Genomic DNA, 144,179 nt, shown 5'->3' with positions numbered 1-144,179 from the left:
GATTTATTCTAATTGAAGTATCTCTCCACATGCAGTATTGATGAAAAGAAAAAATAAACTTTTTGATATTTATAACACATTTCCACTCTGCCTTTAGTAAATTCCTTTTCACATACGGAAGGATTCTATTCTCCCATTGTGCCCTCTTATTTCAGATTTGACATTGTCAGTTTCCTTTGCCTCAATTTTTGCCATTCATAGCTCTAACTAAACTTCCTCATTCTCCTCCAGATATTTGGAGGGATGATAATGATGCTTTTTCAAAAAAACACTCGCTTAAGAAACTAAAACCACTCTTGCTTTCAAAAGCCCTTTGTTTATAATTTAATAAGGGAACAGGACGCTGTCACATTTTAAGCAATTCCTATTGAAAGAGGTACCTATTGTTATCTTCTCATTGATTTTACTTTTAGCAGTAAAATCATTCCAAGCAAGCAAACTCTATTATAGTGAAGGTACTTAGATAATAGTTGGCATGAAGGACATGCAATAATGTGAATATTTTTAAAGTTTTAATCACAGAGCTCAGTTGATAAGGTCTTTGTTTATTGGATACTGAGGTCAAGGTTATGTTTCCTTATTTGTTCAGATGGGAAACTTGTATATGCTCTGTGATGGGAAATTCATTCTCCATCAGACATCCGTAAATAAAAGGTTGAATATCTAAGCATACTTAACAACAAAATCTCTAGAGAATGAATCAGACACATGACATGAACATACAATGCTAGGCCAAGAGCTCATAAATATTTTTTACGAGAAAATATATTTTCCATATTCTTAGGATAGCTATGTAGTTCTGGTTAGTTCTGGTTGGGATAATTAAGTATAAGGGATGCTTTTACTATCCAGTGGCCAATATCAATTCTTTGCAAAGAAAGGAAAGATAGCTATTTCTGTGGGATGATTCCTATGATGGTAAATTGTTCTACCCAAGTATTTCGCTCAAGGATATGAGTCCGAATGACTTTGTAATCAGAGTCTGAGAAAGCACTGGGCTAACAACAAAAACAAAAAAAGATGTCATTTAAAAGGAAATATTTTAACTGGTAAATTCCTTTAAATATTGCACTTGATTAACTTACATCAGTTTACGATACCAGTTTTTGTCACCTGGCCAAGTACCTGGACTAGATAGGATGAGTTTGAAATTTATAAGTTCTCATTAAGATAAGGGAATAGTAATGATCTGAAACCTAGAGCTTTTAACTAGAAATCTTGTCCACTTCTTCTAGTTACCTGACCTGACATATGTTCTTTCAGAGTACTTATCTAAGAAGTAAAAGTCTGTAATTTATACCAAATGAATAGGCATTAATTGTAGGATTTTACTTTTGTGAATTAAGTGATTATAGAATACAAAAAGACTTCAATGTAGAAACTGCAAGGTGATACAGCCATTTCTAGTCCAATTGCTGACCTATAGATAATATTACCGCATTTGAATAATTCTGAGAAAAGAGCACGGAATCATGAAATTGGCAATATTTGGATCTAAAATCTGATTCTGGGGGCGCCTGGGTGGCTCAGTCGGTTTAACTTCCGACTTCAGCTCAGCTCATGATCTCACAGTTCATGGGTTCAAGCCCCACATCGAGCTCAGTGCTGACAGCTCAGAGCCTGGAGCCTGCTTTGGATTCTGTTTCCCTCTCACTCTGCCCCTTCCTGGCTCACACTCCCTCTGTCTCTTTCTCAAAAATAAATAAACATTAAAACAAACAAACAAACAAACAAAAAACCTAAAATCTGACTCTGCCTACGTCCCACCGCCTACCTCCAAAAATGAGAATAATAATAATAGTTGTTTTTGTAGGTATTTTGAGAGGATTAAAATGAGATATACATAAAACAAATACAAATATATGTAAAACACAAAAATATACTTGGAGAAAAAGTACATGATTAATAACCTTACTATCCTTTTCCTTCCTTTCAACATGTTAAAAAAAATAGAGCACGGAGGTGTTGGGAAATAATTCTTCTCTAAGTGTCTTGTATTTCTGCACACCTTCTAAGGAAAAAAAAATTAAAAGTTTTTGTTCCAGACTACTTTTTCATGGATGTTGTACAACAAACATACTGGAAGATAATGACAGTATTTTCCTTTTGAGTAACAAGTATTTTACTTGTTTTCCATCAAGTAAAATAAATATAAGGTTTCCCCCTTTGGGTAAAGATTGGACAAATTTGCTAATAGCCTCTTTATAAAACATATTTCCTAAACTTGGGATTTCTCAACTTGAGTCAAATCTGCAGTAAACACAGCATTATCTGGATTACTGTGGAACATGGAGGGAACAGGAAAAAGATGCAAACATGATGTTCATGCATTATGGGCTGTTAAGAGTCCTTTTTCTCTGAACCAGACAGAGTCTTGTGTCTTCTGCTGGCATTCATAAGGCTGTGGTGGCTATTTTTTTTTTTTTTTTTTTTTTTTTGAGAGAGAGAGCAGGCAAGCACGGGAGGAGTAGAGAGAGATAGAGACAGAGAGAATCCCATGCAGGTTCTGCACTGTCAGCATGGACCCCAAGGTGCAGCTTGAACTCACAAACCATGAGTTCATGACTGGAGCTAAAATCTAGAGTCACATGCTTAACTGACTGAGCCACCCAGGTGTCCCTGTGGTGGCTAATTTATTAGCTTGTAAACAGGGTAAAATCCTTTCATAGTCCCTGACAGGGGAAGAAAGACTCAATGACTAAATAGATTCAGGGATGGTGACATCCAAGGTCATAGATTTGGAATAACTGAAATTGTAAAAAGAAACAAGGTAGGCAAAACACACCTGTGCAAAGTCTTACAAGAGGATATCAATGAATGATCTAAAGAGGACCTAAGGTGATTATAATAAGATTATATTATACTGCCCTACCAGGCACACCTAACTCAAATGCGATTCTGATTTTGCAAGTAGGAATGGAGCCATGGCGAGGGTGGGGGGACAAAAACAAAAAAAAAACCCAAAACCAGTAAATTTGTCATTAAAGAGTTGGTTCTAGAAAGTTAGTTCCCTTGGCAGCCGACAATAGACTACTGTCAGGGAAAGCATGTTCAGGGTAGATTGTGCAGAACTGGCACCACACATGTAGGGAGAGGCATGAATGGCAAGAGAATGAAGGAAGACGTCTTTTAAAAGAAGATTCAACAGTAGAATTTCAGCATTGAGAAGTGTATTGGACTGGATGAACTACAAGGTAACACCGATTTGGAATGTAATGGTTTTTGAAGTATTGTCAGTTGCTGAAAACACATTTAATGCATTTTCCCTAAGGAAAAGCCATTCCATTTGCAACCTGATAGTCTGCAATGATGTGGGAGAAACATCCACACCCACACCCACACCCACACAATCTCCAAATGTAGTACAATAAACTTTTCAGTTGCAGTATCTTTTATTCCACAGGTGGTGAAGTGGGGCTGAAAGCGGGGAGGCTTGCTACCAGAATCACCAAAGGAGAAGTGGGTTATGCCATTCATTTCCTGAGAGCAGCATTGGAGGAAATGAGGGCTGGGTGATGAGCAAAGTACTGTCCGGATCAAGGACAGATGGAAGTTGAGAACCTCTGAGAAATATGGACTCCACAAGGGGATACTCTTTGTAAAACTAATTTATGTCCTCAAGGAGTTGTGGAATGGGAGTGTTTGCCTAGATGAAGGTGGTAGTGATCACATGGGAAGGGGGTAGAGTTTTCTAAACCAGAAGATAAATTAATTGCTTTTGGTTGAAAGTATTCATAAGTATGTTGGTATGTTCAAGGAAAATTGTGTACAAATATTTAAGTGAATTAATCGTACAAAATACAGAGTGAGCACTGAAACTCATAACTAAAAGGGATTGACAAATGTTAAATTCTGTATTCAGTTACAACCTCTATTGTTCATTTAGAATCAACTTAAATGCTTCAGTGTACAAAGACATGCTAATATTTTGTGAGTTATACTTAATTACCCTAAAAATGAGAGCAAAAGAAACCAGATAAATAAAATCAGTAGTTAACTCTATTTAATAATTACTTTAAATCAGGTCTTTGAAAAAAATGCTTAAGAAACACCAAGTAGAAATAATAAACCATAGCTTCTTTTTAATCCTGCAGTCTTCTAGACTGCATTAGTTAATGGAATGGATACATTTTAAGGATAACAAACAAATATGGGAAACCCATTCACATAATTAAACTGAAAAAGTGACAATAGTGACTATTTTGCTTTTCAATCAATGTATCTATATCTATCATATATATATATATATATATATATATATATATATATATATATTTCTAAAAAGTACCGTTCCATTCAATATTTTTGCCACCACCTTGTCAAATCATCTGAAAAGATTATTTTTCCCATACTTTAGAAATAAGGAAACTAAGAAATACACAGTTTATTTGAATTGATCAAGATCACAAAATTAATAATGTCAAAACTTGTACTGAAAATTTGCTATACTGATTCCTTTGCATTTTATTTTCATTAAAATATAAGTAAATACATGTGCTCATTTAGCATCAGTCTCAGTTTGGAGGTATGAGAATTAAGCATACTAAATTGTTAGAGCCAATATTCAAAAACTGAATCTCTTCAACAGCTCTCAAGATTCAACAAAACATATCAAACTGATATTTCCATTCCCAATCATATTCTCCATGGGAATTTATAAAAATAATTGCTTGAATGATTGATTTTGGTTAATGTTGGCAACACCAGCCAATATTGAATAATAGGGTGGCTAATTGTTCTTTTGCTATAGAATAAACTAAGATAGTCTTGGGGAAAATTTTGCTATTTCTTTCTACTTTTTTCTTTTATTTTTCACTTGACCTTTCCTGATTCTCATTACTACCTATTTTCAATCTCTACTTCTGCTAAACATTGCTCAAATGCCAATCGATAAAGTTAATTTGTTGAAGATGAAAACTTTATCATTCTCACTGAAATTTAAAATTTCCTATGGATTTCCTAAAAACCAAAAGGTGGTAAAATGGTAAGCTCATTATTTGAAACATTTTGTTTCTTTTTTCTACGTTTTTTTACTTTAAAGCATATAGAGACATCACATTTATTCACCATGTTATTTCAACCTGGGAAACCATTTTAAGAACTGGAAATAGGTATATAAATGACACGTTAAATTTTCATCAGCAAGTCCATGAGGTGTTTTCATATTTGACACACCATGGTGTGTGATGAAACATAATGATAAGAAACTACTAAGATGAAGGGAACTGTATGTGGCCTGCTCACAATATGAAACAAACAAAAAAAAAAAAACTTGCTTTACAATATATGAATCATAGCTAAAAAAGAACTGATATGTTTGGGGGTTGTTTTAAATAGAATGATTCACATGGACTTTTATACCTTTGATATTCTTTATTTTTAAGTATGTTTTCTTACATATTCTAGATTAAAGTCCCATTTTCAACATTTCTTCATGAAACAAAAAATAGGTAGCTTCCTGATAAGAAGTTGAATTCCATTTAAATAATGATTTTGATCAATTGTTACTGAAAATGACAACAACAACAAATCTCTATTGTATCATAAACTCTATTACCTGGTTTTTAATATATTGTATCACTTAGTTTCCAAAGTCTATGGCCTCAGTACTATTGTTATCCTTATTTTCCAAATGAAGAAACTGAGGCTTTAAAGAAATTACATGATTTTCTGTTGATAAACATGAGTAAGTTACTGAGCTGGGGTTCAGCATGCCTCTGTCTGCCTCCAGAAACCAACACTCCTACCCCAAATAATTAACTGTATGAGTTTCTTAAAATTTATTGCAAACAGTGGGAAGTCAATTCGCCACAAGATACAACATGTGTTTTGAAGGGTCAGCAGAGAAATATTTTGTATCCTTATCGAGGTTGAGGCACTTCAGGTGTGGGTTGAAGGATACTGGTGATGTAGATTTGGAATGGTGGGTGAAAAAAGAAATGGGTAAACATCCTAGAATAGTGAGCATGGGGCATGGCTTCAATCAGGGGAATTCTGCAATGATCTAAGTCAGCACAAGCTGAATCTTGTTTCATATTTGTAGACTGATACAGTCAATGGAGTTTACACAGCATGAATTATAAATTGTCAGTTTCATAATCCTGAATACCAAGTAGGAGTTTCTTTCAGCACTGAATGCAGATTTTACAATGTTCTTCCATCAGTATTTTGCCTGAGCACCAACAGTGTCTATCCTCCATGGAGTCAAGAGAAGCAGGCTCTTGAGTATTGGGTCCTCAGTAGACATCGTCACTTGACTCTGTATTCAGAGCAGTGGTACAGATTCTTTGTATCATGGTATTAGGTCAAACCAAGAGCTCTGTTGACCACTCCTAATTTTGAGCTCAGCTTTTGAACATCAGACTATAATTGATTCTGGAAAATATTAGAATATATAGACAAAAATCATATTGTGTTAAAAAGGAATCTCTGAGGCTCTTTGAAAAGCGATTGCCCATAGCAGCCTTATTCTAGCCAAGCCTAGAGCCTAAAAGCAGTTTTCTACCATTTTATCTTTTATATTTAAATACTGAAGCTTTCCTTCATGCACTGCTCTCATTGTTTTTCTAATTCTAATCAGTTTTCTCTTTTTATTTGTATTATGTATGTGAGTTAGTTTTCTAAAATTTAACATCAGGCATTGAACAAATAATAAATAACTAAATTTTTCATTTTGTTTTTTTTCTGCTGTTGCTTTTATTAATTTAGTTATTTTATCTTCACCAAATAATGTTTTTGAAACAGGAAGTTAGATTGAGCAGATTACATAAGGTTGTTGTATGTATTAAGTAGGCCTCCTTATAAATAACATTTGCGTGTAAGCTGGAAATTTCCACTAGAAACTTTGAGTGCCAGAATAATAAAAATATTTATAATATTAATAATAACAACAATGATAATTTATCAGGTATTTATTAAATTCCAAGGCTAATGGTACATTAATTTTATAATTTTGTTTAATTCTATCAAAAATCCATTGAACTATGTATTGCCATTACTTTCATTTTTATAGTACTGACCAATTGGCTTTAACATTCCCTTCAGATTGATTAAGATTTAGGTAGATTTCTAACTGACCCTAGGCCTCTGATCTCCCTTTTCTTAGAGCATTTACTTTAGAAAGTTTATAATTACACACTCTCTGTCTGCCCCTTTGAGTTATAAATCTTTTTTAAAAAATCTCTCCACAGTTTAAAACCTAAGAATGTCTCTTTCAAGGACCTGGGAGCCATCCATTTGAAATGTGACCACCCAGGAAGATGATGTCCTGATCTCCCAGTCTCTGAGGTACAGTAGGAAACTATGGGTACTGATTAGCAAACATAGGTGGCTTAATCACAGAGAAAAACATTTAGATTTAGGAATAGCTCAATCCCACTGTTTTTGCTATGAAAGAATTAGAATGATACTGATAAAAAGCGACTAACTTGTACAAAGCAACACAAGTAAAAAGTGAAGGAGTCCAGGTTCATACGTGGTCTTTCTGTGTAATGAAAATTCTGCCATTTCAGCTTTTTTTAAAAATAGAAGTCAATTATGTATTTTTAGAAGTCTGTGACTTTTCCATTAGTAATAACAGCAACGATAACAGTAACAACAATGATGATTCATTAATAGCAAGTGTAATGCTATTAAAAATAAAACTCTCAGGGTGCCTGGGTGGCTCAGTCTGTTGAGCCTCCGACTTCACCTCAGGTCACAATCTGATGGTTCATGGGTTAGAGCCCTGCATCAGGCTCTGTGCTGACAGTTCAGAGCCAAGAGCCTGCTTCAGATTCTGTCTCCCTCTCTGCCCCTCCCCTGCTCACACTGTCTCTCTTTCTGTCTCAAAAATAAATAAACATTTAAAAAATGAAAATAAAAAAATAAAACTCTAGGGGCACCTGGGTGGTTCAGTCGTTTAAGTGTCTAACTTCGGCTCTGGTCATAATCTCACTGCTCGTGGGTTCAAGCCTGGGTCAGGCTCTGTGCTGACAGCTCGGAGCCTGAAGCCTGCTTCAGATTCTGTCTCTGTCTCTCTGCACCTCCCCTGCTCACTCTCTGTTTCTGTCTGTCTCTGTCTCAAAAAAAATTTTTTTTTAATTAAAAAAAACTGTCAATATTTTCAGAATATTCTTCTGGGTGACCAACCACTTGATTTGAGAGATCTATGGTTCTAGTGCTTTCCTTTTCTTTTCTTTTTTTTTTTTTAGGTTTATTATCAAGTTGAGGGAGTAAGCAGGAAAGAAAAGAGACAGAATTGACATGTAATTAACATATAATTGATGCATTCACATCAAAGAAGATGAAAGGATAACTGGGTGTGCAGTATGAGCTGCAGTTTTCTAGTAGCCTGCAGAAGAAACCTGTAGAAGAAGCAGCACACCACACAGTGCAAACTTAGGGCTTGTCAAAGTAAAAAGAAAAAAAAAAAATCAATGTAATCGAAGTGATATTAACACGCTGGAATAAGAAAATTAATGTTGCTATTGTGAAATTATCGGTTCCATAATAGTTTGAGTATAATTTAAATGAGAATATTTATAAATAAGAGGTAAAATAATAAAGTACTTAAATCTGAATTTGTGTGTATTTAATCAAGGTGTGATTGAAATGAAGTTTAGGTCAAATGGGCCATTTTCAGTTTTAAGGGAAAATAGTGCATTTTACTCAAGCCTGAAAAATATTATATTAAGGAACACAGAAAGAGGCGACTCCCATCCTGGAAGAAGGTCAAACATAGAAAGATTAGCATGGTGGCAATCTCAGCTTTATGGACCTGTAAAGAAAATACTGCAATAATAAAGACTGCAAGGTTTATAAAATATTACTAAAGATTAATTTGATGTGAAGAAAGAAAAATGAAAGAAGAAGGGAATGAAGGAATGAACAAACAGATGAATCAAGGAAGGAAACAGCAGTGTGATATTTCACTAGTCCTGCCATATTGAATTATTCGTTTACCAAATTTCTATGTTTTCATTTGCATACTGTAACTGTTTTATGAAGAACTAACTCAAACTGATGTTAATGAATGAGATATGAAAATAACATGAGATTTTTTTCTATCCACTGGAATGAATATGGGAAGGAAAGGAAGGAAACATAATAGGAACAATTCTAATACAGCTGCACAAAAAAAACCAAACAAACAAAAAACACCCAAAAACCAAAAACCAAAAATACCCAACCACAACCTAATTTCTATTCTTTACACAATGGTATACCAGACTTAAATCCAGTCCCCTTAAACACAGTTTATGCTGGATGATTACTTGGCCTGAGTATTTACACATGAGTAATTGTCACATTATATAAATTTATTTTCTTATTCATTTGATTGTCTTCCAAATATAGATTATTAGATCAAATGTAAACATTTCTAGCAGTTTATGTATAGGCTATCAAGTACCATAGGCATATACATACACGTACATATACAAATATATACACACATATAGCTATATATATCACTATATATAATCTAAATGTATCCTCCCATTGAATTCATAGGGTGAATATCTGGTTTTATACCTGAATAATTGCACCTAAAGTCATTATTTAGAACATAAAATCATTATTCACAAACATTAGCAAAGACGAGGAGCAATCTATCTCTAATGACTACTCCCAAGACAAGCTCTGAGCTCAAAGGAGGTAAAGCTCAGCAAAATCACAGACTATTTTCAACTGAACACCTTACCTTACTCTCACCACAAATTGCACTGGGTGGAGAATAACAGTATATAAAATATCATTCGTTCATATCAATGGTAGGATATGTAATGGTCTCACAATTCCTATTTTTAATATTGATCCTATTTGTTTCTTAAATAATTTAAATATTTTTAGTGTATTATGTTAAAAATTAAAATAAGCCATAAAAACACGGAGCACTACCATTTTGTTTTCATGAGCAGATCACTGTCAGCAGTTGCTTGTGCTTCCTTTACAGTTACAGCCATTTACATATAAATATGTACATTTACACATTTTGACTATGTTGGTTCTTATTTTGTACATTGGAAGTATCATGACTGCAATCACTGGTCTATGGCTTGTTCTTTGTGTAGAGCATTATACCTGTGAGATCTTCCTCAGCATGTTCTTTTTTAAAGGCTTCAAATTTTAAAATATAGTTCTGAAACAGCCTTCTTTATTTTATTCTACTGTGGATATATTTCTAGTAATGCAGCCTTTAAAATACGACAACATTGCTGGTTTTTAAACCAACTTTGAGCATTTCTTTCTAAACTAAAACTATAATTTTCTTTTTAAGTACAGTTGATCCTTGAAAACCATGGAGTTTTTTCAATACTCATGAAGTCAAAACTCCATGTATAGCATTTGATTCCCCAGAAGGTTAACTACTAATAAATAGCTTACTGTTAACTGGAAGCTTTACAGACATCATAAACCGTTGATTAACACATATTTTATCTGTTATGTATTATAAACTGTATTCTTACAAAAAAGTAATCTAGAGAAACAAAAATGTTATTAAGAAAACCATAAGGGGAAATACACTTACAGTACTGTACTATAAAATAATTCATGTACAAGGGGATCTGAGCAGTTCAAACCCATGCTGTTCAAGGGTCCACTGTATGAAAGTAGCTGTGGCACAGTTTTAATCATATAGTCTTTTTGTTATTATTATAAGTTTAATTGTTAAATATATTAATACTTACAACATTGATAGTGCAGTAATTTACTAACTACTGTGAAAACACATCCCACAAAATTGTCACCTTTGCCATAAACTTCACTTGTACCTTATTATTTCTCAAAAATAATACAGAACTTTATTTACCAATATTTTACTAAGACTTTTTCAATGATGTTCACTTTTTTTAGTTTTATAGATTGTTTCAACATAATTATTTCCTTTCAAAAGAGTATTTAAAAGTTTTTCATCTTTTATAATGCTTTGACACAGGTAAAATAGAATTTTCTTCCTTGAATAATTAAGGAATAGAGCCATAATAATATTCTGATCTCAGTCTGGCACACTTTGTGACAACTTTCTCATTTGAGGCCCTTACTATTGGTCCTCTAGGTATTTGCTCTTTAAGCTGTTCTTATGAGTCAACTGTATAATAGGGAATTATAAGTCTGGCTTTACCCTTCTTTGCATTAACATCTAATACCCACAGATTTTTGTCATGTTTTTCACAGTTCTAAGAAAAACAATGTGTTGACCAAGAATTTCATGCTTACTTTTTTTTAAATTCATGTCTAAAGGTTAAAGACTGAGAGCTTCAACTGAAATGGGTGAGGATTCTTAATTGTAATATACACGAGGCCTTTTGGGGCAAAATAAAACAAAGCAAACTTAATGTTTGAACTCTGATGGTGATGATTGAGAAATGGATAAAGAAATCCAGTGAAAAGGACTTGTCGTAAGCATTTAATCCATTTCGAAATAGAGCTAAGATTCTGAAAAATGGTGGAATGTAAACATAGAAGTTAAATGTCATAGATTTTGACAGTGAACGGAGCATTTGAAGAAGAAAAGTGAGGGGTACTGAGGAGGGCACCTGGTGGGGTGAGCACTGGGTGTTGTATGGAAACCAATTTGACAATAAATTTCATATTAAAAAAATAAAAAGAAGAAGAAGAAATGTGAATTTGTTAAGTTTCTTATTTTTCTAGTGATTCTTATACCTATTTTATATTGGCTAACTGATTTTAAATATATTATTCGAAGTTACAAATGGAAAAAACTAAAATATATATATATTAGATATATAGATGTAAATATCTATTTACATCTATCTATCTATCTATCTATCTATAAATGAACTAATTGAGTGTTAGAAAAATGAAGGAGAAGTGGTAAAATAATAATTGTTTTCCTTTCTCATAGAGGACACATCCCAGCTTCTCCTTACTCCCAGATTCAGGTAAGGAAATCAAAGCTAAAGAGGTTCTGTAGCCTTGTTAATATCCACACAAATAGCTAGTGCAATTTTACTATTAAGACTCAAGTGTTCCCTGGGGCGCCTGAGTGGCTCTGTGGTTAAGCTTCTGACTTCAGCTCTGGTCATGATCTCATGGTTAGTGACTTCCAGCCGCCCTGCCCCTCCCCCAAGTCAGGGAAGCCTGACAGCTCAGAGACTGGAGCTTGCTTTGGATTCTGTCTCCCTCTCTCTCTGCCCCTCCCCCACTCACCCTTTGCCTCTCTCTCAAAGATGAATAAATTAAAAAATAATTAAAAAATAAAAATAAATAAAACTCAAGTGTTCCCCTAATTTCCTGTTCATGCTCTAAAACTCTATAATACTCTGGTTTTAGGGGGTTCCACATTAAATAATTTATCCAATAAATCAATGTTTTCCATTTTCTATAGCACATTTATGAGATTTCAAACACTTATTCATAATTATAACCAAGGTAAATTATGTCAAGCTTACTTGAATCATATGGCATTTAATATACTTGAAAAATTAAAATAATTAAAATTAAAATAATCAATGACATTGCAGCAATAATAATATAGCAGCATAGAAAACACCTGACTACATTTCTTCTTACTGAAATATTCAAAGTAAATGGGTTGAACAATACATCATCACTACTTGAGGTGAAAGGTTCTGAATTTATGTGGTGTATTTTCCATGTTTTCAAAAAACTTTCATACTCATAATCTCAGAAGAAGCTAGCATCTTACTCAGAGTCAGATAGCAATTATAGACAGAAAAAAACCTAGACCCTTCAGCTTCCTTATTCTGGTTTTAGATGCTTTACAATTATTTTTTTTTAATGCGGAAGCTGATGATTATCCCCGTGTTAATAGGTCTGATTTACACTGTGCTGAAAAAGAGTTGTTAGTTGTTTTTGACAAAGGGGCCCTTCTCAGGAGTCTAAATTATCTTCCACTATGGAAGAGAAAGAAACAAAAAGCAATGATAATAATCCATTCATCTTTTGCAACAATCAGTCATACATTCTGCCATCACATAGAGTCAACCTTACCCTGATGTTAGGATCATTCTAACTTGATATGTATACTACTACCCTTAGTATCATTCTTCCCTGACTCTTGCTAATCTGATCGCAATCTGCCAATATTCATGGTGACTCTTTGCTGCTAGTATTCTACTTTAAACTGCAAAGCAAAAATTAAAATACTTTAAAAAATGTTTAAAGGAGGAATTAAACTCATTCCCCCCAAATATTAGCTAATATGCCAAAAGAATCCTAATGCAAAAAAATGCTTCAGAGTAAATCAGAAAACCACATAGAACTGGTATAAGACTTTTTAAATATATATATATATATACATATATATACATGTTATTAAACTGTACTTAATATAAATAAGTGAAAAAGGTCTAAGAATATTGTTTGTTTCTTCTCATTCAGGTAATAGTTCTTCACACGTTAGACTCAAGTCACTCAATTCAGAAATGAACTAGTACACTATAATCTCAGCTTCTTCATATTTATTCTTGCCCATTTCTTAGACTCTCCATGGCATTTCCAAAGAATGTCTCCCTAGCTCAGAAAACTAGAATTTTAAAACAGCATGTCATTCTGGTCTATCTTTTCAACAAAGTGGTGGGATTGATTCCCCCTTTCCCTCTGTCCCCTTTTTTACCACTCCTTTTCCCTTAAACACAGGTTAAAACAGTTAAGTAAGGTAAGAGCCACTAGCTCCCCAATTTCCAATGAAAACAACACTACAAACTAAAATAACAACATAAATATCTGAAAGGGATTCAGACAAGTGTGAGAGAACGGTTTCCTCAGACACTGAATGTGTGGCTGGTATCTGAATGGCCAGCCCTTGCATGGATGAGCAGTTCACAGGAGGAGGACATCCAGAGAGAAGAAAATAAAAGTTGTTTTTTATCATCAGGAGAGGGGGCATTCTGAAAGGTTGATAATTACTAGTGGCCAGAGCACTAGGCATAGAATTTGTGCAATCGAGTGCAAAATAAAAATGCCAGGACCCTTTTCTAAATGGAAGAAAAAAGCACTTTCTTTCTTGACCTTTCCTGATGTTTTGTATTTGGCATTTAATTCTTGCACACCCTCAGGCATGGGAAAATTCGTGGGCCAAGGGTAGACCCTCGTGGGCACCCCGAGTCCTACCTTGCAGATGAGTGGGTACTCAGAACCTGTACCTGACCCTACCTGTACTATGCCCAAGACCCCACTGGTGAAGGGAGATGCACTCAAAGCAAGGAAGCGGGCAGCTGAGAACATATTATGCCATTGGACTTCATTAAGTTAAAAGAAAATTATGAATAATTTCAAACTGACAGCCACAAAGCATCAAACTCCAAGCATGGCCCTTCCTCTGTGACACTGGTCTTATTTCATGAAGCTGATCCTGCTGAGGACATTTATTAGTAAATATGTAATTCCCAGTTTATACTTGTTTGCTATTTCTGTTCTCACAAAATGGCCCATTTATCCATACTTTGATCATGGCTTATCCTACACTTAATTTGTCACAATTAAATTCTGGAAATAATCTGGAAATAATCTACTTATAGACTCTATAGTTGAGTATATATAGATCCAATATATGTGTATAATGCCATTTGAATATTCTTATACAAACATATGCATGAATATACATATATGTTATATATTTTAATGTGTATATTTATATCAGTTGCCTATACCCCTATAAAATATAGATGCACACACACAAAAATCCACATAATATGTAACTTTATAACTTGTGTTCTGTATGTTTATTTCTACTATGATACTTCCTTCAAATATTTTGTTATATTTTAAAATATTATCTCTTTCTAGATGCCTTCTTTAAGGAAATAATGTTTTGCAGTGAAAATACTGCCTCGGAAACTTTTCTATATAAATCAATCACTTTTCTTCTATGTTTCCCTTACTATCTTATTTAAATGTCAATTCTCTCCCTGCTTCAATTATGTCTCCCCCCCCTCCTTCCTCCCTACCCCTTCCTCCTTTATGGTGAAGTTAAGATTTTTCCTTGCACTATACACCTCTCCCAACACCCAAAAGATGCTGAGTGAATCTTGAATAATTAAAGATTTCTTGAGCACTCTGAATGGGTTTTGGAGGCATGATAAAATAATTTCCCTCTATATCCAAATAGTAATAAAACAGTTTTAGCACTGAGGTGGAGCTCAAGAACAACTTGTAAAAGTGAATAAATCATTTCAGTATTCACTGTGCTTAACCAGGCATCCTATGTCCTCTCTTTCTTTTCATTTCTGGAGTTAGTTCATTAAATAGAGCTATAAAATCTATTGATCTAATTCTTGTGAGTTACTTATATTAGTCAATCAATTCAGAACGGACAGCCATTTATTAATTGATTCATTCATTTTTATTTTATTCTTTATTTAACTCCACTGTGTGTCACTGGAACATCTTATGGAAAGACATACTTTTTCTCATATTACTTTATTCTTCTCCTTTTATGAAGACACATGGAGACATCTGCTCCAAACCTTCTTTTAGCCAAAATATCTATTTCATTTCTGCCTTGATTTCCTTATCTCCTCCCAGCAACTTGCTTCTTGTTGCAAAGCTGCCAGACATAAATTTTCAGCTTCCTATTTGTTTATTTTAAATATGAATTGAAAATATCATTCTTATTACATTAATCGCCTACTAATTTAAGTTAATTTAACCCATGTGTAAAATGGCAATAACACTTAAATGTGTAACCTGGCAGTTAAAACAAGTCTTGGAGAGACTGGTTATATATAGTTCTTCTCAACTGGCATAGGCTACCACACTTTATTTATTTATTTTTTTCATGGGACTTGGACTGAGCCACAACTTATTTTAAGAGTATTATCTTTCTGCTTATGAAATTTCTTAAATCTATAAGCCAAATGTATAAATAAGATCTCTCGTTATAGTAATAATTTCTCTCCCCTGCCATGCCCCATATTTCTTTCAATTCCTTACCAGAGAATTTTAAAATATTTGATATACTTGTCTCCCCTATTCGTAACAGGATAACATGTACTTACCCTATATTCATCAAACCTTGTTCTGAACTGTCACCAGATTTAGTAAAAATTATAAGCAAAATGAGTTTTAGGGCTCCTCGGTGGCTCAGTTGGTTAAGCATCTGACTCTTGGTTTCGGCTCAGATCACTATCTCCCAGTTCATAGATTCTAGCCCTGTATCTGGCTCTGTGCTGACAGTGCAGAGCCTGCTTGGGATTCTGTCTCCCTCTCTCTGCCCCTCTCCTGATCACACTCTCTCTCTCAAAATAAATAAATAAACTTAAAAAAAAATTAAACAAAATGAGGTTCAGATTTGCCCCTTCATTGTATTCCCACTATACTTAGAGTAGGTCGGACCCTCTTTATTCATCAGTTAGAATATTTTCCTAGACTTCTAAACTGTGATTGACTTTCTCCTTTACTTTTCATAGGGCAATAGTCACTCAGGGCTGGGCAGTCAAGTACCCTTATAAGTCACTGTCCTGGAGGAATTTAAAGACTGCTCTTACTACTGCTTTCAGAATCTCCAGAGTTTTTTACACAGATATTCTATTATACCTGTCCCCTGCCCCCACAATATTTTCCATGATTTTTGTTTTTTTTGTTTGTTTTTATTCCTTATCGATTGATCCTGACTGTTTGCCAGGGGATGCTTTCCAGCATTCAAGTAAGGAGGTAATGCTACCCATTAAGGAATATGCTAATGATTGCATTTTACTAACCTTAGCAAACACCAGGTACCACCAGATGTTTCATATCAAACACGTCTCTTCTTTGAAGTAATTCCGTTCAGTGTTAGTTTTCTCATTTTCCTAATGATCCACTGACATATAATGAAGATGGGACTTGTACTCTGTACTTTGGACTCAGAAGTCTATGCTTCTAAAGCTAATGGTTCCATTTGGATATGCCAGAAAAAAAACCAAAACAAAACAAAACAAAAAAAACATTTATCTTTGTCTCTTTTAAAGGCAGTTGCATTGCTTTTATGTTAGGTATATTTACTCTCAAATTTGTTCATCAGTGGCTTATTTGTTGGTTTTGGATGATGGTTGTGTAGTCCTTATGATGTGGGAAACAAAGGCAGAAGGAAATGGCAGATAATCTGCAGCCCATTGACAAATACTTGAGGCAGACACTGAAAAATCTTTCTCCCTACTATCTTAATGCTGATGCTTTGCTAGAGGGAAGCAACCTTAGCTTGACAATAGCTAGGCCTCCACAATCCTGGGAGTCTTCTTTAGCATGTGGAAATCTCATTGGAAACTTCCCCTGGACTTTACCTTTCCCAACTCCATAGTATATAACCAGTCTCTCCTCATGGTCCCTGGGCAGCTCTTCCTGTGCACAGGTCCTGCCCCCGTGCTGTAAAAAAATGACTTTTTTGCACCGAAGACATCTTGAATAATTATTTCTTGGCCACTGGCTCCAGACCCCTCAAACCAACTATCACCTCAAAAACCTCATCACTTATATATACGCTTTTCCTTCCAAACTTTTGGAAGATTTCCTGAATAATATCTCCCATGGGGCTTGTATTCTGCTTTTAACCCTCACTTTCAACCAGAGCATAATCTCCACTTAGACACCTTTAATTCTTCACCTAAAAATAAGTGGCATTTCTATGAACACGAATATGTTGTCCACAACCCTAAAGATTTTAAGGTTTTTTTGTTTGTTTGTTTGTTTTGTTTTTTACTAGAAACGAATTCTCCAACATTGTCACATTCTACCATGATGACTTTGCCTTTACTAGAGAGCAGATGATAAGCATACTGCATAATGAATTAGCTATTCCAGCATACAATGGTGGGTGAGGGTGGGGAAAAGGATAATCCATCCCATCAGAGGAGTTTTAAACAACAAAATAACAACACCAACAATAACAAGCCAGGTTTTAGTCAGTTTTATTATTGTTTTCAAATTCTTTACAAACAATGTACCCATTCCTTGCCTCTTACCCAAGGTGGAGTGTCACCTACATCTTCCTCAGTTAAATCACAGATTGACTATAATATTTGTCAGTAAATATTGTGAAGGAAGGACAGCCCAACATAGGGCATCTGACGCTGGACAAATTAAATTGACAATAGTTTTTTCATCATATTCAGAGCCTGGGGGAGAAGGACACTGGATGCTACCCAGGGATGCATCAGGTTGCACTTAGAAACAGTGGACAACCAACTGGCGCCTGGGTGGCTTAGTTGGTTAAGTGTCCGACTTCGGTTCAGGTCATGATCTCACAGTTTGTGAGTCTGAGCCCCGTGTCGGGCTCTGTGCCAATGGCTCGGGGCCTGGAGCCTGCTTCAGATTCTGTGTCTCCCTCTCTCTCTGCTTCTCCCCCTCTCGCACTCTGTCTCTCTCTCAAAAATAATAAATAAATATTTCAAAATTAAAAAAAAAAAAGAAAAGAAACATTGAACAACCAGGGGCTGTAGGAGATGCCCCTGTTTCCCATGAGAGGATGTAATTGGCGTGTCTGGATAGTTCCACAGGCTGACAGGGAACTGGAACCTGCTACTTAGGAATAATCAAGGACTGTGCCTGGTCCCTTTGATAAAGAGCTTACTTGGCTGCAGATCTTATCTGTGAGAGCAGAGTGGAGATAGGAACTTGGGGCTAGAACATTCGAAGCCGTATGTCAAGGCAGCACATAACATTGAACTTTAGTTTTAGGACTTATATCACAATGAGGTATCAAATGTTTTCTGAAGCTTAAATTCTGTGGAACTTGAGTTCCATTTAAACAACAGGTTGTGCAACAAGTGAAAATTATATCTTCTATTAATATTAATGATATTGTAAGTTTATTAATTTATAGGAAGTAACCAATTCTTGTCAAAAAAATGAATATCACCATCATGGTTTAATTTGTTACCTAAAAAATAAGTGTCATCTACTTATAAATTTTAAGATTTAAAAATATTAACAGGAAGGAAATGCCCAACTGACCAGTGTGACTAATGTTGAAGTAAAGAGTGTGGTAATCACTACTGCGTTAAACAAGATTCCATTTCTTCTATGTGTTTACAGACAACTAGACAAGGACAATAAAATAAAACACTACACAAAATATGATGGCTATATAAGAGCTTTAAAAAAATTACTATGGGATGCTAAATAGAAGTGACTAATTCTGCCTCATATGAGAACCCAAATTCTTCAAACTGTTTACGTTTATCTCCCCCCAATATTGGGTAATATCAGAACATTATATTTACTTTCTTTGCACTTGTGATTAAAGGCCAATGAAGACTAAGGTTCTTCTTTTGCATGTATCATTTCTATCATATTGCCTTATTTCTACTGTGATGTCAACGTTTCTTAAATGCAAGGAGTGCATGTTTCACTTTTGGACTTTCAGTTCCTAACACAGTGTCTGCCATTCCCTCCATAAATTTTAAAAGCTATTTTTTTTAATGATGAGTATTTATTAAAGAAAAAAAGTGAATGAATGAATTCATGGTCAACCCCAGATGTTGTGCTGTTCCATTATTTCTTAAAGATGTATTTTAGAAAATGTTATCTTCATTTCAATATTCAGCAAACCATATTTTATCATAACACAATATAAAGTATATAACACTATAATAACACAATAACACAAGGATAAAAGACAGTTTAAGTCTAAAGATCGTGCTATAAATCTCACTACTTTTCCAATTCAGTCCATAGACTCTCAAGGAGGAATGCCAGAGTGGGTTGGCTCAGTTATAATCTGAATACATTAGTTTCAATTGGGACATAAATTTATATAGAGACGTAATGTCTTCTCTTTGTGAAAAACTACGTATCAGAGGGTATTTGGGGAGCTCTCATGAAATGAGTACCAAGGCAATTAAATATGTCTAAAAGCATTTTCCTCTTGTCTTCCCATTCTTTTTTCTTGAAAACTTGATTTTTACACTCTGGTCTCATTATCTTAATGAATTTCAACTACTGTCATTAAATAGTATGCATGAATAAATACAAGTTACGGTTTGATTTCCTGTACATTTGCGTTTGTTTTCGGCTTTTACTGAATTTATGTAATTTTCCAATTTTATTTTGTTTTCAATCTATATAATGCAAAAGTAATTCATGCACATCCAGACAAAAATCAAAATATTGTAAAATGTATAAAGTAAACATAACTCCTGAACTGATTCTCTTTTGCCATCCCCAGTGGCAAATACTGGTAATAGTTTCTCATTTTCCTCCTATAAAATCCCTACGTGTACTTTAACATATATCTTCTCTCCACTTATTTCACAATAATGAATCATTTTTAAATAGTGAAGAGTATCTTATTTTAATATTGTTAGGATTTATTAGTAAATTTCTCTTTTTATTTCATTGTCAAAACAAGCCTGCTTTTTAACAAAGTGGGTTACTTTCTAAAAAAAAAAAGTTACAGAGTTGTTTTGTGATATTATAGAGTGTGTGAAAGCACTGTTAAATACAAACATCTTTAGAAAAAATAATCCAGGATTACCACCCTCATTGTTTTGGGGTTAAGATAATATTCTTTTGTTTGAGACATTTTACCTTGTACGTAATATTTACTGCAGTTTTCAGCTTGTGACCTGGTGTATGTGTAAAAGAATTCACGTTGTTCAGCTAACATGACGTCAAGAAATTAAGTAAGCAATACAATCCAACATTAAAGAATATTACTCACAGGAAAATGTTTGCAAATTAGGGCTGAATGTATATACATGCATATATATATGTCATATATATATGTTATATATATATGACATATATATGTATATATGTGTGTATGTGTATGTGTGTGTGTGTGTGTGTGTGTGTGTATACACACAGCCTGATGCTGTATGTTATGCATTTAATGGTGTCTTTCCAGATAGATATGTCCAAGTCCTATTGTCAGTGTCTCAGATTGTGATCTTATTTGGAAATAAGGTCATTACAGATAAAATTATCTGAGTTAAGAGGAGGTCATACAGGAATGGAATGGGCTCCTAATCCAACATGACTGGTGTTCTTGAAAGAAGATAATCATGTGAAAACACAGAGACAGTGGGGAATACAAGGTGACCATGGAGGCAGAAACTGGGGTTATGAAGCTGCAAGACAAGGAACACCAAAGACTGCTAGTGACACCAGAGCTAAGAGAAAGACATGGGCCAGATTCTCCCCTTGCAGCCTTTGAGAGACCAAGGCCCTGTAGACACTTTGATTGCAGACTTGTAGCTTCCAGAGAAGCCACCCAGATTATGGTACTCTGTTATAGCAGAAACTAATAGAGATTTTGTTACTGGGAAATAGGGTGCTTTTGCAACAAATACATCAAATAGTATAAATGGTTTGAAATTGAGTAATCAAAAGAGATAGTGAGAATTTTGAAGTGCATGGTAGAAAGAGCCTAGATTGAATTGAAGGGACTGTTGATAGAAATAGGGACATTAAATGTGATATTAGTGAAGGAAGAGATGAAAATTGGGAGCATGTATTAGAAAAGGGAGGGATTCTGGTCATGATGTGGCAAAGAACTTGGCTGAATGGTGTTCTGTTAGATGGCTGGTAGAACTTGTAAGCAATGGGTAAGAGACTACAGGACAGGATCACCCAGAGTTGGCAAAATTCAGAAAATGATAGCAGGTGAAGAATATACCCAGAGGTGCAGAATCCATTCTCCTTGTTAACATTAATTCTATCTGGGGTGATCTCTCAGGAAACACAGCCACCTTCTTCCTCTCCAGATGAATTTGCCCAACAAAGAAAATTAGGGGAAACTAAATTAAACATCCCGGTGACAGCATAAAGTAAAACAATCTGTTTCTGTGGAGGCAGGAAAAAAAAAAAGAAAGGGCTAGACATTTTTATCTTCTTTTTCCATCACATGAACCCAGTGAGAACACCAATAGCTATGGGACAGAAGTGGTATTGGAAAGAAATATTTGAATGATGAATAATAATAAAAAATAGAAGACCTGCCATAACACATACATAAATAAAAGTAAAAGATGGCTAAAGGAGGAAATAAAAAATACACCACTTCTTCACAGGAAAGAAAACTCACAGTAATATTATTGCCATGGAACAATATTAAAATTGTGGTCAAATATTTCTGCATGAATTATAAACAAAAATTCAGGTTAAAAATAATGCAGTGTATGAAATATTGAAGTTATCCAAAGAGTAAAACAAAATAATGGAAGAGGACAAACTATTAAAAATATTGGTACTTTAGGGCTCAGCTAAATTTTGCTTCCTAGGGAATGGCATTCATGGTTCCCTTGCTCCTGGGTTTTTAAAGGTGCTTTCTCATCATTCTATGTGCATTTTCTTATTCCAATATGTAACTGTTTCATTTCCTATATGTCTCTTTCATTAAGCTGCAAATTATTCAGGGGAGAGGACTGTTTTTATTACTATTTTTTTAAATTTTATGTTATCACTACTGTTGTTACTCCCATTTTTGCATTCTTAGTTCCCAGGCACATGTAAGAATTTGGTAAAACATCTGCTAAATAAATAATAGGTTGGACATATGAATTAATTAAGCTAAAATCTCAGAACAGTAATAAACTAGCTTAATATCCTAGAGTGATTGTGAACATCTGAAATAATGTATGTAAAAGGAACTAATAAAAGTGCCATAGAGTGGAAAATTAATATTCCTCTCCACTTCTGAGGTTCAGTTATCTCTACAAACGTAAGTATTTCCCTGCTATGCTGATAGCTTAGAAAAAACATTCTGGCCATGTTTGTGTAAAACTCCCCAAATCATATCTAAACAGCAATAACCAGCATACTATAGTGTTGTTTACTGAAGTTGATGGAACTTAGAAAACTTCTAGGCCAAATCAGCAGCTTGGCAAACCATTAGCTCTGGCTTGTTTGGAAGATATGTGTTCTAAGTTCACAAAAATGCAAATCAGCTACACAACACTATTCAATTTTGTGTTTAAAAAATATATATGTACATACACACACACACACACACACACACACACACATATATATATATATATACACACACACATACATACATATGTGTGTGTGTGTGTGTCTGTGTGTATCTCAGGAATCAGGTTGTAGACCAGTAATATGTGCAGTTATGAAAGATTTTTTAGATTTCATTTTAAAATGTGGTTTTATGCTGCTCATTGAGTTTGAGTAACTAAAAATTAGAAAAACATCAAGCAACTAGTTTAAATTAACAAATTATTAAAAATTAAACATGAAAAATGTAGAAGTGGTCTTTTAAAATGAGGTAGCTGAAGTATTGGAGGAGATATTAAAATAAAATATTAAAGGCAATTTGAGGGCTGCCTGGGTGGTTCAGTAGATTAGGCAACTGACTCCTGATTTTGACTCAGGTCATGATCCCAGGGTGGGGAGATCAAGTCCTGCGTCAAGCTCTGCGCTGACAGCCTGCTTGGGATTCTCTTTCTCTCTCAAAATAAACATTTTTTTAAAAATATTTATTTATTTTTGAGACAGAGAGAGAGCATGAACGGGGGAGGGTCAGAGAGAGAGGGAGATACAGAATCCGAACAGGCTCGAGGCTCCGAGCCGTCAGCACAGAGCCCGACGCGGGGCTCGAACTCGTGGACCGCGAGATCATGACCTGAGCCTAAGTCGGACGCCCAACCGACTGAGCCACCCAGGCGCCCCTATAAACATTTTTTTTTAATAAAGGTAATTTGGAATTCCTAATAATTAGAGCTTATCATACAATGTCATTACTACCACTTAACTTTCTTTTTTAAAATAAAATTTTAATGTTTATTTATTCTTGAGAGAGAATGAGAGAGCACAAGTGGGGTAGGGGCAGAGAGCGAGAATCCCAAGCAGGTTCCATGCTGTCAGCACAGAGTCCCATATAGGGCTCAAACCCACAAACTGTGAGATCGTGAACTCAGCTGAAACCAATAATCCGTCACACCCAGAGACCCCATAACTTTCTAATTTCCACCCCAGAACTGAGTTATGGTGGAAGAGATGTATTACAGCTCCTTAAAATATGTCTGCATCTGTCATATTCCTGAAATATCTAAGTCATACAATTTAACCATGCTTTTCTGTGGCTTTCTGCAAGCAATCATTTGTATATTTAAAAATAACAGCCAGCATGGTTGGGATTTTCATGTTCTCACCATTTTTATCACCCTGTCATACAATGGGAGATTTTCCAGGACATTGGACAAAATGACTCATCAGTGCACAAACATGTGGCAAGATGCAAAGTATTTTTCACCTTATTAAACAAGAAAGATAAATCAACTTTTCAATGGCATATGCCATCACTGAAAGGTGGGTGAATGCACACCACCAACTTCATGTTATATATGTTCACCATGAGTCAGCTGTCCCTGAATAAGAAAGTTGATTTAACCATTTGAAGTGAATTACCTAGTTTCTAAAAGGTCAACAATCAGTTCCAAATCACCTAGAAATCCATTAATAATTGACTTAGAATGCTATTTTTAATGAATGTTATAATATGGCCAAATTGTTCAAAACTGAGATAGAGACAGAGAGAGAACATGGACCGAGAGGGGAATGGGGGTTGTCAAAATTCTGGCAGTACTTTCCCAGGACTTATACCCCAATCAGAAAGTAGTGTCCAACTTCAACATTTTCATTTCTTGATAAAATCAATTACACTTAATTTTGTTTTGAACATCTTTTTTATCTTAATTATGTGAGCTCCTCTGAGACACCCTGCAGTGTGAAAAAATCACTATAAATTTTAGTTTGTATTCAGATTACAATATCTCTTCATCTATCATTTGTTAATTTTATGTCCATGGATTAGATCCTAAACTTAATGCCATATCAAACCCAGAACTTGAAAACTCTTAGGTCTTACTAAATATTCTGAACTCCTTCCTTTTTATTCCTTTCTTAAAAATACATATATAGAGGTAAGCAGGTAGCTAGCTAGCTAGCTAGCTAGATATAGAGGGGTGCCTGGGTGGCTCAGTCAATAAAGCATCAGGCTTTTGATTTTGGCTCAGGTCATGATCTCATCGTTCATAAGATTGAGCCCCACATCATGCTCTGCGGTGACAGCATGAGGCCTGCTTGGGATTCTCTGTCTCCCCCTCTCTCTGCTCCTCTTCTGTTCTCTCTCAAAAATAAATAAATAAACATTAAAAATAATTACTTAAAAAAGATATAGATAGATATTAATCAGTTTTCCCCAAAATTCTATTCTTATCATCTCAGTTCACATTTGGTCATTTCACTATATCTCCATATAAATCTACCTTTGATATAATTAACCATTCTCACTATTTTATCTTTTCTGAATTCATGTGGTTCACTAGCCCCTGCTAATTGCTAAATGAGCAAACAGCATATACTGAAAAGCACAGGTGTTTTGTCTGTCCTCAAAGAATTCATTGTGGAGTAGAGGAAGCAATCACAGTCCAGGTATAGTGCTTTTCATCTTTCTTCATTTTGAAATGTCATTCTTGTTTTTCTTAGCCATAATCTCTCTGTCTACCTTTGATTTCCTACATCCACATTTAGTAAATTTTCTCACTCCCGAACCTTTACTCCACAGATAGTCTGTACCACTGAATAGCCAATCATATGCTGCTGTTTGCTGATTGTTTTACAATAACATAACTGAGCTATTTCACCTTCTTATATTCATTGCCCTAGTAAGTCATGTGACACCAAGTTCACATTTAGTTTCCTTCTCCAACTTGATTGTAATTTGTCCTTAAGAGCAGAGGCCATGCCTTATTATATCTCATTAATTCTAACTGATGACAGTACATGAAACATATGATAGCTTTTCAAAAATGACCTTCCATGGAATACAAAACATTTAACCTAGTAGGAAAATAAAGGAGTAGGCAGACCATAGATGGGTACTCCAGGTCTCAGCTATTCAAATAATGGTTCATGGACTAGCAGTGTCTGCATCACCTGAGAGCTTTTAGAAAAGCAGAATCCCAGGCCCCACTTCAGACTTACTCCTCCTAATCTGCAGTTGAACAAAATCCTCAGGTGGCCTTTCTTTATACCAAAGTTTGAGAAATACTTTAAGGAGACATGCTGCAATCAGTGGACTCATTTAATTCATTGCCAACAAGTTATACAGGTGTTGCAGATAAGTAATGATTTCCTTAAGATGGGATACAGTTGGTTAGAGAGGGGGAGGATGAGGAAGAGGAGAAAAGGAGGAAGAGGAGGAGGAGGAAGAGGAGGAAGAGGAGGAAGAGGAGGAAGAGGAGGAAGAGGAGGTGGCGGTGGTGGAGGAGGAGGAATAGGAGAAAAAGGAGGTTCAGCTGCCCTAAGAGTTCTTCTTTTTATTAGGCTTAGTTGGGCTCATCTCCAGTTAGCTGAGTTAGGCTAGGAAAACCAGAATCAGGAAGCTTCTCAGTCTACTTAGTCTTGGAATGACTATTGATTGTATCCTTGATCCCTTAATTATCGACATGAAACATGGGGAATGTCATATGTTCTGCTGTTTGATTTACCTGACATAAGGTATAAATCCTATCATTTTGAAATAAGGAATGTACATTATAATCAGCCATGGAGCTTTTAAAAAATAATCACGACTTAGCCTCCACCCTAAGTATTTTACCTCTAAAGATCTGGCATGAGACTAAAGTTTATATATTTTTAAGTGTAAAGAGGTTTGTGTTGAGAACCAATGGCCTATTGAATCAACTACATTAATTAGATTTACTGGTTATTTCAGTAAAGTTACCAAATCAGCAATGTTACTTGCTGTTTAATGGTCTGTAGTTCTCACTTTCCCTTAAAAACAGAATGTTTTGTTTTGTTTTGTTTGCTTTAAACTTAACTTTCTAAACTTCAAGGAATGTTGATCTAAAAGATAATATCCGATCTCAAATCCTAGACTGCTGGTGTGGAAAAGATTTCTTAATAATACGGAGTGAAGAAGGAGGCAGAGAAAAAGGAGAAAAAGGAAGGGAGGGAGGGAGGGAACAGGAGGGAAGAAAAATGCAAGAGGAAGAACAGAAGTGATATAAATATCAAAAGGAGAAAAAGAGAAACCAGATGAAGAAAGAATTGGGCCAGAAGAAGAAAAGTGAAAGAGAAGAAAAAAGAAATATCCAGAAAAGAACAAAGAGAAAGATAAACAAGAGGAATGAGGAAGAAAGGAGGAAAAGGAAGGAAAGAAGAAAACTACAACTTCTGTTTAATGGTTTGTTGATTACTCTCTTATGCCGCAGTTAACACCCAAGAGGAAAATTTTCTATGCCAACCACCTAAGATCTGTACCTATTAGTCTGCCAGGTAGAAATGATGAATTCTTTCCCTCTTACTTTTTTTGCATTATTATTATTTTCAGAGTTCAGTAATGTTGGAAATGTGACATTTGCGAATTGACAGTCCAAAGTATAAAGTAAAAATATTTAGCTGGTGAAATCATATATGTCCCAGCTGAAATGTTCTGAAGGAAAGCATTTCACAAGAATAAGGTTTTTAGGTGTAATCTGCCTGGAGATTTTGCCGGAAGTTAGTTCTCAGCACTCTGGAGTTGTTCTGTTCTAGCTCTCAGCTTTATGGCATTTTGTGACTTTGTAACTTCTTACAGCCTGATCATGGCCAAAAATAATAGAAATAGAGCAATATAATATTTATGGCAATGAATTTAGACTCATCAAATTACCAATAATCTTCAATATTTAAAAATTGATGTTAGCACAATTATATATACACACAATAGCGCGCGCGTGCACACACACACACACACACACACACACATACACACACCCCTCTCAAAATATATAGTAAATGAACTGTCCTATATCTACTGCCAACTTTGGCAAATGAAAAACAATACGTACATACCATTCTAGAGCCATGATAAGATTTTCAGCCATTAAAGAATGACTATCAACCTTCCTGATTTCAATTTGTTGATTTACAGCAACTGTCGGAAACTTTTAAAAAGTTATTTTATTCATTTATATATTTTTGATAATAACTAAATGATGTGGCGTATGAAATCAGCCTATGAGTAAGCTGAGAAGGTGGTTTCTGACATCTCAGGATAAAACCTATCCTGAAGATTCTCCCTTAATAGGCAATATCAACAGTCAGTATGAACAGTGACAACAACATTCTGGCAATTTGTAAAGCCCATAGATTCTTCAACTCAGTCATTGAGTTTCTATCTTTTTACACTGTAATAACTTCTTCTTTCTTACATAGTAACTATTAACTCGAGAAAAAATATTATATAAAGTTGAACTATAAGTCATAAATGTCCTCCCATTATTTCATTTTATTTTTAAATAAATGCATGGAATTAATGGAAAATTATATAATATATAATTTATGTATGTATTTGTATACACATATAAATGGCTTTACAACTCTCTGGAAATATATTTATATATTAAATAGCCTTTCATATTAATAAATACAGATTACTAAATTATTTTGAATTGAAAAGTGTTAATTGTATACCTACTATATGTTAAGCATTGCACTAGGCACTAGGGTGTGATAAATATAAAAATCTCTGCACTTAGATTCACAGTTGAGAAAGAGATCAGCACTGAAGGGGGCATTTCCTCTCAAGTGTATTCAATGCTATGAAAATGAAAGCACAGAGGCTGTGGTATCTAAAAGTGAGATGCTGAATCCATGTTGGAAGCTATGGGAAACACCCCTTGGGTGAAGATAATTCCTACCTTGGATCTGAAATGTGTCTAAGAGAAGATAAGCGGGAAGAACAATTCAGGATATCGCCTACAGAAGAAAGAGTATGTGAAGAAGTCTGGCACTTATAAGGATATATGATAAAAAAAAGTTAATAGTAAATTGCTCTACATATTTTTGAAACTTCAAATCTTCAAAGCCCATATTCCTGGAAGGTCAATGTTTTGGGTAGGCTTCTGTCAGACACAGACTCCAAGACGTGGGTTGATGTGCAAGGAATTTAAGGAAGAGCTCATCGAACCAGATGAATGTTTGGTCCAGGAAGCAGGAAAAGAAAGAGAAGTATGCTAAGAAGGGTTCATTTCCTGACAAAGACCTTGGAAAGGTGGCTTCAGCCTTATTGGAACATAAGTTACAGCCCAGAGTATGTCCCCAGTGGAGGGAAGGAAGCTCTGTTTCCTTCCTCAAGCACCAGTCAGCAATCGGCTGTGGTACACCCTGGGAACTGTAAAACCTCCGGCACTCTGAGCTCTTTTCACCAGGTGGGCAGAGTGGTTCCAGTAGCCTGAAGTCTTCCAGAGAAAGTCTCAGATACAAGCTGCTAAGGCAAAGGCCCAGGGAAGGTATAAAGAGGCACACAAAAACAAATAAAAAGATCTAAGAGAATCACAAAGTATACTGACATATTTCTTACAGGTGGACATGAACTAAACTTTTCTAAAATGGGATTACATCGTGGCTAACAGGAAAGCCAGACCATACTGCACATTAAAAAAAAAAATCTTTATTGAGGTACAATTCATATACCATAAAATTCACTTGTTTCAAATGTATAAATCAATGATTTATAGCAAATTTACTGAGTTATGAAACCTTCACCATAATACTGGATTAGAACATTACCCATTTTTCAGGAAAATCCTCATTCCATTTTGGAGGTAATCCCCATTCCCACTGTCAGCCCTAGGCAACCATTAATATACTTTCTTTATAGATGGTGCCTTTGCCACACATTCTCATAAATAAAATTATAAAATATGTGGTCTTTGGGGCATGTATTTTTTCTATATGATACTTAATATAATGTGTTCAACTAATTTCATGGAGCACCCACTTTATGCCAGGTGCTACAAACTAGGCTACTGGTGACCAAAAGGAGGCATGAATCTTATGGTTTAGTAAGGAAAATGGACAATAACAAAATAATCATACAAAACTGTAAAATTTCAAAAAAGTTTCGTGATGCTCTGGAAACATGAATGGAGGTGAGGTCAGGCTTCCCTGTGGACTAACACTTGCCTGAGACCAAATAGGAGTTAATTAGGCAACGAGCAAAGCAGTCCAGATAGAAGGAGTAGGACACAGCTACCAATGAGACAGAACACATTATTACAAGCAATTGAGAGAATGTTATTTGGTTGGAGTTTTGAGAGGAAAGGAAGGATGGTGAGAGATAAGGCTGGAGAGAAAGGTACAGGCCAGGTTAGATTGAGATTTATTAAACCATATTAAAGATTTTAGTCTATTTTAAGACCAATAGAAAGACATTGAAGTGTTTTTAGTTGGTTGTGGGGGAAGGTAAGTGATAGTAAGATTTTGTTTTAGAAAGACCCACTCTAAGTGAAGGGAGCATTTTTTTTTTAATGTTCTCAAAATACATTCTCTAAGCAGAGGAAGGAGCACATCTTATTTTACCTGCTTCAGCCTTCTACTTCATGACAAATGAAGGCTATTTTAAATGTTAGTGCATGTACCAATTTCATGATAAAACAATCCATTTGTGGATGTTTCTGGACAATTTATAGTTCATTCTAGCATTTTCATTCTGATTCCTTAGTGGGATAGGGACACATCATGTGCATCTGGGCATTGTTCAACAACCATCTATTCTGATGAAATGGTGAGTTTTGATCTCATTTCTCAGTTATTCCATTATGTTGTATGAACTATGTGGAGAAATACCTCATAGACCTTTCCATATATTTATAATTTTCTGTTTTTAGCACTAAAATTGGGAACTCAAAAAGACTTTATTCCTCTAAGTAACACAAAATCTATTTACATGGGAAGAATAAAATAGCTAAGGCAATTATCCAGATCATTTGAGCAAAAAGCTCACTTTGTTGGGCCTGAATGATTGTGGTATATTGTTTACAGGGATCCAATTTACTAGATAATGGCTTACCAACACCTTACAATATTCCTGAGTAGATAGATAACTGAATGATTTACCTAAGACATGCAGTAAGATGGGGTGAAAAATGTTACATTAAAAATGGAAAGCTCATGTTCAATAAATAAGAGATAATACGTCTGGTGAATATCAAAGGGATCATTATGCTGTCGGGTTTCCAATAATCTTTATAATTAATTTGAGAAAAAATAGCACAAAAATTCCACATTACTGGAACTTAAACAGAGATGTTAGAACTTTAGGGCTTAAGAAATTGTGTACATGCTTAGACACACACACACACACACACACACACAACAGGTTTAAAAAAAATTTTTTTTAACGTTTATTTTTGAGACAGAGAGAGACAGAGCATGAATGGGGGAGGGTCAGAGAGACGGAGACACAGAATCTGAAACAGGCTCCAGGCTCTGAGCTGTCAGCACAGAGCCCGACGTGGGCTCAAACTCACAGACCGCGAGATCATGACCTGAGCCGAAGTCGGCCGCTTAACCAACTGAGCCACCCAGGCGCCCCACAACAGATTTTAAAAGCACTACATGAATGGCCGTTTGGAAGATGTGGAATTAATTCTTTCTATAAACATGCTAGACATATTTAATTCATTGGGACTCTTCTAACATTGTGATCAGAATCAACAATAATTTTGTGCATTTTACTTAAATATTATTTACCCTGGATAATGAAATACTAAAATATATATACGAAATACTAAAATATGAAAATACTAAATAATGAAATACTAAAAATATATATATATATACATATATATATATATATACATATATGTGTATATATATGTATATATATGTTCATTTACATAGATTATAACTCTTTTTGTTCTTGGACCCCTATGATATAGTTACTTTATTGCTGCCTTTTTACAGAAGAGAAAACTGAGAATGAGGGTAAGGCATTTGCCTAAAGCCACATAATCATTAAAGATCTAGAAATTAAATCCCAGTTCTGTCTGATTCCATAGTTCCCGTAACTTGTTTCTTCTGTCTATAAAGTATTTATAATTTACAGTTCTGTAGTAATTTTACTTTAAGTGTATTTTTCTGCTTTAATGATCATATTAACTTATGCATTGGACAATGCTTCCATTTTATAACATAAAAACTGGTGTGAAGAAGATTCAGTAGTTTAGAGGAATCTTTTTATTTAATTTTTTTTTAATTTTTTTTTTAACGTTTATTTATTTTTGAGACAGAGAGAGACAGAGCATGAACGGGGGAGGGGCAGAGAGAGAGGGAGACACAGAATCGGAAGCAGGCTCCAGGCTCTGAGCCATCAGCCCAGAGCCTGACGCGGGGCTCGAACTCCCGGATCGTGAGATCGTGACCTGAGCTGAAGTCGGACGCTTAACCGACTGAGCCACCCAGGCGCCCCTAATTTTTAAAAGTAATACAAACTTGGGGAAATTATTGTAGTATAGACAGATTTAGGCATTAGATAAAACATTTCACTTGCAATGACTGGAAACCTACAAGTAAAGGAGACTGACACATTTTACCATGTTCCTAGCTACAAGTTAATTTGGAGATAACTGAGGGGTCTGGACATTTGGCCTATTTGTATTAGTCATTCTTCATAAGGGAGGATTGATACTGCTTTACCAACTACTGAGATTATACCCTAAACCTGGGTCTGCATAATGACCAAATACTTGGCCAACTCATTTGAATGACAACTGGCTCTGTAAAATAGGAAATAAAATCAGACAGATTAAGTGAATGGCTGAAATCAATAGCCTGGAAAGTTGTTTAGGGGGCTCTTTATTACATTGTACCAGAGGTTCAATTAATTTTCCATAATATTTTGTAGCTGATTAAATGTTAATTCTTCAAGAGAGTGAAGGTTAACAAAGGGCCTATATAATCAGTGTATTATGTAAATATGCATTGAATTCTAGAAAGTAATTCCCAATGTGGGTAAAAGGCACTTGGTGGGGGTGTGGCAGGAGAGGAAGTAAGGGAGGCTTATCTGCAGGAATATCAAAGTTTCTCTAGATACTTTTAAAGTAATATCACCTCTCCCCTCTTCCACACTGCTCTATCCTTGCCCATGATAGACACACATGCACACACATATCAAGTTACTGTTAGTATTATTAGTGCAGCGTATTCCATGCCATCCAGGTTTTGAGAGTGCGAGGAGGGATGAGAATAAATGATGCAGAGACAATGGCAGGGTGCTAGTGGGGTGGGCAGAGATTACCAGATCATTTGGATTTCTGCCTCTATGTGAACTTGAACAAGTTCATTGCACATCTTGCCTTCATTTTTCTCAACTAAAGAATGATGAGTTGGAACCCCAATGAATTGTAAGGGTCATTCCACTTCCACTGTCTTCCATTATTATATCCTTTATAATTGATCTGAAACTTGGAGGTCTGCAATTTTAGTACAATTCAACAGGCTCAGGTTAGACATAGACGTGTTCAAACTAGCCTTTTGTTTTATATTTGAGCATTTTTGGAAGAAATGTCATTTGTTCTGCTACTTTCTTAATTCTACCTTATCCTATTCTCTATCCTAAACCCTTTAATTAGAAAACACTTTAAATAGCATACTTTATACTTTATTCTTCATTATCATATCAGTCATATTTCAGGTGCCATTGCCAGATGCTTTTATTTTTAAATGCATGCTTTTGAAGGTTTTAATCTCTTTACTTTGCCACCTAAAATTATTGCTTATTAATTAACCCCCCTATAGAAATTAACCGTATTTCTTGTTTATTTATAGTAAGTGATTTTTTTCTTTTTTTCCCTAAGCAACATTAATTCTTTTTTTTAATATATGAAATTTATTGTCAAATTGGTTTCCATACAACACCCAGTGCTCATCCCAAAAGATGCCCTCTTCAATACCCATCACCTACCCTCCCCACCCAGCCAGCCCCCATCAATCCTCAGTTTGTTTTCAGTTTTTAAGAGTCTCTTATGCTTTGGCTCTCTCCCACTCTAACCTCTTTTTTTTTCCTTCCCCTCCCCCATGGGTTTCTGCTAAGTTTCTCAGGATTTACATAAGAGTGAAAAACATATGGTATCTGTCTTTCTCTGTATGGCTTATTTCACTGAGCACCACACTCTCCAGTTCCATCCACGTTGCTACAAAGGGCCATATTTCATTCTTTCTCATTGCCACGTAGTACTCCATTGTGTATATAAACCACAATTTCTTTTTTTTTTTAATTTTTTTTAACGTTTATTTATTTTTGAGACAGAGAGAGACAGAGCATGAATGGGGGAGGGTCAGAGAGAGGGAGACATAGAATCTGAAACAGGCTCCAGGCTCTGAGCTGTCAGCACAGAGCCCAACGCGGGGCTCGAACTCACGGACCGCGAGATCATGACCTGAGCCGAAGTCGGACGCTTAACCGACTGAGCCACCCAGGCGCCCCAAAACCACAATTTCTTTATCCATTCATAAGTTGATGGACATTTAGGCTCTTTCCACAATTTAGCTATTGTTGAAAGTGCTGCTATAAACATTGGGGTACAAGTGCCCCTATGCATCAGCACTCCTGTATCCCTTGGGTAAATTCCTAGCAGTGCTACTGCTGGGTCATAGGGTAGGTCTATTTTTGATTTTGTGAGTATCTTCCACACTGTTTTCCAGAGTGGCTGCACCAGTTGCAACATTCATTCTTAAACACTACAGTGCTGGAGACGGTTAATATATATTCTGGGCAGAGATCCAGCTTTGAAGAAAATAATAGAGTATTTCCAACTAGTTCAACCAATGTTAGGAAGAGTACATTTTATGGTGTAAGCAGTGGTCAGCCCATTAAGAGAATTGTTTTATTCTGGAAGTGTCAAAACTTTCACAACCTTGGGGATAGTTTTATTATTTGATTCAAATTATTGTTCCATTCACACATCCAAAGTAATGAGTGATAAAATTTAAAATCATGATCAAATAAAATTCTTTCCTTAAGACTCATTGTCACCATGTAGAAATGCTGCAGAAGCTCCTGGATTAAGACTTCAAATGGATGTGTCAGCGAGGCTTATTGTCCAATAAACTACAATGTGCAAGCCGTGCACCATGCAAATGAACTTTTATTCTTGACGGCGACTGCCGCTTTAAAAGAAAAGAACAATTTGCCGGGAAGTAAGCACATGCTGAGCAAAATAGCTTGCCTACGGACAGTGCACCAGGCTCACAAATGTAGCTAGGATTTGAGCATACAAAACGGGCTTAAACTGATTTTGGTCATTTCACATTCAGGGCATGTCCGACCTTCAGACTTTTCCTGAAACACACTGTGTTTCAGACCCTGCGGATTCCACTCACGTCTCCTTCCGCTATTCTCCCAGCCCCCAGAGCCTCTGGAGGACCCAAGGTCCCAGCCTTGTAATGGTAGCTCACTCTTGGAGCACTGTGGGAGCAGTGAGATAATAAAATCATGGAATCTTAGTGTTTGCGGAAGCCTCAGAGCCTCTATTCTACTTGTCCACCCAAAGGCGGAATCCAAACTCCAGTATCTGTAACAAATGACCCTGGGCTCAACTGGATACTTTGCCGCAGAGGAATAACTTTGATTTTTGGAAGTCTCTTCCTGTTAGCCAGTTCCTCCTAATTTTTACACCAAATAGATCTGCCAAGTCAACCTGTTGGTTGTGTTTCTACTGTCTAGGCAAACCACAATCTTTTCAGGACTATATTTAAACAGTTGAAGAAAAGAGACATAACTTTATTTGCTTGCTTAAGTTCTATGTTTAAAAGCCAATTTTATTTTTACTGTTTCTCATAAAACTTCATATTCAGATCCCTTGGCAGGATAATCAATTTACATGTGATGTTGTGAGAAGCTAGCTCCCAGATAGATACGGAGTCTATAATAATCAAGAAAGAACAAAATCCTCACTGATCTCTCTAATGTTTTAACTACAGGTAGTCTGTTATGTGGTTATTACTTTTAACTATACACTGACATCTTTTCAACTTACCTTTACCCATGCAAGAATAGACTGGTGATTAGGTGCTTTCATTGACAATGTCGTTCCAGGTGCCTTCATATGTATACCATGAGAACTATAACATAAATAAATGTATCCATAAAGCCAAACAGAATTAATTTGGGAAGCTTACCTTCAAGCTCATTGTAATTTAAAATCGATTTTAAAGTAATGCTTATGTAAGATTAATGAATATATGTGGTAGTCTTGAGCCAAGTGGAACTCCTATACCACTTCTCTTTTATGAAGGAAATTCTGATTTCCATAGATGCAAAATCTCTAAAGAATTAAATTGATGTATTTTATTCCTATCAGAAGTAATTGATGTATTTTATTCCCGTCAAAACACCTTATTCTTATTGCAATAACAAAATATATTTTAACAACAGAATATAGTGTGATTGTGATAATCATGATATTGGTATGTCTAATTAACACAAGATCAGGAATAACAGAACTAAAAAAAATCTGGAATCTGATAACATTCTTTAGACTGGGGGTAGTGATGGGGAGAGAGAGAGAGAGACTGGAGAGAGAGAAAGAGAGAGAGATCATCAGGAGAATGACCAACTGCATGGACTATATTTCTTTTATGTGCCAGAAAGAGTGCAAGAGTATGAGATCACTGCTTATGCATAAGGTCAGGGTGAAGCTTGACAATGACAAACTTAAACACAGTGAAATAACTACATGCATTCACCCTACTATGACATCAGGGAAAACTAAATGGAACAAAATAATCCTACTCGTACAAAACAAACAACAACTATGAAACCAAAACAAACAAAAATGAGATCCAGCGATGGACAACAGATTAAACATTTTTGTAGAAATAGTGGAATAGTAACAGCTTTTTCAAGTGGAAAACTCATTCCAGGTGCCTATAGAACTAGCTGCAGGTTCAGTGGGGTCTTGGGTACCAGGTAGCACAGAAGATAATGTGGAAACAGTAAGAGAAGAGTTGTTTAAAAGTCAGTGTATAAGTGTGATAGATTCCAGTTTCCTCCATGATCCTATAAATAGCAGGTTGTTGTTACAGAGAAGAGAGTTTTCATCTCTTGTGAAAATGAAATTTCCTGACTCCAAAATGGAGTTGTGGCTTTGATACATGGGTGGGGACAGGAGGATGAAGTTAAATACTTGTGCATAATAAATATGTTGAAACTCTGGGCACCTGAGTGGCTCAGTTGGTTAAGTGTCCAGCTTCAGCTCACATCATGATCTCAGGGTTCATGGGTTCAAGCCCCACATAGGGCTCTGTGCTGACAGCTTAGAGCCTGCTTCAGATTCTGTGCCTCCCTCTCTCACTGCCCCTCCTCCACTCATGCTCTGTCTTTCTCTCTCTCTCTATCTCTATCTCTCAAAAACAAATAATCATTTTAAAAATATTTTAAAAAAGTAAATAAATAAGGGACGCCTGGGTGGTTCAGTCAGGTAAGCATCCAACTTCAGCTCAGGTCATGATCTCACATGGGTTCAAGCCCTGTGTAGGGCTCTGTGCTGACAGCTCAGAGCCTGGAGCCTGCTTCAGATTCTGTGTTTCCCTCTCTCTCAGCTCCTCCCCCACTCACACTCTGTCTCTGTCTCTGTCTCTGTCTCTCTCTCTCAAAAATAAAAGATTAAAATTTTTTTTAAAGTAAATAAAAAATATATTGAAACTTAAAACTACAGCAAAGTTTAGTAAAGGTATAGAAACCAAGCAAGTCAAGAGTAAGGATAAATTAACTAGAGGTCAACCCTAGAAAGAGGATGGTTGATAATGAGTATAGGGCAGATTTTAACACCTGATCTACTTGTGGATCCTTTTCTGCCTGATTGTTAGATAAAAGGTTAACTTTTCCAGGTCTGGATCTCTTTCCTCCCCACTGGATTTATATGATCCAAAGGGCACAGATATTGTCTTCCAAACATGGACCATGCTGGGGCAAGTAACTAAATGCTTTTGCATCATTATTCATTCTGCTAGTTGGATTGATGTTTAAAAAACTGTCAATTGGAGTTAATCTTCCTTAATAAAGTGATGTTTTCAAGAAAAAATATCCCAACACTTTTTAAGAACAAATGCTAAGCTTATGTTGGGAAACTGCTAGTATAATTTTTTATTCATTCCCAGTCATTTTATAGGTTTGTTAATGTAATGATGGGAATTGTACACCTAATTTATTTTCTTATTAATACATAAGAGCCATTTTTGTGTACTTTCTAATAGCATTTCATTGAAATTCCAAAATTCTGGTTTTCTTTCATAATTCATGGTTCTTACAGAATATATGGAAGCAGAAAAGGTCCTTGGTAATTTAATAGTAAATATTAGTTCTAGTAGTTTAAGGTTTGTTCACTGATGGGTCATTTTAGGAAAATTTCCTTCCTTTTATTGAGCATTGTTCACAAAATTTGTGGACAGGTTTAGTAAAATGTTTTGTTGTTGTTGTGCATTAAAGGTGATCATACTTGCCATTATAATTGTTGATTAGACTAAAAATTAACTTTTTCTAAAAATTAACATTCTTGTACTCACTGAATTCTGTGTGTATATGTATGCACGGGCATGTGTGCATGTGTACATTCATTTATATTTCCCTATTATACTTGTTACAATTTTACTTATAGTTTCCGAAAATATAACCCTAAATAAGTAAACAACAAAAAGAACTAATGCTAAGCAATTTCTGAGTTAATATATGGTATTTTATGAGAATTACAAAGAGCAACTTTGTCCCTTGGGACATCACTTGGTTTGCAAAATGAGAAAGAATGCACAAGGGCTTCAAAATTCAGTTTCTCCCTGTGGCTCCTTGGCTGTGATTAAATTGTCAGTAACCTTGGTGGTGTTCCTTTTAAATCACACAAACTGTTCAAGTACAATTACCTTGAAATAAAGTTTTAAAAAATAATAAAACAACAACAAAGGTTTTGTTTTTTGTTTTTTAATAATCTTCTCTTATTATTGTCTCTACTCCTTAAAAACTATGCTGGGTATGTGGGTTTCCATTATAAGCTAGCATGTTACTAAATTCCATGAGCAAACAGACACACATCCTTATTCCTGATGCCAGAACTGGCTACATAGTTTGTAGGACTCAGTGAAAAAATGAAACCAAGAGTCTCCTGGTTCAAAAAGACATTGCAAATCTTTAAGCAAGCAGACATCCCTCCCTCCCTGCTTGCCCCTCCCCCTTCCCCTCTCCCCCTGTTGTCCCCCCATCCCCCCTCCAGCACAGGGCTTTGTGGAACTACAGAGGCCACATGTCCATTAAGCCAGCATGTTTTTTTTTTGTTGTTGTTGTTGTTTTTTAATGTTTGCTTGTTTTAGAGACAGAACACAAGGTAGGGAGGGGCAGAGACAGCAGGAGATAGAATCTGAAGCAGGCTGCAGGCTCTGAGCTGTCAGCACAGAGCCCAATGCAGGGCTCAAACCCAAGAACTATGAAATCATGACCTGAGCCAAAGTAGGACACTTAACCCACTGAGCCATCCAGGCACCCTGCCAGCATGTTTTATGAAACTATTTCTCCTGTTCTCTGCAAATCCCATCCTTCCTTTCCTTTTCCCAGTATTTCAACAGGAAAATATTTTAGATTTTTCTCCTAAAGGCAAATTTCTTCTAGCTGGTAAACTGATAAGAACCTTGGGAGATGGGGTGATGCTATTTTTTAAGGTCATTCCAAAGACCTAAAATTTCTAATCTCAAAGATAATTTCTTACTGCCTCCAGTAGCTTGTAGGCAAAGCTTTCATTACAGCTTCACAAAAGTAAAAATAGAATACCTCATTTACTAAATAAAAATTAGAAGGCTAAAATGTGTCAAATATATAATATAAACCAAACTTACATGCCCAAAGAAAACTTGAGAGTAAAAGAGAAAAGAGAGGAAGAGAGTTTTCTGATTAGTCTATTCTTTCTATTCTGGAATTTTTGTTTTATCCAGACTTCCATTAATAAGTTGAATTAGTGTAGGTGCTACATGTATTTTAGTTTTAATGTATTATTCAAAGTAATTACATGTCAAATGAATATGGAGTTCATATATTAGAATTTTTTTGATATGGGCAGGCTTTATTTTTTTAAATTAAAAACAGATTGATCATTAGATTAAAATGTTATTAAGAAACAATTTTTTGAGAAGTCTTAAATGTTTTGTAATTCCAAAAATCATTTGATAGTCAACAAGTTGCTTATTATTGGATTTACTTAAGCTTTTGTAAGTTTGTTGATAACCAATTTGCGTTTAGATGGGGGTAATTCTATTATGCCTCAATCTGTCATGCATTTTATTTAATATTTTAAAATATACTGCTGATTTATGGCTCTAGGATGAAACTGACCTAGATTTATGTCACAATGTATTTATAAGAAAGGGAAAATAGTTGCATCAATGCAAAGGGTATTGTAATGGGACTAATAATAATAAAATACCCAGTAAGTAGCATAATAAAATACCCAGTAAGTAGCATAATAAAAATAATATCACAGTTTATTTCTTCTCATATATTTTAAGTAAAGTAGTAAGGCATTTAGATTTCCGGTAGCAGTGGTATACCACAAAGCTGTTGGAGAACAAAGTTTTTGTCAGATCATTGTTCTATTAACTCCGTCCTGTTGTCTTCAACTTTATATGCCAAGACGGCAGCAGCTTCATTTCAGGTAACAGGGTCAAGATAATGATGAAATAAACAGCAGATTTGGCAGCTCTCTTTTAAAGAAGATTTCTGAGAGCTGCCACGGGATCCTTCCATTTCCATTTCATGGGTCAGAAGCTATTCACAAGGCTACATCAAATTCAAGGGAGGCTTGAAAATGGTGTCTTTATTTCAGTGGGCTAGGCACTAGCTAACACATCTCATTATTAGGGAAGAAAGTTTGGATGGATATTGGGAACAACTTGTATTTTTCTGTCACAGAAACTCTCTAGGAGCTCAATTGTTTTCTAGATGGAGGGATTCTAAGTTGTAGGCTATGACAATCCAGAGGAGAATTGGGGAAAGATTTAAGCAAAAGGGTTTCTGGAGGAATCCAAAGGTTGAAAGAATTGCTACTGGACAGAATTGTGTGCTTTTAAGAAAATGGGCTCAAAATTTATACTGATAATGATAACCTAGACTTAGTACAGGTATAAGTAAAAGCTTGGTAAAGCGCAATATATCTCCCTGAGGAGTTCAGTCAGTTTCAAAAAAAAAAATAGTTATCCAGTTACCTCCCAGTAACACATTTGGTATTGGTGGGGTGCTAAATTTCACTTAATTTTTAAGATGAACCAAGAAGATGGATTGGGTTTAGGACAGGATATCAGGGATAGTGGAGTAGGTTGAGCCAAGCAGAGAAACTAAAACTAAAACATGGTTACCAGCCTCGTCTGATATTGTAGGACACATGGAAGAATGCATCTCCTTGGAATTGAAGAATACCATTCAAGACCTGAATATACATGCCTCCTAGAGTTGCCAACATTTTATTACTAACCTTTGTGATTGAGTGAATAAGTGATTGAATGAATAAATTAAACACAAATAAACACATACACACATATATAAACATTTTGAGCTGAAAGACAGAAGGAAAACTAATGAAAGTTGAGTTTCTTTTTTCTTCAGCAGCCATTGAAAATATAAATTAATACGAAACTTGCAATCTGTTGCTGATTGTATTATTTAAAAATAAGTTGATTTGTGAAAATAGATCTCATGGCATTATATCATAAGGTTCTGCTTTGTTCCCATGATGCAGCAATAAGTTATTACACTAAATGTTCAAGGGAGGGTAAGTGGGGATATTAACAGAAATGTAATAAGGAATGTTTAGTCCTCACCTTATTTACCTCCCTACAATGCATAACTCTATGAAACTAACTCCTCCATCCTTCAACCCTTTTCATTTTTGTTTCCAATAATGCCATCAACTTTTTTTTTTGTTACCCACAGAAACAACCCATTCTTTACACATAAAACTAAACTTCTATTTTGTTCAAATCTGTATTTTTTCCTATTTGCCAAGTATCTCTACAAGAAACCTGGGGCTTATCCTTAGCTTATTTTTCTCCATCACTTCTCATATTTAATTAGGCTTCAATTCATGTTGATTCTACTGCTTTGGTGTATGTTGGTTAGTCTTGTCTCTTTCCCTTTTCACTACCCCAATATAGTATTCTATTGATTCTATTCTTCATTTGCTTTAGCACAAAAGTCATATAACTGATATCTTTGCTTTTTTCAACAAACTACCTCTCCCCACACTTAACTGATCCTTTTCATGGTTCTAAGAGAGAGTTTAGTAAAATGTGAACTTGCTTTTTTCTCTTCCTTTTAGATCCTTCAATACTCTTCATTTCGTCTAGGATTAATTCCCCCAAGACTTTGCCTAAACTACCAAGAGTATCAATGATTAGATCTTCTCACAGTATCAGCCTTATGTTTACTATTCATCACCATCAAAACCAAAGAACAAAAGCAAAAAATAAACTATTGGGACTACACCAAAATAAAAAGCTTTTGCAGAGCAGAGGATACTATTAACAAAACAAAAGGCAACCTGCTGAATGGCAGAAGATATTTGCAAATGACATATCTGATAAAGGGTTAATATCCAAAACATATATAAAGAACTTATATATCCCAATACCCAAAGAAACAAATAAACAAACAACAACAACAAAACCCCCAAAATAATCTGAATAATATACGTGCAGGGGATCGGAATAGACATTTTCCCAAAGAATATATGTATATATGATGGAATATTACTCAGCCATAAAAAAGAATTGATCTTGCCATTTGTTACAACATGGATGGATCTAGAGGGTATAATGTTAGGTGAAATAAGTCCAACAAAGAAAGACAAATACCATACGATTTCACTTAAACATGGACTCTACAAAACAAAATGAACAAACAAACAAACAAACAAAAGCAGAAGCAGCCCCATAAATATAGAGAACAAACTAGTGATTGCCAGAGGAGAGAGAAGTATGGAGATGAGCAAAATGTATGAGTGATTTAGGGAGGTACAGGCTTCCCATTATGGAATTAATAAGTCATGGGAATGAAAGGTACAGCAGAGGGAATATAGCGGAGGGTATTTTAATAGCAATTTATGGTGACTAATGGTAGCTACACTTGTGGCCAGCATAGCATAACCTAGAGATTCATCAAATCACTATTTTGTACACCTGAAATTGAGATAACATTGTTTTTCAATTATACTTTGGTTAAAAAAAAAGAAAAATAGGTCTAATCATAGAGAATTTGGGTGGCTTAAATTAAAACAGTCAAAGGCAGCTATTAAAGTCTAGATATGGGAACATTTATTTGAAATTTCGGGGATGAGACTATGCAAGTATTAGTCATTAGTCGTGGAGGTAACAGAGACAGGACTGGGCCAAAATGTGATAAGAATCATGGATCAGAACATTTCTTGGTGTTCTATCTTGCCTTTGCAAACCCATGGGACTTGTTCTACAGGAGAATCCATAAGAGTCCATGTGCCAGGAACAAGTAGACTAGGCAGCATGGGGTGAGAATTATTTAAAAAGGCAACACACAATGGTAGTTCTGGCATCTTATTGTAAAATGGTTCTATTACATCTTCTTAAAAAGGAGAGTCTATTACAAGTTTATCCATCTGAATTTCCAGCATAATAGGAGAAAATAAAAATTACTTAAATCTAGGGGAAAAAAAAAAAAAGGTAGGAGACTGGAAAGACTAAGATCATTTGTCAAACTAGAGGTTCTAAAAAGATAAAAATTAAGAAAAATTGATGTCAGAAGGTATAAAACATATAAGTAAGTTTTGTTTATTGAAACATTATTTAAAAACAGTTCCTTGGGGAGCCTGGGTGGCTCAGTTGGTTAAGCGTCTGACCAGCTCAGGTCAAGATCTCACAGCTTGTGGGTTTGAGCCCCATGTTGGGCTCTGCGCTGAAAGCTCGAAGCCTGAAGCCTCCTTCTGATTCTGTATCTCCCTGTCTCTCTGCACCTCCCCTGCTCATACTCTACCTCTCTCTCTGTCTCTCAAAAATAAATAAACATTAAAATTTTTTTTAAATAAAATAAAATAAAAACAGTACCTTCAAATAGTAACTTTAAGCTCTGGCTCTCTTCTTATGTCTAATCTCTCATCTTCTGATTAGAGAGTCACATCCATTGAGTCACTTCTTTTTTTTTTTATTTTTTTTAATGTTTATTTATTTTTGAGACAGAGAGAGACAGAGTATGAATGGGGGAGGGTCAGAGAGAGAGGGAGACACAGAATCTGAAACAGGCTCCAGGCTCTGAGCTGTCAGCACAGAGCCCGATGCGGGGCTCGAACTCATGGACCGTGAGATCATGACCTGAGCTGAGGTCGGACGCTTAACCGACTGAGCCACCCAGGTGCCCCGAGTCACTTCTTAATAGAGTCAATATATCCCAACATATCTGAATAACTTTCCCTGATTACTTCAATCAGAAAGTCAGAGACAAGGTTCACACTCATATTGTCCTTACTTCAAATTCATTTCTCTGCTTTTTCAATCATATCATACTCTCTCTTATAACTTTCAGAAAGTTAGGAAATTGGGAATCAATGATTCCAGTACTCTGCTTTAATGTATATAAAATATTACATTTCAATTTTCTAGGTGAAAAAAAAGAGAAATGAGTGCTAGAGACTTGGTTAAAGCACATACCTAATAGTCAGTAGTTACAAAATTACTGGAAGCAACAACATGAGGGACTTTATGTTTTATCCTCCCTCTTCCTTTCCTCCTTTTAACTTCTATTATTTCTTTATACAAAGCCCTGTGCCAAAACTGATGTGTATAGCCATGGAGTGATGCCTTGTACATTCTCCATAAATCTAGTTCTTCCATTCCCAGACACTTAGAACTTTTGGACTTTTTGCGTATTTTGTAGATCTTCCTTCCCACCAGCAAATTCTCTATTTGTAAACGTTTGTCTGCTCTCATTAGACTTCTCCCACCCCACCCCACTACCACACATTACAGCTCACCCTGTTCTGAGCTCTGAGGTTGTGTAAGTGGCTATACTTTATCTGAAAAAAACAATACAATCCCATGTGTTAGATGCTAATTTATTATTATTATGCTTTATATATGATGGATTTGCATATTAACAAGGTCCACTAAGATAATGACATTAAAATAAAAGGTATCATATCAAAGGAGAGAAAGTCAGAGTACATTCTATGTCATTTCCTCAGAAGAATCACTTTACAAAAGACAAATATTCTCCCACTCCAAAAATAAGTCAAAATGAATAAAAATTAACACAGTAAGTAAACTTTTAAGCAAAGGATGGTTTTTCCAGGGGTTCCTTTTTCTCCTTTTTCCCATCTATTTCCCCCTCATTTAATTCCATACTTGTCCTACTTCATTCTCCCCAGCTCCATTTTTTCGGAATCATTGCCTCTGACTCTTGTTATTTATTCATTTATTTATTTATTCAAGCATTGACAATTCTGAGACTTTCCTGGCTCAGCGATCTACAGATCATTCATCAGCATGTGAATGTCTTCCCAACAGTGACCTTGGCATTCCCAGAACAACATTATCTTTCCCCTGGTCCATCAGGTCAGGGTCCATGTTACAGAGAAATTCTAAATCTGGGGAGAAACTTATTTTAAAGGTTACATAATCTCTAAAGAGATTTGATTTTTGTAAATGTGCTTGTATTATTAGGAAAATAAAAATAAACACTGAGCAAAAGTTTAAGAAAACAGAAGGTGGTAGTAAGCTATTCTTTATTCTTTGATGGCAAGATAAGGTCTACTGATCAATTTAGACAAATATATATATATATATATATATATATATATATATATATATATATTTTTTTTTTTTTTTTTTTTTCCCTGAAATATGTTGCTTATAGTGAAGCAATCAACAACAGCCTTATGATCTGGGCACTTGAGTTGTGATATACAATATACGCCCCTTTGCTAATATTATTTCCTGAGATTGCAAAATTTTTTTTTTCTTATGAATTCCTTTAGCTAATCACCAAAACTACATCCTCAGAGAAGCCTTCCCTGATCTCTGAAATATTGGGTAGAAATGTTACTGTCTGTGGGCACAGAACCCCTAGTTTTAAGCCTCATTCTAACAATATTAGCTTCATTAACTTGCCAATTTTATTTATCTGACACAAATTTTCATAAGATATCTAATGTAATGGTATTTCTCTTGCAGGGTCATTTAAAAAACTACAAACCCTAGATTTAAAATATTTAGCATATAGGAAATACTTAATAAGTGGTAATCTTCTTATTACTATTTAGTTTTCCTACTTAATAATAGTTTTATTCCATTTTTATAATAATTATTTAGCCCCTTATTAGAGCCCTTTCTTCCCATGTTTGTGTATTAATCCGGGATCACTACAAATGGAGGAAAGAAGGATTAATGTACTAATAAGGCTTGGGAGGTACAATCCCAGACTGACAAAGTGAGGGGAAACAGGGAGTGGAGCAGTAGAAGACATGGTACATTGCAATGAATGCAAGGTAATTCCTTACTATCCTCGTACCATTTCAAATGGAGCACTGATGAGCTAAAGCAGTTATATCACCCCACAGAACTTAGGATGGGTTGAGAAAAGTATCCTTTGAAGTAGTCCTCTACAGTAAGGGAGATTTATGTACCTGGATCCTTCCTGCCTCCTTTTTCATTGGTCTAGTCACTACGCAGGGAGATAACACCTCCCCTTCCTGAGTTGAATCATTTGACTCTTCAGTGGACATTGTAGAAAGGGGTCTCACCACCACCACCCCCCACGTGGTGTGTTGTCTTATGTAAATCTGAAAGAGAAGGGTCAACTTGGTGAAAGTGTGTACCAACAGAGAAAGAAAACAGGATGTGGTTGGAATCTGGGAAGGCACCCTAGGTGTATATACCAACACACTAGTTCTCCCGTCACACTGGACAATACTTGAGGACAAACACTTTGCTCTGTTTTTTTTTCTATATTTGTACTATTTTATTTGTATATTTGTACTTGGTATAGTGGCTGGCATTGAATGTCTGCTTGTAATGTAAGTAAACAAAACAATCAAAGAATACACACATAAGAGACATCATAGTACCAAAATAAAGAGTCTGTTACTTCATTCCTTGGAAGATATGGTAAAACAATTACTCAATGAATGATATATACAACATTAGTTGATTGAATTAGATTGCTGATTCAAATTACTACTTTTTAACCAATTAATTGCAATGAGTGAATCACTTATTTGCTGTAGAGATTACCAAAATCACAGAGAAGAAAGAATAAAAACAAGGCAATCTGAAATATTTATACATCTATTACTTTTTGGCTTCTGCAAAAAGAATTGTTTCTCTTCCCTTTGCATGTCTTTCTCCATTTGTGACTTCCTAAAATGTTCTTAGAGCTTTTTGCTCCTTTCTTTTACATTTACTGTCACACTGTTTTCATCATAGAAGCCTGAGAAAGAACCAAAACATGATATAAAATACACATCTTTGAGCTCTGGATATATTCCCTTCATTGTTTGCATGTCTATAAAATGTTTTGTTTTTCTGTTTTCTTCTGCATGTTCATGTGTGTATGCCAGAAATCAATTAAAAAAAACAATGACAATAACTTAAAAAAAAACAGCCTAAATATCACAATGATTCTTTTTTAAGGAAAAATACTTGTGTTCTACAGGATAGCATGGAAAACATCTAAATTACAGTTGGAGGGAGCCCTTAGGAACAATATTTCAAATATTATTCAGTACTCACTGGCACAGAAAAGTGAAGACTATATTTGCATAACATGTAGATGGACAACTTAATTAAAATGAAATATCTACTTCAAGAAAAATGTATCAGTACTTTTTGAGTCCAGCATATGCACGACTAGCAGGATCCTTTGGAAAGATCTTTGTCAGGTTGGCAATCATGCAGCACATAAGCCACCACTTGCTGCCCCCAGCCTGAGCTCCATAGGGCAACACAACGACTGGTCATTGATCTATGTTCTATAGTGAACTTTGGAAGTAGCAATCCTAATGCCATTCTTTGATTCTGGTGGCTTAGTCCCCCTTTTGCTCCCTCTCAACAGGGCTTGTACTGAGATTAATGTCTTATTTGTTATTGGTCATAAAGATTTGAGTAAGGATTTAAATAGCTCAATGCAACATTTTAAAATTCTGACTTTACTTAACATGTTGTTTACAAGAAATACCAGCTTTGAATATGGAAAGAAATGCACCAACTCAAAGTCTTCTGCCACACAGTTAAATTTTCCAGAAGCAAAAGTGTGGTCCAGCATTTCCCAAATTGCAAACATATATTGTACCATGAAATTTTGTTAGAACTTTCTTTTAGGAAATGGTATTTTTTAATGGTAAAGTGAGTTTTGGTAACCTGCATACTGTCTCTCCCATTCTTCCTTCCCACCACTACACAGTCATTCATAGCATTTATGTATAAATTAAAGCCTCATACAAAATCTCCTGAAAAGATACCTGTTTTGTGTTTTTTATTTCAGTGCTATGGAAACGACTGAGTTCAAAGAAACCTTGAATCAGAGAATATCTATACATAGAAACTGGGAGAGTGGTGTTCTACAAAACTCACTTAGGAGACACTAGAGGTTAGATCAAGTCACATGGAGAAGTAGTAACTAGTCTTCTATTCTTCAAGTCTTTTCTCAAACACACTGTCCAGAAGCCACCCCAAATTTCTCATGTTTCTGTATCTGTAAAATATTCAACTTCTGTTAAACTGCCATCATAGTCTGTCTTGCCTATAGTCATTCATTGATACTTTAATAGCACTTATTATTTAGTATTAGTGACTTTACACAGAATTTAATCTGATTTTCATAACAGTCCTTCAAGGTGGGTATTAACATTTTACTTACAGATGATGGCACTACAGTTTAAGTAGTTAAAAAGAAATCCCTCAGTTCATTTGAGTGATCTCATTTTCCCCTCATTACACTATACTGCCTCCTTTATGTATCTTCTTTAAATTTACTGTGAGCTTCTACTGGGCAAATTGTTTCCAATGATTTAATTTCAACCCCTTTCCAACAAGCTGCAAGCACTGCCTTGATAATCTCCTAGATTTTTTTCTCTACCTGTATATATGTTTATGTGTACAAATTTATTATAGACAAATTTAGAGATTACCAAAAAACAATTGCTTAGTAATGACAAAGAACTGAGAAATATTATCTAAAGTATGGACTTTTTAGTCCTACCATGGCAATTGTACATTTACCTAGGTTGTGGGTACATCAGTAGAAAAAGCTCAAATGACCTAAAAATAGTACAGTAAAATATAAGAAGAGTCATTCAACAGTCTCTTAAACAAATGGTGTTGGGAAAACTGGACAGCAACATGCAAAAAAACTGAAACTGGACCACTTCCTTACACCATATACAAACATAAGCTCAGAATGGATTAAAAACCTAAATGTGAGACCTGAAACCATAAAAATCTTAGAAGAGAGCGCAAGAAGTAATTTCTCTGACATCAGCTCTAGCAACATTTTTCTAGATATGTCTCTCAAAGCAAGGGAAACAAAAGCAAAAATAAGCCATTGGCACTATACCAAAATAAAAAGCTCTGCACAGCAAAAGAAACAAAGCTAAAGGAGAACCTACTAAATGGAAGAAGATATTTGTAAATGATGTATCTGATAAAGAGTTAGTATCCAAAATATGTGAATAACTTATGCAACTCAACACCAAAAATAATAATCCAATTAAAAATGAGAAGACATGAACAGACATTTCCAAAGAAAACATACAGATAGCTAACAGATAAAGATGCTCAACATCACTAATCTTCAGAGAAATACAAATCAAAACCACAATGAGATATCACCTCACATCTGTCAGAATGGCTAAAATGAACAACAGAAAAAACAACAAATGTTGGTGAGAATGTGGAGAAAAGAAACACTCATACACTGTTGGTAGGAACGCAAGTGATGCAGCCACCGTGGAAAACAATTATCATATGGTCCGGTAATTCCACTACTGGAATTACCCAAAGAATATAAAAACACTAATACAAAAAGATATATGCACCCTTATGTTTATCGCAGCATTACTTACCATAGCCAATTGTGGAAGCAATGTAAGTGCCCATTGACAGAAGAACGGATAAAGAAGTGGCATATATATATATATATATATATATATATATATATATATATACACACACACACACACACACACACACACACACAATACATATATATATATATACACAATGGAATATTACTCAGCCCAAAAAAAAGAAAGAAAAGAAAAGAAAAGAGAAAAGAAATCTTGCCATTTGCAACAACATGGCTGGGTCTAGAGGGTATTATGCTAAGTGAAATAAGCCAGTCAGAGAAAGACAAATACCATATGGTTTCATTCATTAGTAAAATTTAAGAAATGAAAGGAACAAAGAAAAAAAACAGACAAACAAGCAAAAAAAAAAAAACCCAAAAGACTCTTAATTATAGAGAACAAACTGATGGTTATAAGAGAGGAGGCTGGTAGGAGATGGGTGAACTAGGTGAAGGGCATTAAAAGCACACATCATGATGAGCACTGAGTAATGTACAGAATTGTTGAATCATGATATTATACACCTGCAACTAATATAACAATGTAGGTTAATTATACTAGAATTAAAATAAAAAAATGAACTGCCAAAAAAAAGTCATCCATATGCATTGATCAGATATTTTGAACTTTGTTATAGATTCTAATTTCTTACTTTTTTACTCTTTTTCTTCCTAAGTTTTTGATCCTAACAGTAGTCATAATTTAACCATGACAATGTCTAAAATAAAGACAGCCAACAATATTTGATACAATGTATACCATGTACCTGGCAACCAAATTTCCATACTTTACACAAATATCATTCCCTAGAAACACCAAAGTCACTTATATAATGACACGTATATAATTTTATCAATTCAATTTCCCAGATTTGGTGAACAGAGTGGAGTAGCTTACATAGCAGTGAGTATGTCCTCATCCTTCTCCAGCTTCCCATGACTTCTTAGACTACCTGATCTCTTCACACCCACCCAATCTGCTATTTGGAGCAAAATATTTTCTCTGAATCTGTATTAAAAATGTCCAGTAAGGTGTTAACCCAAGCTTTCTTCATAGAGCCTTTTGAATTGTAATTGAGGAATTGGAGGTTTATAACATAAATCACAAATTTTTAAGAGCAAAATTTAGATAGCATAATAAGAAGAGCACAGAATACTTCAAAGGAATGTTCATCCTAAGAATCCTTCAGAACATGGCCCATGAACTTACATTTCATTCATTATTATTATTTGGAGAAAGTGGCGGTGACATGCACTAGAGCTCAGATGTGAGTCTTTCATCTAGGGCTGTACTTTGCTAGATAAATGAAATACTGGTCAAGTGAGAACTTGAGGCCTAACCCAAGATACATATGCTGGTCAGCAGAGTTAGAAGAGGAGATTTTGACAAGAGGAATTTTTTGGAGGAAAAAAAGTTATTACAGCTGGGGAAGGAGGGAAGTAACAAGGGAAATGAAATTGAGATGTCAAAGCTAACTTCCCTCACCTAATACGAGTGTTTAACATTTTTGGTTAAACTGTCACCCCATTTAGTTGCAAAGCATGCCCAGAGAGCATGTCTTAAAGTGGATTAACATGAAGTGAAATCCTAACTCTGAATATACTGTATCCAGAATGGTTGGTTGAGAGCAGAAATAGTAATATGAAGGTCTTTATTAGCAGAGTTGAATTAATGGATTGCTGAAATGGGAAATAGTAACATAGAATTATGAAAAGATAGTTCCTAGAACACCTATGTGACTGACTGATTTTTTTAAATGTTTCATTTGTATCTTAACTATTTAGAAAAAGTGGCAGCGTTTCCCTGCCACACATCAGTTTCAAAAGCTGGTGCTACACATATAAAACAACTTCCCTTGAAGGGTTTCCTTAGATACACTGTCAACATTAGTGTAAGCTCTGAAAATAAGCCATTGAGTGGAAATCGCTTGCTGCCTAAATTATTCCTTGCTGCTGAAACTGGAATCATACCGATGCCTGAGAAAAAATACAGCTCTTAGAAATAGCTAGACCCAAGCACAAGGCTACTTCTACATACAGAGACACTACTGAACCAATTGTTCTAAATATCCAGATGATTTGGTCTTATGGTATCCTAATACAAATTATCTTGATCTGGAGAGAGAAAAACAAAGAGTGACTGAGGTACATATGTGCATTTTCCAAAACGTATTGTGCCTTCAAAGTCTATTGCCATATCAACCAAAATGAGCTTAGTATTATACAAAAAAAACCCCACAATTTTTAGGAGGAACTATGCTATCAATACTTCATATTTGTGATGCTAGCTTATTCACCCATCATTTTAAAATCTGTAACCCACATTAGACACATCATAAATCCTTACACTAAGACCAAAATGCAGCAAGAGAGAAAATTATGATTATTTTAGCTTTTTTAAAGCCTCTCATCTGTCAGCAATGGATCACGGGTGTCCAAAAGTGATGATATCAGATGGGGCCAGAGAAGGAATGGGATATTCTAACAAGAAGGCATATTAAAATTGAACTCACTGAGTGGGTTAGCAGTATGTAACCATCAAATACCAGAAATCCAAGTAGAGTATCTCTGAACCAAAATAGCTGAATAAGCTAATAAAGTATCAATATTGAGTAATGTCCCTTCATCTTGTGGGAAGAGCTGTCTCATAGATGTATGCAGATATGGTTAAGCAAATGAAGGAAAACGTTCACAGGGAAGAGAAGAAATCCATAGGGAGCAGTGGACATGGTTGACACCTCAGTCCTATGGAAAGTCTTCATAATTCTAATATGAACCATGGGTGCTGGGTAAATAAACCGAGGTAGACTTATCCTATCACTTATTTGTTATTAAACACACACACACACACACACACACACACACACACACACACACACACACAAAACTTTGTTATTTATTCTATACTTTTGAACTGAACTGTCTCAAGTTATGTCAGTATCATGCCAGTTGATTCCAGCAGGGTCTAGTTACATTTATTCCAGAATGTTCTAGCTACATTTAATTTCCAATTATTTCTCATGTGTGTCATACTCTTTCAAGGTTTTCTAACTTTGACTGGGTTTTTCCTTTTGCCTAAAACTATCTTACTCATTCTCTTTGAAACAATTTTATATTACGTGTACGAAGTCTTTCAAATAAAAAACTTAAAATTTTCCTCTTTTGTAATGCCTGCATTGATTATTTTTTCCATCTCAAAAAGATTTGTTCATATGTTTTTTAGACTACTTATCCAACTTTGCTTAAAAATCTATTTTGCATATGTGCATCTTCTAATAAATATGTTATAGCTTCTAGAATAGGGATTTTGTTTGTTTGTGTTTTTTTTTATCTTTGTGTCCTCAGAGCTCAGAATTGAGCCAAATACATTATATGTATTTAACAAATGTATATTGAATAAACATAAGAACACATTAATCTCACTTCCAGTCCAAATTTTGTATGACTGTTAGAGGCATTCTCTATCACTTTCTCTATTGCAAACTCCAGAAATATGAAAGGTCAGGTTGCATAGTAGAAGGTAAAATGTATAGGTAGACAACCTGAATGAGTTCTGATTGAAAGGTTAATTATCACATGCTATACAGCCCTAAGAAAATCACCATCTTTCTAGTCTTAGAGGGAGGTGGGCCTTTTAGAACCTCTCCAACTATAAAAGTTTATGTTATTTTGAGTATGTGACCCACTTGACTTGGGACACAATTTTAAACTCACAAACAATGAACCTGTCAGTGTATTAATGAATACATATTTTGTCTATCTTTTAGATAAACTCATAATGTATAAACTACTTAACTAAATGCCATGGAAAGTACTCTAGTTTGTATTCGTGGAAATCAAGAGATGTCATTAGGTAAGAGAATTGTTAGCTTTTATTTGTTAGCAACAAAATTTAAGTGATACCATCCTGACATGGAATAGAATGAGACTTTATACTACCATTGTCAATGAGAATGTTAAAGCTATATTTTAAAAAAAGGAGAAAACAAAATGCTGTTCTATGCATACCAAAGAACACGTACCTACACATACACATGGACATAGGATTCTTAGCTTATGCATCATGAAGGACAGAATGCTCATTAATAGGTAGACAGAAGGCTTAACTAATCATCAAGAAATTAATTACACACTGACTTAGCAAATAATTTCCTCCTGGGGCCACTTTTTCATAAACAGGCAGAATGAGAATGGTAGCCAAAATTATCTTTCAATTCCCTCCCAACTTACACATTTAATTGTTGCATGTTTTCTGAAATTAAACAAAATAAAACCAAACACAAAGTAAAAATACATGAATTCTTGGTTGTGTCATTAATGTGTACCTTCAATTAGATGGAAAGTGTGGAGACATTCCTTAGCAGATGAGGATCTCAGAACATGCTTACTTTGCTAGTTCCAGTTCTTTCTAGCATTAATAGAGGATGAAGCAAATGCCATTACCATACATTATTTGGCCTCAGAGAAATAAGTATTTGGGTTTTTCCCCAGAACTCTAAAAAGTCATGACCATATCCTTGACAAATGATCAATGTAGTCAAGGAAGACTGAATCTCCAAATTACAGAATTCAGTTATGAATAATCCAAACATTTCTCACTTGCAGTTCTAAACATACTCCATTATTTACAGCCATCTACCCTGCCATGCCAGTGAAAAAAGAAACATGTCTGTCACTATAGGAAATAACTATGTTGACAATGTCCAAATTCAGACTTTCACCAATATCAGAGGGCTAAGCATGTTGCATAATCAATAGAATAAAGGGATACTATGTGGGATTGCCTCCAGGAAAACAACTTTTAAAGAATTGAGTAGTTTTCCAAAGAGTTTCTGAATTGGCCACATGGTCTGAACAACCACAGAACACTATTTCATCTACCCTCATTTTTTGTATCCTTGTTTTGTCTACGGATTCTGGCACAGTCTATTTTCAACCTGGATCCCAAACTGCAATAGCTCCAACTATCTGCTTTACTTTGTCATTATTTGAGTTTTGTTCTAACACATTTCTAAACTCTACTTTCAGCAAAAGTTTAAATCCCCCTTGAATTAAAGAATGGATCCCACAGTACTTGCACACACATGCATTCGCTCTTTGCTCTCGCACTTGCTTTCTCACTGACCACTTACTCCTGTCCTATCTGGCCTGCCCAGGATGCACCTTGCCATCTCCCCACAGCCACCAGTTGACAGCCCACAGTGGAGCAAGCTTGGCCTGGATGTGCACCTGCAGCAGGGGTGCCCTGACAGAGCAGGGTACTTTGGCTACCTGGCTGCCTTTGTCATGTGGGAGGAGTCAACATGGCAGAGAAGTAGGGGAACCCAAAGTTCCCTCATCCCTCAAACATAGCAGTGTTGAGGCCAGAAGACTTGGAATTCTAGGAATCTGGGCTATACAGAAACCTCTCCAGGGGACTGTGTGGACAACTTGGCAGGTGATAGGTCCTGAATGTGAACTGGGAAAGATAAAATGGGCCTCATAGGCACCGAGGGGAGGGATCCCCTTCTGTGGAGAGACAAAAGGAAGAGAAATAGAGGTTGTGGCAGTGTAGAATTGTATTTGGACAAGAGAAAAAACACACACTGGGGAACAGAAAAAATGGAGAAAGAACCAATTTCTACTGTGGGACTTTCCCTGGGCTGGGGCCAGCCACCCTGTGCATGCACCTGGGGAGGCAGAGAACCAACCCAGGCTTGGTAGCCAGCTCAGGGGCACAGTCAGAGAGAATAGTCTCCTTCCTTGAGTGTTGTGGGAAGAAGACAAATAGCCACTCCAAGGGCAAAAGGCCCTGCAGGCACCCACCAGCCAGAGGCCCTTTGTTAGCTGTCTGGGTGCAGTGGCACTACCCAGAACTGGGGTGCACAGAGAGGGATCCTTTAAGACATCAGGGTTTCAATCCCAGCCAAGTGCCTGGGAGGTGTGGGAGACTGTGGAATGGGGCAAACCGGCACGCATGTCACTGTGAAGACAGCCTGAATGAACAGAATTGGTTTGGGACACCTGGGGAGGAGAGACTGGGATGTCACCATTTTTCTCCCTATCACTAACAAGGTGAGGTTTCGGAGAATGGACAAGGGGCCCACCGTGGAAGTGAAACCAGCCTACACCAAACCACGCCCCTCCGTGCCTGGTAACTGCATATCTAACAGAGCAAGATTGACACTGACTGAACCAGACAGCCCCTCCTCCAGACCAGCTCAGCCACAGGTTCCAAGGCACCATCAGATATATGTTCAATGCTTTTGCATTTTCTGATTTTAAACTAAAGGCTGTAACAAGAGATGAAGAAGGGCATTATATCATAATTACAGGGTCTATCCATGAAGAAGAGCTAACAATTATAAATGGTTATGCCCCCAACTTGGAGAAACCCAAATATATAACTCAATCATAAACATAAGCAATCTTATTGATAAGAATATGGTATTTTCAGGGGACTTTAGCACTCCACTTACAGCAATCGACAGATTATCAGAAAATCAATAAAGAAACAATGGCTTTGAATGATACACTGGACCAGATGGACTTCACAGATATATTCAGAACTTTTCATCCTAAAGCAGCAGAATACACATTCTTCTCTAGTGCACATGGAACATTCTCCAAGACAGATCACATACTGGATCACAAAACAGCTCTCAATAAATATAAAAGAACTAAAATCATACCATGTATATTTTTCAGATTACAATGTTATGAAACTTGAAATCAACCACAAAAAAATTGGAAAGCCTCCAAATGCATGGAGGTTAAAAAACATCCTAATAAAGAATGAATGGCTCAAGCAAGCAATTAAGAAGAAATTAAAAAAAAAAATATATGGAAGCAAATGAAAATGAAGACAGTCCAAACACTTTGGGATGCAGCAAAAGCAGTCCTAAGAGGAAAATACATTGCAATCCAGGTCTATCTCAAGAAACAAGAAAAATCCCAAATATAAAACCTAACCACACAACTAAAGGAACTGAAGCAGAACATCAAAGAAACTCCAAAGATAGCAGAATAAGAGAAATAATAAAGAGTAGAGCAGAACTAAACAATATATAATCCCACCCAAAAAAGAACAGTATAACAGATTAATGAATCCAAGAGCTGTTTTTTTAAATAAACAAAATAAATAACCCCTACCCAGACTTATTAAAAATAAAAATGGGAGAGGGCCCAAATAGATAAAATCACAAATGAAAGGGGACAGATCACAACCAACACCATACAAATACAATTATTAGAGAATACTATGAAAAATCATATGCTAACAAACTGGACAATCTGGAAGAAATGAACAAATTCCTAGACATCTACAAAGACTCAAACACTACAAAGACTCAAACAGGAAGAAATAAAAAATTTGAACACACCAATAACCAGCAAAGAAATGGAATCAGTTGTCAAAAATCTCTCAACAAATAAGGATTCTGGGCCACATGGCTTCCCGGGGAAATTTTACCAGACATTTAAAGCAGAGTTAATACCTATCCTTCTAAAGCTATTCCAAAAAAATAGAAACAGAAGGAAAGCTTCTGGACTCATACAATGAAGCCACAAAGGAGAATTACAGGCCAGTATCCTTGATGAACATGATTGCAAAAATTCTGAATGAGATACTAGAAAATCAAATTCAACAGCATATAAAAAGAATTACTAACCATGATCAAGTGGGATTCATTCCTGGGCTGCAGGCCTGGTTCAATACTTGCAAATTAATCAATATGATACATCACATTAATAAAAGAAAGCATAAGAAACATATAATCCTGTCAATTGATGCAGAAAAAGTATTTGACAAAAATCAGCATCCTTTCTTAATAAAAACCCTGAAGAAAGCTGGGATAGAAGGAAGATATCTTAACTTCATAAAAGCCATAAATGAAAAGCCCACAGCTAATAACATTCTCAATGGGGAAAAATTGAGAGCTTTCCCCCTGACATCAGGAACACAACAGGGATGTCTACTCTCACCACTGTTGTTTAACATAGTATTAGAAGTCTTAGCCTCAGCAATCAGATAACAAAATGAAATAAAAGGCATCCAAATTGGCAAAGAAGAAGTCAAACTTTCACTTTTTGCAGAAGACATGATATTTCACATGGAAAGCCCAAAAGACTCCACCAAAAAGCTGCTAGAAATGATACATGAATTCAGCAAAGTCACAGGATAAAAAATCAATGTTCAGAAATTGGTTGCACTCTTATACACCAATAATGAAGCAACAGAAAGAGAAATCAAGAAATCAATCCCAAGTACAATTGCACCGAAATCCATAAAACACCAAGGAATAAAACTAACCAAAGATGTAAAAGTATGCTGAAACTATAGAAAACTTATGAAAGAAATTGAAGAAGACACAAAGAAATGGAAAAAACATTCCATACTCATTGATTGGAAGAACAAATATTGTTAAAATGTCAATACTACCCAAAGCAATCTACACATTCGATGGGATCCCAATGATAATTGTGCTGGCATTCTTTTCAAAGCTTATTACATCATATTCCTAACTGAATATTTCATAAACCTTTTTGTCTGTTTCCCTCTCCTAATACACAGACATACACTGACTCATCTTCCACATAGTGGTCAGCACAAGTTTTTCAAGTCAGGTTAACACATCTGCTTGGGACTGTCTTTTCCCTCTTTGTCTACTGCCATTGCTTAGATCTTACATTAAATTTCCTTCCTTGGTACACCTGGGTGGCTCCGTTGTTCATGTCCAACTCTTGATTTTGGCTCAGATAGATCTCACAATTTGTAAGATCGAGTCCTGCATCAGGCTCTGTGCTGACAGCATGGAGCCTGCTTGGAATTCTCTCTTGCCCCCCTCTCTTTGTCCCTCCCCTGCTTGCACATTCACATTTACTCTCTCTCTCAAAATAAATAAATAAACTTAAAAAATAAATAAATATATTTCTTTCCTCAGAGTCATTCCTTGACTCTCAAATCAATGCTAACTATTCTTCATAATCCTTTCATGTTAGCATATAGTTTCTTCCAGAGTACTCATCCCAATTTTTGTCATATCTTTCTTTCACAAAGTACTTACCATAATTGGTACCTATTCATTTCTTGACTTGCTTCTCTGCTGTATTGTGAGGTCCTTGACCAAAGGGCACCTACATGTTTGAGGTGATCAGTATCTATCTTTGTCAGGAGTAGGTATGCACTACTACAGGATTAACTAATGATTGACGATTGTTTTATTCTATTTTGTCACCAAAGAATGTTTCAAATATCAGGAAATAGGTATATAAAACATACTATGATTATTCAGGGAAAAGATGACACACATTTAATGTTTTGAAAGTTAACCACTTGTAGTAGATTGATTGTAAACTACCGTTGGGGTTGATTCAAGGAGCTAAGATCCTGAGGACTGCATTCCTGGGCATGTAGGACTCCTTTACAGGGGTCGTAGGTAGACATGTGTAGCCAAAAAGAAACAACATATATTCCCTCAACAATCACATTCAGAAACGTATTAGAGAGGAGAGTGGGCTGGGATGAGGGGTGCTGGAAGGAGGTAGTGACTGCACCTCCCTCAGAAAATGTTGGATTTGGAGCTTGTGTATGTACCTTGTATTAGAGTGTTAAGATGTACTGAATTAATGACAGGTAAATCTTTACTTGAAAGAAGGAGATGGGCACCAGAAAAGAAGACATTTGTCAACTGCCACCTGGAATGATCTTCAGCAACAAGAAAAGTTTAAGGGCACTGAACACATGACAGGGGGCTATCACCACTATTTAAGAAAGAACAGGTGATTAAAACCCAGCTTTCCACCCTTTACAACAGAGAAATCTCAATTAAAGGAGACTAATATTGTTTCCATCCACCAACTTTTATAGGCAAAAAGTTATGAGGGAAATAAAACACTTTCAACCACATTTTGCATGACAGAAGTTAAAAAGACAGAATCTTCCATAACCTGCTTTGCCTCTTGGGTAAATATGCAGACATAATTTACCTTGCAACACAACTGTGACATCCCATTATTGGCTAGGTAAGTAGAAATCTCCTCAAGATTAATAAGTTACTTGCTCCAGTGGCACCAACATCGTCATTATATCCCTATCCCAAATACCCAAATGCATTGTGAATGACAGAATTTTTAACTCGTATTCATGTTAGATACAGTTTATGGCATTTTAGTCATTGAAAACATTAAACTGTATGTTCTTTTCCCGTTAAACACCAACAACCCATCAAAAAAACATTGGTGGTATTTTTAAAAGAGTGAATGGTAGGACACATGAGCACAGTTTTGCTCATTACCTGGTTTTCAGTCAGTTTCCCTGACTCTTGGTTTTCTGTTATTAATTTTTATTGTGGAAGAAAAGTTTTTCCTGCGTTTCTCAAAAGCAAAGAGGGAAGGTCTATTTGTCGATATTTTTGTATATTCAAGGCAAATATTGGACCCTTGATACAAGTCCCCAGATCACAGCATCATTTCTCAGTGATCAATCCTTTTAGCCAGGACACTGAGTGGAAGTGTGAGATACCATTATTACAGGCAGCTAAACATTTGGGCTTTAAAGAAAGTTATAATTTATAACAAAAGAGGCATAAATTGGAATTGATTTCATTAGAGGAACTTAACACCCACAAAATAATGATACTACTTTTTCTTTAGGGACACTATTGCATTACAGTTTTGCTTCACTAAATTAAAAATGCTATCAAGTTGCTAGTAAATTCTGAAGTTTGCTATTGAGCAAACTCTAAAGGCCATTTAGAGGCCAGGAGCTCATATATACCAATAGAAACAAATTAGACACAAAGTTTAAAAGTCATCTTTCATTACAGGAAACTTTGAAAGTACATCAACATTTTACCATTTTTGTTGTTGTTGTTAATACTCCATTTTAATGACTCAGCAGATGATTTCACTGATGTTTAGCGGCTGAAGAAGGTATACTTAATGATGCTGAGTATTTGAGAGTTCAAGAATATTTGGACTGTGGACCACTCTACAATGATTAGAGTGATTCCAAATGAGTTATCCTATGCCTGTTTTCTAAATGAGTGCTTAAAGTGGCCTGTAAATAATTCCAGTGGAATGTTTTTAAGAACTGGTCAATGGCCAGACACTTTTTATTTCCTGGGAAGTTCAGAGTTAATGCTCCAGATGTTAAAAGCTTGTAAGTGGGGTGCAGATGAGGGCAGATATTAAACCGAAATGACTAACTGAATCATATTTGGAAGAAATGCTCTGTCCTGCTTATATGTTTTAACTGCCTGCAATCAATCAAAATGTCACAAGCATTAAGGGTTACCAGAGCACGGATTGAACAATGCAGAAGGATCATAAGGGACTAAAAAAAAAAAATCAGGCTGTGAGAAGAGTTCCTGTCCCAGAAGTTACCACCTGCAAGCCAAACACCACAAGGAAATGTGGATGCCTGAGGATAGTTGCTTCCACCTGTTGAAGAGACAGTGTTTAGTGCCTGCCTACTTCTCAGACTACATTTTGAGAATCAAGTCCCAGAGACAAGTGTCACCCTGTCTTTAATTTAAGCCCTACCTCAACAGTCCTCATTACTTGCTCATCAGCCTTTCCTGAATGATAGTAATTATGACCCAAGATAAGCAAATCCCTTCAGGGAAAATCCCACTACCACTTTAAGGAATGTATTCCTGCCCAGTTGCCCCCAAGAGAATACTGACTTTAGAGCACAGCAGTGCAACCTAAGGTTACTCTAATTCCACCTTGTCAGATAATTCCAGTAACTGATTCAGTTACATATTGGCATTAGTTAATTGCTTTTTCTCATTTAAGTTATGGTTCTCCTGGATTTTGGTGTGAAGGTATTTCCTCTTGTATATGGATATTTTTCCCCTATTATGAAGGAATTCTGAGCCTTACTTAAATCTTTAACTGTAAGTTTAACACATAGGTTCTGGCCTAAATTTGTGGGCTATGGTTCCAACGACAATTTAATTTTCGGAGCCATTGCTGTGCTATGTTTTTGTGCTTGATTCATCAAGCTTGATTGTATTTGTGCTTGGCGGTGCTAGGGGCTCCCACTAGTCCCTGATCTTCCTGCCTGAGGGAGCAGATGTAGTTTCTCTAGGCTGGGCCACCTGCTACCCTGAGAAACAGGGAAAGAATCTCCAGCCTACAGAAACAAAGGGGCTACCTAGTCCTGGCTGCTCTTTGTTGCAGGATCCTGCTTATTGTCACATGTCTGTTAATGTTGAAGAGGGGAATTAGGAGCTCAGAGGAAAAAGATCTCCCAGCCCGCCACATGTTAATGGTGTAATACACCCCGCCTGTGGGGGAAGGAGAGCACATCTGGGGCTGGCTGCTGTTGTGTCATCCCCCTGCTGCTGATGCCTGGCTGCCTGCTGTCTCTATGTAGGGGAGGGGAGTGTCAGATCCAGGTAGAGAGGAAGGGTGAAAGGAGAGAATTATCTTCACCATTTGTCAGTGGGGCTTGATGTAGTAGTTGGGGTATCTCTGAACAGGTGGGCACTAAAATTCCAGTCTAATGAGTTTAAAGAAAATGGTGGGGAGAAATCACTGTCTTTTTTTTTCTTTCTTTTTTCAAATGTTTATTTATTTTGAGAGGTGGGAGGGGCAGAGAGAGAGGGAGAGAGAGAATCCCAAGCAGGCTCCACACTGCCAGTGCAGAGCCTGACGTGGGGCTTGATCTCACTAACCATGAGATCATGCCCAGAGCCAAAATCAAGAGTTGGATGCTTAAGTGACTGAGCCACCCAGGCACCCTGGAAATCATTTTCAATATGACTCATTTTCAGTTTGAGTCTTAAGCCCTGTTCGGGTCAAATACTGCCTATACTAAAAAGACCATATTCTTTTTAGTACTCATATAGTCCCATTTCTCACTTGGTTAGAAATTGGTAAAAAGTTATTAAGTTATCTTAAGTTTTCAAAAAAATTTGCTGTAAGATTAAACGTATGGATGGCTATTTTGGATTGAAACAGGATGTAGAGAGGTTAAGGCTATTTGGTATATGGTAGCTGCAGCATAGTGAACAGAGCTTATATTGGAAAAAATGGAGGTTTTCATTTGCCTTTAGGACTTCCATTAACATTATAGAATATAGATGACTGAGGATTTTTTTAAAGGTAGGTTTATGTGCCAGAAGAGCTGAATGAACAGTGTAGGTATTTTTCATCTTTTAAAATTTGGTGTCATATAGTGATAATATTATTTGTATCATTAAAATTATAATACCAAAATCAATTCCCCTTCATCTATTTCAACATTATTGAGGACAAATTATACCAGTAACTGTGTGTAGGCTTTGATCTCTGCACATCTAACCTAAATTCTAACTGCTATCACTATTGTGTATTCATGTTCCTACACATTGATAACTCAGAATATGGTGAATTTTATATAACACTGAGTAAGATGTACAACAAGCACTTTTAAGAATTTCAGCATGTGAGCTGACAAAGGTAAAGGAAAATTTGAATGCCATTTTCACAATCCAATAAGCAATATATTAGTAAACAAAGCCTATACTCAGTAAAGAAGGTCTTTACTTCTGTACTTGAAATGCCTTGGTAATGGGATTCAGGTTGGCATGGGAACAGTATAGAATGTTAAGCAACAAACAGAAGAAATTGATGCATGTTTCAAATGAACATAAGAAATATATGGTTCAGGAGATGGTGTTAGCATTGGAAAGAACAAAGAATGAATCTGGTGAGTATATATAAAAAGATAAGGATGTACTCAAGTTTACTAGAGTCCAACTAAACACACCTGAAAGGAATCACAAGAGTAATGTCAAAAGATAACCTATGTTAAATTTATAATTAAATATTTCTAAGGCTTTAAGAAGAACAAGGTATCTTATGCATTATAAACAATTGCAGGACCCAGAAGAATGAATGAGGTTCAGACAGGTGTCAAAAATTAAAGGGACTAGTGCTGTTGCTGTTGTTGTTGTTGTTGTCAGTTTGTTTTATTTTTTAAAAACAAATGAGATGATTTCTACAGAGAAAGTCTAATCCAGAAAATTGTTGAGTTTACAGGTAGAGAGGTAATCATAAAAAAGTAGGAAAGTTTCCTTGAATTAATCAAATAGCTGCAAAAGATTTAGATATATAAAAAAAGAAAGACTTTTTAACTGAATTTTGAAGTGACAATTATTGTAGACGAAAAACAATTATAAAATATATTATGAAAGAGCAAGTGTCAGAAATGTATAGAATCTGAGATCTAAGAAAAAAACTTTATGAACCTATCAACAACTGAAGGGTGGCTAACTGATCACAATAGTTAGATGTTGAACTGATACCATGATAACTTCTGGGTAGAATTACTGTCTTCAGAAGACTGATTTTGGATTTAATTTTTTGAGTAAATAGATATTTTGAATGGACTCAGACTGACCCGTTTATTAATGAAACTGATGTGAGGAGGATGGCTGATTTCAATGCTCCAAGTTTGAGTTGTAAATGCAAGTGACAGAGGGGTGCCTGGGTGGCTCAGTCAGTTAAACATCTGACTTCGGCTCAGGTCATGATCTCATGGTTCATGAGTTCAAGTCCCGCATCTTTGGGCTCTGTGCTGACAGCTTGGAGACTACTTCAGATTTTGTCTCCCTCTCTCTCTGCCCCTCCCTCAATCACATTCTGCATCTCTCTCTCTCTCTCTTTCACAAAGAAATATTGAACAAAAAATTAAAATATAATAAATGCAAATGACAGAATTTGCAAAAGAAATAAGTAACATAGATGATGCAGAATCAATTATTTGAACAATGACAGAGAATAAATGGAATAACAAATGGAATTATGAGAATTCTATGATCAAGATAGATCACATTCCACCCTACCCCACTTCTACTCAACCATTTAGGATGAATACATTCAAAACAAACAAACAAACAAACAAACAACAACAAATTAGTGACCTTCCAACATTATCTGAGAATGTGGCCCCCCAAAAAAGGTAATTTTCAATAAAAAAAATTAAATGGCATAGAGATCATATCAAGACTCTCAAAATTCCTCTCCTAGGATTTTCACTACTTTCTATAGAACAGATAGAACAGAGGTAATATTTAATAAAATAGTAGCCAACATAATAAGACCTCAGATTATAGATCCAGTCTATATCCAAGATTTTTTCTTCATTCAAGATTTTTTTAAGGCAAAGCCAGTCTAAAACTATAGTAATAGTAAAAAATCAAATAAAATCAAATAAGACAAAAGTAGACAATACACTGTTTATAAGAGGCAGAGTCAGGAAGAGAATACAGCCCTTTGCCTCTTGGATCAATTTTCCATTCTACTTTATGACATCCTTAATTTAATTCAATATACATATATTAAGCACTTTAATTTAAAGTGCTCAATACCATGTTAATTACTATAGAAGTGATATGATGGGCACCTGGGTGGCCCAGTCGGTTAAGCCTCTGACTTCAGCTGAGGTTCATGACCTTGCAGTGTGTGAGTTCCAGCCCCGTGTTGGGCTCTGTGCTGACAGCTCAGAGCCTGGAGCCTCCTTTAGATTCTTTGTCTCCTTCTCCCTCTGCCCCTCCCCTGCTCATGCTCTGACTCTCTGTTTCAATAATAAATAAACGTTAAAAAAATTTAAAGTGATATGAAAGAAGATTGGATTTAAATCAGCTAGAAAGAGAAAGAAGTAAAATATAGTTTAAGTAAAAAAATAATATGGGTATAAACAATCTTTTTAATGGGTAATCAGAGAGGATTTTATAGCTGTGGTTTACGTTTGACAGTTTGAAGGAATAATCTTTAATCCACACCCCTCAACACATTCATTCCATCTAGCAGTCAATAAGTAAATTACTCTTTTTTCTGATTATTAATTTATTTTGAAAGAGAAGGAGAGGAAAGAGAAAGAGAGAGAGAGAGAGAGCGAGAGAGCGAGCAAGTGGGGGAGGGGCAGAGAGAGAGAGAGGGAGAGAGAGAATCTCAAGTAGACTCTGCACTGTCAGTGCAGAGCCCCACCTAGGGCTCAATCTCACCAACTGTGAGATCATGACCTGAACTGAAATCAAAAGCTGATCAATTAATCAACTGAGCCACCCAGGTGCCCCCAAGAAGTAAATTTCAAAGTCATATGTCAACAAAAAGAAGCAAAGGCTGATTTCACCACAAAACATCTCTGGCTGGAAAGGTAGACAATGGAAGGCAATATGAAATACTTTGTAATATATATGTTGATTATTAGTCAACAGAATTTGTCTTTTGTTAAAATATTTATTTATTTTAGAGAGAAGGACAGAGCATGAACGAGGAGGGGCAGAGAGAGAGGGAGACACAGGATCCAAAGTAGGCTTCAGGCCCTGAGCTGTCAGCACAGAGACTGATGTGAGGCTCGACCCCACAAACTGTGAGATCATGACCTGAGTCAAAGTCAGACGCTTAACTGACTGAACCACCCAGGTGCCCCCAACAAAATTTGTCTTAATAAAAATATATAAACATTCTCAGATACAAAGTTACACTCAACATTAAAATATTTAATTCTAAATTCAAACAGTCCAGGGGCTCTTGGTTGGCTCAGTCAATAGAGAATGGGACTCTTGATCTTGGGTGTAGAGATTACTTAAAAAAATAAAAATAAAACAATTCAATGACCTTAAGCTTTTCTCCAATGCAAACACAATGAACTCATGTATACAGAAAGAAACATATATATATGTGACTCCTGAGGATTTCCAATATTCAGGTTAATTAATCAACTTAATGTTGAGTTCAGGATTTTCCTGGGCTCATGAAAAAATCCCTTAGAGGTATTTATGCAAATATGGTGAACTTAGTCTTCCTAAGTTTCCATGGGAGCATACCTTTTCTTATTTGATTATACTATGAACTGATATGAGAAATATGTGAATTATCTATCCTAGAAGAAGGCATTTTAGTTAACAATATCAATAACTTTACAATTACAAACTTTCAAGTAAGTAGGAGCTTAATGTTTAGGGGAGGTAGCATCCTTGCCTTTATTAATCACACTGTATAATATCTACTAGTTTAATAGAGGCATGGGCCAATCTTTATGTATCAAACCCCAAATTTCAAAGGGCTTAGGGAAGGAAGTATAACTGACTCAGGGCTCAACTCATAGTTGGAAGAATGGAGGCATTTATATTTGCAGCTGTGCTGTGTTGTTATCAATATCTGCTGGGAAAACACTCTGACATTTTCCCTGAAATGATTAGCCCATCATCTTCCTAGAAGTGGGCCGGAGGCCCCCAAATAGCACATTTACTCTGCTTGCCTAAGGATCTATAGTTCAAGCTGGAGCATTAAAAAGGTTGTTGTGTAGCACAGAGCCTCTAACCATATTCTAATTTTCCACTTCAAAGCTATGGAGTAAAAGGTGTCATTGTTAACTGCTTCTTAAGTTTGTGTTTAAAATGTAGAATGAGATATTTTGAAAAAAAAGAAAGAAAATGATTTAATTTTCAATGCAAATGGTATAATTTGTAATCATATATTAAATGATGATAAATGATAAATTATGCATTTTTACCTTTATATGTAAATTAACAGTATATGAAAATGTATAACCATTATTTAGGAAGAGTAAGGTGGTGTTAATTTTTAAAAAAATGAACAGAAAAAGCACCTTGCAGTAATTTTTAAAGACAGATTTATCTACATATAGCCTTACTTTTTTTTTGCCATCAAATTTTCCTCCTGTTCTCTTTGTATGTGTGTGTATGATAAAAACATTTATGATCTATCTATCTATCTATCGATCTATCATCTATCTTATCTAGTTGTCTATTTAACCTATTTTTTATTTATTTTTATTTTTTATTGTTTATTTATTTATTTAAAGAGAGAGAGAGAGAGAGAGAGAGAGAGAGAGAGAGAGAGACTACTGCATGGAAGCAGGAGAGAGGCAGGGGTGGGGGTGGGCAGGGAGAATCCCAAGAAGGTTCTGCACTGACAGCACAGAGCCCAACCTGGGGCTTGAACTCATGAACCGTGAGATCATGACTTGAGCCTAAATCAAGAATCAGATACTTGACCGACTGGGCCACTGAGGCGCCCCCAGTATCTTTATTTTTTAAACCAAAACTCTTACTGTTTGACTGAAAATGTGTCCTCTTTTAAATTTATGTAACTATAACCACTCAACCACTTTACTTTTCCTTTAACTCTAATTCAGACACTTTTCGATTTTTTTCTCCTGGTAAATGCCTTATTATCAGCCAATATTACATTAGATTGCTTTAAAAGGCAGATTAATCATTTAATTTTAGATAGTACATAGATCATGATGAGATGATGAATTGTATAAGGCTACTTTTGTAATTTGTATTTAAATCTATCTTGCATGAAATAGATAAAAAAATCATTTTTCAATAATCAATATCAACTGCGCTACCAGTGTAATTTACATTCCCTTTGTCATGTAAATTTCTATCACTTAGGATATTTAGCTGCAAGTAATAAAGTACTTTATTAAATGGATTACAACAAAATGTACAATTAGTGCACTTAATAATATGTCTGAGGTATGTATTTCTGGGTTATTTTCAACTTTCCATTCTCAGTATATCAGTAATAATATCTCCTTCTGTTTATATAATGGCTACAGAAATACCCAGCATCAAACCTAAAAGGACATTGTCCAAACCATACAGGGAACAAAGGTAGTTCTTTTTTTTTTTTTTTTCCCTCTGGTTTATCTTGAACCATCTTTTCCAGAAGCCTTCCACCACACAGGCCTCTCAAGATAACTGGCCATGATTGGTCCAATAACCAAACTATAGATACAAGGGAGGCTAATGAAGGGAATTTTTAATACACTTGATCTCTACTGTGGGGAACTGATTCTGTTAGCTATAAGGGAGTGAGAAGATGCTATTGGATAGACAATCAACAGTGTTTGCCATAATACATACCTTCACATAACAGTGAGAAAAACAGAGGCTGAGAAAGATTAAGAGCAATTTTTTAAAATCAAGTTTGTCTATATTCAAAATTTTATCTTCCTACATCACCATTTTACCCTTCATTATGTTGATCATAACATCAAACCTGGGAAAGAACAAATGTGTGTGCTTAGCTTGTGCAAGCAAAATTAAAGAAAGACCTTCTATCTACCTTTAAAGCTTTCATTCTAACAAAGAAAACTCAGACCTTTTCATTGTTACTATAATCATTAAAAGATGTACTAATGGATAAAAACTAGACATTTACAGAATCACGTTTTAAGTCATCCTGTGGATACACAAAATTTTCTATCAGTGAAATAAACTGCTTTAGTTGCCACTAAGTTCAACGTAATTGTTTTTTTCAAACAACCTCAATAAAAATCCAATGCTAATACAACAGTCTCCCCCCTGTAGTGTCCTTACCTCTTCTACTTCAGTGACCACAGCTTCTCTTCTTCTTCAATGACCATAGCTACAATATGAATTTTATCATAACTTTCCATGCTTAAAGTAAAAATCTGATATCCTTCCCTCTTATTTTTACAGTTCACTTATTTCCTATTCCTCTTAGTCTTCCTGTACCTTCACCCACAATTTTCTTCAAAATTATCATCGCTCCCTTGTATGAATTTCCTTTCCTATGCAATCTGTATAATATCACCCAAAAAATCCAATAATTCTATTGCTAGCCCTCTCCAACCCATCAATTCATTTCTCCTTGTTTTTCTGCTTTGTATACCCAACAGAACACAATCCCTTCATCACAGAAGCCATCTACCCTATGTAATGCAAGAATCTGTTCTTGAACACTACTGGGAAAAAAAAATTTAAAAAGCAACATTTGGCTATGTAGAATGATTCCACCACAATCATTAAAAATGTCAAGCAATAATTTTACATCTCAAATGTTTGTTTCATTCCCTGAAATAGTTACTGAGAGAGGGAGAGAGAGACACAGAGAGGAAGAGAGTGAGAGACAGAGAGAGAGAGAGAGAGAGACAGAGAGGGAGAGAGAGAGAGAGAGAGAGAGAATGATGTAGTAGTTAAAAAGCATGGAGTCTAGATCTAGACTCGCTGGTTTTAAATCTTTGCTCTGTCATAATATAATTTTGAACAAATTATTTACCTCTGTATGCTTTGGTTCTCTCACCTGGAAAATGCGGAAGTAATAGAACCTACTTCAGGGGAATCAAAGTTAACTAATACAAAGTGTTTAGAGAAACTCTGGCACACAGGAAATTCTCTTTGTTAGCATTGAAAAATATTAACCATTTACACTGTAAAATTAAAATCTACAAATTGGACATCTATCTTGTTGTGTCTAGCACTGCTACCTTCTTTTGGTAATAGTTCTCCTGTTTATGCACTGGTATAAGGCAATGCCAATCACAGTACCTGCTCTTCTAGTCTACAGGCTTTACCCTTGTCCTTCCACGGAATATTTGTTACAACCAATACAGCTTCAACTTCTGACACAAAAGTCCACAGAACAGTGTCTTACACAAAACCAGAACATATTTCTTGTCCATAACAGTCCAAGATATACAATTCAGGATTGATATGACACCTCTATTATATTACTGCCTTGTACTTGGTCCATCTGAAAGTTCTGAGATGTCCATCTCATATTCTAAAAGATTTGCTTCAGCCTCTGTTATCTCCATCATTTTTGGTGAATTGATGTTGCTAAACATGCAGAGATAATATGATCTTCTTGAAAATAATCCCCCAACTCCTTGTAGTCTCCCTATGTTAGCAATCCAATCTGTACCACCTTCCATCCAACTTCAGTGTTGAGGAGGGTTAATTCTCTTGTGAACAACAACAGAAACTTGTTTCTATACTTGTGCTCTGAATGTCTGTATTTTCCCCCTCCTTATCGACCTTTATCCATCAATTATATTCTGTCCTTATATTTTCAAAGGGCAAATTTCTTGGTTCTTCCCTCTTAGGAAATAAAGGGGCTTCTATTTCTCACCTTTGTTCCTAGCAACCACTACTTTAACGTAAGATGTTTCCATCTTAGCCATTCTTCTTGAATTAGAATATATTCTCCCCTCACAGTTACTTCATTATTCACTGCAATCTGCCTGCTAACTCCATCCTACATTGAAAATGTTTTTGTTTTCAAGAAAAGTTATCAAAGACTCTAAAAGTGTAAAAATCAATCATATTTGGATTTCTTATTGTTTTTATTGCTTCTCATTTCTAGTGTATTGGCCTCATTCTTGAAACTCTGTTGCTTGTTTCAGACATAGCCTTTTGTTTTCTAACATTTAACCTCTGCATTGTTCTCTCTCTTGAGCTTTATCCCTTCCTCTGCTTATATAGGACAGGTGAGGCTTACTAAATTCAGACTTGTGCCTTTTCCTCAAGCCTTACATCTTTCCATACTCTCTCATTATGTGCCAAAAGCACTAGAAAGGAATCTTCTTTCAGAACCTGGATAGAATGCCTGGCAAGAAGTTATCTAATAAATATTTTCCCAGTGAAAAATGAATAAATTAATCAGTCAATTAATTTTAAGGATTAGATGCTGACTTACTTATTCCCCAGTCTTTATTTTTATTATGAAGCCCACTGCACTTAAAGATAAATTTTGCTTTAAGGAATATGCAAAGTGGAAGTGCCTGCGATTATTTTACAAAACTCAGGGTACCTATTCCCTACTGGGTATTAGTCCTACAGTTGTGGAATGGTGCTGACGGCAGGGGCAATTGATCCTACCACCAGCTCCGAGGGTTAACCTAGTGGTTCTAAACATATCACAGTGATTTACTGGTGTCACCCAGGCCTGGTAAACCAATGGAATGAACTCACTCACGCTAATAATGTGCTAGGAAAATGGTTACTTGCGCACTAACTGCCCAAGTTAACCTTCTGAAAGAAACAGTAGTACTTTCCTGTAAATGTTTTATCAGCTTGAGAGACAACAGTTGTATCATAAACCTGATACTATAGAAGGCTGTGCAAAGAGATCAAAGGACAGTGAGAACTTGATGCTATAGAGGAGATACTGAATCAAGCTAACCCAAAATATATCCCTCCTTCTGGACCATTCAGGTATGCGTATTGCTAAGTTCCCTTGGTATTTTCTCTGTTTTGGATTAGGTTTTCATTACAGGAAGTATCCTAATTTATAACAGAATGACAAATTGAATTGTTTCTCTGTGATATTATAATATCTTTGTGATTGATGTAATTTACTGAGTTATCCTGAGCTGTTCAGTTGATAAACTCAGTAATACATTTAACTGAATGAAAAGTCTGAATGATTTAAATATGGGATATAACTGGTTGAATGTCACTATTTTATACCATATCATAGTTGATCTATTCTCATAGGCAACACATATGTATATCATAAAAATATACTCAACGTTATTTAGTTTAGGTTTAAAACTTTTTTAAAAAGCATACATAGAAGTAAATTTTAGTGGAGCTAAAAGGTGATTTAAATATCTTATTAGAGTCCTATATATTCCTCTTCACCTTAACAGCCCTTCCCAGCTACCACACTTTTTTTAACTTGAGAGAGAGACAGAGAGAGATTGAGAGAGTGTGTGTGTATGAGAGCCTGGGAGAGGGGCAGAGGGAGAGAGAGAATCTCAAGAAGACTATATGCTCAGCACAGAGTCCTATATGGGGCTTGAACCCACAATCATGGGATAATGACCTGAGCCAAAATCAAGAGTCTCAACCAACCAAGCCACCCAGATGTCCCCCTCCCCTAGCTAGGACACTTTTATCCTGCATTTCTATTTATCAAATGAGGGGGAACAATATATTTGACCCAAAATATGCCATTTTGGCATGTGGATTATTTTGAGCTGAAGACAATCAAGGACCAATAGACTCAGAAAGAGCTGTTTACCTTCCTCTTAAATTCCTGAAAGAATTTAGGTAGAGGCCTATACCGAGAGAGAGCTAATACCAAAGATAAATTTTTTATCAAGAAGATTCATCCGCATGGCATGGCAAACACTCATTTACTAAACATTTGTTCTTATCTTCCTGTGAATTGTCTTTCTCCCCTTTGGGGCTCCATACCCCTCACTGCTTCAGTGAGCTCTGGATGGCATATAATCCTCAACTGCCTGGTGGTCTCTGGCATTCATGTCTTTGGGGCTCCTATACATATGAAATTGGCTTTTATCCTATTAATCTATCTTACATCAATTTAAATATTAGATCAGAAAACAAAACAAAACAAAAAAAAAAAACCAAACAAACCTACAAGGGGAGAAGGGAAGAATTTCATACCTTATGTAAACTTAAAATCATTTATAAAGGCAAAACCCATGTCAGAGTTCTGCCATGAGACTTTTCAAGTGATAATGCATCTTCTCCCTTTTTGATCTTCAACAGCACCTTTGTTGGAGAATCCACTTTTACATTGAGTTTGAGTTGTTTATTGAGGCCTTCTAGCATTAGCTTGTGAGTATCTGGAAAGCAGAGGCTCTACTTCATGGCCTCAATAATACTTAATGTAATGCCTACTCCATAGAACATGCTCAATCAAAATAAGTGGGATTCAGCTAATTTGAGGTTCATAATTTAAGTTCCCCAAATGATTACTTGACTTACACTTACCCACATGAATATTTTATGTTCAATGTTCTCTTTTTCAAAAAGCTGAAATGTCACATATTATTGTGTTGTCAAGTCATGTTCACATGAAGCAGAGATCTTACCAGTAATTTACCAGCAATTTAAAAGATAGAGGTAATACTGAGGCACAGATCAATCAGAGAGAGGTCCAGTCTTCATGTCCTTTCTTGTGGCATCAGGAATGACAGTTTAACATCTGAGGTCTTTAATGTGGCTACCATACTTACGCAAAAGAGAGCAGCCTTTAGTCACAAAATATATTCATTTTATATTCAGATTGTTACAGAGCCTAATGTTTTCTGGGGAGCATGCCCATTATTCATAGATTCCTAGTGTATTATAAATAGTCCCAGACAGCCCAGGTATACCTTGCTAATAGTGTTCCCTAGACACAAGCTCTCCTATTTGATTAAAACATTAGCTTGTCTTCTAGGAAGTCTATCATTAACATGTTTACAACCAGATTTCATCAAGCTACCTTATCTCCACATTCCCCCTAATGCCTGATTAAGGAAGAGAATAGATTCCAGGCCTATTAATAACCATTTCCCACCCACAAACTCCAGATACTTTCTCCCCAGTAATGATATATTTTCAGGCTATTTCCCAAACATTATGCCAAGAAGCCAATATAGATTTAGTGAATATATGTAAAAAAAGATACAAAAAATGTTTATTTTAAGATCATATTTATATGATACTAGGCTTTGAGATTGAAGCTCAACAAAATAGAGATTATTAGTTTGCTTTAAATGTCTTTTTTTTTAATTTTTTTTAACTTTTTTTTTTTTTTTTTTTTTGAGACAGAGAGAGACAGAGCATGAACTGGGGAGGAGCAGAGAGAGAGACACAGAATCTGAAACAGGCTCCAGGCTCTGAGCTGTCAGCACAGAGCCCAATGCGGGGCTCGAACTCACGGACCGTGAGATCATGACCCGAGCCGAAGTCAGACGCCCAACCGACCAAGCCACCCAGGCGCCCCTATTAGTTTGTTTTAAATGTGACAGATTTCTGAGAAGCTCTAAAGATATGGAAGATTTGTTTTTTTCACTAAATACTCAATATTTTGATTATTCAGAATAATGGAGGTTTAGATTCACATGTAACTGATATTTTGTTTCATTGTTTGCTCATTTTATTTCCTCTCCATAAAATGTTTTTCAAGAATTCAAGAAAATAGGCTTTTTGGTGGGGTTAAATATAGATTCTGCCAAGTCTTTCACCAGTATTTGTTCAGTAATGTTATTGTTACTACATATATAATATGCAAACTGTACATCCAGTTAACACATAACATCGCTGCCCTTGTTTAATTCATAAGATACTGGTAATAAATATAATAAATGAGTTCAGCAAATTGGAAAAAATGAAAAGGATAGGGAAATAGAGTCAATAAATGTCAATAACTCCAGTTCCTTCTAAATTTAACGTCCCTTACATTTAAAATTTTCTGAGTATGATTGAACACTCACATTTTGTCTATATTTAGGATCACATGCTCTTCTAAATGAGCCAGGCAGCTGTCCCTAGCCTTCATTTTCTTAAGTGGTGGAACAATGTGAGTTGAAGAAAATACAATTGTCTCTAATTGAAAATCATTATTAAAACGTGATGTTCAACTACAAAAATCAAGAAGAGAGGTATGCAGCAAAGAGCTATGAAACTACTTCAATCATTTTTAAAAAATAAATTTATCACAAAAGAACACATTGAAACCAGTCTTTCAAGGCCTGAAATTCAATGAAACTGAGAGGGGCAGCTTACATGATTGATGGTTAAATACAGATTTTAAATGAATCTGACAATATGTAATACTGACATGGAATCAAAAAGTCAAATTGTGCAGAAATAAAATGTAAAGATTTTAATTAAAAATCAACTTAGATTATGGGGGAAGGGGCCTAGGAGGGCCCTGGTGAAAAACATCTGTGGGTGTTGTGACATTGGAATATAATGAATGAAATGACTTCCTAACAATTCAAAACCAAACAGAAGCTGCAGTCATAAAAACTACATTATTTTTCTGATAGAAAATAATTTTCAAATTATTTTGTTCTAATTAGTTTGTTTTACAGGTGTCAAAAAATAACTCAAGTTCGTACCCAGCCTGGAGCCCAACCTAGAGTCCAAACTCACAACTTTGAAATCAAGACGTGAACTGAGATCAAAAGTTGGATGCTCAACCAACTGAGCCACCCAGGCACCCCTGAAGTTCTTTTTTCTAAATTAAATAATTCCTATCTAACAAGGACAAAAGAGTATTTGTTCAGATAAAGTTGACCACCATAGAAAAATGATATAGAGATGTATCTGAGGTATTAAAATATGTTTATTCTTATTTAAGGAACTACTATTGTCTATAAGAAGACGATTTTTCATAGTATTTCCCCAAGAGGCACAGTAAGACCAGAAGTTGAAATCTACTCGTAATCAGATTCCATTCCAAGGTGGGGGGGGGGGGCGGTGGGGGGGAATCCAGTAATCAAAATAGAAATGCATTACTTCAAGAAGGATATTTTGACATTACTGTTGTTTTTCAGTTATTTCAAAACAGGCAGATAAAAATATAAATTCCTTTTGTGGTTGTTGTTGATTTTATTTTTGGTTTATCAAATCATAGGCACAAGAGCATCACTTATTTGAGTGACAAGTATACAACACATGCAGTCAAGGTCAAATGTGCATGGCCTCTTGGTTATATACATCCCAGGGTCGATTTCATTTCAAATGCCAGGTCTATTTCATTCAGCCTGAATTGTTGTCTCTGCAGGCTGAGAATATTTTCCTTTTTTTTAATATATTTTTTTAATTTTTTTTATTATACAATCAATGTGTGTTAAATTTCTATGATCTGTCCAAACAGACCAACAGTCTTAGGGCAGCTTCACTTATTACTAATGTGGCAAAATAGGTCACTGCATTAAAGAAATAAATTATAAAACTTTACATTGAGTGTTGGGAATATATGCTCTAATGCAAGGTTTTATGAGGGTAAAAACAAAGAACATATGGCTAGCTTTCTCTAGAAAACAATTTGTTTATTGATAAAATCAGCACTATACTAATCTCATCCATACAAAAAAGTTCGATTAAACTCCCCCAGTATAAGTACAATATATGACAGATGACCTTTGAACAACATGGGAGTTAGGGGTGCTGACCTCCCTGACCCCATGCAGTCAAAAATTCGTGTATAACTTTGTAATCCCCCCAAATTTAACTAGTAATAGCCTACTGTTGACCAGAAGCCTTACTGATTACATAAGCAGTTCATCAACACATATATTGTATGCTCTATGGATTATTTACTACATCCTTACAATAAAGTAAGCTAGAGAAAATAAAATGTTATTAAGGAAATCATAAGGAAGAGAAAATGTATTTACAGGACTGCACTGTATTTACTGAAAAAAATCCATATATAAGTGGACCTGTGCAATTCAAAGCTCTATTGTTCAAGGGTCAGTTCTACTCCTCAGGGTGTATGAAGTGTAAAGAAAATTAATACGAACATTTTTCAATAATTTTATTATAGAAAATTATAATATAATACATAATATAATATAGTACAACTAAAATTAACAAAACAATACCCTGGAAATTTTTATTGTACTTTTAAGAATAAAAATAAATAACTTTAGTTTTAGGTTCTCTATAACTTATAAGAGCAAATAAGAATCTCCTGGCTTATTGGCAGTTCTCTGCAATTTCAGGTACATAGTCATGGCATTTCCTGATTGCTTCAGTCCACATTTTATTTTCTGGATTCCTATTAAATTTATAGACCATTGAAGCTCACATAGCTCAAAAGAAGTATTTTCAGTTCCCTGAAGTAAAGTATGGTATCTTATTTTTCTTCTACAGTGTTTTGAAAGTAGTGGATGTTTAATGAATATGTATCAATTAATTGATTCTTCACATCTAAGTGCAGAGGTTTTTAAATTCCAATGAGTTGTTCTTCCTTTCCCCTAGCAAGGATCTTATCATATTGTTATGCCCAGAGGTGAATGTAGATTAAAGTAAATTACCAGGGTGCATGTAAAAACAAAAACATCCAGGTTAGAAGCAGAATATAAGTTGCAGTGCCCTTGAGTTGGATGCAATTCTAAAATGTTTTCATTGAAATTCCCCACACCTGTTAGGATCTCTAAGTCTCAGTATTGTTAGGCCATGGAAGGATTTCATCCTGTTAAAATGCAAATGTCCCATTTGTTTTGATGTCCTATATTTGGCACGTCTGTGTATGTGTGAGACATTATGAGGAGGGAGGCCAAAAGAAAATTGTCATAATGCACCTGTCCATTAGTGAGTCCTCATGCCCAGCAGAAACTTTCTGGCACCATCTGGTTATAATCTTATGCTCTGAAGCATAAGAGTTGATGGACCTTTTAATTTTTATTTCAGCTAGTATAATTGCAGATGCTATTCTTATTCAAAATGGGCCACATTTTGCCCAGGGCCAAAAGCATACAGTTCCCATTGACTTTAATATGAGGACAGGCACAAGAAAATGACAAGAGAATTCACCCTAATGCTTCTAATTGCTTTATGAATCTTAATAAGCCTGTTTAACTTAATAATGTTCAATTGTGAAGACTTTCACAGGTTATTTATTCATTTTCTGTAAAAAGCATTTTCTTGAACCCTTTCACAAAAGGGCTATGTTTTCATTACAAAGCAGATTCTTTGCTTTCTGTGGCCAAGAAGCATGGCATTGAGTCATGTATTTTTTCCGAACAAAAGGAATCTGAGAAAGACTGAAAATATTAGTACCAAACATTCCAGCAGACACAGAAAGTGCGTGCCCCAAAATGATGAAGGCTTAAGAGAATTTATGCAGTGCCTTTTTCATACAAAGACAAGTGCAATTTGTACAGAACATAAAGAATCATAGCTAATTACACTGATTTTAATTGGGTTTGTGCTAAATCCAATGCTTTATAGAACCATCAGTGCCCAAGAGGAAAAAAGATAGCCAAATTACAATATATACAGAGAAGCTGACTATAGTGAACTAAGTGAGATAAATAGAGCCAACAATTCCCAATAGGAAAGAATCAGCATAAAGTTAGAATGAAGCACGCATTTGTAAGAGGAGATAAAGCAGAAATTAATTTTGATGTTAAGTGTAACCTAATTCCCTCTTTCTACACTTTAAATTGTTATATATAGGTAAATGTGTATATATATATATATATATATATATATATATATATATATTTATTTATACATATATATATTTATATATATATTTGTGTGTGTTTGTGTGTGTAGAGATAGATTAGAAAGATATAAATATATATAGATACAGATGATATAGATATAGATATGCCTCTTCTCTGACACAAAAATAAAATGCCTCCTTCTAGTATGGGGTTGTGTTCCCTTTATGCATACATGGATCACTGACCTTAAGACCCAAAACACTATAGGGTGATAACAAGAGTAAGTCATGATGTGAGTGGTTAAGGAGAGCTGACCTATCCCTATCCCTACTGAGTAGCAAAAATACAATGGACAATAGAAGTTGACATTAAAACACACACATGCACACATACACACACAGAGATTGAATGTGAACATATATATCCGGGGAGCCTACTCCCCAAGCTTTAGCAGACAGATTTACCAAGGGTAATAAAGAATAATACAATTTCTCTCTTTTATGACAAGTCGGTTTTTAATATCCTCCAGAATATTTTTAAAAAGTGTTTATTTATTTTTGAGAGAGAGAGAAAGAGAAAGCACAAGCAGGGGAGGGGCAGAGAGAGAGAGAGGGAGACAGAGAATCCCAAGCAGGCTCCATGCTGTCTGTGCAGAGCCTGAAGTGGGGCTCTCACTCACACCATGAGATCATGGCCTGAGCACGAACCAAGGTGTGGAGGCTTAACCCACTGAGCCACGGTGCCCCTTTTTAAGAAATGTTTATTCCTTTATTTTTAAGAGTGAGAGAAAGAGAGAACGAGAGACCTTCAGCATATTTTTGACACAAAATATTTAATCAATTTTCTGATTTATATTTTCTGTAGTGAGTGAAATACTAATGTTAAGCACAGAGTTGCTAGGAGTTTGTGTTCAGATTTAACAAACCCTAGTTTTGTATTATGAAAAATCCACATCTCTGATGAGAAGTCTTTAAAGGCTTCATGTCAAAGAGTAGAGAAAGAGGGAGAGGTCTGTGCTCAAAAACGTTGAGATGATGATCTCCATTATGTAAAAATGTCACAGAGAGAATGTCTACAGTTTTTGACACAGACAGGGGTATATATCAGTCCAAGACTACATAGATCTGCATTTCTGAGTTGAATGTCATTTTCAAAGTCCAAAAGTAGTCATCCTACTTCAAATACCCTATCTTAATGTGCCAAGAATATCTTGAAATTATTTTGGGGTCATATAAGTTTCCTGTAGATATTAGAAAGAGGGGTAAAATTACAGTTATTGGGGAAATATAGCCATTAAAATGAAGTTAATTTTTAAAGGTAAAATTAAGGTAATGAAAAATAAAAACAGCAAGTTTCATTACAAGAGTAATAATAAATTAAACATTTAAAATCTTTGAATCACGGCATTAAGCACATTATGTCTATTAATCATATAATAGACACTCATACACACACATTCTATTCTTGTCAAATACTCCAATTTTACATGAGATGAAAATATTTCTTAAGTAAGTTGTACATGTCATGTATGTGTTATCTAAGATTTATTCTGGAGATATAATGCTAATGCCAACAGCACATCTCTGCAACTCCAAGCAGGGCAAGTTCATTTAGGAAGCCTATGCGATGATATGTTAAATGTGATGTATATTTAGGTTCTGGGGTCCTAAAGTCAAGCAGATGCTTGTTGCTAAAAGAGCATTTATTAGTGTTTAATATAGAAGATTTCCAGAGAAGACTGGTCCGTATGAATTTAGCCAAGCAACAAGCAAATTCTACTGAAATTATCAAATTAATATAAAAATCAGGTAAGTCAATCCTGAAAGTAAGGGAATGGTGCATTTTGCAGGCTGGATTTTTTGGAAAAAAAAATCTTCTGTTTGGGACAAAAATAAAAGAATGACTCTGAAGACACACACGCACAGAGAATTTTCTAACAAAATATTTTATCATTAAAATAACTAGAAGAAACTAGAGGAGAAACCACTAAAGTAAATGAAGATGGATAATGGAAGTATAGGCAGACTATGGAACCCAAGAATGCTGACAGTGAAAATTATTATTACAAAGTAATAACATGTGCTAGCAGCTGTATTTCAAAGTATGATTTTGAGTATACTTATCCTAACTCAGAAAATAAAATTTAGGGGCACTTGTGTGGCTCAGTTGGTTAAGCGTCCAACTCTTGATTTTGGCTCAGGTCATGATGCCAGAGTCATGAGATTGAGCCCTATATTGGGCTCCACATTGACAGTGAGGAGCCTGTTTGGGATTCTCTCTCTTTCCCTCTCTCTGTGCCCCTCCCCACTCATGTTCTCTCTCTCTCTCTCTCTCTCTCTCTCTGTCTCTTTATGTCTCTCTCAAAATAAATAAACTTAAAAAAAAAGAAAATTTAAAGTGCAAATATTATAAGGCTAAGTAAGGTGAGCTAATAAGGACATCTAAATAAGTATTATAAATCTGGTTTAAAAATAGTGGAAATGTCACAAACTATTCTAGAAAGAAAAGGAAGACTGTAATAAAATAATAATATGATTTGTATTTAAATAAAGAGTATTATGCTAAGCAAAATAAGCTAGTCAGAAAAAGAAAAATACCATATGATTTCAGAATTTCAGAAACAAAACAAAGGAGCAAAGGCAGAAAAAGGGAGAGTCAAACCAAGGAACAGACTCTTAATTATGGAGAACAAACTGATGGTTACCAGGGAGGGGGGTGGGTGGGGGGGATGGGTGAAGTGGGTGATGGGGATTAAGGAAGGCACTTGCTGTGATAAGCTCCAGGTGTTGTATGGAAGTGTTAAATAACTATGTTGTACAACTGAAACTAATATTACATTATATGTTAACTAACTGAAATTTAAACAAAAACTTAAAAAAATTCAGATAACATTACTAAAGTAGAGAGAACATTAAGACAGATAAATGTGTTACTCATATTGTCTCAAATAGGATAGGAAAAATATTCTATTTTATATTAGACTATATTAGATCATAAAATATAAATATATGTATGTATATATGTGTGTATATATATAAATAAATGTATATATATATATGTATATATATATATATATACACTTTGAAATGCTTAACTTTGTTAACCGATAGGAAAATTATATAATAAAATATATCCTATACTAGTAGAAGTGTAAAATCATTCAATTCCTATAAAAGGGAAGCTTGGGAAATATGGAAGAAAATTCTTTATGTGTTTATCCTTTGATACAACCACCACATTTTTTGGAATCTACCATAGTCAAGCAAGCCACATTTAATATGCATAATATAATATTTATTCATTATATATAACATATAATATACCAGTTTTGTAGAATTATATATAATAAAAATGTTTATATTATATATAAATATTTATAAAATACATAAAATATTTACAAAAATATGTAAAAATATATACAATGTAAATATATAAAATATATAATATATATTACATATCTGTTAGAACTTGAAATTTGTATATATATATATATATATACACATAGAATTTAAAATATGTATATACATATACGTAGAATTTAAAAATTGACTCTAAAATTTATATGTAATTGGAAATAAATGATTGCCAAAGCAGCGTTGGAAAGGAAAACAGTTGGTTGATTAACTACCTGAGTTCAGAACTTATTGTAAAGCTATATAATAATCAAGATAGTGTGGCATTGCTAAGAGAGACAGATCAATGCTTAAAGAGTTCAGAAAAAGGACCACACATGATTGATTCCAAGATGAGTGCCATAATAATTCAGTAGAAAAAGAGTAGTCTTTTTAATAAAGTGAATATCCATCTATTTGTAATAAAATGAGCCTCAGTCCATACCTTGTACCATATACAAAAATTAACTCTAAGTGGATCACGCACCAAAATGTAAAACCTAAAAATACAAAAATTAGGGAAAAAATCATGAGTAAAAAAAGCTTTGGGACTTTGGGTTGAGCGATGATTTCTTAGAGATAATGTCAAAAGCATTATCTTTGAAAATATACAAGTACTTATTTTCAGATCCATCTTATAGAAAAATTTCCTCAGTACCTACAAGGAGAAGTTTCAGAAAATGTTTCTCATAGGCAAGGTTTTCTAATCTTGGTTTTATATTAAGAAGTGCACAGAAATGAGATTTTATTGTATACTACTAGTGTGTGTGTGTGTGTGTGTGTGTGTGTGTGTGTGTTTGTGTGTTTGAGTGGCAGGGGGAGGACATATTTGATGCTGCTGCCATACGATCTGTTAAGTCAGTCACTTATTGAAACACTTTTATGACTTCTGTTTGCCTCCAGCTACTTAATAAAAAGGCAAAGCTAATCTCCCAGGGTGCTGTGTTATTTGCCAACCTAACAATAAACTATGATTTATCTGATGAGGTTATAAAATTGGTGTGGAGAAAAGAAAACTACATCTGGGACTTAACTTTGATTATTAGTCATTGAAGCTTCTTCCTGTAATTACTTGTACTTTTATTTAAAAGTATTGCTCTATCACTCCTCTTCAATAATTTCAGAATTAAAAATTGAGGTAACTTTGTTTCCTCAACTTCTAGTATAGTCATTGGCATTGCATTCCATTTCAAAGTGATTTTCCCTCTACCCCCAAGGAATTAGCATGGCTCAAAAATTCCCTCTAATTTGTCTATCTTCTCTACTAGTAGAGCACCAGTCTTAGAACAGACTGGAGTATTGTCTCTTGTTGCTGGGCTGGATTCTCCACTTTTCCAAGTATAAAGATAGACTCCTCAGAAGGGTGATGTTTTGGCATTTCAACCCTCCTTAGATAGAGGGCATGACATCTCACATGCAAACACTACAGCTTTTTCCAATAAAAGAAACAGCACTTTATAACACTCTAATCTGCCCCTCCCTATATCTGTTTAAACAATAAAAACAAAACAGACATAGTATATGCATATTACATATTACATATTACAGTAAGGTACAAATGAGAAAAGTTATATTGGTTGCCTATTACAGCCTACAATGTGCGCATTAAATGTGCATTAGTCCCCTTCTTCAACCATCCAAATCTGAAAACATCCACTGAGTTTTGTTTTTGTTCTGTTTGTTTGTTATTGCATGTCTGGCACTCTGCTGGGGACGAGGAGTAGAAGATTAATAAGGTGTGAGCTTATTTTTGAAGAGCTCATGGTTCACAATGTCAAAGTTTTTACTCATACTGCCACTCCCAGAATATTCTCATGGTCTAACTTGCAAATTGATCCTCCAATCTTTCTGTCCTGATCTCTGATATGGACTCACAATCCTCTGCACATCTTTCCAGATAGTCAAAGATACGCAATTTAATTTTTAAAGGAATTGCTTTAGAAATATAAATTTAAAAATTAAATTTAAAAAATTTTGTCTACCTATTTGCCATTCTACTTTGGTTCCAAATTAGGGCACTCCTTTTTCTCTGAAGTTTTTTGACCACCTTTCTCTTTCAGATCTATAGAATCAAGGACATCTACATAAATCTTTTTAAAATAAATTATTTATTTTGAGAGAGAGAGAGAAAGAGAGAGAGAGAGAGCGCGCACAGGAGAGAGGCAGAGAGAGAGGGAGAGAGAATCCCAAGCAGGCTCTGTACTGTCAGTGCAGAGCCTGATGTGGGGCTCCAACTCATATCCCATGATCATGACCTGAACCAAAACCGAGTCAGATGCTTAACCAACTGGCTTAAGCCACCCAGGCGCCCCTACAGAAGTCTTTTAAAATTTGTTAACAAAGTGAAGCAAACTTGTTGAAACATGGTATAGTGTTCTTGGTGCAAGATTAGATTTGATTCCTTAGAAGTAATTGGATAAAAATAAAGGTAGCATTAATTATTCTCTGGAGAATTTTCTACTTTGACAGTATCTATTTTTAATCATTCTTCAATATAGGTAGCATAAAAAATTATCTTAATATGTTTTACATTCATTATTGGTTTTGCATTGGAAAATTTCCCAGAAAATTAAAGGGGAAAAAAAAAAGGTCTGGCAATTAATTGAAATAGATCAAAAGGTATGCATTTATTTTCCTATCATAATTACTTATCATTTTTTAGAGAATAAGCTTGAACCCGTAATGATGATTGTCTTTTTGTAGAGGGAAGATACAATCTATTTGTAATAAATACAATATTTAGAAAGTGATGATAGATAATGATTTAATGAATGTCAGGTTCTTGTTTATAGTTATTTTTTTAATTGCTATTTTCCTCAATTGGTTTCTTAGATAGTTCACTCAAACTAGGGTAAACCACATTTTTTTACCACCGCTCTATGAGGTCTTAAGCTCATCACTAAGGGTCTTTCTTCTTCTCTCCTCTCTTCTCTCCTTCTCTTATCAGAAAAAGAAGCCAAATCCTTAGGAAAAGAGCAAATCAGCAATAAATATATCCTTTACTTCAACCCAAAAATTTTTTGGAGGAGATAGAAAGCCAAGAAGAAAAATAAAAAGGAAAGAGAAAATAAAATGGGGAAGGGAGCTGTCCCTGAAAAAATTGTGGTGTCAAATGAACCTGTCACACAAATGTGACCCTGTATATGCATAGCTTGCATTGGGAGTGGATGTACAAGTTGTAAAATATGTTTTGAGGTAGACTCCAATGATTTCTAGTGGAATTTTTTAACTAGGTCAGTGACCACCAAGTATTAATGCTTACCAGGCTTATGGTAAATGGCATTAAGCTTTATGAATGAGAATCTGTGTAAACAGACTGATACAGACATTGCATGTTAGAATTAACAGAAATCTTAAAGCAACTGTGCCTACCATGCACAAAGCATTAATGACAAACTGGGATTTATCGTTAAGAAACAGAAAAAGTGGGAAAGTGGGTTTGAAAAGAGGAAAACAAATCTAGAATTTGAGCATTCAATAACCAAAATTATAAACCTTAAAGGTCATATTTGGAAATGGATTGGGACAGCAGATTTCAAACAATAGAAAGAACTAGTGAACTAGATTATATCATGTTACTCAGAACGCAACATAGAGAGGGGGTAAATGATTGACAATATAGGAAAGAAAATGTAAGGCATGGGGATTAAAGACAGAGGATCCAGTGTATGTTTGAAATGAGGTCTAGAAGTGAAAACAGAGAAAGAATAGAGGGCTAAGACAAATTTGAGGAGAGAACTGAGGACTTACAAGTATTAATGAATGATATCAAGCTAAATTAAAACTTAAATGATTCCTTTTGAGAACACTTTCGTCCAACCTTCATCCCATTTTCAGAAATTTGTGCTCTCCCAATATTCTACGTTTGTTAACACACAGTGCTTATTACACTTTCTCATAATAAACCTATTGACTTTTCTTTCTTCTGCTTAGATTTTGAATTCAGTGAAGGCAAGACACTGGCTTCCATTTTTTAATTTTAAATGCCTGGCTAAATTTTGGTCACTAAAAAAGCATTTACTTAATATTTGTTTTTTTTTTTTTTTTTTTTTTTTTTTTGCATTAATTTACTTCTTGGGTCCTATCACTCTCAAAACAGTGCAGTGGGAGTTCATCCAATTCAATGGTTTTATTAGCTTTTCTCAGCAACTACATCTTACTTTATCAGAGGCACAATCTCTGTAGTGTTTGCTGTCTTTCCAGGCTCTTTTCTTAATTCACAAATTCATTCATTTTTAAAAATTGGATGCCTGATGTGTAATGCATTGTTCTAGATACTGGGGCAACATTTATGATCAAAGGACCAATTTAATTCCCATGTATAATTAAAGATCTAATGAAGTGTGGGAGATAATAAAAATGTAAGTAAGAAAATAAATAAAATGATTTCAGAGAATGATGAGCTCTAGGAAGGAAATAAGCAGGGTGAAGTGATATTTGAGGCATGCGTACCCTAAAAGGGAAATCTACGTATTAGGTTCAAAATATAGGTTATAAAAATAGACAGAGAGGGGCATCTGGGTGGCTCAGCTGGTTGAGCATCTGACTTGATTTCAGCTCAGGTCATGATCCCAGGTTTGTGGGATCAAGCCCCTTGTCAGAGAGCCTGCTTGGAATTCTCTTTCTTTCTCTGTCTCTCTTTCTCTCCCTTTGCCCTCTCCCTGCTCATACTCTCTCTAGAATCAAGATAAAAAAGAAAAGGGAAAAGAAACAGAAAGAACAGTTTTTCTTGTATTATCTCCATAGCAAATGACTATTAGAAAAGGTCATGGAAGGCTACATTTCTGATGTAGGCTATCCTTGTAGGAAATTTCTATAGGTGATTTATACTTATTTAACTGGATTATACATATGGAAAATCTCAAAATAATTTACCAATTCATTATATATATATATATATATATATATATATATATATATATATATATATATAAACATTCACTATATTAAATTCCCTATGTTAACGTAAGTCTATAAATGTATTTGAGAAGTTTACAGTCTAGTTAAGGAAATTATATTTTTAAAAATGAGAAATTTGTTATCAATATAGAGCAGGGTGGATATAGACCTGGTGCTCAAGTGCATGTGAATTGACTCATTATGTGCTTTATCCTGTAGTCTTTGTGGCCCTACTTCTCTTATACTTTTATTCAAGAATGAAGTTCTCTTTCTTGTAGTCTCAGTTTTGGCATACTTCAGAGAAATGAAGTCAAGCCACTCCATTTCTGATCCCTATGTTAAGAACAGAAGGCATTATCAGTCACCTTTCAGTTAGATTACTTAGAGCACTAGGCTTTAATTTTTGAAAGGTATAATAGGGTCAGAATGACTACTTCTTTATAATATATGCTTCCAGAAGAGAAGATGGCTGAGTCTTAAATGTTTCAGGAATGCTAGTTCAGTTCTAGACCTCTAGTGCCCTTGTTTTTCTTTATTTTTACTTTCTAATGGTGGAGAGAAAGGAGTCATTCACTTCTAACACATTTCTCCTAGTAGTTGACAGTTCTGATAAATACTTTGATATAAAGCAAATTGCTCATATGAGGGAGATTTGTAAATTTGTATAAATTGTGACTTTAAATTTATCTTTGAATTTAAACAACTAATGTTCTCCTTGTATCCTATTACAAGATGAAATGAGGTTGATTCATTTGAATAGAATTGTCGTAAGCATGGGAAGAAAATTAGGTTGTCGTTGGCATAACATTGTAGGAAGTTACAATGTACTGTCAAAATATTCTTTTCACGTTGGGAGAAAAATTTAGATGACATCCTAGGTACACTGCTTGCCATAATTGTGTTTAATATTAAAATGGTAGAAAGAGGGTTGTCTGTAATTCTTAGATTTCTAATATACTCTAGCTCAATTCTATTTGAATAGAGGACACCTATTTGAAAAGCAAATGTAATATGCCTGAAACCAAGCCATTTGCATTTCTAGAGTATAAAAATTGCAGCACTATGCCAATGCCTCTGACAGAAAACTTGAGCAAAGTAGAGCTAGTGATACCATTAATACAAAGACTTTAAAGCACTTTCTGTACACTTTTTTTCATAGCAAAAGGGAAGCGCCCTGAATAAAAGAAAAAATAAATAAATACATGAAGATAGAAAATGATATTAAGAATGAGAAAGCAGGGAATGAAGTAAATGCATGTAGATTCACAGTTTTTTTTTCTTTTTAATTCTAAATTGCAGCAAGAGTAAGAGTTGATGGAGGGTTGAGAGATTTAGGTTTGAAAATTTCAAAAAATGTAATTAATTACTTTCTAAAGTGGTATAAATTGGTACATCCACTCAGTCATTATAAAATTTTGAGGAGCTTAAAATTGGACACTTCTTGGAGAAATGACTAATTCTAGGGCTGGGGAGGGAAATATGCAGGATGAGTCCGAACTTGTAGTGCTGGAAAGCAAAGAAATACTTAAAAACCGATTGATGCAGTATGGCAGAAGGATTCAGGAGAAAACAGAAAGAACTCCCAATGACCAGTGTGAAAAATTAGAACACAAACAAACAAACAAAAAACCCAGAAAAAAACCATAATATTGGATTATAGCTCAAAATATAAAATAAATATCCACAAGTCATTAATGATGTAAATAAATACATGATGGAATCAATAAATAAATAGGGGAGAAGGGACAAATCTCCTGTGCAGAAGAATTCCAAATATTTTATGTATATGCCCTGCAAGAATGGCACACACATAGTGGCTTCTTTCCAAGGGGCACAGTATGAAAAGGGGGAGGAAAAGTGCAACTTTACAGTGGTAAAAACTTACAAACACTACTTCAGCCAGATGACCAAAGTCAACATCAACAGTGATAAGTTATATTAATAGCATGTACTCTTGAAATGATCTGATGAAAATGGTATTTTACCCCTACGGCCTTCCTTCCAAAAACCTATAACCCCTGTCTAACCACGAGGAAAACATAAGAAAAATGCCATTAGAGGAGCAGCCTACAAAACACCTGGCTAATATTCTTCAAAACTGTCAATGTTATCAAAACCAAGGAGGCCTGAGAAAATATTAACAGCCCAGAGAAGCCTAAGGAACAAGAATAACTAAATGCAATACATTATTTTGGAGTTGGATTCTGAAACAGAGAAAAAAAAAGACGTGAAATCTAAGGAAATCTACTACAGTATAAACTCTAGTTAATCATAATGGGTTAATATAGGTCCACTAATTGTGACAAATGTAACGTAGTAAGGTAAGATGTTAATAATAGGGAGACCTAGGTGTGAGGTATAAAGGAGCTCCCTGTGCAATTTTTGTAACTTTTATGTAAATATGAAACTACTCTAATATTATAAAAAGTTTATTTAAATATAATACATATGTCTGATACGTGTGTGTGCGCACGCACGTGCGTAAGCTTGGGGCACTGGAAATTACCACTGATTTATTCCTAGACAAAATCATTACATTTTCTTCCCCCCCTACAGAAAACAACCCAAGATATTCAGAATACCCTCAAACTTCTTTACAATTTGTATTATTATTTTTTTTTTTAAAGAATTCAGCTTTTTATCAAATGGGTTACAGAAGAGGTTTAGTCAAAAAGGCCAAAAGCCCATGTTATCTTTAGACGCCTCTGATTCTTCTTTCTTGCTTCTTATTCTACATTAGGGATGATGTCTCAAATTAGATAACAGATGTTTTCCTTAGACCATACGAAGAATTAAGTGTTATTAGAAAGATATTTAGATGAGAGTTGAGAAGAAACAGGTACTTTCACTCTTATATACTTAGTACTGTTCTAAGTAGTAGAGAAAGATATTTAAACAGTGCTCTTTAATCAAAGCTTACATAATATGCATGGAGTGGTGGGGTTGTCATAGGAAATATTACCATAAAAAATCTTAGTAAGATCACCCAACTTGTGCCTTTAAATCTGGGTAAATTTAAATCAAATGGAGCAAGGGGGGGAAAAGCAAAGAAAGCAAACAAAAACAAACACAAAAACAACAACAAAAAACCCTTTCCTGATAGGCAGAATGGCATGAGCAAAGGAGGCCACAAAGAGCACTGAACAAAAGTGGCAGGAGGAGTTGGTTTGCTCAAGGGCACAGGTAGGGGAGGTAGGTCTCAAATAATGGTGGGTACATTTTGGAAGCTAGTTTGGAGCTAGATTATAGAGGACCTTGAGTGCCACAAATAAAACTATATACTAGTTGGAAAACCTGAATCACCTTGGAATTATACCCTAAATTCTTTGTAGCCAGTTTTCATTCTATTCTAATGTATGGCCACAAACTAGACACACAAATATACTTTTGTGTTATTTCACATCTGTATTTAAATGAAAATAGATCCAACACTATAGCACAAGTATATGCATGAACAATGAGGAAACCAACTAACAAACGACATTGCTCAGACTAGATTTAAAACCTCATATTTAAAGCTTTGTTTATAGGGGCACCTGGGTGGCTCAGTGGGTTGGTGTCTGACTTCAGCTCAGGTCATGATCTCATGGACCATGAGTTCGAGCCCTGTGTCAAGCTCTGTGCTGACAGCTCAGAGACTGGCGCCTGCTTCTGATTCTGTGTCTCCCTCTCTCTCTCTGCCCCTCCCCTGCTCTCTCTCTCTCTCTCTCTCTCTCTCTCAAACATAAATACACATCAAAAACAAATTAAAGGTTTGTTTATAAATCTTTTAGGGGTTCCTGGGTGGCTCAGTTGGTTGAACGACCAGCTTTTGATTTCGGCTGAGGTCATGATCTCATGGTTTGAGAGGCTGAGCCCCACATGGGGCTCTGCTTCTCCCCTTGCTGGCTCCTGCATGTGCTCGCTCTCTCTCTCTCTCTCAAAATGAATTAACTTAAAAAAATAAAGCTTTGTTTACAAATCTTTTTAAATGATCTCCGTGTTTCCAACACTCAAACATCAAAAGACAAGGTACTTGATTCTTCTAAATCTGAATAATATATTATTTCTTTAGTATTTCTTGAGTAAATATTATAGAATTAGAAACAGATTATCAACCGATTAATTCCCATAAAATACACTGTATTAACTTAAAAGGATATTTAATCAGCATATTGGCCCTGTTAAATTTTCATCCTAATTGACGTATTTGCTGCTATCAATAGCTTCAGCTAGCTTTTCAATTGTGAGAAATGAGAAAGGCAGAGACACAGGGAGAGACTAAGGATAGGATTCAGGGGAGATTAAAATCTTGGCCTCTTGTCCTCCCTCTACTCAACACTTGTTTTTTTTTTCCACCCTGTGGAAATTGTCTGAGTCACTCTCTACTTCCTGTGAAGAACCTGTCAGAAACATCTGCCTTGATTGATTCATCACTGAAAGAAAAGTTGTTTAAGATAATCAGTTGAAAAACTTTTTGAACTCATGGAATTTTGTGAATGCTGTGTACGTATATGCATTTATTAAATGGTATTCCTCCACTTCACACAGGGGGCTGATACGTGTCCTCTTCTATACAGAAGAGGCTTTGCTAGTTTCCATTTCCTCCTTGGAAATATCCCCAAGGGCTTGCTCACACTTAGAAAGGCTAAATTTTGACAGTGTTACAGAATGTATGGCACAACAAAAGATATTTGGGAAAGGCAGAAATGGGAGGAGTGGGGAAGGAAACAGAAAATTTGAACATAAATCAGCAAGTTTGATGCAATGCATATACATTATATATATAGATGCTTAAGTAAATTACCTTAACTTAGAAGAGTAAAATATCATCTGCTATGATTTTTGTTATTGCCATGATTAGAATTTCTCATGATTCTGGGGGTTTACTGTAGTCTCTAATGTGGTTATTGTCAGAGATTGGCTGAGTCTGGAATCATGACCTCATGCACATGTCTTTTTTATCTTTTTAAATGTAAATCCAAGTTAGTTAACATATACTGTAATGATTCCAGAAATAGAACTTAGTGATTCACCACTTACATAGAACACCCAGTGCTCATCCCCATAAGTGCCCTCCTTAATGCCCATCACCCTTTTAGCCCATCACCCTACCCCAAACCTCTCCAGCAATCCTCAGGTTGTTCTCTGTAGTTAAGAGTCTCCTATGGTTTGTCTCCTTCTCTGGTTTTATCTTATTTGTGCTTCTCTTCTCCTATGCTCATCTGTTTTACATCTTAAATTCCACATATAAGTGAAATCACATGACATTTTGTCTTTCTCCACCTGACTTATTTCACGTAGCATAATACACTCTAAATCCACCCATGTTGTTGTAAATGGCAAGATTCCATTCTTTTTCATCATTGAGTAATATTCCATTAAATATATATGACATCTTCTTTATCTGTTCATTAGTCAGTGGACATTTGGGCTTTTTCCATAATTTGACTATTGTTGATAGTGTTATAAACATTGGGGTGCATGTGCCCCTTTGAATCAGAATTTTTGTATCCTTTGGATAAATTCCTAATAGTGCAATTGCTGGGTTTAACTTCTTTTGTGGAGCCTCCACACTGTTTTCCAGAGTAGCTGCACCAGTTTGGACTCCCACCAGCAGTGCAAAAAGGTTCCCTTTTCTTCTCATCCTCAACAAAATCTGTTGTTCCCTGAGCTGTTAATTTTAGCCGTTCTGACAGGTATAAGGGGGTATCTCATTGTGGTTTTGATTTGTATTTCCCTGATGATAAGTGATGTTGAGCATCTTTTCATCTGTCTGTGTGTCATCTGGATGTCTTCTTTGGAAAAGTGTCTATTCGTGTCTTTGCCTTTTTCTTCACTGGATTATTTGTTTTTTGGACATTGAGTTTGATAAGTTCTTTATAGATTTTGGATACTAACACTTTACCTAATATATCATTTCCAAATATCCTCCCTAATTCTGTCAGTTGGCTTTTAGTTTTTCTGATTTTTTCCTTTGCTGTGCAGAAGCTTTTTATCTTGATGGGGTCCCAATAGTTCATATTTGCTTTTGTTTCTCTTGCCTCCAGAGACATATCAGGTTAGAAGTTGCTGCAACCGAGGTCAGAGAGGTTGTTGCCTGTTTTCTCCTCAAGGATTTTGATGGCTTCCTGTCTCACATTAGGGTCTTTCATTCATTTTGAGTTTATTTTTGTATTTGGTATAAGAAAATGATCCAGGTTCATTATTCTACATGTTACTGTCCAGTTTTCCCAACACCATTTGCTGAAGAGACTGTCTTTTTTCCATTGGATATTCTTTCTTTCTTTGTCAAAGATTAGTTGGCCATACATTTGTGAGTTCATTTCTGGGTTCTCTATTCTGTTCCATTGGTCTATGTGTCTGGTTTTGTACTGGTACCATACTGTCTTGATGATTACAGCTTTGTAATACAGCTTAAAGTCCCAAATTGTGATGTCTCCTGCTTTGGTTTCTTTTTCAACATCACTTTGGCTATTCGGGGTCTGTTCTAGCTCCACACAAATTTTAAAATTGTTTGTTCTAGCCCTGTGAAGAATGCTGGTGTTATTTTGATAGGTATTGCATTGAATATGTAGATTGCTTTGGGTAGTATCGACATTTTAACAGGATTTGTCTTTCCAATCCAGGAGCATGGAATGTTTTTCCATTTCTTTGTGACTTCAATATCTTTCATAAATTTTATATAGTTTTCAGTATATGAATATTTTACCTCTTTGGTTAGATTTATTCCTAGGTATTTTATGTTTTTGGTGCAATTGTAAATGGAATTGATTCCCTGATTTCTCTTTCTGCTGCTTCATTATTGGTGTATTGAAATGCAACTGAATTCTGTACGTTGATTTTGTATCCTGCTACTTTGCTGAATTCATGTATCAGTTCTAGCAGTTTTTTGGTGGGGTCTTTTTGGTTTTCCACATAGAGTATCATGTCATTTTTAAAGAGTGAAAGTTTAACTTTTTCCTTGCTGATTTGGATGCCTTTTATTTCCTTTTGTTGTCTGATTGCTGAGGCTAAGAATTACAACACTATGTTTAATAACAGTGGTATATTCAATGTGCTGAACTGGAAAAATATGCAGCCAAAAATTCTTTATCCAGAAAGGTTGTCATTCAAAATAGAAGGAAAGATAAAGAGTTTCCCAGACAAACAAAAACTAAGGGAATTTGTGACTACTACACCAGCCCTGCAAGAAATTTTAAGCAGGGAGGGGGACTCTTTGAGTGGAGAAAAAACAAAACAAAACAAAAAATGCCAAAAGCAACCAAGAGTAGAAAGGACCAGAGAACATCACCCGAAACTCCAATTCTACAGGCAACACATGAATTCATATCTTTCAATAATCACTCTAAATATATATGGATTAAATGCTCCAATCGAAAGACATAGGGTATCAGAATGGTTAAGAAAACAAGACCCATCTATATGCTGACTACAACAGTCTGATTTTATACCTGAAGTCACATGTCTGATGGTTGATACTGGCTGAGAATGTCAAATAGAATATCTGAATATGGCTTCTTTTGGGCTTTCTCACAGTATTGAGACTGAATTACATGAACAAGGATCTCAAGAGAACAAGATGGAGGGAAGCTATAGAATATACCATTCCTATATCGTAGTGACAAAATTTTATCCCAGAGGAGCTGTTCTGGACCTCGAGCTGTAACAGTTAACTCAGTTGCAAGACTAAGACCATCTCTATCAGCTAGGCTGAAAGATATTTGTTTTCTTCTGAGTGTTTTTAAATAAGAATATTTAAGATAAATTAATGAATTAGCAGTAGAAGGAGGTTACTAAGAAACTCACTACAGGCAGGATAGGCAGGAGATAAATGTCTGATTTAGGCCAAGGGCTAAAGAAATGACAGAGTTGAATAAAATTCAGTGTTTTCAGGTTTTAATACAAGATAAAAGAAGAGACAGGGAGAGAGGGAGATAGGGAAGGAGGGAGTCAGAGACAGAGTCAGAGACCAACTACAGTGAGAACATTTCATGAATGGAAATAATGAATGCAGGTTGTGCTTGTTTGAAGTGAGAAAATAATGAGGGAAATGCACTTGAGTTTGAAGTATCTGGTTTACTGAAGTGAGATTAAAAATGTAGCTTTTAAGTTTAGAAAAGTTGTAGAAGTTGATGGTATTCTCCCTCTGTACTACTCATTTGTGAGCAATTTCCATATTTGGAGATTTGTGTGTATGTTAGTGTGTGTACAGGGTGTGTGTGTGTGTGTGTGTGTGAGAAAGAGAGAGAGAGAGAGAGAGAGACAGAGAGAGAGAGAGAGAGACAGAGAGAGAGAGAGAACAACAATGTAGGGACCTTCCTTTGGGGTTAGTCCAATGTAAAATGAGACCCACACAGTATAACTCTGTGTAACTCTATAAAGATATATGTTGGTATACCTACATGTATACACTTGTGGGAAATTATACTTCTTTTGAAAAATTTCCTTTATGCTACATTATATCATGTTTGCTACTGAGCTCTATGAGGTCACAGAGTCTATATTTGGTTTCTAAGATCAACATCTTTTATTTTGCCATCTGTTTAAAAACACTTTCTTCAGTTTTTTTTTTTCTTTTTGGCTGAATAAAATCAGAGACAGATTGCAGCCTATTGAATTCTCAGCAAATAAATTCATTCCAGAAGAGAAATCTAAACAAGGCAGTGACCCTATTATACCAACCAGCTATGGGGTTGGAAGCCAGAGTAGAAATGTTGGGTATTTTCTTAAGCTTCTCACTGGAAAATGAATCAGGTCATTGAAGTCACTCTTATCCATCTTTATTCACAAGGTGCAATTCTATAACTGCTCGTTCAAATGCCAGTGGATTAGCCCCAGTAGGAGAGGCAGTCCAATCGACTAGCACTGTAACTGCACATCTCAGGAATTCATTTATGTAAGTGTTCTGTTTGCCTGATGCTCCACAGGTGTGTGGCTGAAAATACAGGCCTTGTGGGGGTGGACAAAGAGATTTTTCATAAAGCACGGGTGGGCTGCTGGGGGAACCATCACTCCAGAAGATAACCTACAGAGGGAAATCAGATGATAGGTTCTTGAAAGACTCAGGAAAAGTCTGCAGAAGACAGCTCCTTTTCTGTCTGTCCATTACCTACCTTATCATTTCAAGATTTTAATGATTCATATATATCTTTCAAATAAAACTTTTGTTTGGGGAAAAAAACAACCTGACTAAAAAACATTAGAGAAATTGAAAGAATGCTGCTCTTTTTTATTTCACCAAGATCCACTGGTTAAACTATACAAAGTATGTGGAGATGGGCTGAGGAATGCCTTTGGATGGGGTTTCTTATAAAATTAGATCTGGGTGCAAATTTCAAATGTTTCCCCCAAAACACGTACAAGGGAAACAAATCTTCACTAAACTCTTAAGGTGTTGGCAGATTCTAGCAGGAAAGTAACCAGAAGCAAAGGTATTAAACTGAGTTCATCTTTTAAATGTTACCTTTAAATGTTACAGTTTCTTCTACTTTCTTACTTAACCATCCTCAGTAGGTATGAAACAAGATCCCCTCCATGATCAGCCAGCCACCCTTCCTTTGTTTGTTAGGCCTTTTTTCTTGTGCCCTGCTCTAACTTACATAATTTATATATCTCTGACCACATTAACCTAGGACTACAAACTAAGTTGACACTTAGGGTTTAATTTCTATGGCCTTATACAGCTGGGTTTCTTTTCAGAAATTGGGTCTCTCTTTCTCTCTCTCTGGTCCTAAACCAATACATTCACATACAATTCTAAGAATGTCCTAAAAGCAAGCAAACAAACAAACAACCATGAAACTATTTTGCCATCGCTATGATGTATCTGCTAAATATGGCCACTGTGAAATTAATATTCTACTATATATAGCTGACCAGTGAAGAAACCCAACTTTTGCCTCAGGGAGAATATAGGTGACCAGAAGTGGCTATATGTATAGCCCATGGACACAGGGTTGGATTAAATCTCTGTCCAGCTTCCTATCAGAGAGTCAATGAAAGTCAGCATCATTGAAGCATCCTGGTAGCCCTCTGATATATTATGCTGGCCAGTGGGTGTAATCAGCTCACCAAGCCACCCTCCTAGTAAGACCACATAGGCATTAACCCAATGCTCCTTGAGGCATCTGGTTTACTATACACATGGAAGAGAGATTTGTAGTGGTCTAAAATGGAGAAACAGAGACATAGCATTACATGGGTCCAGATATAGGCTCAGATTACCTGCCCAAATGGCAACACTGTTCTGTTAAAGTCCCAGCCATCTGAAATAGGGATGTAAGGCATAAAATATTTTGAAAAAGGCACTTCTGGAGACCAGGATCTACAGCTTGTTATGCAGAGGATATCTCTACAAATCAGACAGGTCCAGGTACCAGGGTGGTACTCAGAACATTTTATACAAATCATTCCACAGGATGGGTCCCCCTGGGGTGTAAGACCCAGGGCAGATGTCAGCTTGCTGAGGTTTATGGCCAGTGCCGTTGCCACCATAGTGGAAATGAAACCAAGTTTGTCTTATTTCCTATATATTCTTACTCACTTGACTCCATCCATTACCCATAAGTCAATAAATTCACATGTATGCAAATATATGTATACAATTATATAAATACGTATGTATATAAATATTTATATATAGGCATGAAAAGACATAGATATACACATTATACGTGTACAGATACATGTATTATATCCACAGGCACACCTATAATTACACACTTAATTCGGCCACAAGTGTAGAAAGAATTTAAAATAGTTCAATGTTAATTCTTTGCTAATTCTAAAATGAAAGAAGTGTAACATTTAGGCACATTCACCAGTACACATTTATTATAGGAAAAGAAAGAATATCTTTGTATTGCCAAGCAGTCAATGCATCACATTTCAATTAGCAAGAATTGTTCTCTGTGGTATTGAGATGCTGAATTCGGTACTTAGTGAACCATTTAATTCCTTCATTGGCAATTATCTCAGAGGTAGGTGGGTATGCAAAAAATGCAAAATATCCTAATTGTTGTTTTTAGTCCAATAATAATTAGCTACTGTGTTACAGAGATCACAATACCGCATAGTTTATTTTTTGCTCCTGGTTGAATCACTTACAAATGTAATTTCTTTCTAATACAAATCTATACTCATCTTGTTCATCTGTTTCTTGTGTGCCTACACCATTCAATTTATGTCCTGTTAAAGACAGTCAAAAATGGTACTCTCTCTGTTTTTATTTAAAAATGAAATTGTATTGACAGAATTGGCATAAGATAAATTACTCATACTCCTTTCACATAAGCCTACAAAAATGATAAATTTACCCCTTAGATGTTCAAACTGAATGAAATGGAAAAAATGGGAAAGGTCACTACCTTCAGGTGTACCATTTAAGTATTATCAAACACAGACACAGGGCCTGAAAACCCTCTATTTCTTCTTTCATAACTGAAATTCAGTCACAATTCTTAGACTCCATTTTGAAAATCAAAGACAAAGAAACAACATTGTTCTAGAACAGCCTTATTAAAAATATGCAAGTTATTTGCAAAAGCAAACGAAGCCACAGTTAATCCACATTTTCATTAGTTTTACGTACTTTTCCTTTCTTTCTTTACTATTTTTACTCTATTTCTTCATCTCCTGAACTGACCCATTGAATCTTATGAGAATATAAAAACTTCTCACTATTCATACATAAGTTTACTAGTCAAAGATTTAACCATGCACTGCATTGAGCTAAAAGCTCTCTCTTTCCTCCATAACCTATAACTTTGCCTTCTTTTCTTGTTAATTTAAGGAGTCTACTAATGGGTTTTAGAAATACATTGCCAACCATAAATTAATAGAGCACAATGGTGCTTTTTATTGTGTGAAAATAATTCAGAAACTATCAACATATCCATTAACCAATATTATGGAAATACCATATATGTTAGCCTTAAGATTATCAGATATTCTAGGATATTAAAAAGTCACTCTGCTTTATTATGATATATCTCAGGTTCAGTTTCCTACAACTACATTTACTTGTATTGGAAAAATGGTTCCAATGGCTCCTTTATTAACTCTAAACTCTCATTAGACCAGAATTAAAGGCCTCTTGCAATCTGCTCTCATTGGTTCCATCTTGTCTGCTCTTGCTCCTCATTATGTTTTCCTCATCTATATATTGTGATTCTCCCTTCCGTGGTGTTTTCCTGCACTTTCTCTTGTGTATGGATGGCTAACCTCTCTTTTATACTTTGCTATTTTTTTCTCCGTTAAGGATCTTGTCACATCTTAAGTTCCAATGGAAGCTTTTCTTCTGTATTTACTGAATTTGAAGAGCTACTTTGCCTTTCTAATTTGCCCTAGTATCTGTATATATGCATTATTCATCTGCTAAGTTTTCTTCATAAATATGCCTATTAATTTTGCAATTAAATTATCTTCTTGAGAAGGGACTAGGCCTGCAACATTACATCATGTACTATGCCATATTGTATTGTATTTTACATAGACATGTATTTTAATTTGTGCTTTAAAAAGGCTAAGACTGCAGTAGAACCTAAATGCATATTTTGTGGACTAATTGTCTATTAGCTGAATTAAGCATCTTAACATTCTGCATACACAGAATCCATTATTCAACTTCCATGCCATTTTCAGAATGGAAAACCTTGGTAAGAAAATCGTCAATGGTGTCAAGAAATATCAAGGGTCTGAAATTTTACCACACTTGTAAGCACGTTAGACAAGTAGTTTCATGAATGTTGGCAGAAAACAAAAGACTTCAATACTGAACAACCACAGAAGGATAATCATCATGATTGTATTTATTATTTATTCTCCTTGCACCAAATCACACACATATAAGGAAGGGCAAATGATGTCTGCACATGTAAAAGGTTGTGTTACAGGAGAATTATCTTGAGTTTAGGGAACCTATTTCTTTTATGATGGGCACTAAGCTTACTTGCCTCAACTTTAGTGGCACACAGCATCTCTGCCTTCCAAGGGTATAAGCCACCCTGCCCTGTGTTTTGGAAGGAAACATTTTTTTTCTATCTTCTAAGGCAGTTTGCTCTATACACATTCTTAAAAATAGAGTTCTAAAAAAAGTGGTCATTGTCCCTGGTTGCAAGATGTGCAGAAACATGAGTCTCCTAAAATAGTTCTAGCCCAATAAAGGAAAGGAACTGGAATTCAATATAGGTTGCTGAAGGAAATCACAGTTAAAAAATCACTCAGGGGTATGACTTTCTTTCCCCTTATTGAAAAAGTGGAAGGGCCAGATTCCACCTTTGCATGAGTTGATACCTAACCATTTTTTCCCAATACCAGCATTACCACCATCACCTGTTTCCTTCTCTCAAACTCATTGGAGTCAGTGATAAATCAACTAATTATTTTTTTATAATTGTTTTCCACTACCACCCTTCCATTTATTGGTAGGAGCTATGCACCTGCATAAGATAAAAAAGACCTCTTTCACTCACCCATTACTCTTTCATCTCTTATGTAGCAGCAGTTGGACTTAGATATACTGTCAGGTGCTAGGCTACTTGTTGAGTTGTCATCCAACTAGCACTGTAGCCACTAGTCCTATGTGGCAATGGACACCTGAAATGCGTCTATTGAAATGTGCTGTTTGAAATACACACTGAATTTTGAAAACTTACCATGGGAAAAAAGTAACATATTCCATTCATAAACTTCATATTAATTTTGTATTCAAATTATATTATTTTGGCTATATTGAGTTAAATAAAATATATTATCAAAATTAACCACATTTATTTTTACTTTAAAAAATTTTTTTAAATGTTTATTTTTTAGAGAGAGAGAGAGATAGACTGCAAGTGAGGGAGGGGCAGAGAGAGACACAGAATCCCAAGCAGGCTCCAGGCTCTGAGCTGTCAGCACAGAGCCAGAGGCGGCACCTGAACTCATGAGCCATGAGATCATGACCTGAGCCTAAGTGGGACGCTTAACCTACTAAGCCACCCATGTGTCCCATCTTTTTACTTTTTAATGTGGCTACTACAAAATTTAAAATTAAGCATGTGGCTCCTGTATGCAACTCATTTTATATTTCATTTATAAGGAACTGATCTAAAGATACTGCATTGAGCATATCTAGTCTAATATTCTGCCTCTCTGAACACCTGCCTGTTGGCATTCAGGATTAGTTGGGCCACAATTATTTATGCTCAACTAGCTTAGAAAATAATGGATGATCCATATGTTCATATCAAATTTCTCTCCTCTACCCTCCCATGTTTGAAACCAAGCCTGCCTAAAACTTATCAGTGCTTAGCTTAAATTTTCATACATCTTCCACATACTTCTGTCATGTATCTTCAGTAAAAGGAGGCTGTTATTTGAGATGGGTGGTCACTGGCTCACTGATTATAATACCATAATATTGATGTTAGAGGCAGTAGAACAGAGAGCTTTAGCATTTGTCTACTTTAGAGAGACCCTTGGTTATCACCAAATGGCTTAGTTGATTTGAATTCTAAGTGAAATGACCAGTACAAATTGTATTTAAGACATGCTCCTAGTCTATAAGGGAAGTAATTAGTTATACCCACTCATAGTTTATTTCATTTTTTCCTTCTGATTCCTCTAAACTGTGCCTTTTTATTTTTGGAAGGTATAATGAGAACTAAATTAAAGTTTTTGCTTTTTGTTTATGTTTCATTTCATTTTTATTTTTTATGTTTTTGGATTATTTGAAATGGGAGAGTGTACAGAGGAATTGAAGTACACATCTTATTCACTAATAGGGCAAATAATCCTAATATTTCCTAAGTTCTACTCCTTTTGGCTAAATGAAAATGATTTAACTCACTTTCTTACATAAAAAAAATGGAGCTTATTTAATATTTCAGTATTCAGAATTAATCAGTATCATTAATTTTGTAGTGATTAGAATCCAGTCTAATTCTTTCAATCATTCCTAAAAATATGTTTACCTCCTAACTTTGCTGTTGCTACATCTCATATTTAAGGTGTGAGGAAGATATGAAGACACTATCCCTAAAAATGAGAAGATTAAGCTTTTTGAAAGGAGCCTCATTTCTGTCAGGTATTATCATTGGGAACCAGATACTCTCCTGGGGTCTAAGAACTTGGTCCTTCTGTCCAGGTAATGCTCCTGGCACTTCACTTTGTATAACTGTTGTGAATCCCTATATTATATACAATTTACCTACATTAGAGGAACTTATATACCATTATCTATTTTTTACTGTTTGAATGAAAAATTAATATTAATGAAAAATAATGGTAAGTAGGTATGATCATCTGAAAAATAAACTTCATATTCCCTGGCTTACCTATCATGTAGTGATGTTGGTTCTATTACCTCTGGTAATATAGGAATACTATTATACTTGCCCTAAAATACTGTGTTTCTCAATTTTTTTCACCATAGAATGCTTATATAAACCATTAAGCAAACAAATAAAAATGTGGATGAGGAACATCTTACAGTAATAAACCTGAGAAGTAAAGAAATCTTGATAAACCAAAGCTTATATTAAATACACATATTACCACATTCCAAACTTTGTGAAAAAAAAAGAATGCTCTGTAATCAGACTAAAGATTGAGTATAAACTCTATTTAGCTTTAAATGTTATTCTAAACACTAATTATCTGATTTTATAAAAAAGAAATTAGGCAGAATTAGGCTAACCTTTTTAGAAGGTGGATTTTCTCATAGGTAAAATACAAAAGCAAATATTAGTAGGGATCAAATTTTCTTTTTCACATAAATCAGTATATTCCTATTAGGAGTAAGCACATTTTACTCTAATCTCAAAAATGAATATTTTTTGAATGCTTATTTATTTATTTTGAGAATGAGAGTGGGAGAGAGAGAGAGGCAGCAAGTACGAGTGGGGGAGGGGCAGACAGAGAGGAAAAGAGAGAATCCCAAGCAGGCTTCCTGCTGTTGATGAGGAGTCTGACTTGGGTCTTGATCCCACCAACTGCAAGATCATGACCCGAGCCGAAATCAAAAATCAGATGCTTAACCGAATGAGCACCCAGGCACCCCTTAATATTATTTTCTTGATAACAAAAATGTGTCTTTATGGCAGGAAATCTAGAAAAAAAAAACAAAACCAAAAAATTTTTCACTTGTTTAAATCACCAAGTGAGGGTTGGGCTTCTGGAGTGTGACCACACCAACTGGTTCATGGAAGACAGTCCCAGTTCATGCCTGTTGCTCTGGAGTAATCATCCATAGTACTGTCTTTTATTCTCAAGTGATTTGAAATGATCAAAATCAAGTGGAATGAAATTACATGGTTCTGTTGTCTGTGGAGGAGAAAATCTGTGTTATCTAAGTAAACTAGTCTACCAAGAAGACGGAAAATCAAACATACATGGATTAGTCACAGTGTATACTGACTCTTTAAGAGGAATTTAAGAGAAGTTGGATGAGGGTTATGTAAGTCAGAAAGAAAATGAAAAAAAAATGGGACAGAGCAGGTAAGTAGGAGGTGGCAGAGATAAATTCTAGAGGCATAGCAAAGACACCTGCTATGGTTTTAATTGAATTCTAAATGCAAATTTACATGGGCAATCCAGGATCATTTAAAGAATAAATAGAAATAAGTAGCTTTTCTGGTCTTCACTGTTCTTCTCAATAAATTACTTGACTTGGCAAAACTAAACTAAACTAACTTGGCAGCACTTGAACAACATCTGGGGAATTTCATTTTGGCCACAACTTAAAGTAAACTAAAAAGAATTATGTAAACATCATAAAACCAATGCAATATGATGCTCAGATTTTCAGAAGAAATAACTTAATTGGTCTAAAAAAAGTTTTAAGCCCTGAAAACCTAGTTAAACAAGGCATTTTTAGGGGCACACTGACAAAGCAATGTGGACTCTCCAGTTCACAAGTATAATGACAATGGCATTTAAAGCCATAACATTTGAACACTAACAACAAAAATGAATTAAACTCAATTCTGATTGCATGTTGTATCTCCTTTAAATTCACATGTTGAAACCTTAACCTCTAATGTGATGGCATTTGGAGATGGGAACTTTGGAAGTGATAAGGATTAGATAAGGTCAGAAGGTGGGGCTCTCATAATGGGATTAGTGCCCTTTCAAAAAAAATAAGAGCCATGTTAGCACACAGCTATAAGGGGGCAGTCTACAAGCCAGGGATAGTCTCACCAGAAATCACAGATGGTGTCCTGATCTCGAACTTCCAGTCTCTGGAACTATGATAATTAAGTGTTTGTTGTTTAAACCACGCAGTCCATGGTACATGGACTTAGTTATGGCTAACTAAAATATGGATATTCAAATAGTATCTTGTTATATATAATAGCCTGATGTCATGTACACTTGTACCATGTGGCCATAGACAGCCAAATTTTAGGATCATTATGTGGGCATTTCATATCACGCAATTTCAATTTCTTAAGAGAAATATTTTTATCAATGAAATCTGCTGATAGTGAATTTCTACAGTTTATGAAGCAATCATTTACTTATAAATGAAATACTTTAAATAAATACAGAAAAGTAATTTACCAAGAATGTTATAGAAGGGGATTCTATGTTGTATGGAAGACTGATTAGACCAAAAGAAGCCTGGGATAGTATTCAAATAAATTTATTTTGTGAGACTTCTGTTTGAATCTTGGTTTAAATAAAAACACTGTATTTCCATTTTGAGAGTATATTCATATCATCCTTACTCATCACCTCTAAGTCATGTATATGATTGAAGTGAAACATATATTCTGTAAAACTGTAAGCACAGTCACTGATATCAATATATAGTAATGGGTTACAAATGTCCTTTAATTGGCATGTCTTCATATAGCACTTATTTGGAATAAATAACACTTTTAGCCAACAAAGTACAGTTATCACTATTTTACACTCCCTGCCAATAGATACGGAGTTCCACAATGTGAGTGGAACTTTCCAGTCTATGTTTCCAGTCTATATTTTATCATATATTGCCAAATATTTGCTGGATAATAACAATCATCTTAAAAACATTTCAGCTTAGAATTTTTAGTATTTTTAGTCACTTTTTGTCACAGTATTCTGTTTGGTCTATGCATCCAGAATATGGTCTTCTAAATCATATACCTCCATAGCTCTGTGCATTCGTGCCCTATAATTGCACCACTAAGACCTAACTCTGTATTTCTCAGGAACCTTGAAATCAGGCGAATTATCATCTTATCCTCTCACCTTGACTCTTCCCAATCATCCAATCTCTTCACAAGTATTGTTCCTCATTCTTTGTAGAACATAAGGATAGAGAAAGAGATTGTTGACGTAATCTGTACAAAGTGCCCTCTCAAGAAACATTGGGAGCAAACAGAAAATTATCAGTATAATAAAGATTTTTTCCCATTTGAATTTTGTATGTATGAAATTCCTGAAAAAAATATCATCCCTTTACTTAGGATTATTACGGTCAACATGGCTTCTGAATGGCAAAATTGATGCTGAATTGCATTGAAGGAAATAAATGCATTTATCTCCATTAAAATTTTCTTTACTTGTGGACCTTATTATCCATTTCCAATTGAACAGAATTCCAAATGAGAATACTTATGGATATTTGATTTTGGACTTTAATATCAATGACCAAAAATTTTTGTTTATTGTTCATTCTTTCATAATAGTTTATCAGATTGATCATCAAGATCCTCAACTTAAACTCTGGCTGTTCTATTTAGTTGTACCTGTAGTTATTTCTCACCAACTTGCCAAGACCTAAGTAGGTCAACCATATCTTTCTTCCCCATACTTTATGTTACTCTGTTCCTTGAATCAAGTTCTTAACTCGTCCTAGATACCTGGTACCCTCATTTACCTTCTGAATACCTAGAATTACCTACTGATTCTCCCACCATGGGCTCACTCATCATAATTAGTCTTAAATACTTCCAAAATACTCTTTCCAGGGGACAATAATACTTTCACTATGGGATCAGTACAAAAATGCTTAACTAGATTTGAATGGAAAAACTTTTAAAACTGGAGTATAGTACTCTGTAGAACTATCTCTTTATTTAAAGCTTTTGCTATCAATATCAGAATCTACACTTCTTATTGATAAAAAGAACCTAGTGCCAGTAATTTGGGGCTCCTATTTTATTGAGATCCTTGCCTGTTTTCTTGGTGACATCCTCATCCCTCATGTGCATTAGGTCTTTTTAATGGCTTGCTAAGTGCAGCTAGATTTATGGCAAAATTCACCGAGTCTAAAGCAGCATTTTGATAATAAGAAAATGCCTTCAAGTTATTAAGTTTTGGGTACCAAATGTTTTTGGGTAAATGTAAATGCAAGATAGCACCTTTTTTTTTCCTTCAAAACATATTTTTTAATTTTTTCTCTCTAATGATATTCCCATGTGGTCTTTTAGACAGCTCCAGGTATAGATGTCTCATTTGTATGTAAGAAAAAAATATATAAGCACCATTTAAAAACTTAAGGTCTCCAATCAAGAGTTTCTATACAGGTGATACTTGCCAAATCAGGATAATAAATTTAGCAACCCCTATTAGATCTTTCAGACATGAGAAACCTGCTCCTTCCTCTGTCTTTGATAGGTAGGAAACCCAAACATTTGATGACAAAGGAAATACCTCTGGTCAGGAGTCCTACAAGGGTTGGAGTCAATGTATTTTATCTTTTAATGGTTGAACAGGTTCGACAGACAAGCATTTCATATTTTCACAGGAGACCACACAACAATGATGCTCAATAACTCTTCAACTAGTTTTCTTAATTCTCATGAATGCCTTGAGCTGTCAGCTGAATGACCTGATTGTTAGAGTCTCTCACTCTGGCCTTCCATTGCCTGTCCATAGATTTCCCATATCTTTGGACTTTTTCTTCCCAATTTAACTTTGCATTCCCTCTGGGATCTATTAAGTACTCTAAAATCAAAAATTGTCCCTGTTGGAGTATAAATGCATGTTAATTTATTCACAATTATTTATGTCTCCCTGAGGTATTTAAATTTTCATAAAGAATTCCTTGGAGGGGGACAGATATTTGAAAATCACTTAAAACAACATCTGTTTTCAAAAATATTATATTCAAATTTGAGTAACATCTAGAATAAGGTATAACATAATTGGGCTGAATTATCTTATTTATGCTAGAAAACATTTAGAATTTTGATGAAAGATGGCAAATGAAGAAACCACAGGGGTAGGAAAAGAACTGTTAGTTTTAGAAGATTTGGCTATGAAGATAAAAAGCCACAACAGCAAGAATGCAAACAAGTTTATTTGACAGCAAGGTGCTAGCTTTCAGAGCAAGACATTTATGTTATGGAAAATAAGAAATAATATTGACAGTTGAGCTAGACTATGAAAGACCTTGAATGGAAAGATCCAAAATACTTCCTCATTTTGCTAGGAAACAGAGTCATTGCAGATTGTTTGTGGAAAGATGTGATTGATGGCATTATAGAAAGTGTCAGTAAAACACACATAGAATGTTGAGGATGATGTCCGTGAAAATGAAAAACTGCAGAAATATTTTTATGGGAAAGTCAATAATATTTGTTATTTCTCTAGATTACAGGATTAGAATAATAATATATATTTAATTTAAACTCTTAAATTGAAAAATTGAAATTTGGAGAGGTACAGAATTTTGGGGGTGAGAAGGAAAGAGAAACAAAAATTCATTACGATAAGATGGTGGGGCATAGTGATTTACACAATTCTTAGCACATTACTGCTGTGCAAATATCTGATAAATCTATGGAGAAGTTTTCAGGAGAAGGAAATACAATCTAAAATATTACATGGGAAGGTAGGGCTGGAGAGACATAGATTAGGAAATCATCCACATGATGATAATTAGAAATACTAGCTAAACCAAAGAACGATAAACCCAGAGGAAGTCTTTGGCATAGCAGACCTTGTGGATATTTTAAATAAGTAGAGGGGCGCCTGGGTGGCTCAGTCGGTTGAGCGTCCGGCTTCGGCTCAGGTCATGGTCTCACGGTTCATGGGTTCAGGCCCCGCGTCGGGCTCTGTGCTGACAGCTCAGAGCCTGGAGCCTGTTTCGGATTCTGTGTCTCCTTCTCTCTGTGACCCTCCCCCGTTCATGCTCTGTCTCTGTCTGTCTCAAAAATAAATAAACATTAAAAAAAAAAATTTAAATAAGTAGAAAGTTCTAGTGCCATCACTATATTCAGTGATATATAGAAAATAATCTCATAATTTCATATTAACCTTAGGAGTAAAGCTGATCTTTATATTGTCTTTCATAATGTGGGTGAAAAGAGTTTTTAGCATTTGTAGGTGCAAGGGTAGGGCACCTGAAGATGGTCCACTTTGTTAAGAGCATTGTTATGAGTTGAAAGCAACCAAAACCCAGCAGATTCAGGAAAAGCTCTTTACCTACCCCATCAACTGCCTGCTTATATCAGGAAGAAAGCTATTAATAGAGATTCCTGTTTACCTAAGAAACTTACCTATGTAATAGGACAAATTTTGTTTTCCAGATATCTCCTTTCACCTTCCTCCTGATGGTATTTTTCTCCTTTGTCATGTTGCCTCGCTGTCTTTCGAATTTCCATGTCCGTGCAGATTTCCCATATGTATGCTATTAAGTTTGATTTTTACTGTTAATCTTATGTCAATTTGATTCTTAGTCCAGCTAGAAGGACCTTGAAGCATGAAGGAAATACTTCTTCTCCAACACATCCTGTAGCTCTTTTCTTTAATAAACTTTTTATTTTATAAAGTTTTAAGGTTTACTGAAAAATTGGAAGAATAATACAGACACTTCCCATGGTGGCATCTTACAATAGTATAGTACATTTACCACAATTAATGAACCAATTATGATGCAGTGTTGTTAACTAATGCCTGTATATTTAGATTCCTTAGTTTTTACCCAATGTTCATTTTCTTGCCTAAGATCTGACATTTAGTCATCATGTCTCTTTAGACTCCTCTTGGTTGCGACAGCTTCTCAGTCTTTCCTTGTTTTTGATGACCTTGATAACTTGAGATGTTCTGGTCAAATATTTTGTAAAATGTCCATTTATTGAGATTTTTCTGATATTTTTATCATGGGTAGACTTGGGTTATGTGTTTTGGGAAGAAAGACTGCAAAGGCAAATTTCTTTTTCATCTCATCATCTCAGTATTATTTCACTGTTGATATTAACCTTGACCATTTGGCTATGGTAGTGTCTATGAGGTTTCTCTGTTGTAAAGGTATTCACATTTCCCCCTTGTATACCCCTTTCTAGTTTTCTAAAGCACACAGATGCTACTCATCCATTGTGATTTGTAAAATAATGCACCCACAAGTATCCACGATTTCTTACCTACTGGCTCTCCCCTTAAACTAATACACAATAAATAATGATACTTAAGTAAACAAAATTTTAACATTTACACTATGTCAGTTGTAATGTCAGGGACACTGGAAGGTGGGATAAAATGATTACATGCACACACACACACACACACCTACTTTTCTAAAGACATATTTATCCCTGGATGAAATTTGAGATTTTGGAAATAGCACAGTGATTCTCAAATTTGCAGCACCTTGAATCCCCTGAAGATCATTTAAAACTACTGATGGCTGGGTCTCACTCCCAGAGATTCTCATTTCATTGGTTTGAGGTTTTTCCTGAGGATTGAGATGTTTAAAAACCTTCCCTGGTAATTCCAATACACAATAAAGTATGAGATCCACTAGCCTGCAGCAATAAACTGAGGTCAATTTGCCTTACCAGCTGTAACAACAGTTAGTTACAGCAAAGAAGTGAGTAATTGGGGGCGGGGAGGTATTTTGTTATTCTATTAGCACACTTTGGCTCAATCAAGTGTGGCCGTAGAAGATAACCTTAAAAATACACTTTAATTACATGTCGATTATATGTAATTATATCTCAATAAAAATCAATCAAACACTTTAAAATCTAACCTCATTTACTACAAACATTAAGAAACCATAAAACCATAAAACCATTTCTCTAAAAAAATTCAATATGGAAAAATTGATAAAAATAGCATGCCTGTAATTATGAACATTTTAAGAAGTAGATTTTTGTACCCAGAATAGAGAAGAAAAGTGAAAATAATAATCAGAAAAATAGGAGGTAGGTGGCTCAATGATACCCATAAATTGTGTGACTTACTATACATACCCAAAGAAATATATACAAAAACATAAATCATGTAACCTTTTTGTTACTCTTACTGATACAAGATAATACTATATGGATAATTTGTAGGAGAAGCGAATAAACTTATTTTTATGTACATTTAAATTATATTTATGTAATACCAGAGGCCTACAGTAATTTATACCAACAAATTTAAACACTTAGAGAAAACTGTTAGCAGAATATAGAAGATTTTACCAGAAAACTCTCTTACTCTTCTGAATGGCATATCAGGATTAGTATCAGACAGCAGCACCCTGTAGGTTGACAGTAGTCATCAGACTGAGCTAATTCAGCTCCATGGAGTAGAAAACCATAGTTAGAAAGCATGCCAGTACATGCTACTGGAGTAGCAAACGTTTATACACACATCACTTTTGAGGGACAGTGGGCTATCTTGGCAACTTTTGGTTCTCTATTGTTTTTAGATTGCAGAGTTAAGAATTACTCTTTTCCAAGATCATTCCACTATTTAGAATAGCTATTAATGTAAAACCATGAAAAAGATAGAATGAAAAAATACAATATATATATATATGCACAAATATATATATATATATATATATATATATATATATATATATATATATATATAATTTTCTGATTAGAAATCTGAAATTTTAGAGCTAGGTTTTCTAAAGCTATACAATTTAAAATATATAGTGTTGCTTTCAGTCCAAGATGACTGACACCATGCTTGTACACACATGAATCTCTTTTTAAATGCATTTCTCAGGTTAATGAGAAAAAATGATTTATGGACTATCTAAAGCTGAATTACAATGACAGAACTTCCCAATAAAAACAGAGAATTGGGCTACGAAATAACTTTGAAGATGAGGCATTTCTTTCAAATGTTACTAGAACACAAGAGAGAGAAAATAAATTAATGAGTAAGCTTAAGAAGAAAAAAACATCGCAGTAAATATCAGGAACAAATGAATTAATAAAGATAAAGAAAATGATGAACCAGACACATAATCACAAAGTTTATGCTGGATTGGAATATATATATGTATGTATATATACATACATATACATATTCGAAAAGAGTAATGCAAATCACTAAAACCACCACCACCAACAACAATATATGTAAGATAAAGAATGAGAGAGAAGCATAGCCACAGATACATATAAAACTTACAAAATTAGAAATTTGGAAATCTTGACTAATATTTTGGGGGGATAATATAGCATAAAATTACTCAGGAATAGTTACAGACCCTGAAGGTATAATTTAATAGACTTAACACTTTAAAGGCTATCAAGAATCCACCTCCAAATAAGGCAAGTGTACTATGGTGAATTCTACCACACTTCCAAGAAAATATTTCTTATGATATGTAAACTTTCTGAGATCATAGTAGAAGATAGATTATTTTTCAAATCAGTCCTTGATGGTATGGTAACCCTAATACCCACAGTTGGAGAAGGTGAATATAAAATTAATCTATGAAGTATGAATTATGAAGTTCATAAACTATGAAGTATCATTATTTTAAAGTAAATAATAATTAATTATTATTAATTTTATATTTTATTATTAATTTATTAATATTATTAATAATAAATAATTAAATAAATTTAATGAAAGCCTTAGCATATGAAGCCTAACTATAATTAAGCATACATCATCATGGCCAAGTAGAGTTTGTTCTAGGAATATAATAATTAATAGACCTATGGCTATATTCTCATAATTAATTGAATCAAATGGATAATACTATGATTTAATTACTCAATGATAGAGAATAATGTTATAAGCTATACATTAAGTTGTGATTAAAAAAACCAAATTAAATGTAAAAACCTATTTAAAAACATCATTAATACAGTGCAACTACTCAAGTATTTCTATTACCTTTAAAAATAAAACCAGAACAATGGGCAAAGAGGGCATTATGCTAAGTGATTTAAGTCAAGACTGAGAAAGACAAATACCATATGATCACCCACATATATAGAATCTAAAAAACAAAACAAATTAATAAACAAACAAATATAAAGGAGAATCAGAACTATAATTAACTGAGAATAATCTGATGCTTGGCAGAGATGAGGGGATGGGGGAAAGGGAAAAATGGGTGAAAGGAACTGGAAGATATAGACTTCCAGGTATGGACTGATAAGTCACAGGAATAAAGGGCACAGTATAGGAAATATTGACAATGATACTGTAATAGTGTTGTAAGGTAACAGATGGTAGTAGCTACGCTTGTGGTGAGTATACAAAGCATAAGGTATAGTGATGTTGAATCATTGCATTGTACAGCTGAAACTAATAACCACATTGTGAGTCAAGTGTACACAAATAAAAAATAATAAAAATTAAAATAAAGATAAAACATTGAATTAGACCACACACATACACACATACAAGTAAGACCAGAATGTTTGCTATCATTTGTACTAAGGAATAGTACTATAGGGTTCTAACTGATTCAATAAGAAAAAAAAATAGTGGAATAAAGATTTGCAAACAACATGGTTTGCTACCAAAAACATTCACAGAAGACATTCAAACACAAAAAAATATTGACAGTAAAATATAATGCTCCCTTACAAGATTAATATATGAAAAAACATAGTCTCCTAAACAGCCAGAACAACTACAAATGTGTACTAGACAAAAAGGATCACTAATAACACAAATAACAATCCTAAAGAACCTCTTAGTAATTCAATAAGAAATGGATGAAAATCATACAGAAACTAGAAAATTTTTCAAAGGTCTTGAAATGACACCTAATAAATATATATCTATATATAGATCTATCTATCTATATATGACTCAAATTCTCATACTCTTTTCTGTGAATAAACTATATGTTCATTAAGATCCCATTCAAACACTCAACATTAGGTTAAAAAAAAACCTATTTAAATGTAATTTAAAAGAATAATTGTCCAAGAATAATAAATACTAATTTAATAAAGATAAATGTGTTGGGGGTAAGCATAAATTTTCCCTACCAGAAATCAAAATACCATCATACTATAGTCAGGATAATTTAAAGAGAATTGGTTAGCCAATAAGAAAAAAATCATGTCCTCCATTTTCCATTATCAACAAAGTTTATGACATATATTAAAAAGTAAAATATAAAACAAACAAACAAAAAGTCATTTCACAAAGACCAAGGGACAGACAGAGGCAAAGACAGAGACAAGAGATGAGGAGACAGAAAAAGACCCATTCTGAATTTTGTACTCCTCTGAAAAATCATCAGGACCCTATTAAATAAGCAAAGTCACAGCCTCCTTTTACTATGAATTAATTCTGTGACTCTGCTTTATTTTAATGTGTATGAGAGCAAATCTCTCCCTTCCCTAACAAAGCAAGTACTAGAAAATGTTGAAGTGTGAATCTTGGATTACATTCAATTTTAGGTAGAATTGAGGTGTGATGGTCTCCACTTTTTTGATGATTGCCAATCTGTTTTATTTATAATGCTAACATATCTTCCCTTGTAAAAATTGGAATCATATCAAAATTCCAACAAGAATTTTTTTAACTTTACAATAATATAGGAAGTAAATAGTACATTGCTACAGAACAGAGTCCAAAAACAAGTATCCATAAATGGAAATACTGTTCTGCACATGAATTCATTTATGATCACTTAAAAAAAAAAACAACTGCATTTAAAACTGGTGGGATGATTGGCTTTCTATATGAAAAAATTTTCCTTAAATAATACTGCACATAACATGTATTACAAATAAAACTATAATATATGTTAATATTTCTGATAGACATATCTGAGATATAAAAATTTGAAATTATGTACAAAGGTATAGAACATATAAAACAAAATGGGAAGATTGAAAGATTTCAGCAATACAAAGCAAAACAAAGAAACTTTACATCTGACATCAACATAATTTTTAAACAAGAAATGATCTAGAAGAAAGTACTTGCAATATGTATTTTGAAAATAATAAATATTCATAACATATAATGAGTTTCATAAATTACAAAAAGACAAGAAAACTAGGGGCGCCTGGGTGGCTCAGTCGGTTAAGCGTCCGACTTCGGCTCAGGTCACGATCTCGCGGTCCGTGAGTTTGAGCCCCGCATCGGGCTCTGGTCTGATGGCTCAGAGCCTGGAGCCTGCTTCCGATTCTGTGTCTCCCTCTCTCTCTGCCCCTCCCCCGTTCATGCTCTGTCTCTCTCTGTCTCAAAAATAAATAAAATGTTAAAAAAAATTAAAAAAAAGACAAGAAAACTATATATATATATATATATATATATATATATATATATATATATAATATAACTCAGCAATTCACAGAAGAAATGTAAAAGAGCAGTAAACTTTTAAACACTATGCTTATTTTTTTATAATGTTGAGGAAAGAACATTATCAGTTTTTCTCACTGAATTTAACAACATCACCAGTTTTTCTCAATGAATGTAAAAACATACAAATTACCAATAATATCCTATATTAATTGGTCATGTGGAAAAGAGTATTTAAATACAAGGCTGATGCAAACATAGGCTCATAAAGAACTTATGGAAAACAATTTGGCCACATCTATCAAAATATTATATCCTTTGTCCCAATAATTCAAATATAGTTATTAATTGTAATTTAATATACTTGAATACATGTGCAAAGATATTGTTTATATGTGTGCTACATCATTGTTTTAATAATGAAATATTGGTAATAACTAATAATAATAGATGATAATTGAATATATTTGGGGGTATCTATAGTGATATTTAAAATGGAACTATTAAGTACACTTTGCAATATAAAAATATCGGGATAGGTATTTTTTCAAGTTTTAAAAATTATAATAGCAAAAATTCATTTATTTTAGGGTGAATAACTTTATACATAAGTGATTTGCATTGTAAAATATTTAGTAGAGCTTTTCTATAGTTATGAAATAAATCAATTCTTTATCCTCCTCTTACAATTGTTTGCCTTATTATCCTGGGGAAAATAACTGAACAAAATGAAACCTGTAACAGCTGAAAAAAAGAAAATTGCAGCTATTATCAGTTTTCACTTCCTTCTTCTCTTTGGAAAGGTTTATAAGATGCCAGCCTATCTCAATGCTTCATCTTTTCCAGCCCCAAATTTATAAGCTGTCAATGGTATGCATGGCTGTGATTTAATCCCAGAAGAACTCGATGGTTTGTTCTCTTGGCTGCTTATTCTTTAGTGTATAAACTTGGTGTAGTTCTGTGTGTATTTTAGCATATAATTTTTGTCATGCCGGGAATGTTTTTCTTCTTTGATTATGCTAGAAGAAAGCAGTAACATTAAATAAGGCTTTCCATTAGTCTTTTCCAATCAATAAAAATAGATGAAAACACTAACAGGAGGAGTGGCAAAGACCTTTGGTGGGAACATAAACAAAGAACAATGATAATCACACAATAAAGCCATGGAGCAAGTTCTGCTAGACTTGATGAAAATGGTGCAAGATTATACGGCCAAATCAAAGTTTAGGCCACAAATTCATTATATTTATGTTATAAATGCATTACAAATGTGTAAAAGTGTATATGCCAAAATTATAACATTGACTTTCTGGGTGGTGGCAATATAGTTACAGATAGAAATAGAGATAGAGATATAGCATCTATAATTTCTTGCAACAAATATGTTTTTTTGTAGTTAAAAATACAACTCTAAATCATTTGTTATTAGGGGATTGCAAATTGAAACAATAGAATACCGCTATAATAGAATACCAATTATAATGGCTGAAATTATTATTATTTCTTTAAGTGCCAGATGCTGGTGCAGATGCAGAGCAAAATGACCTTTCAATCAATGCTGATGGGCACACAAATGGCACTGCTATTCTGAAGACAGATTGACAATTTCTTACAAAGGAAAACATAGTTTTTACCTTAGAATCCAGCAATCCCATCATAGGTGTTTGTTCAGCTAATTCAAAAATTACGTTAACGTAAACTTTGCATGGGAATGTTTATAGCAGCTTTAACTATGACTGCCAAAAATTGGAAGGAACCAATGCCCTTCATTAGGTGACTGTATAAACAAACTGTAGTACTTCTTCTATACAGTGTAATTTACTCAACAAGCAAAAGAAATAAGCTATCAAGCTATGAAATATGCATCACTGAAACTTACATGCGTATTGCTGAACAAAAGACAGGGTGTTACAGCTACATAGTATATAATCCCAATTGTAAAGCATTCTGGAAAAGGAAAATCTCTAGAGAGTGAAAAGTCAGTGGTCACCATGGGTTCAGGTGGAGGGAGGGGGCTAAACAGGTGAAGTACAGAGGATGTTGAGTGTTGAAAACATTCTATATGATACTGCAATGGTAGATACAAGAAATTATACATTTGTCAAAAAACCATATACAGTACAAAGAGTGAAACAATGTGTAAAATAAAATAAAAACAAAATATTTTTGAGGGGGGTTCCCAGGAAGGAATGTGGACTGTCCACGAAAGAATTTAACTTTGTGTGAATCACATTATGCGTGAAGCCACCTTAGAGAAGAGAGTGGGGGGAAAAGGTACTGACTTAAGTAAGTTTGTACAGGAGTGTTTATAAGATTGAAAACAAAAGGAATTACACATAGGGGCACCTGGGTGGCTCAGTGGGTTGAGTGACCTACTCTTGATTTTGGCTCCCATCATGATCTCAGGGTTTATGGATTTGAGCCCTGCGTCAAGCTCTGCACTAACATCATGGGACCTGCTTGGGATTCTCTCTTTCCCTCTTTCTCTGCTCCTCCTCCTTCCCCTCAAAATAAATACATAAACTTGAAAAAAAAGGAATTACACATAAGCAGTGTACTGTAGGTAATAAAGTTTCCTATTGGATACTGAAACAATTCTGCTAATACTAGGACTGAACAACCTATACATGAATCACAGATGGTAAGAATGGGAGTTTTTACAGATAAGCAAGAAGAGGAAGCTAGAGTACTCTAGGTGGTAATAAATTAGAGTTGGAGATAATATAAACTCATGTTTATCTTAATATTGATGGTTACATATAGAAATATATGTTTGTGTGTATGTGTGGAGGTTAGTCTACACACGTATACTTTCTTGCTCTGTTAGGTGAAAAGACCATCGAGAAACAATATAACAATGGCAATGAACAACTCTGGTACCCAGATCTTGGTCTCTGACACATTTTCAAATAAAAGGAACCAGGGCTTCTTGGGGAAATGGCGGATTACAGAACTGGGATACACATGAATACAGGATTAGCCAGAAGCATCTTTCAGTGCCAGAAAGCAAGAAAGCACTAGTACTAGTAGTAGCAGTAGTGATAATAACAATAATACTACAGAAATATGTCAAAGTGACACAGGAGGTAACTGAAAGAGCTCTAAATGGGCAAAGCTAGAACAGTTTGAGCATCAAAATAAAACTCTTAGATTATAAACTTCAGGGTAAATGAATATTCTGAAGTCATACTGATATAAGAAATGATTGAACAAATGAAGGAAGGAAGGAAGGAAGGAAGGAAGGAAGGAAGGAAGGAGAAAGGAAGGAGGGAGGAAAGAAGGAAGGAAAGAAGGAAGGAAGGAGGGAGGGAGGAAGGAAGGAGGGAGGGAAAGAAGGAAGGAGGGAGGGAGGGAAGGAAGGGAGGGAGGGAGGAAGCAAGCAAGGAAGGAAGGAAGGAAGGAAGAAAGGAAGGAAAGGAATGAAGGAAGGAAGGATGGAAGGAAGGAGAAAGGAGGGAGGGAGTGAGGGAAAGAAGGAAGGAAGGAAGGAGGGAGGGAAGGAAGGGAGGGAAGGAAGGGAGGGAGGAAGGAGAGAGGGAAGGAAGGGAGGGAGGAGGGAGGAAGGAAGGAAGGGAGAGAGACAAATATGTGGAATAATTCCAAATAATTTTTGTAGGTATTCCACTCCCTAGGAGGTAATAGCATCAATTCTCACTCTGTAAGTGTGGGTTGCATATAGTAGCTTATTTCCAAAGAGTACTTGGAAAAAAGGGGAAAGAGTAACTTTAGGTAGAGAAACCTGGAAAACACTACCATAGCCATATGATCAAAGTAAACCTCTCCAGTGACAAATCATGTTTATAGTATGTACCCTAAACATGATGTGATAAATTATACTTTATCTCTGTGGGCTTTCTTTCCAAAGTATATAACCTGAACCTAATCATAAGGAAATAATACCAGACAAATTCCAGTAGAGAGATATCTTATAAAATACTTGAAAAATACTCCTCAAAAATGTCAAATTAATTAAAAACAAGGAAATTTAGAGAAACTGTCACAGCCAAAAGGAACCAAGGACATGACAGGATAGGATACTGGAACAGACAAAGATATTAGGTAAAATCTAAGGAAATCTGAATACACTGAGTTTTATTTAATAATCACATATCAATATTGGTTCATTAATTGTGACAATACAAGCAAGATAAATATTATCCTATTAATATAAGATGTTAATGACAGGAGAGACTAGTGAAGGAGTATGTGGGGATTCTCTACTATCTTCTCAATTCTGTAAATATAAATCTCTTCTAAAAATACATCATTAAAAAATGAATAGGAAAGGGACAATTTTTCATTACACTTATTTATCTATGGTTAGATTTTTTTTCTAAACTGAATATATATAGATTTATTTTATTATGTAAAACAAGAGTAATTTAAAAACACATTTATTTTTTAATAATCAATAAAAGAGTCAACACATGGAACCCTCATTGTATGGATGTTACTATCCACTTATATTATGAACAGGATTTTAATAGCATGCACCCAGATGCAATGAATATGCCTTTGTGCTTTCATCTGGGGATTGGGAGGAGAGGGATAGACACTCAAGCAGCTCTTGGGGTACAGAAAAAAAAATGGTCTCAGGATTAAACTTTGAATTCTGGCAAGAAAAGTATATTTAATTTGGTAGAAAACATCTATGATGATGCGTAATGTAATAATGTCAAGTAAAATATGGTATTTAAACTGAGTGACATTGCTAAATAGAAAAAGTCACAAAGTCCTCTCCAAATCCATGGATACAATGAAGTTTAGGGAATTGTGAACAGAGCATTCTTAATTACCTCAGCTGGAATGTGCCTATTGGGAAAATGAGTGATTTCTAAGCAAAACATAGGGTTAGCTGTTTAGGAGTTTAGAGATTTAATGGAGAATTTTTATCTTTTGTAAAATGGGTCAGAGAAATGAAATAAATATAGTTATTAAATAACTGATTCCTCAGGTTCTATAAGAAAGTGAGTCAATTACATAAAAAGTGAAGTAAACTTTAAAATAGCAACTTAATAAAACTTTTTCATATGTAGACTAATTATCACATTTGATTCTCACAGCCCACTAAAATGTTATTTGGTAAATGCTATCATCAACACCATATATAGAATGGAAATAAGGCTCATAGAGGCTAAATACATTGCCACAATTCACAAAACTTGCAGTGACAAGATTTGGATTTGACCTACATATTTTTGTTTGTGTGTGTGTTTTATTTTATTTTCGGAAACTACAGTCTTCTCCCAAAGCCTGAAAAAAGTACACTGAAAAAGTACACTCTAGAGGCACCTGAGTGGTTCAGTTGTTTAAGTGACCAACTCTAGATTTTGGCTCAGTTCATCATCTCAGGGTTGTGAGATTGAGACCCATGTCGGGTTCTGCACTGCAAGCATGGAGTTTACTTGGGATTCTCTCTCTCTCTGCCCCTTCTTCACCTTCAAAATAAATAAACATTAAAAAAAAGTACACTCTAAGCAGAAGACATGGCTACAGTATTGAATTGATCATAAATCATATTTTATGCCATATTTTGGGTGACTAATATTAGGTATAATGTTAGGTTGCTTAGAGAAGACTGGTGGAAATTTGAATATCTAAATTAATTTTATTAACCTCAAAAAACTAAATACTCTGGAATACTTTATACTCAACATCCAGATCAATGTTCTAAATATGGTCAACCTTGATTTTTGAGTAAAACCCAAAGGTTATGCACTACCTTGAAAAGCAGGTTATAAGTTTTATAAAAATACAATGTCAACTGTATAAAAACCTGATACTTTATGTAGGTTGCCATATGTCATAGACAACAAACTACTGACTGAACATATGTGAATAGAATTTATTACTGGAATAAAAGGAATTCTTTAGCAAGAATAAACTGGCACATTCAGTGATGACAAACATCAAATTATAGGTTTGATCAGAATTTTGAAGCATATGTGAATCAAGTACCTAGTTTATATACTTAAATTTCATCTATAATAACCCTGCCAAACCATCCTAACATTTTGTCCAGCACTTGTGTCTGTGTGTGTGTCTGTGTGTTTGTCTGTGTGCATGTTTTGTGTGCACTTTTTAAAAACTCCAGTGACAATGCTTTCCATAGGCATGATATTTCAAAGTTATAATTATCTTATTGAGCAGCTTTGTTAGAAGATGTCTATTCATAGTTATCTGCCAACTTTCTCTTCTAGCTGGTACAAGTTAAGATAAAATTTAACACTGAGATCACCACTGGAAAACCATTTTACACTGAATATTTTAAGAATTTTTTTTAATGTTTATTTATTTTTGAGAGAGAGAGAGAGACAGAGCATGAGTGAGGGAGGGGCAGAGAGAGGGAGACACAGAATCCAAAGCAGGCTCCAGGCTCTGAGCTATCAGCACAGAGCCCGATGGGGGGCTCAAACTCACAAACCGTGAAATCATGACCCGAGCCAGAGCCGGATGCATAACCGACTGAGCCACCCAGGTGCCCCACCATTTTCCACTGAATATTAAAAACAAATACTTGCTGAGAGTTTGCTATGAGCCAACAACCTCCATGTTGAAATCTTGGGGTCATTACTATGAATGAAATGTATAATCTGCTATCAGGATATTTGATCTCAATAAAGAAATCCCTACACAGTTTTGAGGAAACAAGTTATAATACAAAAATCCTATACCTTTCCAATTTATGTTCACTTATGAGGGCAATAGGAAAAAAAACCCTCAAATATATCAAAAATAAGCAAGGCAAATAACAAATAAATGAGTAATAACTAAGGTATATGGGCTCCCATATGATTCTGAAAGGTTATATTGCCCAGCTTTCTGTTTTATTTTAATTTTTTCTTAAAGGGGTATTTTTAATAAAATATAATTTTATATAGACCTTAATGTTTTTTACACAGTAAGAACACACTAATAATCATAAATAAGATTACTATTACTAAAAGAACAATATAACAATATTGGTAGAAAAGATAATGAGATAGCTCATCAGTATTGGTTGGTACTAGCTAAGTGTCCAAGAGTTTGTTACGTATTAGTAATAATTAATTAGTAATTACTAACCCAAAAACAGAATTAAGAAAAGATATTATTCACAATCACCAAAAATTTGTTTAATTGAAACCTCCTCAGTCCCTTCTGCCAGCCTAGTGGTCTTCAAGATTAAGCAAGCACTCTTAGCCTGCGTGATTAACTAACCCCTTCTTTGTATATCTATGATCATGCATTCTTTCCTAGAAAGAACACTTCTGCACATCATCAGGCTCTCTTGCACAAGCTCCCCCCAGGACACCAAGAAACCAGAACTTCCTGCACAACCTCAGGGCACTGAGATAAACTGCAGCTGGCATCAACAGGTCTGCATGTAATCAAGAAATGTCACAGATTACTGAACTCTCTTAACAGGTTAAATCCTTTTTAAAAATCTCTGGGCCAGGCAGAGACCTCCAGGGTCAGCCTTTGGACAAGAGTCCATCTTCTTCCCAGGTGGCCAGACTCCTGAATGAAGTTCAAATTGCTTTCCGGTCAAAACTCGTCTTTTGAATTTTGGCTTTTCAAGAGACAGGCAGCTGAACTTGAAACTTGGGTTTTGGTGAGATAGTTCATAATAAATTGTTCACTACAATTTGCCTGTTGGGGAACTCTAATTAAAACAAAATATTCTTTCAACCCAGAAATCTCCACAAAGGTACTAGAAGAAACACTCTTATTATTGAAGAAGCATTAAACCCAAATGTGATACAGTGAAACAGATTTACATAGAAATAGCTGATAACACATTACATACATGTTCTCAAGATAAACAACTAGTCCTCTAGTAAGAGGACCTGACAGCACCATTCCTGATATATAGTTTATCTTAACTTTACCTGGTAACCGAAGTGACCATCTATGTTAGCTAGTTGGATTTATCCAGAGGAAAAGCAAACTTCTCATATCTTTATAACAGGAGGCAGTTTTACAAATTGGGACCAGAAACCCACTGAAGTTAGGATTCTTAGTAGGGGCTCTACCTTCTTCAACGTTTACATTTCAAAGACAAGGCTCCCAGACATTCCTGGGTCAAAACGGTGACAAAAGCCTTATCTAGTCTTCAAAAGGATTTATATACATTTCAAAGCAATGAGAAAACACTTATAGTTGCACATTTTCTAAGATAAATGCTCTAAAAAAGAGTGAAGGGAAATCTCCTTTTCAACAGGGAGAATTAAGCCTCTTATTTTTAATTTGTATTTGACCTCACACGACTCAGATTTTAGCTACTGAAACAAAGGAAATAAATTTAAAGAAAGTGTACATAAAATTTAAAAAGAGTATTTAGCACTAAGAACAATTAAATTAAGATGGATTAGGAAATGATATAAGGAAATACTGTAAACATGTATCAAAAATTTACTATGTAGCACATATAAAAGATTATACAAAGTTATAAAAATTCCAATTATAAATGTGTATCGTGGGGCACTTAGGTGGCTCAGTCAGTTAATCTTCTGACTCCTGATTTCAGCTCAAGTCATGATCTCATGGTTCATGAGATTAAGACCCACACTGGGCTCTGCACTGACAGCGCTGAGCCTGCTTGGGATTCTCTGTGTCCTTCTCTCTCTGTTCCTCCCCCACTCTCTCTATCTCTCAAAATAAATAAATAAATAAACATTAAAAAATATAAATACATAAATAAATAAAATAAAATGTGTATCATTCAACACAATAGGAAATCCAAAAAATTTTCAAAAACTAAACTATTCAACCTTTCCTTTAATAGATGAACTTAGTTAATATTAAAATAATTCATTTGTACCTTTTAGCCAAGAAAATCACTTGCTGAGGGGCAGGAAATCCCTTCCAATCCAAGGCATTTCAACTTTCTTGTTGTTACCACTCTGTCCACCTCCCATTTCTTTCACTGAAGAAGAGCATTAAAAATATTTTAAAATAAGTAAATAAAATTAATCAGCTAAATTCTAACTTGGGCATCATCCAACACTTTTTTTTTCTCTAATTTTCAGAATTTTGTTTCCGGTCAATCCCAAGCCTAGAAATCAAGAGGCTAGATATGATGGCAGTTGACATAGTAGGGCTTTATTATTGGTATTATCTTTTTTAATTCACAAAACAGCCTCAGATAGTGAATTCATACCACATAGACTTAAAAGAGTCAAACAAGAATGTTATATTATGTGGCTCAAAAGAGAAGCTAAAAACAAGTCATACTCATGGAGCAGAAATATTGTAATAGAGAGAAAACTGAGTTTTTTATTATTTTTGTTTGGTTTTTTTGTTTGTTTGTTTTTTTCCAAGTGGAGGTGGAGGAATAGACAAAGTGTCCTTCCACCCACAGACTTTATATACATGTCCACAACTTACAGTAGTTGCCACAGTTCAATGGAGGTGGTGTGGTTTAGATCACGGACACTGTATTGCACTGAAGAATAGGTTTGTTCCTTCAGTTTCCATGATGCCATTGTAATTGAATGTAAAATCCATTTGCGTAAATAATATAAGTAAACTTTTGTCTCTTATTTTAAACATGTTCAACAACCATTGAGAGCTTTATACTTTTTTTCAAGTACGGAAGTTGATAACTATGTCCAGTTCACAAGCCAAATCTAGTCTGTAGCCTTTTTTTGTAGTCTTCAAATGATTTTTTTTAACATTTTGAAAGGGTTGTAAATACACACACACACACACACACACACACACACACACACACGGCAACAGAGACCATGTGTGGCCCACACAGTCTAAGGTATCTTCTCTATGGCCATTTATAGGAAAAGCAATTCACTGCTTTTAGTGAGTTGTCTTTTTGGGGGAAGGTATTGAAAGGGGAGATTTCATACCTTGAAAACAGAGCTAACACTGCTCTCTAAAATTTTGCTGTTTTTTACATGAAAAGCAGTTTCCTTTCCTCTAAATAACTCACTTCCTAACTTTCTGATTACTTCTTATTACTAATTATATACTGGCATACTGTTTTTTTTTCTCTTATACACACGAATATACCTATGTGGTGCACTAATATGCCTTCCCTGTGACAGGACTCATTAAATATGTGATATTGGTGATTCTGTGGATAAAGACAAAACATGTTAACTAAGAGTCCTCCCAGGTGGGAGTAAAGCAATTTGTTCTAAAATTCCAGATGAGAGATGTCCTGAGGAAATCACTTATAGAAACTGGTGTCACTTAATAGACACTAAGACCTGACCTTTACTGACCACCTGCCTGTACTCAGTAACCTTTGCTTTACATTTTTCCTTAAGCTCTTCTTTCAAGTTTACCTCTTAATGAAGGCAAATGAAATCTGAAGTCACTTTTCAGGTGATGGTGACTGCCCGGAAAAGACCTTCCACCAGCCCAGACCACCCAGACCATTTGAGCTAAACCCCTAATTCCAGCCTACACAGATGAACGCTAGCGTGACCCTTGGAATGACCACAGGAATGACTGACAACTACTTTTATCTTATTATAATACTAAAATCTCCACCCAAGGAGGAGCATCAGCCCCATTTGCATAACACACAATGTATGTAAAGTCATGTTTCTTTAAGGCACATATGCAACCTTATGTCTGCCTCTACATATGATGACAAGACTTCCCTTTCTAAAATATTCATCCTAACCCTAAACAAAAGGAATCCATTCACCCTTTCTCAGGGAGTCACCTTTGGAAGCTATTCCTCATGATCTCTTTATTTGCTGCCAATAAAGTTTTCTTTGTGTGACGACTCACCTGTTACGGTTTCTGACTCACCAAGGAGTGAACTCACGTTGGTTCGGTTACACTGGGAGTACCTGCAATGTAAAGAAGATTGGTGTCTCTTTCTTCTATTAGATTTACCCAATTAAGCAAGCAGTCTTATTGATCAGTCTTGCTCCTACCTGTACTGGGTATAGACAATGGCAAAGCAATGACAGCCAAGCAGCTTGTCTTCTTGCCAGTTGCCAGAGCTATGTTGAATGCTTGCTAGTGGGTCAATTGAACCCCATGAGAAATAGCTAAATGTCTTACTAGTATTGTATTTGAGAAGTCTTGCTGGTGAGAATTTTCTATTTCAGCAACCTGTGTACTTGAAAGAGCTCCTAAAGAAAATCCAAATATCTTGTGCTTGCACCCCATCAAAGAGTCTGCATTTAGAAATCAGTCACATATGGGGTACCTGGGTGGCTCAGTTGGTTAAGCAGCCAACTTGGCTCAGGTCATGATCTTGTGGTTCATGAGTTCAAGCCCCACAATAGTCTGTCTACTGTCAGCATAGAGCCTGCTTCGAATAACCTGCCCCCCTCTTTATTTGCCCCTTCCTTGTGCGCTCTCTCTCTGTTGTTCGATAATAATAGTAATAATTATTATTATAGTAATAATAATAATAATAATAATAATGAAACATTTAAAAAAACACAAGAAACCAGTCACATAGAGGGCATCAGCGGTCCATTGGCATTTGCCAGAAAACCAACTTCAAGCAACAGAAGGAAGACTCATCTTTTACCCTCTCCTACCTTCCAACACAAGACATTCATAGAACTATTGCATTCAAAAAGGGAGTGGGAGGAAGATAACCATGCCCCCACTTAATGTGAAGGAGAAACATAAAAGCTACCCAATTGACATAATCTACTCTGGAAAGTGGTTACAGGGGGAAGGGGGGCAAACTCTGGTTTATATGTGAACACAGACTTTTAACTGTGCAGATTTAAATAGCTGAAAATGACTTGAAAATTAAAATAGCTGAACAGAATGTCACTCAATAATCTGATGCTTGGCAGGGAGAAGAAATCCACATAGTATATTTGGGTCCAAAGAGTGAATAGACAGTTGGATACAGTTGGTATGCAAATGAACTAATACTATTTAATACAGAAGCTATCATTATAGTTAGCCTTACTCATCTTATTGAAATGCTCCTTTTTAAAAAGTTTAATTACTTAAAAACATATTCTTTATACACATGCAATGCAATTATTAATTGATAATGAAATCTACCTTATATCAATTTTCCCTAAATTTAAATTATTCCTTTATTTATTTTGAAATACACTCACGCTGATTATTCTTGTGTTTTGCTTTTCTTTCTTTCTTTCTTTCTTTCTTTCTTTCTTTCTTTCTTTCTTTCTTTCTTTTCAAATGTGTTTTTATCTGGATCCATTTTTTAAAAAGCTCTTCCAGAAATTAGGTTTAATTTGGGGTATATCTTCCTTAGGGAGGATTAAGTTTGTTGAACATGATTTTGGAGAATAAAGGACAACAATGCCTCCAAACTGAAAAATAGTACTCCCCCATCTGACACAAATAGACGCTGACATTTGAACATAATTATCAGATACTAATTTTCCATGACATAAAATGTGATTTTCTCTCAACTGTACTGACTTCTGTATTCATTTGATGAACAATGAATGGCTTGTACATTATCTTGGTTAAAACAGAATTCTCCTGACATTTGCCATAATTCAATTCTGTAGAGAAAAAAGGAGGAATAATGACACCAGATAACTTGAGGCTCATTTAACAACCAACTGGGTTCTAAGAAGTAGTTGCTCTTGTTTGGGGTTAGTACTAACTCACAAGCCTTTCCCTTAGCATAGAGTCTGCCTTATTAAACATTACTCAAGGTGATTAAGATGTTCTTCTATCTCTGTGAATGTCCTCATTCTTCTTCACATAAATAACTTGACAAAGCTCAGGGCTACTTTATGGACAGAGCTCGATATACTTTGATATCTATGGACCTTAACATATTGGGAAGCATGGAATTTCAATTTAGACAGTTCCATATTAAAAGTGAACTCATCCTACTTACAAATACTGGGTGAAATTAGAGAAAAAAAGTATACTCTGCCACTCAGTAATCTCATCTGTTAACTGGGATAACATTTATCCATAAGATTTTTATAATTGTTGAATCAGGTATTTACTGAAGAAATACTTATTGAGGAACTACTTTTTTTAATTTTTAAAGTTGATTTATTTTATTTTCAATAATCTCTACACTCAAGGTAGGGCTCAAACTCACAACCCTCTTCCAACAGACCAGCTAGGCACCCTGAGGATCTAATTTAAATATGGCGTGCTAGCTATGACAGAGTGCTCCAGTCCTCATGCAGTTTATAGACCAATAGGGAAAACATACCATTGACAAGGAGGAAAACAGATACATATTTAAATTAAAAACTGAATAACACTGAGAATATAAAGAGATGCTCTCATAGTAACAATGCAATAAGGAGTAGTTTATTTTAATTTTGGATACCTAGGGAGTGGAATGGAATTCAGAGATCTAAAACTATAAGTGGTCAACCATAGGGTCCAGATCAATTGCAAAGGTAATGAGGCAGGAAAGAACTTGGCCACTGAGACAATTCATAATTATTGGGATATAAAACGTTCACCCGAGTGCTAAGCAGGTAGTAAAAATTCAGTAAGTTACCTTATTTGTTCTGGTTTTCCCTATAAATTTCTCATACAATTAATTTGCCTTTAGGTCTTTGTTATTCTTCAAACTTGGTTGTAATCTTGGTCTCAGTATAGCAGTTGTGCAATTTTGCTCAAAAATCTGAAATAGTCAGTTAAGCATCCGACTTTGGCTCAGGTCATGATCTCATGGTCCGTGAGTTTGAGTCCCGTGTCAGGCTCTGTGCTGACAGTTCAGAGCCTGGAGCCTACTTTGGAGTCTGTCTCCTTCTCTCTCTGTCCCTCCCCCACTCACACTCTGTCTCTCTCTGTCTCTCAAAAAATGAACAAACGTTAAAAAATTTTTAAAAAATCTGAAATCGTTGAAATAACTGTTCTCTGAACTTCATGGACAGAACCTTGTCTAGGGAGAGGTAGACATCCAAGTTAGAATAAGCCATGCCTATGGGACTACAGAAATCCAGGTTATCCAATCCTGAGCCACAGAATTGTCAATTATGAGTTGTAGGAAGTGATAGGAGTTGCTTTGAATGTTTTATAGTAACTCCTTCAAAGGCTAATATATAATAAAGACACATTTTTGTTTCATGAGTGTGAAACTCAGAATCATAAATTCTGTATAAAGGAGGAGTCTGTGTGTGTGTGTGTGTGTGTGTGTGTGTGTGTGTGTGTGTGTATTTAAGGGATATAGTGGCCACTAAAACACAAAAGGTCAGGCTGATCAACATGCAGATAGTATGCTTTGTTTCCTCAGATATATAATTTTTGCTGTAAAATCATCAGTGTAGGAGATTTCCTCTTTTTTGTGTGTCATGGGGATATATTCCTTCCTTTTCATATTAGCCTGTTAACTGAATTGACATAATACTTGTAAGGTTTAGTGGAGTCATTCCCACAGTGAGTATTCACAGAGGTTGTCACAAGTTACTGATAACCAACAGAAAGTTTAGCTGTGGTATTTAAACCTTGGATATGTTCAAAGTTGAGTGTATCTATGAGATTAAAAATCAGGAAACGTTAGAAATCACACGCATGCATTTCTTGGACCAACTCCTCTGGCCACTGAGTTTCTTCAGCTTTGGACCCTTAGTGATAAGGGCATCCATTAGGAAGCAGGATTAGTAAAACTTGGTTGATATCCTTTAACTTAGACACAGACTGGTTTGTAACAGAAAGCAAATCAGAAAACCATAGACTGCTAAGCTGACTGAGAAATGGTTAATGTATTATTTTTCTTTTAGATAAGACAAGTTGAGAGGCCAAACTCAGTCCAGGGTTCTTTAACTGAGACTGTAGGAGCAACACAAGAAAAAACATGTCCTCTGGACTTTTTCAGTTCAATTCTGGGCCTTTATCAATTTCAAAAGTGGGAGCAAATCTTTTTTTCCTAACCAGTGGTGGGAGACCCATTTCTCAAATCTCTTCTTGTTCTCTTCTTTTTTTTTTTTCAATAATGCAAATAGATTTTTCAATAGTTTTTAGTTTAGAAGGATAGGAATAATCTTTAATGGTTTCTTTCACTAATGATAGCAGTTAACATTATTAACACACATATTAACCCATAACCTATCCAGTGGCTTCAATACTCAGGTCAAATATGATTTTCTCTAAGAAGACTTCCCATTCTTCATCATCAGGGTTAGTGACTTTCTAGTCTTTGATCATACAGCACCATATTTATATTCTTATCAAATTGTTCTGTTCTTTGATTATTGGTTTACTTGCTTTCTTCTCTGCTTAACAACAAAAGTTTATAGGGCAGTAACTGTGTATCACATAAACATTTGCATACCCACGTAATCTCTTAGAGTCTGGCACCTGACAAGTGCTAGATTTAACTGTGTTGAATATCTACATTTCAGTTTCTGATTATCTTTAGACACATACTATACACCCCTATCTCCAGCAGGTAGAATTACAAACCCGTGCCAAATTCACAAACTGGCTGCCGAAGATTAGAAGCATAGGAGTGGAAAATGATAGGTTTAGGAAGACCCTGGTAGCAACAATATTAACAAATCCGGTGAAATTCTGAGATATAAACATGGCAAAAAAAAAACAAAACCCTATTTCTTGCCAATAATTATATCCACATAAACAGAGGAACTTATTTTCAAATTATAATAGTCTCAAAGGCTAATTTAACCTTCTGTCTCTTTTTATACTTCAGAATTAATTTGACACATCCACTAAAGAAGATAGTAATATTTTAGACACTGGCAACTCCCAGAATCACTTCTGAGACCAATCGCTATTAAATAAAAAAGAAGGGAAGTATATGTGTGTGTGTATCTAAGTATGTGCTTTGTGTATGCATCATTTACTATTAATTTATAAATCTCAAATAAAGTGACTCTTCCTATTGCTATTAATATTTATTTGGTGATTGAAAAGGAAAAGTTTGGCATTAAACCTTCTCCCTGTTCCCTCATTGTCTTCATTCTCTCTGTTTTTTTTTTTTTAAGTTTATTTATTTATTTTGAAAAAGAGAAAGACAGCACGTGTGAGTGGGGGAGGGGCAGAGAGAGGAGAGACAATCCCAAGCAGGCTCCACACTGACAGAGCCTAACACAGGGCTTGAACTCACACACTGTGAGACCTGAGCCAAAATCAAGAGTCAAATGCTTAGCCAACTAAGCCACCCAATGTCCCTCTCTCTACTTTTTGTTTCACGTTTTCTTTTGTTTATTCTGCTTTATCTCCTACCTTTACTCCACTTCCTCATCGCATGCAGAATAAGGAGAATGGGCTTTGGAACCAGGGATATTTGAGTTTGAAATTCTAGCTCTTTTATTTATTCTCTGAGAGTACTTGGCAAATCAAATACACCTAAAAGTCGAGGGAAACGTGGAAACAATGAAGGTGTCCTACAGCTGGTGCATGGCCAGGACCACTAAATAATAAATAACAAAATTAAAACACTTTTCAAAGTCATGTCTTTCTACCTTATACATGCAGAGTATCCTTTTGCCGATTATCTGGTTCCACCCTTTATTGCTAGTTCTTTTGTGGCAGTCTGCAATCAAAATTAACATTGTTTTATTTCCTTTCATTTGCATCCTCTTCATTTCCACCATTTCTGTTCTAGTTCAGTCTCTCAAGATTTCAAGCACACCAATTAAAAAACTATTTCCAGCACATTAATTAAAATCCTCTCACCTACTATCACTTTCTCCTTGCAGAATCATAACACACAGTATTGCCAATTTCACCATCGCCAAAACACTCCATCATCAGATGGTGTTTCTAACAACATGTATCTGGGCCCTTCATTCCTATATTATCAAATAAGAAATCTGTACCTGTCTTCCAAAGCATTCAAACTTGTACATCCCATTCATGCTATTGCCTCTTGCCTCTTGAGGAGTAGAGCCACATGTCCAATACAGCCTTCAAAATTATTATCTTGTAAGCTCAGCTCATTTATCCTTGTCTCAAACTGCCCTAGCTCTTATTTTCCCAAGCTTAGTTAAGAGTTCTAGCAAACTACCCAGGCATCCCAAAACAGAAACCTGAATATTTTCCTCAAATCCTACTTCTTCATTTCCAGAGCTAATTAATCCACCAAGTAATGTACATTTGCGTTTCTAAATATCTCTCGACTGTCTTATCTCCATTTTCTTGGATTATTTCAGGATCTTGCTATCCAGCTCATTTGAAGGCATCTCTTCAAAGTTAAAAATTCATGTAGAGTATTTTAGTCCATCCTAACTTATAAAAATGGAACTCACATCTCTTAGTACAAACCCATTGTACATGACCCAAATGTGACATGTAATGCCCTTGAATATCAAGGGTCTTTTCTGTGTCACACTCTGCCACACTACAGCTTCTCTCCCTGACCAACGAAACTTCTTTCAGTCCCTCAAATGGCCAAAGGACCTCACAATTCTGCTTCCCATTGGCCTGAAATATATGTTCTTACCGTGACCATACAGAAAATGTCCATACAACTGCCAACACAGGGTATAGCTACTTTCCCCGTTGGGCCTGGTGGGCCTGGCTATTTCACTCAGGTGGCTTCAGTCCCCACCATATCATAGTTATAGCTTTCATCATCTTGAATGGCAGTTGTCTGTGCATGTTCTGAATCACTGAGACAGATCCATTCCTCTGAAATAGCTGGTGCAAAAAGTACTCCCTGTGCAAATTAGAAAATGGATGAGCATACATTTTGTTTTCCATTATAGCCTTGGTCCCCATACTGCCCTCAACATGTGATGCTCACTTGTTACCCTCACCTCGTCTGAGACTTAATATGTTTCCCTTTCTCAACATGTCTTTCTTTTCACTTTACAATACTTAAAAATATATATATGTACCTCTTTTAATTCTCATGACATCATTGTGAGGTGAATGTCTCATCTGTTGTCTGGTAAAACTAAATGAGACTCAGAATTAACGACTGACCAAAAGTTTAACACCTAAAACTGGCAGAATCAGGAGAGGAAAACAGAACCGATGCCACAACTAATATTATTCATACTCCTTTATGCTATAACCCCATCTAAAATTCCTTCTGAAAAAATATCACAGTTGCTTGTTTTGTGACTGCCTAAGTAATCCAGGCTCAAGCGATCTGCCTCTCCTGTAGTTATCTATGTCAGTTACATTCTGAGTCACAGAGAATTGGGTCATATGCCATATTATATAATCCTCTATTGACTTACGTTATCACACTCAGACTCATAACCTAACATCCAAATTCTTCATTTGTGAAATGACAGTTTTAGTAGAAATCTCATATAAATAAAACAAATACTAAGTGGATAAAACAATTTCTCAATATCAGTTGATACTTAATTAATTAATTAATGATTAATTGATATTAAATTAATTTCTATTAGTTTCTTTAAGATAACCTTAACTAGTTTAAAGTTTTGTAATACAAAAAATTGTCTCTTTGTCTTTGTGTATTACATAGCTCATACATAGTATAAACAATAGTAAGTTAATTGATAACGCAGGTTTATCCTTTCAGTGTTTATAGTTTTTTTTAATGCAGCATGAGAATTTAATTATCATTTTATATTATTACCTGATAGAATTTTTCCTATGTTGATTTATGAGGATAGAAAAATCTTTATCCTCATTTTAGAAGTACAAACAAATTCATTGAGACAAAAAAAAAATAAATGAGGCAGAGAAATTGGATAGAGAAAAGATTAAAGGAAAATATTTTTTTAAAAGACATGATTATCTTACATGAACACACCTCCCAAATTATTTGAAGTTCTATTAGAGCTAATTAGTGTTCAGATATTTGCTTACAAGGAAGACAAATATTGAAATAAATATTTTGCTTAAAAAATTATGTAAGTCATTACATACTGTTTCTATTAACAGGAATAAACCATCTGCATATAGGCTTCAAACAGAGATATAGTGATATATCTCAACTTACATATATATATGTATATATATATGTATATGCACATACATATATATATATGCAAGAATATAGACATTGATATATTTGAATTCGAATGAATAACTAAAATAATCTGTGAGGTATATGTTTTTCCCTTTGGCTGCTTGGATCCAAAGCTCTTGTCCTTTACTTCATATTGCACACCCACGTTTCAATACTTTAACAAATATTGTTAGCTGAAAATACTTCCATAATTTGACCATGTTTTTCCACATCCCTTTTAACTCCCACATCACAATTATCTGTCACTTGGATGATTCTAATAGCCTGTTTTCTGGTCTCCCTGCTTCTGCTCTGGTTCTCTGATGATACATTTCACATAGCTGCTATTTAGAGTGCCTCTCTCAAGCATAAGTCAGATCAGATCCCCCTATTCTTTAGAGTCATCAGACAGCCTCCACTTCTCTCAGAGTAAAAGCCAAATTGCTTAAAAAGTCCAATATGATCTGGCTCCACACCACTGTTCTGGTTTCTTTCTGCTGTACTTGACTGTGGCCAAAAGAAGGATACTGCTGTTCCTGGTACTAGCCAAACATATTCCAGACATAGGGCTTTTGAACTGGCTCTTCCCTCTTCATGGATCAGTCTTTTCCATGTGTCCAAAAACGTATTCCCTCACTACTTTCAAGTATCTCCTCAAATATCACATAATTATGGTAGAATGCCTTCCTTGACTTCTTTAGATAATATAGAATTCCTTGCTTTGCTCAGGACTCCTGTTCTTTTACTGTTTTTATTTTCTTTCTGTAAAGTCCTATGAAATCTATCCTAGCTATTTAGAAATTTAGGTTCTATGAGGGCAACGCATTGGACTATTTCATTCACTAAGTTGTTCTCACATGTGGAATGTGATTTGCCATTGATAAGACCATCAGTCAATATTAAATAAATGAATAAAAATAATTGGGAAAGTATGAAAGACAAATATCAAACTAAGGTAATATTGGCAACAAATATAATGGATTAAATTTGTATATTATTATTACATAAGGTGCTCTCACAAATCTATAAGAATAAATTAAGGAGAAAAATTTCAAAAGAAGAAACATGAGTCATATATAAATATTTGGGAAAAAGTTCCTTACTAGAAATCAAAGGTATGAAATGTCACTGACTAACCAAGAACAAATTAAGAGTGTGATCAGTTTAAAGTCAGAAGAACATGTTAAGCAATAACTTTTCATATTCAACTTACTATTATAGGGAAGATTGGTATAATAGCTTTGGAGATAATATAACAATGTTGATAAAAGTTAAAATTTGTATATTCTTTGGACCATCGATTCTTCCCTCCAGCAATGTATCTTTAGAAAGTAATTGACAAAGTCCATGAAGATGGATACAGAAGACTTGTCTATCACATTCATGAAAATTCTTCATCATAGCATTTTACTATAATTAAAAAAAACAAATTAAATGCCACCAATACCATGTCAGTTAATTAAAATAGTGCACATGTATGCAATATTGTGTTAACATAGTAAATTAACATGACTGTTCTTTTATATTTATTAATGAACTATTTTTGATACATGGTGAGGTAAATAAGCAATTTCAAATCAACTTAATAGTGTGATATCACTTCTGTTTATAAAACCATCATTTGATCTCTATCAAGAGAAAGAAAGAGAGGCTCTTAAAGAAAAAAATGTCACAGCTATCTTATGATGGTGCAATTACAATTGTGTGCATTTTTTTCCTTCTTTACATTTATATGTTTTCTGAATTTTAGTTAATAAATATGTTTTAGTATATTTCAGAAAAACAATAAATAAATCAGGACAGGGGTGCCTGGGTGGCTCAGTTGGTTAAGTGGCCGAGTTCAGCTCAGGTCCCGATCTGACAGTCTGTGAGTTCGAGCCTCACATCGGGCTCTGTGCTGACAGCTCTGAGCCTGGAGCCTGCTTCAGATTCTGTGTCTCCCTCTCTCTCTGCCCCTCCCCTGCTCATGCTCTGTCTCTCTCTGTCTCAAAAATAATAAAATAAAAACATTAAAAAAATTTTTAATAAATAAATCAAGACAATCAGGAAACCATATGTGGGGCTTGAATCAAATTCCAGGTTCAAGTCATTTATAATCCGAGGTGGATTATCTGTTTGTTAATTCAAAGATTTTTTTATACCATTGGTTTACTTACCTTAGTATTTTGTTTCAATGTTATCATATGAGTGATGCGTGGTAAACTATATTACTCATTAACAAATATCCATTTTCCTTTCCCCATGATGCCCGAGAAGAGTGTATTTCTTATTTACGTAGGGCCGAGTGACAGGCTTTGACAACGGAATGTGAATACAAATGAAGGTGTAAATTCCCAGCAAAGGGTTGCACTGGGTTTTCTGAGTTCTGTTCATAATCACAATCAAATCATGCCTCAGGTGGAAGGTGAGCCTTTAGTCTAAATAATTATGAAACAATTTAGGACATTAGGCTAAAGCACCTGGTTGTCAAAAGATCAACAGGAAGCTTTCATGATTTTCAAGGATATCTGGAAAATCTCTCACCATTTGTCTCAAACTACAGAGTTTAGCAAAAATTTTCAAGTCTCCACTAAGCCTTTGTGAATCTTGTATATCCCTCTTATGGCTGCCAATGTGTCTGACTGCAACTGATTCTGGAGAACAATGACCTTCCTCCTCTCCATCTTCCAAAGCTCTCCTGCTTTGCAAATTCAAACCTAACATCCTAGGGAGGAGGAGATTCTGGGAAATGTAGCTGCTGGTTTCCACTCTATAATGCAGACAGCAACGCATAAAGGAATTGTAATGGTGTCTAGGTGGCAACGCACTTAACTGTCAGGGCTTCTTTTTCTAATATAGCTCAAAGTAGTATATAAATATTGAAATAACTAGTGAAACATCTTTAGAAGCTATGGGTTTTCCTTGACTCTTGTCAGTAAAAACATATGACTTTAGGTGACCGGCTACAATTCTATGAGGATTATTCATATGTAAAATGAGGCATTTAGACTAGTTCACCACAAATACTCTTTATAACAGTGTAGATTCCAGTACTGATGGGTTAAAAGATAGGCAGTTAAATCTGTGTATCTGATATTTAATCTGCTAACTGTATACTGTTTTGGTAAGAGATTGCTATTTAACTTGGATCATGTTCCTATGGGACTGAATTCTTTTTCTCAAATGTGTTGTGTGCTAATTGGCTTGGTGAGAAAGAGCTCATTATTTCAGTCCAATAAATGCACATTTTTAGATTTCACTGTATTTGGCCATAATTTCATCCCTAATGCCTTTAGCATTTTGGAGGCACACTTTCACTTGTGCTAATTACTAGTGTTTGTCAATTTCATCAAACGGTTCCTTTGCTCCTCTGCCACACTGTATAACTATGCGTAGTCTATCTCCTGCCATAATCCAGTGTACATTGTATTTTCTATGTTTTATGTTTTCAATGTTATCTCTATGTGTACACTAAAGTATAGAGGAACTGAATGCTTTTCTTTTGGGGATTTGCATAGAGATAGCAAAAACAGAAGGTTACAAGATTAAAAACGATAACCCAGTCTATGAGAAAATAAATAATCTGGAAGTAGAACTAGATATGGTCCCATGGTTACCGAGCATTTTGGGTTCACGGCCTCTACCAAATGTTTTCAAATGAAAGTTGATGCCTGCAAAACAGTGCAAGTAAACATGCTAGAGGTGAAAATGAAGAAGAAAATGTCCATAGTATTCAGTCAATACAGGAAACTCTTGGATGTACCTGACATTGGATTAGGTTTTAATTCAGTTACTTTGCTAACTTAAAGTGCACAATGAAGATTCTAAATCTTTTGAGGGGAGATTTGCTTTTCTCTCTCTGATGGATATGGTAAAACCTGTACTTCTCAAACTGTTTATGTAGCACATATCAAAATCCTAAAGATGAGTTGTTTAGATGAGGCTGGTTATAATAATTAAACAAGAAATTTAAAAAAACAAAACAAGAAATTATATACATGATATACTTCTTACTTTGACCAATAAATAATGAGTGATTTATTCCTAATTTTTTAAAATAAAAAATAGTAGAGGAAAAACTAAAGGGAGTTATCAGAGAAATGCCCAACTTACAGTTAGGGCAATGTACATCTCTTTTGGCCCAAATATAGCCATTGTTGGTTGTCCTGGAATAATTATTAAGAGTGTCCCTTTCACTCTTAAAATTGTCACCATTTGGATAATACACTGTGAATTTCGAAGATAGGGTGCAGTTGTTTACCCTCTTAGAGATTAATCAAAGTATAGAACTCCTGAAATGTCCTGCCCTTGGTGTATCTATAAGCTTTAGAGTTGGACAAAGACATGGGTGGTGAGGAGGTGTTGGACATTATAGTTCCTTGCAGAACCAGGAATTTTGTCCTTAAGATAGAATCAGGCAATGAAGAGTTGCTCATCACCACGGACTAAATGGTTGTCTGACCTCAAAACTCCCATATTGAAACCCAGTCCCTAATGTAATTGTGTTTGGAGATGGGAAATTTACAGATTGATTAAATCACAAGAGTAGAGCCCTCATTAATAGGATTGATGTTTGTGTGTCTTGGGCACTTTGTGAGGTGCTGCTGACAGAAAAGACAAGGCAATTTTACTGGCATACCAAGAGAGACTAAAAGATTAGGAAAGAGGATGTATAGTCAATATTGTGATAGAAATGTACATGAATATACATACATAAACGGTGGTGGTGGGGTAACAAGAAGGGTATCTCATCTAAAGAAGGTGGAATAGACTGACCAGTCAAAAAATACTTTCACATGAGTCCACTTAAGCAACTTTATTGACAAATAGCACCAATCCATGCAGTGTCAGTAAAAGAATATTTCCAAATAGAGGGGGACAAGTTGGTCAAATAAATATGGTGTTATGGTTATGACAAAATCATAAATCCCAACCAGGACTGCTACATAATTTGTGGGAACCGGTGAAAAATGTACAATGGGGATTCCTTGTTCAAAAATTAGTAAGAGTGTCAAGATTACAAGAGTAAAGCATTAGATCAAACTTTGGGTCTGTATGAGTGCACAGGTCACATGCCCTAAACCAGTTCTATCACAGTAAGGGAGAAGGTATCCTAGTAGAATGTAAACATAAAGAACCATAAAAATAAAATAAAATAAAATAAAAAAAATAAAATAAAATAAAATAAACATAAAGAGTCACTATCTTGATAGTGGTCACCTACTTTTTTATGACTACAGCTTGGTAGATGAAATTTCCTATTGCATCTGAATTCATAAATGTAATCTCAATTTTGTAGAGCATCCATAGGTCCCGATCCAGGTAGGCAAGAATGAGACTACTCTACCTATGAATTAGGGAATTTGCTTTAGAATAGTTGTCAGATCCCTTCCTTAAGCAATATTTAGTCTAGGTGAATTAGAGTTACAAGTAGGCCTTACAGTACTGGCATTTTTCACCCCAAGTAAAGATATTTATTTTTCCCCAGTTGCTCTGTTGCACCAGGTTAGAGACAGAGGCTTCAGAGTTTGAGGGACCAATTACAGCTCTAGGAATGAGAATCTCCCACCTAGCCTGACACCCAGCCTGAGGTATTATAAGCTAAATCCTGACAATGACACCAATTTGTCTTATTGGTGCTAGTTACAAGAGAATTTATCTGAGGATATAGCTTTCATAAATATTCAGGTAAGGGGAAAGAGCATGTTATCATTCTGGTGGATGAGTCTGCCCTTATGATACATAGTAGTACAGTAGTACATGCAGTTTTCTACAACAGGATTACAGAACGTCTACTAGCAAGCATTTTTGGAGAAAACAAATGAATACAACAAGGCATTCTAGACATAGAACTCCCACTAACATGTGCCTTGAAAGGTGGTGTAAAAAAGTGGGGGGGAAGAGAGCAATCATGCATTTCCTGTGTCCCACCTACATACCTACAAGATTTAATCTTGCTATATCTCATAATTCTCGAGATAAATGTAAGCCATTGTTATTTTCCCCACTTGAAGAATATCAAAACTGAGATTCCAATGGACTAAATAATTTCTCCAAAGATTAATGATTAATGGAGTCATGACTTGAATTCAAGCATGCATGAGTTCAAAAAGCCAGGCTTTTCTAACAAGGCTACAACATACAGGCAACATCTGAGAGGTAGAGTTCTTCCCTCAATATAAGTGCATTATAACATTAGAAATCTCTTTCAACTAGAAAGGGCAGGGACCGTGTCTTGCATGATGGTTTGCAGTGGCAGTGAAGATGGGCTTCGAGTTAATAACATGAGTCAGAAAAGATGAAAGTCTGGGAGTAACTGAAACAAGATTACAGGATTACAGCCAGACAACTAGTTCTTCCTAGGGGTCATCTAAGGATAAATTTTTTTAAATGATAACGTGAGTCAATAAAAGTGAACAGGGGATGCAGTAGGTTCCTATCACAGGAGCAAACTCCCTACCAGACATAGAACACAGGAAGTTATGGTACTATTTATCCAAACTGAGTTTTATTGACAGTCTCCTCATTTGGGGATGATTTTAGCAGATCAGAGATAGAAAACTGCCTCCATCATTAGTTACTCTCTTGAATCTTAAAATAAATTTGATATAACTGAATTATCACTTACATTACAACCCCTCCACATGACCTCCATGCTATTTCCTAGACTCCTAGTTTCCATTCCACACAACCAGTTACTCACTTCACTTTACTGTGGTCTGAAGTTGGTCTATATAACTTCTGATTTTCCTTTCTGCCTTGGAACTCTACAAGGCTGTACTATATTGGGTTGCTCCATGTTTCTGACAATTCGTTATCCTGTTATAACTCTGTTCCTTAAATACTAAAGAAAACCTAGAATGCATCTTGCCATCCTTGGCAAATTTGCATGTTAGAGTCACCTGATGCTACCCAAATAGGGGGTATTCCACTTGCAGTCTGGACATTGTCTACCACATAGGGAGCCCCTATCTGATCAGATGACCCATGGATCCACTCTTACTTATGTTTTAACTATTTAATAAAACTGAAATTGAATCCATTTTAAAATAAGTTTTAAAAAATAACCCATGGTAATTATTAAAAAAAAAAAACTAAACAAATAGACAGCTTTACAAAAACCCAAAAATATTAATCACAATGAAACTGATCATCCATAGGAAAACTATATTAAAATTTAGGTTTTTAAAGTGTTTTCTTTTTCTAAGCATTAACTTGTACCTTTGATTTTATTAGTATTTTCCAAATCTCTGAAACATAGTTCAATAAGACAGGACATACAAAAATAGTTTTGGACTACTGGATAATAGACTTGCATAAATAGTGCCTTTTTAAAAACTTGTTTTAAGTTTATTTATTTTGAGAGAGAGAGAGAGAGAGAGAGAGAGAGCAAGCATAAGTGGGGGTGGGGCACAGAGAGACAGGGGGAGAGAGAAAATCCCATGCTGACTCTACACCATCAGTGTGGAGCTGATGTGGGGCTCAAAGTCACCAAATGCTAGATCATAACCTGAGCTGAAACCAAGAGTTGAACACTTAACCAAGTGAGCCACCCAGGTGCCTTGTGACTTTTTTTTTTTTTTTAACATTTCACTTTTGGTAAAATCTTAGAGTATTTCACCCTATAAATAGTATTTTTGCTTAGTAAAGAATGTCCACGGTATAACAATGAAAAGTCTTTTCTGAACTCAGTCCTTTTAATACACAGTGCTCCTTGACATCCACATTTTATCCTGACTCTACATTCTTCCCTTCAAGTTACTCTTGAAGTGTTACTCTTCAAGTGTTCCATTTGATGCAGTATTCTCCCCATATTTTAGTTACTTAAATATGTAACACTAAGTTTCAGTACTCTGAACATGCCATCACCCAGAAATACTAAAATTTGCTTAAGTTTAATACTCCTATATATTAACATGTATTGGAAAATTGCCATGATAGTTGTTGAGGACCTGCAAAATGTAATGACATATTATGTTTACAAATTCTAGCATCCATGTCTATTAAAAGTAATAACAGGACCGACAGAGCAGTTGTTGAGGACTGTCCCCATATTGTTTCACTAGTTAGTTTTCATGTACCTTTCCTCTGGGCCTACCTAGTTCATTTTTCCCTATGACATAGTCTAATCCATAATTTTTCTTCTTTTTAAGGGGTATTGAATTAAAGATACTTCCTTTTCAGATGTGGGGATCCTCATAATATCAACAGAAAATAGGGTAAGACATTGCTTTTCTCCGTTTTTGTTGTTCACTTTAATCAAAACTGGCTTCCTCTGACAGGCTAGTTATGACACAGATAAAATATCTCTTAAAAATAACCATGGGAAAAGAACTTTCTGTAAAATTTCCTCAGGCTGTACATTTAACCTACTTACTAACAAGAGTTTATTTTGGTGATGTCTTTAAACACTTGCTTGTATCTCAAGCAACCTCAGTTTTGACGATATCCATATGATCAAAAAAGCCTTAGCTTAAGTCAGTCATCATTTTTTATTTCTTGCTTTGAGTCAATATGGTTCTTTTTTTAAAAAATAAGATCAAGTTTCAAAGTATTCCTTTCTAATACCATATGTGTAAAAAAAGGTCAACATGAAAATAGATCACATAAACATATTCATAAAATATTAAAACAGATACATATTTGTAAGACATTGTGCTGGGTCTACAAGAAATGCAATCCTTGACTTCAAAGGATTTAAACTATAATATAGTTTAAAATTTTGAGTGACTGATTCTAGTGGTGAGGATGTTTGCATTACCTTATCGAGGATATTTGATACAGGACTTAAAGCTAGGGTGAGATTAAAAATGGAAATGTGTTTGGTGGTTTTGTTGTCAGAGAAAATTATATTATTCAGCACAAATAAATTAGTTAAGCAAGTCCAGAGAGATGGAAAATATTAAGCTCTTAGAGAATGCATTTAACACAATCTTCCTAGAACACAATAAAAGTAAAATAAGCCTTGAATATAAGACTGAGTTAAAATCACAATCAAATGATTTTGTCCAATATATTATATAGCATATTAATTATTATTATTATCAACATTATTTAACATATCAATTCATGCACTGATTTGTTTGCTTCATAAAAATACTTAAAGGTCATCCACTTATGTGGCAAAATGCTTAATAGAAAATGAGAATATGCATATATTTCTAATTAGTTGTCTAATTTGTTTATTATAAACACTTAAATCTATTATTGTGTATAATTTATATACAATACAATTAATCAATTTACAATTTGATGAATGTGCGGAAATCTATAGTATGTAACCACCACAACAATGGTGATAAAGGGTATTCCATCAACCGCCCCCCCCCAAATTTTTCTCCTGTCCCTTTGTGATAGGGCCTATCTCTCAACTTAAGCTCCTTGCAAACTCTGATTTGTTTTCTGTCACTATAGTTTTTCCCTTTCAAAAAATTTATATAAATGAGCTTACACAATATATATTGTTTTGTTTCAGGCTTGTTTCATTTGTCATAATTCTTTTGAAATTCTTTTTTCATGTTACTAGTATATCAGCAGTTTGTTACTTTTCTTTTTATTGCTGAGTAGCATTCCATTGTACAGATGTACCTAAATGCATTATCCTTTCACAAGATGATGGATATTTTTGTTGTTTCAAGTTTTCTGGATATTATGAATAAAGGTGCTATCACCAGATAGTGCACCCTTTTGTGTGACCCATATGTTTTCATTTGCTGAATCATTTGCTAAGTATAGTTAAAATTTATAACTGATAAATTGTGGGTTTTTTTCCAGAATGGTTCAAGTACATCAGCAAATTACATGAAGTTGAGAAGTTTATAGACTAAAGATGAAAGCCACATATTCAAGCAGGATTACAAATCTCAAGCATAAAAGATAGAAAGTCACAGTATAGTAAACTTCTGCAAAGCCACAAAACAAAGAGAAATTCATAAAAACATGCAGAGAAAGAATAATAAAAAAAGAACTTGACAGGCAGATAAACAACTGAAGCCAGAAATCAATGGAATGGTATATTCAAATGCTTTAAAGAAAATAACTAGCAGTCCAAAATTCTAAAGCCAGAGAAAATACCTTTCAAAATAAATGCAGACTGATGGCATTTTATAGACAAAACAGTTAGAAAATATATCCGTCAGAGACCCACAATAACACATCTTGTTCTAGAAGAGAAAGGAAACTTTAAAAAGAATAAATATATGAACATATTCAAATGAATGGTGAATATAAAATAAATATATTAACACGTTATTTTAAAATATACTCAAAATTGAAACCCTTATCTAGCATAACATATAAATCAGAGGTCAGGTTGTAAGTGAAGTTAAAAACCTCTAATGTCTTTGCATTTCCATCAGAAATTAACATTGATAATTTATTGTTTTAATATTTATGATTTCTTTTCTTTTTTTTAAGTTTATTTCTTTATTTTGAGAGAGATAGAGCACATGTGAGCGGGGGAGAGGGACAGAAAGAGGGAGAGAGAGAATTCAGAGCAGGCTCTGCACCATCAGTATGGAGTCCAAAATGGGATTCAAACCCACAAACCATGAGATCATGACCTGAGCTGAAATCGAGTCAGATGTTCAACTGACTGAGTCACCAGGAACCCCTTTTTAACACTGATAATTGCTAATAGTTGTTGAAAATTTGAAGATTCAATTTGTACCCTTAGCCAATAAAATTAAATTAAAATAGTGTACAACTAACAAAATGATTCAAGAATGGGATGATGATCTAGAAATGCAAAACATAGTAAGAAAGAAGAGACTAATGGTACATGTAAGATAAATAAAGCAACAATGATACTGTAGACTTAAACCAATTTTTACTAGTAATAATTAAGTTAAATGTAAATGTATTTAATGATGTATAAAAAGATAAAGTTTGTCATAATGAGTGACAAAGAAAAAGTGTTAAAAATGATTAAAAAAAAAAAAAAGCTACTGTGGCTCTGTGTGGTGATAGCCCTGACAATTATTGTTTGCTTTTTTGTGTGTTTTTTGTTTGTTTTTCTTTTTTTGTAATGCAAGTGTCTAACTTAAGCTTTGATTGCCAAGACCTACATTTCAAAGAGGCATCCACTCTAAAGATAGCCCACTTGAATAAACACAGTGCCAGCCACTAAGCTAGGTAAAGAGCCAGGTTGCCTCCCCATATTCAACCTCTTTTGTTTTAGAGATCTCC

The 144,179-nt window shown here is 35.0% G+C and overlaps 1 long non-coding RNA gene across 2 annotated transcripts; it reads left to right on the top strand.

Annotated features, from left to right (window-relative positions):
• The first annotated feature begins 63,379 nt into the window (after positions 1 to 63,379).
• LOC109265011 (uncharacterized) lies at positions 63,380 to 121,587 on the top strand. 2 transcript variants are annotated; one of them, XR_002078996.2, is made up of 3 exons: positions 63,380 to 63,467; positions 71,619 to 71,760; positions 121,421 to 121,587. It is a non-coding gene; the product is annotated as an uncharacterized LOC109265011 (long non-coding RNA). The 2 variants fall into 2 exon arrangements; XR_002078999.1 differs by lacking the exon at positions 121,421 to 121,587 and adding an exon at positions 75,372 to 75,646.
• The last annotated feature ends 22,592 nt before the right edge of the window (positions 121,588 to 144,179 follow it).

This window comes from Panthera pardus, unplaced genomic scaffold (genome assembly GCF_024362965.1).
Source record: "Panthera pardus isolate Hobbes unplaced genomic scaffold, ASM2436296v1 HiC_scaffold_25, whole genome shotgun sequence".
Taxonomy (NCBI): Eukaryota; Metazoa; Chordata; class Mammalia; order Carnivora; family Felidae; genus Panthera; species Panthera pardus.
This window is presented reverse-complemented; position numbering and strand designations above follow the sequence as displayed.